This window comes from Symphalangus syndactylus, chromosome 2, assembly GCF_028878055.3.
Source record: "Symphalangus syndactylus isolate Jambi chromosome 2, NHGRI_mSymSyn1-v2.1_pri, whole genome shotgun sequence".
Taxonomy (NCBI): Eukaryota; Metazoa; Chordata; class Mammalia; order Primates; family Hylobatidae; genus Symphalangus; species Symphalangus syndactylus.
In genome coordinates, this window is record NC_072424.2 from 28,168,389 (window position 1) to 28,290,284 (window position 121,896).

At 40.4% G+C, this 121,896-nt stretch overlaps 2 protein-coding genes across 10 annotated transcripts; one reads left to right on the forward strand and one right to left on the reverse strand.

Moving 5' to 3' along the window:
• Positions 1 to 9,842: 9,842 nt before the first annotated feature.
• Positions 9,843 to 27,399, forward strand: SMNDC1 (survival motor neuron domain containing 1). 6 transcript variants are annotated; one of them, XR_008652110.2, is made up of 8 exons: positions 9,925 to 10,173; positions 11,324 to 11,443; positions 16,038 to 16,180; positions 17,088 to 17,249; positions 19,421 to 19,574; positions 20,513 to 20,721; positions 24,440 to 24,511; positions 25,144 to 27,399. XR_008652110.2 is itself a non-coding variant. In XM_055249633.2 (6 exons), the coding sequence occupies exons 2-6, from the start codon at positions 11,324 to 11,326 to the stop codon at positions 20,648 to 20,650; spliced, it is 717 nt and encodes a 238-aa protein (XP_055105608.1). In that variant the 5' UTR covers positions 9,843 to 10,173; the 3' UTR covers positions 20,651 to 21,745. The 6 variants fall into 6 exon arrangements, 4 of the variants coding, with proteins under 4 accessions (XP_055105608.1, XP_063482456.1, XP_055105616.1 ...); XR_008652108.2 differs by having other exon boundaries at positions 24,440 to 27,399; XM_055249633.2 differs by lacking the exons at positions 24,440 to 24,511; positions 25,144 to 27,399 and having other exon boundaries at positions 9,843 to 10,173; positions 20,513 to 21,745.
• Positions 27,400 to 28,654: 1,255 nt separating this feature from the next.
• On the reverse strand, positions 28,655 to 107,568 carry MXI1 (MAX interactor 1, dimerization protein). Of its 4 annotated transcripts, none has more exons than XM_055249599.2 (6): positions 106,984 to 107,568; positions 86,489 to 86,621; positions 70,795 to 70,824; positions 35,982 to 36,096; positions 35,187 to 35,358; positions 28,655 to 30,444 (listed from the first exon to the last, which is right to left on the reverse strand). In XM_055249599.2, exons 1-6 carry the CDS (start codon positions 107,255 to 107,257, stop codon positions 30,281 to 30,283), a joined length of 888 nt encoding a protein of 295 aa, XP_055105574.1. In that variant the 5' UTR covers positions 107,258 to 107,568; the 3' UTR covers positions 28,655 to 30,280. The 4 variants fall into 4 exon arrangements, with proteins under 4 accessions (XP_055105574.1, XP_055105584.1, XP_055105593.1 ...); XM_055249609.2 differs by lacking the exon at positions 106,984 to 107,568 and adding an exon at positions 88,127 to 88,409; XM_055249618.2 differs by lacking the exons at positions 70,795 to 70,824; positions 106,984 to 107,568 and adding an exon at positions 88,127 to 88,371.
• Between the last annotated feature and the right edge of the window lie 14,328 nt (positions 107,569 to 121,896).

Consider the following 121,896-nt stretch of genomic DNA (forward strand, 5'->3'; position numbering starts at 1 on the left):
CAGGGGTTCGAGACCAGCCTGACCAACATGGAGAAACCCCGTCTCTACTAAAAATACAAAATTAGCCGGGTATGGTGGCGCATGCCTGTAATCCCAGCTACTCGGGAGGCTAAGGCAGGAGAATTGCTTGAACCCAGGAGGCAGAGGTTGCAGTAAGCTGAGATTATGCCATTGCACTCCAGCCTGGGCAACAAGAGCAAAACTCTGTCTCAAAAAAAAAAAGAATGTTGACATATCTTCCTTTGATGGTAAAATAGTTTTGAGAGTGATGTGAAGAAAAAACTAATTAGTCAAAACAGAATATCAACACCCCAAAAAGCCCATGACCATTAAATGTGGCACAGAAACTGTTAGAAACAGCTATTATATTCACATCCATTTGTTTGTCTTATGAGGATATAGGGAAATATGTTATCTTCATTTTTTTTCCAGATAAGACACAAAGAACACGTGCAATACTTTCATAAGCCACAGGATCAATGGCCACATGTATCTATACATCATAGCTACTTTCTTGTCTCAGTTACATGAATATTGTTCTTCTTTAATTGGTTCTACTTCATGTTGCCTGTAGAGAAAGCATCAAACTTGGGCAGCCAGTAATGCTGAAAAAAATAGACCAGAGCTATGTTGATTAAATTGCTCATTACCAAGCTGCTATTACAGCTCTCATTTTTCATATCTATATCCTTATCAGCACACATGAATGTAAAAATCACTTTCAATTGCCTGTAAAAAACATGCTATCATTAGGATTAATCAAAAGTTCTTTCCATAATGAAAATGCCTAAAACATTCACTCCTTACTTTTTACTATAGTAATAAACTTACGAAGAAATTGATATCATGTGTCCAAATGTTAGAGAAATATTATAACACCAATTACAAGAAATCTTTAGAATATTTGCCAAAGTCAAATACAGTGTTCACTGATACCAAAAATATACTTTCTCTGTGTTATCGAGGAGATCAAATGTAGTCCAACTAAACAGTCACGTTATCAAGGAGGCTCATCGCGCCAGGTGTTGAAGATGCAAAGAACAGGATGTGACTACCCCCTACCCCCTTGGATATAATGTCTCAAGGCTCCCAGTTCTAAACCCAGTAGTCCAGGGTTCTCTTAACAAATATAAAAAGACTAAGGGAGCAGAAAAGAGAAGCAAGGAGCTCTACTCATGAAAGCTGGTGAGTTGTCACCAATGCCCATTAGAATTGGGTCTTTTGGTGGGGCGTGGTGGCTCATGCCTGTAATCCCAGCACTTTGGTAGGCTGAGGTCAGGAGTTTGAGACCAGCTTGGCCAACATGGCGAAATGCCATCTCTACTAAAAACACACAAAAATATATTAGCCAGACATGGTGGTGGGCACCTGTAGTCCCAGCTACTCGGGAAGCTGAGGCGGGAGAATCACTTGAACCTAGGAGGTGGAGATTTGGAGATTGCAGTGAGTTGAGATCGGGCCACTGCACTCCAGCCTGGGTGACAGAGTGAGACTCTGTACCGAAAACAAACAAAACAAAACAAAACAAAAACAAAAAAACTGGGTCTTTAAAGGCATTCTTCCAGGCAGGGAAGTGGGGAAAGGCATGTGAGGTAAAGCGGACACTTGGAGCAAAGGCAGTAATGCCTGAAAAGGCAGGGCAGGTTTACATATGGAGTGTGTGCCAGCGCTAAGGCTGTGACAGCATCACCAATGGCCTTATATGGTGGGCTAATAAAGGATTTCAATGAATAGGTGTGGGCATGCTAAGATTGGTGTTTCCAGAAGATCAATCTGATAACCAAGAGTGGAGGATGCGTCTCAGGAATTCATTCATTCTTAGGCTATTGCATTAGATGAAGTGAGAAATGATGGCAGCCTGGTTTGCAACACAGGGGATAAAGGAAAGGGAATACATCCAAAAGACTTTCAGAGGGTCTTTAAAACTAGTTAAATGACCATAAGGGAGGAAAGTGATTTCTTCAGCTAAAACTAGAAAAAAAAATTTAGGAAGAGCATCAGTGTCACAAAATACAATAAAAGCCAAGGTCAGGCAAAAATATCAATTTAAAATCCCCTTTCTAGCCAATCATACATTTACTACCTCCAAATAGGCTATTTTCAGAAAATATCATTTATTCTTCCTTTTCTTTCTTTTTTTATAAAACTCACTCTAATGACTTTTTGATGAAATGGAGTAAATCATCACCAATTGTGCGAAAATATTTTGGAGTATTCTGCAACAGAGGAAATGCTTAATCTTTGTACCTGAGATGCTTCTGCATAAGCAAACTCTCCTACAGCATAAAATATATATATATCAGAAATCAATTTGAAACAAACATATCATCTGCAGGAAGTGCTGAGGCATTTCTCCATTAGTTTTAATCCAAGGAAAACAAGATGAGAAGGTAGTGTTTCATGATCTCTAATATGGGTAGCTTTTGCAAGAGAAACAACGTCAGAGATACCAAAAATAGGGGTGATACTCAGGAAGTATGCCTTTTCCCTCTGTGTAGCAGATGTTATGGTATGCTTCCCGGATTTGCTCTTTAGGACTGAGGTACTCATCTTCCTAGCAGTTGGGAGTGCTAGTAGCTGACAGCTCTTAGCTGAATTGCTCTTAGCCCCTTTCACAGGGACAGCCCCCATCTATTGGCTGGTCAATTGATGATGGGTGAACATAAAGCCCTGGCCCCTTGACTTAAGGGACAGGGGCATCTCAGATACAGAAGGGCCATCCCAGTTCCAGAGCTTCTATAGGACTGATTAAGGTCCCTATTGCAAGCGCATAACAGCTCACCTTCTTCCTCTGTCCAGTCCTGCCCATCAGCCCTCACAGGTGATGTTCCCAAGGGCACTCTCCAAAACTTTACCTCTTGCACAGAAATCTTAGAGTCCTTTACCCATGAAACCCAATGTACAAAGCCAACCAGGACCACCAGGAGCCTTTCATGAGCAATAATTACAGACGATGAGGGTGTCACTACAAAAGTCCCTTGAACTTTTACAGGTCTTTAACAAAATGAGCCACACTTCCTACTTATGCTCTAAGACTAATAACACAGAGATGTAAACAGCATTACAAGTGGTCTATAAAGGGCTTTAGATATAGAAGAATTTATAAAGGAAGGAATCACAGCAAGGCCAAAGAAAAACATATATATTAGAACCAAAATGGAAGTTGAGCACAGAAAACTTGCTGTTCTTCATCATTTGGATACTGCGAGCCATAGTTTTTTGGGGGTGTTTGTTTTTCCCTAACTCCTCTCTCCCCACCACGCTACCTGGCAATATTCCTTCACTAAGGCTGGAGGAGGTGGGGGAGGGGGCGGAGAAATCAGACATCAAAAGATTCCTGTATGCTGACTGCCACCTAATGGAATCTTTGAGCATTAAGGTCTCCATTGCGTAGTTTTTGGGGGTTTTTCAACTGCTGACATATCAACAAAATGGCTAAATGTGACCATGTCAAATTATGCCCACTAGTTTTCATGGGGCAAAACTCTGGGATTCATTTTGGTTTTTGGAAAAAGTCAAGTTAACTGCCTTATTTTTTCCTGTCTACATTTGGGAATGTACATCCCCTGCCACTCATGGTTGTTCAGTTTAAGCGAACTTCATTAAAAGATTGCTCTATTATCCACTGTGCAATACAAATAATGTGGACTATTTCACCCCATTCCTCTTTTTTCTAAGATAAATGATCTGTAAGTGACATGAATATGGGGTGGGGAATATCCAGATGAGAAGGGCACTTTCAGGGGCTGTGATGCAAACGAATCCAATTAATTCCGAGTTTAAAAGACTGTCTTAAGACTGCTGCTGGAGCTGCTATACAAGAAAGTTAAACAGGGCCAAAATATGAAAAAAAAAATCCTATCACAACATCAGAAGGCAAGACCCACTGGACTCTCCTGCATGTGGGGAAGTCAAAGTAATTCTTTCACATTAATCATGCTTTCCTTCCTGCCCTTCAAAGAGCTCCTGGTGACTGCTACAGCCTCCACTGCCCACATCTTTCCTGCTAAACATTGACCCATCTGGCTTTCTATTGTCTTTTGTTTCTGACAATGCTTTTGTAATCCCCTGTATTACTTCTGAGCTTGTTAAGCTATTGCTAATGCCCAGAGTTCCCTGCAACTATCTTCTGCTCTTCCCCATCATCCCCAAACACACACATGTACACACCTCCCAAAACTATTCTAAAAGACGTTTTAGCCAGTCTATCTATACTTTTCATTTTGGAAAATTTGAAACAATCACTTCTATAGGACACTTCTATAGTCAGTACTGGACATTCTCCTGAGAAGCCATAAAATACTTTTTACATCTAATAAAATTAGCAATAGTTTAATATAATCTAATATTGAGTCCATATTTAAATTTTCCAGTGGTCCCTAAATATTTTTACAGCTTTATTTTTCGGAACCAAGATCAGTCAAGATTTATGCATTGCACTTGTAACATCTGTTTACCTCTGAATCTAGAACAGTTCCCTCCTTTTCAATGTCACTGACCTTTGGAAGAATTTAGGTGTTTTCTTATAGAATGTCCCATATTCTGGATGTAATTCTTTCCTCATGCTCAATTTACTTGTTCCTTTATGCCCCTATTTCTTGTATACTGGAAGTTGGGTCAATAAACTTGATTGTATTCAGGTTAAGCATTTTTGGCAACCTTCCTTCACAGGTAATGCTATTAGTGCTTCATGTTGCATCAAATCAAGAGGCATATAAAATCAGGTTGTTCCACAATTAGCGGTGCTAAACTTGATCTCTGGGTTAAGTTGGTGACAGCTGAATTTCATCATAGTAAGGTATATTTCCCCTGTGTAATTATTGGATAGTCTGTGGGGATACTTTGTATGTATGTGTGATACTTTGACGTTATGCCAACATCCTCCTTTTCCCTACCTCCTTTCACCAGATGGGTTTTAGCTTCTCTTGATGATACTTGCCTGAATGATTGGGAATTGCAAATGGTGATTTTTCTGATTCCGTCATTTTATTTATATGAATTGGCTGGCATTCTTCTTTAAAGAGAAACTCCCTTCCCAAACTCTTTGAGTATCACTCTGGACTTAATAGATTTTTTAAATGTATTGAAGGCTTTGATGATCTATTAATTATTATTATTTTAGTGGCCAAATTGACTTATATTTGGCTAGTGGAGCCCACTTGAGCTGGGCTCTGTGGGCTTTTAACTTGACCTTATTTATTTTGGGGCACTTCCATGATTTCTGGTAAGGTATTTCAGGCTTAACTTTCTTTTTTTGTACTTTATGCGCCTAAAGCCGTTAATTAGCCATTTCTCTAAGAAACATTGCTTCCTTTTAGTGGGGATTGGTATTTAGATATCAAGCTGTGGGCATTCTCTAGGGGGGTGACATTGCTTCTAAGAAATATACATATGAAAAATTATAATTCAATTTAACATCAGAGGTTTTAACATCAGTTTTTCCCACTATAAAAGGAAAGAAGTACAAATATAAAAGAGGGTGGATCTTCTTTTAAAAATACAAGAAGGATATTTGTATTTCTTTCCTCTTAGAGTTTCTACTAATAAATTTCTTGTTTGTTTTATAGTAGGCCTGAGTTTCAAAGTTACATTACCAATACCACTACTGGCAATAAATCTGTGGTGTTTGAGGGCTTTTGCTTCTTTTCATTCTTTTTGCTCTCAGAATATAAACCACTAAGAATGTATGGTTGGAGTACTATTAAGCACCACTTCTAAATAAGTAGTAAAGAACTGCCATTTCAGAGCCAGGCGCAGTGGCTCACGCCTGTAATCCCAGCACTTTAGGAGGCCAAGGCAGGTGGATCAGAGGTCAGGAGTTTGAGACCAGCCTGGCTAGCATGGTGAAACCCTGTCTCTACTAAAAATACAAAACAAAATTAGCCGGGCATGGTGGCACATGCCTGTAGTCCCAGCTACTTGGGAGGCTGAGGCAGGAGAATTGTTTGAACCTGGCAGGCAGAGGTTGCAGTGAGCCAAGATTGCACCACTGCACTCCAGCCTGGGCGACAGAGCAAGACTCGTCTCAAAAAAAAAAAAAAAAAAGAACTGCCATTTCTGGCCAGGCACAGTGGCTCATGCCTGCAATCCTAGCACTTTGGGAGGCCAAAGGCCGGGGGGCGGTGGATCACCTGAGGTCAGGAGTTCGAGACCAGCCTGGCCAACATGGTGAAACTCCATCTCTGCTAAAAGTATAAAAATTATCCAGGCATGGTGGCAAACGCCTGTAATCCCAGCTACTCAGGAGGCTGAGACAGGAGAATCGCTTGAACCCAGGAGGTGGAGGTTGTAGTGAGCCAAGATTGTGCCACTGCATTCCAGCCTGGGCAACAGAGTGAGACTCCATCTCAAAAAAAAAAAAAAAAAAAAAAAAAAAAAAAAAAAAGCCTGACATTTCTTACCCTGTAAAGCCTTAGACTATAATCTTTTTCAACCTGAAGAAATTCTTGTTTTCTGTTTTTAGTGGCATATTTTTGTTTTTTAGTGGTACAGTCTTCTGTTCCTCAATGGTACGTGTAAAACACAGAATAATTGAAAACGCACATCCTAAGGCTAGCAGTGCAATACAAATTTAAGCAAACAATTCAGGATTTCTATGACTGATGAACATCTGAAGACTTGCGCTGACCAGCACCCTTTTCAGGTTGTTTTCCATCAACTTTAAATGGATGATGCCACCTAAGCTTCATCCCAGGATATATGTGTTCCATGCACTGTATCCAAAAACACTCAATAAGCACAAAAAGGCAAGTAGCTTGTCCTGCAGCAAATTATGCAAAGATTCAAATCACTTATTATGACTAAAGAAGGGAGCATAAAACAATTACTATGATTACGTACACAACTCTAATTCACCACCTTTGGCATTTTGTCAAGATAGAAAAAAACGTGGCCGAATCTGGGGCTACTTTTAGTCAGGAACTGATACAATAAAAACTGAGATAAAGAATGCAGTCTCTGACCCAGGGAGGTGGCTCACCCTGTAATCCCAGCACTTTTGGCGGACAAGATGGGCAGATCACTTGAGCCCAGGAGTTTGAGACCAACCTGGGCAACATAGCGAAACTCTGTCTCTAGCAAAAAACAAATAATACAAAAATTAGCCGGGCATGGTGGCGTGTGCCTGTAGTCCCAGCTACTAGGGAGGTTGAGGCGGGAGGTTTGCTTGAGTCTGGGAGGCAGAGGTTGCAGTAAGCCGAGATTACACCACTACACTCCAGCCTGGGCAACAGAGTAAGACCCAGTCTCAAAAAAAAAAAAACAACCCACTTGACTAACATGTATTACTTTATTGCATATTCTTCTGCTCTACAATGGGCTGGCACATTTCCAAAGAGCTATACTTAAAATTTTTTTTTTTTTTTTAATTTAGGCCAGGCGCTGTGGCTCAAGCCTGTAATCTCAGCACTTTGGGAGGCCGAGGCGGGCGGATTGCCTGAGGTCAGGAGTTCGAGACCAGTCTGGCCAACATGGTGAAACCCCATTTCTACTAAAAATACAAAAAAATTAGCCAGCCGTGGTGGCGCACATCTGTAATCCCAGCTACTTGGGAGGCTGAGGCAGGGGAATTGCTTGAACCAGGGAGGTGGAGGTTGCAGTGAGCTAAGATCACACCACTACACTCCACCCTGGGTGACAGAGTGAGAATCTGTCTAAAAAAATTAATTTTTAAAAATTTGTGACAAGATCTCACTATGTTGCCCAGGCTGGAGTGCAGTGGCTATTCACAGGCACAGTCAGTGTGTGCTGCAGCCTCAAACTTCTGGACTCCCATCTCAGCCTTCCAAGTAGCTGGGTGCCATGGTGCCATACTTTAATTTTCTTTAGTAGAAAGTAAATAGCTGTATATTCTGATGACAATTTGGAGCCTTTAAATTTTATTTATTTGCTGTCTTTCAATAAAATAAATACCACGTTTCAAAACTAAAGGTTTAAGATACTGCTCTTTTTTTGAATAAACATGACTAAGTTTGAACGCAAATGTTTTAAGAAAAATCAGACACTGAAAGTAAATTTTGGCACTTCAAAGGAAATAGTAATTCAGAAAGCCTATTTGAAGTATTGCTTAGTTTTGTCTGCTCCAGTTTTGTCTGGAGCAACACCGCATACAGTTGTGAAAATTAAATGAACATGTGCAAAGTGCTTAGAATGGTATCTGGCACATACAAACTGTTATTTCTTTGTGAAAATTAAAATTCAATATAGCTTTTCTTTATAAATGAATGTTGCATAGATAAAAACAATCCTGAAAACAAAATTATTAAGATGGTGTAGAAGTCTATAATGGAACTTATAATGAATATTTCCCTATTTTCTGATCTATGCGGTTCAGGAAAAGTTCTCGTTTAAGAGATTTTTACACAATAAGGTTGACTTTATATTCAAGGAAGTTCCACCTCGCATCGGTTCTTAAAACACACAACTACAATAACAGTAGTTCTCTAAAAGTACATTTTATTTTAAACGAATCTCTTCTTTATTTAAAAGCACATGCTTTCTGTTGTCTTCCCTCTTTAATTCTAGCTACACACTGCTGCCCTCTGCTGCAATTTCAATGTTTACAAGTTGACTGCCGTCCCAATCACACTCACAAACCTGACCTAGTTTCCATCTATACAGGTTATCTGACTCACTATAAGGGTTATGTGTGTGTGTATGTAGAGAACAAAACGAAAGGCTCCTTGAAAAGAAAAATAGGAACTAAAGATGTTGGCACAGCTCAAAAGAGCCCATCTGAGAAGTGGGCCTTTTTTTTTTTTTTGAGACGGAGTTTCACTCTTGCTGCCCAGGCTGGAGGGCAATGGCGTGATCTCGGCTCACCGCAACCTCCGCCTCCCAGGTTCAAGCGATTCTCCTGCCTCAGCCACCCAAGCAGCTGGGATTACAGGCATGTGCCAACACGCCCGGAATTTTTTTTTTTGTATTTTTAGTAGAGACGGGCTTTCTGCATGTGGTCAGGCTGGTCTCGAACTCCTGACCTCAGGTGATCCGCGAGAAGTGGGCCTTTTTATGGGTCCAGCAACAAACTCCGAGCCTCCCAGGAAAGGTCGCTTCCTGGCATCTATATAAAACTTTATGTCTCAGGCCTTTATTTTTAACTGAAATAAAATTATATACATATGGTTTAAAAAAAAAAAGAAGAAAAGGAAAAAGGGTCAACAGCGAAGAGGGTAATCAATAAAACATTTGGCTTCCACTCCAAACCTCTGAACAGGTTTGTGTATCCGTCCAGAAAGCGTATATATTATTACGAACATACACAAGGGGCATTTCTTTTTGAACACAAATGTCAGTATTCCTACCACTCTTTACCATTCTAGACTAACTTGGGACGTTGTTCCCTATCAGGCGAGATTAACCCAACTAACTTAATTAAAACCAAGTAGGTTTTAACAAAATAAATTTTAAAGAAATCAATCTCCTCTCCAATAGGTTATTTCTGTAACGATTTAATTAGCTTTCTGTTGCTACTAAGGCTTGTTATCATATAAAGAAGTGGTTCTCACGCTGGGCGCGGTGGCTCACGCCTGTAATCCTAGCATTTTGGGCGGGAGCATAGTTTGAGCCCAGGAGTTGGAGACCAGCCAGGGAAACATAAGGAGAGCCCCAACGAACACCTCCCCCCGCCCACCCACCCACCACCACCGCCGCCGCCGCCGCCCCCGAAAAGCAGTGGTTCTCAAACGTCAGCGGACATTGGTATCATCTGGTGGGCTTATTAAAACCGAGTCTCTAGATTCAGGAGGTCTGGGGTGGGGCTTGAGAATTTGCATTTCCAATAAATTCCAAGCCGGAACTCCAGAAAGACAACCTACATTACGCGCCGGGCGAAGCCCAGCTACGCCATTTCCTTTCTAAGCCCCGCCTACTTCGCGTCCCTAACAGCCAGGGAGAGACTAGAGGGCGTGTGGAGTCACGTGAGTCGAGTGACCTCGCGCGAGAGTTTATATTTCTCGCGAGACTTCACCGTCTCTGTCTTTTCCTCCTTCCAGTGTCCGGCTTTCTTCCCTTCCCCCTCGCCGCCGACCGAGTTCTTCGTTTTTAGACCGAGTCGCCTTGTTGTCGTCGCGGTGATTTTCCTGCTACTGCTACTGCTGCTGCTGCCGCCGCCACTACCACTGGGCTCATTTGCCCCGACCCCTTCCCGCCGCCCCGCCCCCAGCCCCACACAAGGTAACAACCCCCCTGAGGGAGAAAGTGAGGCCTGGCCGGACCCGGGTCCCTCCCGAGGTGAAGCGGAGGCCCAAGGCCGAGGAGCCCGCCTCGCCGGAGACGCCCAGGCGCTGGCCCTGGAGCCCGGAGCCACGGCCGTCTCAGCCAGAGCTGAGCTTCGGCTGTCCGGCCGGCGCTGGCCTCCGTGCGGCGGCGGCAAACACGGCCCGTAGGGAACCGGGTCGGGTGGGGCTGGGCGCCGCGCGGCTCCGTGTGGAGCCTGCCTGTTGGAGCGCGGCGGGGCTCCGGCGGCGGTCCTGGAGGTGGCGTGTGGATTTCCAGGTCCGAATGATCGAGTTGTGGCGGGCTTTGAGGTGCTGCGTGGCGGGGAGAGCAGCCTGGGTCGCTGTAACTCTTGGGGGGCCTTTCCAGGCTCCCACCCTTTGGTTGAACGGGAATTTTACGAAAGAAAAGGGTTCTCGGAAACCTCGTACATTTGCTTATAAACCATCAAAAAGGGTTAATTGGCATCTTATTTTCAGGAAAATGAGTGAGCTGTATCTGGCGAAAGGCGCATTCCTTAGAATGCCTAAATGGGAGAGTACCTGTGCTGTTGTTTTTGATGAAGATAATGCACCGATGGATAAGCGACTGGGCGAAAGATTTTTGTTCTGGAGAAGCAATTTTAAATACACTCTTAATTGAATAGTTCAAGTAAAGATAGTAGTTTGTGTAGTTAATTTAAAAACGCACTTGTTTGGCTTTGGAAGCATACTTTAGTGCTTAAAAACAAGTATTTGGATTGTTTTTGAAAGTTTCGACTTTTCCAACAGAATAGTGCTTTTTAAAAAGATAACATTGATTATTGAGCCGAACTCAGCACCTACCCTGTGGATGGGAGTTAAAAGAAAATTAGAAATTTTTTTGTATCTGTATGCTTTTTTAAAGTATGGAATGTATCTCAAGTTTATAATCCTCAGAATCTGTTGCCTTTAAGTTTGTGGTTTAGTTGAAGTCTAAACCGAGAGTAAAGGTAATGGTGGAAATTAAGCTGCAGTGTTAGAAGGAGGTGGAGGCAAAAACTGGTAATTCAGGCAGACAGGGAAGTTAGTTTTTTATGCCTTGATTTTTGGTTTTGTTTTCATGGTCTAACCCTTTTTATTTTTCCCAGATGTCAGAGGATTTAGCAAAGCAGCTGGCAAGCTACAAAGCTCAGCTCCAGCAAGTTGAAGCTGCATTATCTGGAAATGGAGAAAATGAAGATTTGCTAAAATTGAAGAAAGATTTACAAGTAAGTATGGGTAGACAATTGTAGTTTTTCTCTGTTTTTCAAATTATTGCTTGAATCTCTAAGTACCAAAGTGCCTTTTGAGGGGTTACACCGCACCCTATGTATATATGTAAATTCTGTAGGTCCTGTGGCTTATAGAAGTAGGGTTGCTTCCCCAGTTCTCAGGTTTCTATACATCAGAGTGAATGAAATATTGTTCTTTGTTATATAAATCTTGTGTGCTTACATAATTTTTAAAAACTAAAGTTGATAGAAATTTCCAAGTCTGTCAAATTTTCAAGACGAGAGGTACATGTAACTTCACAATGAAAAACGCTTTTAGTTTTTAAGACCTGACAAATGAAATTTGGTTGAAAAAGTAACAAAGATTGAAGGAGAAAAATAGAACCTTAAGATTCTTTTTAATACCACAAGATTCTTTGAAAATGCGTGCCTTTTTTTTTTCCCCAAAGCCTGGTGGGTTACATTTTGTTTTGAAAACACACCACAAAAATGCCTAAAGAGAGACAAGTGCTCTGTATAATTGTTACACAGATGTTCAGACTTAAGGCTAGGTTTTACGGTAAAGTTGTTGACACTTGTGGAAATTGAACTATGTGGTGAAAAGGAGATCTTTGTCATGGGAGAGTAATACTTTTGTTTCTCAGGACACCAGACTGATTCAGAAAAATGCCATATATAATTTGCAAATACATATGACTTTTAAGAGCTTCCTTTAAATTCTGAACCTGATTTTTAAAAAGTTTCAAGGGTGTTTTGATGAGAGATTGCTTTACCGATTGAGTACTAAACTCAAAACTGTATCCTGTCTAAAAATTCATTCCCTCCCTTTATTATCCCACTGCCCGTTAAAACTATTACTGTTTTAGGGATATCAAAACTGCAAACAAACTTAACTGAAGTAGGGTCCAGATTTGGGATTCTGGAACTGCTTATCTGGGCGTAATTAAGATGAGTTGAATACTTTCAAGTTCTAGATTTAGAATAAAATTGCAGTAGTATGTTATTTTTAAACACACACAAACTATCTGGGATAATTTCAATATGAACAAGACCCCTCTTCGATACGTAGGAGCCAGGCCTGTGGGCTTCAGGGTGCCAGTCAATACGAAAAAGATGTTTTGGGTGCAATTTCTCCCACTCTCAGGCCCTTAAGTGAAAAATAACCCAATGGTTTGCCACCTGTCTATTTGATTTGCTCACATGTTGTGAGTATACATTTGAAGATGAGGCAACAGAGCCACACTGACCTCTTCTTACACTCTGTAAAGTGCTTTCTGTTTGCCCCAAAGAGAGATGCCTCGACTACCTTTACCAACTTAAGCAGTCCTTTTTTAGGAAAACATTGAATGCCAATGTTTTGTATATTGCTTCTTGGGCAGTGGGAGGAGGGGTATTTGTTAAACTGGTTGGGTTGGGGAAGTTGGGAGTGGAGTTAGAAATAGCATTATCATCAGGTCTTTTTAATATTTCTAGAATAATTCATCATTAGAGCCTGGGCAGAACTGCCTTACCATGTCATGATCATCGTAGTAGAAAGTACTGTAGGGGGAAACCATTGTGATAAACATTGTAGTAAGCCCGTAAAAGGCTTGCCTGCGGGGGTTCAGTTAATAATGACCTGGAACTCATTTTTCTGTAAAGTATCCTCTTTTCTATAACCATTTAAGACAGCACTGTCCAGTAGAACTTTCTGTGATGATGGAAATGTTCTATATCTGCTATTCAGTACCATAGCTGCTAGCCACATTTGGTTGGATATTTGAAATACAGCTAGGTTTACTTAGGAGCTGAGTTTTTAATATAATTTAATTAGCCACACGTGACTACCATATTGGATGGCAAAGATTTAAAAGTGCAAGTTCTAATACTTCAGATAGTAATAACAATGTTTTTCCTGACCAGTCTTGATCAGAGTTTCTTCCCATTTTATTCTATCATTAGAAATTTCATTTTGGTCACTAGATAAGGTCTGTTTTGAATTGAAAACTACTCAGAAATGGAAACCATCTTTTAAGATGAGGTAATACTCTGAAAAGTATTTGGCTATATGCTTCCACCCAATAATTGTTGTCTCCATTGAGACTACACTTACAGCTTCTATTCTGCTATGGGGATCCCCCCCTTATTCCCCTCTTTTTTCCTTCTCTGCCTTCTGGGATGTATCTCGCGCTATGGGTATTTAATTCAGCCTGTTATATTTGGTGAGAAGTCTGTTCAGACTGATTTTGTGGCTTCCTCATATTAATATTTTTTGACCATCATATGGTTTCTAATTTCTTGTCTTCCTCTATAGAATTAGATCCTTATCCTGGTTATTAGTTTGTTTGTCCTTTGATTTATGACAAAATGCTTTTTCTGCATCTTTTCAATGACTTCATTTTGCCAGTAAGGTTTCCATGTTTATCTTTTTCATGTACTGTCTTTCATAGAGACTGAAGTTATTCAGCAGGCAGCAAAATAATCTGCTAAAGTCCTGCCTTTCTTTTTTCACTTAAAAAAGTGGGTGTAATAAAATCCAGGCTAGCTAGCTGACTAGCTCCCCGGGCAGTCTATGATAATCACAGATAGTCGATTTATCAGGCTGTTTTGCTGAATAAGCTGGTTCTAAAGGAGGCAGGGGTCAAGTCACTTGTCTCATATATTACAGTGGCTCTCTGCATCCCCGAAACGCCTTCCTTCAGTAAGCAGAGTGCTTGAGTGCACCCCATTTGACCTGCTGATATGTAGATCACAACACCTGATGCTTCCTGGAATTGCCGATTACTGTAACTGCTGCCCATCTGTCGATGAAGGAGCAGTTTCAGAACTCAGACTTGAGGGAGGAAAAGTAATTAATGGTATGTACCTTCAAGAACCCCCTCATACATAAAATAGTTTTTCTAATACTTTGGTCCATACGCACATGTGAAGAATAGAAATTTAGAAGGTTCTTCATAGTTCGTTGGGAGGGTTATGTAAAACCATGGCAAAGTTAAAGGACATTAGGAGTAAATGCTCTGGATTTTTTCTAAAAAAGGGTCATTTCAGCACAGGCCTCTGAATTCACTAATATGCACAGCTTTTCAGGACCCTTTTCTTTGATAAAATATGTTTCTTTAACAAAATATATTTGGAAAATAGCTCTGTCCTAAAGGAAATAGAGTTCTAAATTTGAAACCTACAAGTGCAGAATTCATGTCTGTGCTTAAGTTAAATGATCCCTAGGTGGATCTGGAAGTATTTAATGATAGAGATTTGTGTGGGCTCTTGAGTCAGGCTTACTGGATTACATTCCTTCCCCTAAAAGTGGTTAAAAATAAGCCCAGATAATTTACTCTTCTTTAGTGTACTACTTGATCTAGTTATTTGGAAGGTTCTTTGCTTTATTTGCAAAGGACTGTCTAATTAAAAAGATCTAATTAATGGCTAGTTGGCAACTAATAAAACTTAGAGATATTATTCCTACTAAATTTTTAACTCAAACCTAAGTGTTCTATTTATTTATTTATAAAAACCTTTCTTCAAGAGATTTAAGACTCAAATATTAGTTTTTTCGGAAATAGCCAGGAAGATTTAGAATCTTTAGGAGAGAGGTAATATTTAACTTTCTTGGCTACTGGAATCAAAATTACTATTATGAAACATCAGTGGGAACTAGAAGAAACTCAGTACATAGTTTAACTTTGTTAGTTTTTCTCCCCAAACATACAGTATGATGTTTTAAATGCCACAATGGGTGAACAGCTATGCAAGTTCTTAGATCAGATAAGATGCATAGTGTGGATCTTCATTAGAGTAAAAATACAGTAGACAGGTAGCAGAATCTGTCAGCTTGTACTATTCTCAATTTTTTAGCCATCCCGACACCAAACATCTTTGAATGAAGCCAATAAATGTAAGCCTGAATTAGAAAAAAATATTTGCCACACAGAAAGGCATTGCCTATGTGTATTACCTTTTTTCCCCCTTTTAAATGAAGCTGTGCTAATGTGCTTAACATTAAGGTATGGAACATTTAAAATCTAACCTGGTAATTTGCTTACCCAGATGGGGTGAGTTTTACAATAATTGAATAGGAAGACCACTGGTTTCTTTTACATTGCCTGTAGTATTTTAGTCAAGATATGTATAAGTAGGAACATTTTTGTTACTAATAAAGCTGCTTAAAGTGTTTTGAGATTGCTTGGCAGTTAATACTGCTGAGTAATACCCTATAAAACAGTACAGTTGCATAAAATATATGTTATAATAAGAGTATCTAATTCAGTCCCTCATACTTGACTTTCTCATCTTTAGAGAGATCTATTCAGCCAAAATAGGCACTTAGAAATAATGCATGGTATAAGCTCAGGTCTTATATTTTCATTAGTATTTGTGGTTAAGTTGAAAGGCAACTATATGGGCTTAAGTCACAGCTCTACCACTTAACTCGCAGAAAATACTGTATCAGTTTCTACATGGGGATAATCACAGTGCTTGCTTAATAGTGTTATGAACTGCAAATGAAATATATGTAGAGTACTTAATGTACAGTATGAAAGCTGTCATCAAAAACAAAGTTGACAATGAGAATTATAAAAATAATATTGTAGTTTTTGTTTTTCTTTTTTAGGAAGTTATAGAACTAACCAAAGACCTTCTGTCAACTCAACCTTCTGAGACGCTTGCGAGTTCAGACAGTTTTGCTTCTACTCAACCTACTCATTCATGGAAAGTAGGAGACAAGTGTATGGCAATCTGGAGTGAAGATGGACAGTAAGTGTAGAAAAAAACTAACTATAACATGAAATAATAAAATACAATGGTAAGAAGTTTTTATTCAGTTTTAACTACCCTATTTTAATCTTGACTTCTATTAGGCAGTATGATTTATAGAGCCAATTTGATTCCTGGGTGGTTGCCATTAATACAGTTTAGTTTTAGTTTTAGATTAAGTTTCGGGGAGAAGAATGGCTGGGATTCTAGAGGAAAGAAAAACAGGACAATGAATGGGTGTTTTCTGAAATAATTATTTTCTCAAATTGAAAATCGAGTGAATGGTTGGTTTTTCTGAGAATTCTATGAAGAGCATACACTGACATCATTCCTATAAGAAATATGTTTTCGCTGGGTGTGGTGGCTCATGCCTGTAATCTCAGCACTTTGGGAGGCTGAGGCGGGCAGATCGCTTGAGGTCAGGAGTTGGAGAGCAGCCTGACCAACATGGTGAAACCCTATCTCTACTAAAAATAGAAAAATCGGTCAGGTATGGTGGCGTGTGCCTGTAATCCCAGCTACGTGGGAGAATGAGGCATGAGAATTGTTTGAACCTGGGAGGCGGAGGTTGAAGTGAGCCGAGATTGCACTACTGCACTCCAGCCTGGGCAACAGTGAGACTGTCGCAAAAAAGAGAAGAAAAGAAACCTCTGTTCTCAAAGACATTAAAGCACGTTGAGTAGGTACATGTAAGAGACTTTACCAGCAATATTTTGATTAGGATGTCCTTTTTCGATAGCAGATAACTAACTTCAACCACTCTTTTGTATTCTCTTTGCTAGAACAACCATTTGATTATAGAAGTTTCATTATAGACACATGTAATAATTTTATCACTACAGTATAAGACTTGTAGGCTGAGTACTAAATCTTTACTCACCTGCTTACAGCCATGATATCTTTACAGGTGTTATGAAGCGGAGATTGAGGAGATAGATGAAGAAAATGGCACCGCTGCAATCACCTTTGCTGGTTATGGCAATGCTGAAGTGACTCCACTGTTGAACCTCAAGCCTGTAGAAGAAGGAAGGAAGGCAAAGGAGGACAGTGGCAACAAACCCATGTCAAAGTAAGTGACTTTGACTTTTCCATTTTAGGTGCAATCTTCTCCATTTGGATACTTGAAGTAGTCTGCAGAGAGAATCTATGCATAAGAAAGTTATAATACTGTTTTACTGTTGTTCTGAAGATTAGCAACAAAGGGTCAACATTATCTGTGTAAGTGTGCCTAAGTAAAGTGAAGATAATTTTGATTCCCATTTAGGCATTCAGTAAATATTAAGAAGATAACTATATACAATGAACATCTTCCCAGCATATTTTATAAGCCAGGTACTGGGGCTATACCACAGGAGACCACCTCAGGCCTTGTCCCAACTGAGTTTATATTTAGAGAAGAAAACTCGTCATTAATGAAGTGCTTTAACAATAGAGTGTAAACATTACAAAGGAGCTATAACAGGTACTGTAAGGGAACAAGAGGTACTCAGCCTCCACTTTTATTATTAGGGCAGATTTCTTTGAGAAAATGACATCTAAACTGAGATTTGAAAAGAATAAGAGCCAAGTACAAAGCTACAAGGCGGTATGATGTTGATCTGGGCTTGAATTCTTTGTTATTAATGAGCATTATGACCTTGGAGAAGCTATTTAACTCTGTTTCCTCATCTGTAAGATAGGGGCAGTACATTATTGGGTTGTGAGGATTCAAGTGATGTGTTAGTAAAGCTTATAATAGTTCTTTACATGTAGTAGGAGCTTAGTCAATTTTTTTTAAAGGGAGTGAGCACATAAAAGTAACAAATCCCTGTGGTAAAAACTTGGGGCTTGGAAGGTGGGTGGTCTGAGAAGATTAGAGAGGTAAAGTCCAGAATATAAAGAGCTTGTAAGCCACTGATAACATTTTAAGTAGAGGGGATATGATGTGATCACATTTGAGCTTTAGAATGATCACTGTCAGTAGGGAGAGGCAACTACTGCTGTGATCCAGGTATAAGATGATGGCCTGAACCCAGGGAGTAGCAATGGGAATGGGGAACTATGCTGTTTTGAAAAGTAAGAGGCAGAATTAACAATATTTTGGTGAACTTCTGCATATTTGCCACAACTTAGTCTTTTGATTTGTCAAAGAGTTTTCGAAATTTAAGTTGCTACATATTTATATTTGAATATGCAAAAATTATATATTAATGTAAGCATCCCAATAAAATAAAATTCTAGAACAATGTATTTTTTTTTTATGTCTTTGTCATCTGTGTAAAAAGCCATAGCTTCATGGTGGTAATATGGTACCAGGGAGTCTAGATATTGCCCCTCTTAAAGATCTTTTTTTCATCCTTTTGGTGAGAAGTCAGTGTTAACTGATGAGAAATTATTGGGGGTTTTAGGCTCTGATCCTATTTAGAATCTTATTTAGAATGTTTTTGAAACCCGCAGGTGTTTTGTTTTGGTGAGAATTGTTAGCTATGATTTCTGTTTGTGCTGCTGCATTCTTCCAATGTAGGTAAAATATTTTATCTGCATTGAATCTCTTCATACATTTTTTCTAAATGCTGCACTTGTTAACTATGTCTATTTGGAAGTAGATGAAGGCTTAGATACCCATTAATACTGAAACTCAACTTATTCCTAAAACAACTGGCAACAGCTATACAAAAGTAAAATAGAAAGTCATAGTTGAGGCTGGGCACAGTGGCTCATGCCTGTAATCCCAACACTTTGGGAGGCCAAGGCAGGCATATCACTTGAGGCCAGGAGTTCAAGACCATTCTGGCCAACATGGCGAAACCCCATCTCTACTAAAAATACAAAAGTTAGCTAGGCACAGTGGCACGTGCTTGTAGTCCCAGCTACTCAGGAGGGTGAGGCATAAGAATCTCTTGAACCCAGGAGGTGGAGGTTGCAGTGAGCCAAGATTGTGCCACTGTACTCCAACTCCAGTCTGGGCGACAGAACAAGACTTTGTTGCAAAAAAAAAAAAAAAGTCTAAATATTTACCCTATATGGGTAAATAGATTACAGTTATGTTTAAAAGCTTCGAAGGATGCTATTTTTTAAAAAAACATTTCTTAGTAATTCTGGGTGATTGGTACTGATTTTAATGAGTTAGTACTTTTTATTCATAGACCATTGTATATGTTTGGTTGTTTTTTTTTTTTTTTTTGCACTGCCGGTGTCTTCAAGGAAGTCATTCTTGTATAGTAAGTCTTAACAGTTGACATTTAACTTTTTTTCATGCAGAAAAGAAATGATTGCCCAGCAGCGTGAATATAAAAAGAAGAAAGCTTTGAAAAAAGCTCAGAGAATAAAAGAACTTGAGCAGGAAAGAGAGGACCAGAAAGTGAAATGGCAGCAATTCAACAACAGAGCCTATTCTAAAAACAAAAAAGGCCAGGTTGGTAGATCTTTTTATGACACTTTGTAAATTTGAGAAATGCAACTGTCATTAAAATAACTTTAAAATGAAAAGAGATGTAGTTTTTTTGTAAAGTATGATTAACTCAGATTTAGTATTCAGAATCCTTGTTGATGCTCAATTTAACTTATCGAAAAATATTAGCCATTGTCTCTGCAATAAAAATATTACAAATGAGAGAATTTATATCAGGAATTATAAAAGGTCTATGTTCTTTTCCTTCTATAAACTAATATTTGAAAAAATAGTTGCTACTTAGAGGCAGTGTGCTTAACTCTACCTGCTTTGTTAACATGCCTTCATGCTGGGCATCACCAGTAGATTTTATTTAAAAGTGCATTCAGTTTCCCTTGATACACTTAGAAAGAGAAACGTGTGTTGGGTAGAAAATAACTGTAGCATTCATATAGGAAGTTGAGAATGAGGATAACCTGACTTTCACCCATGTATTACTCTTCACTGCCATCAAGGTGGCCCTTCCATTGATGGACATGGCTTCTGGAAAGAAGCACTTCCTTTTCATAAAGATGTTTATTTTGTGACAAAGGCCAAGGGACTTCACAATTTAGCTATCATAGCAGGCCCTGCAGTAAACTGCAATACAGCTAGAGCTTTAATTATGCTAAAATGGCTACTCACAGCTGAAGTTAGGATTTGAGTTTACAAAACTAAAATTTTGAGGTATCAGAAGGCAAGTGTTATGAGTATTAGTAAATGTAGTGATATTTTCCACAACTTAGAGTAAATGGCTTCCAGCATGGGACCTCTTCTGTACCCATTTTTTAACACTAAACAAAGGCAATATGTTTTTCTTCTTTTAAACATTGAAACCAGAATATATTTTAACATTACTTAAAATTTGAAATTTTTTATTTTTTCCAACACTAATCAGGAATGATTTGTTTTCTTTCCCTTAGGTAAAGAGGAGTATTTTTGCTTCACCTGAGAGTGTGACTGGCAAAGTTGGAGTAGGAACTTGTGGAATTGCTGATAAACCTATGACACAATATCAAGATACCTCTAAATACAATGTCAGGCATTTGATGCCTCAATAATCAGAAAAACTGTTGGATTTCATCTCTGCAGGGCTTTACATTTACCTTTTTATCCTTATATTTTTCTAAAGGTAAATTATTTGTTAGGTGAGTAAGCAAGATACCATTGTCGTCATTGGTTGACTTCAGTAGAATGAAACGTGAAGAAATTGCATTTGATAACTGCTATTCGTTTAACTTTTCTCATTATCAGTACCACGGTTCCCTCAAAGTTTGTTGAATAAAGCAACTTTTGTAGATGCTGTTTCATACAGCACTTAGATGAATTATTGATCTTCCTAATATCAGGCGCCTACTTAACCTATGGTATGTACTTTTTGTAAGTTGTAACTTGAAATTTGCAGATGCTTTGAACTTGACACATACTCTAGCAATTCATTGGAACACCAAGGCAAAAACACCAACCTGCTAAGAGATCTTTCCATTTTTATTTTCAACTTTAAAACTTAGCTGTCGTTCAGTTAAGCTTAAAGATAGGTTAATTTGTAAATGGCAAAGTTTGTTTTGAGGTTTTTCATCTTGTTTCCCAGGCCTATTAGGCCATCTCTGAAATTGATCTAGCTGTTTTATTTTTATGTACTCTTAGTTTTATGTAAGAAACCTTAGGATGAGCTCCCTTTTCTAAGGTGTCTTTGTTTTTTGTATGTTTGGTTTTTTCCTGGTTTTTGTTTTTTTCCATTTACGGCAGTGGTACCATGTTTTGGATGTGTAATGTTTATATGGGAGAACAAAAAGCTGATGTATAGCCCTGTATACAGTGTAGATACTATTTTTGTAAAAACACAAGGCTAAATTAATGAACAAGAATACTGAATATTTCATCATTAAAAATTTCTTGTATTTCTTGTGCATTAATCTGACCATAATTTCCCTGTATATTATGTTCATTTAGCTGTTTGTAATTTTTGTTAATTAGATCAAGTTGTCTGCATTTGTTGGTGTAAGTGAACATCACAGTTATCCTGAGTTGAGTTTAAGCCAAATACATGCATAGAAAAGGGTCTTCCTATTAATGGAAGAAGGTAATTTTTAGGATGTGTATTATTTCAGTTTTGTATGTTTAACTTTTATTAAATAAAGTGTTTTTAAAATCTCCAGGGTGTGTTAACAAAAGGTAAAGTCTTTAGCTGTCAGCACTTCAGAGTGATTAAAACTCCGGCCGGGCGCGGTGGCTCACGCCTGTAATTCCAGCACTTTGGGAGGCCAAGGCGAGCAGATCACAAGGTCAGGAGATCGAGACCATCCTGGCTAACACGGTGAAACCCCGTCTCTAGTAAAAACAAAAAATTAGCCGGGCGTGGTGGCGGGCGCCTGTAGTCCCAGCAACTCGGGAGGCTGAGGCAGGAGAATGGCGTGAACCCGGGAGGCAGAGCTTGCAGTGAGCCGAGATCGCGCCACTGCACTCCAGCCTGGGCGACAGAGCAAGACTCCGTCTCAAAAAAAAAAAAAAAAACCCTCTAAGTACTCGCACACAGCATTCATAGAAGAGAATATTGAGTGTGTGAGAGGTTTCAGTAAATCCTTAAGTATTCCTTCCATTAGAAGAAATTGGATCTTAAAGGGCAAACCAGGCATGTGTTTATAGGATGTCCTCATTTTAATGGGTGTTTGTAGATTTTTGGTGGAAGGGGAAAATAAGTTTTTATTTCATGAATTTCAATTTTTTTTTTATAAATTGAAACTTAGGACAGTGGTAGGTAGAATTCTTCATCTCTCTCTTCCACACCCACCCCTTTCAACCCAGGAGGGTCACTGTTTTTCTTCATATAATTCGTGGCCACAGGGTAGGACACAAAGGACAGAAAGGCACAAACTGCAGTAGAAAAAGGTTTGTTGAAGCCTGTAAACTTCTAAATAAAATATACCTCGTTATTGTAACATCTTAAGAGCTTATCAATAATCAAGAGTAGCCTTGATGGATTGCAAGAGAATCCTTTGAATTAAAAAGCACTGGGAAGAAATTTGGTGTCATTGTGTGACCCCAGGAAATGGTTGTTGAGATTACCTTGGTGGTGTTAGAATAGTAATTCACCTGATGTTTTTGTAGGCAGTCTTGTCCCTCTTTTGACCCTGGGGGCCTTAGTTTTCCCAGTGGACTTTGCAGTAGGAGAGAGAAAAAGAAAAGTGACCTTATTAAAAAAAATAACAAGTTTTGAAAATAGACCTTTAGAATGAAATCAGCAACCTTTGTGTCAGAGATCTAGATGTGGCCGTTTGGAAAATCTTAGTGTCAGGATGATGTTTGTGTCTCTGAACTAAGAGGCAGGACTCTTAGGGAGACTACTTGTCACAGTGTGATACTGAATTTGAGAAGATGCTCAGTGAGAAGCATGATACCCACAGTATTTTACAGTTGAAGGTGGTTAAGCTCTCTATATTCTGAAACAAAATAAAAACCTTGACCTTAAAAAGCTTTGTTAGAAAATTTAATGTAGAGTTTTCCCCATTAAGAAAGGAGACGAAGCTTTGAAACTGACAGACTGAAATGTTAAGTACTGAGTTATGGGCCTCTAAGTAGAAATGGTTGCGTGTAACTTACCAAAGCTTGACATTTGACTGTTGTTACCATTTCAAGGAAAGAACAGTCCTAACCTCCCGAAAATAAACAAAATGTTCAGTTTTAGTAGTAATCACAGTTTACAAGTGCTATTTTAATTAACATGTAGGGAGGCCACAGAGCATACTGGAAAACAGCAAGGACTCTAGAACCAGACTAGTGTTTATTACCATTTATTACCTGTGTATTCCTGATTCATTTTTCTCAGCTGTCGAATGGAAAAATCTGTTTCAGTTTTAAGGATTGAATTCAAATGTGTAAATAGCTTAAGAGTATCTGGCATAAGCACTATAGAAGTGTCTGCTATTACTCTGCAGAGTGGCAGTGGTGAATTATCTGATATTTTTTCCTTAACTTGAATAGCAATCCACATTACAATGGATAACAATACCCATTGTTTATGATTTGAGGCATCCAATTATAACTGTATTATTGAAGTGTTACCAAATTACCAAGGTTGTAGGGTATATTTAGTATTCCTAGTTAAAGGTTTGAACTAATTTGTATAGTAGGGCATGTTAATGGGAAGGGGGTGAAGGTTATAATAAAAGTCACCCCTAATGCTTGTTTAAAATTAAAGAGGAGTTTATGGGTCTGGGACCAACCTTAGACTTATCCAGGCCAAGGTATGTTGTTTGACGAACACCGCAGGTGATCCTGTTGTGCATCCCCGTCTAAGAACTGTTTCGTTAACTATAAAAGTTTGACTTTTGAAATGAAGAAAAATTACCTTTTAGCCTAATCATGAAGACTAGGCGTCAAACCAAAACAAGATGATTTAGTTATTGTAGCAACACATTTTTTAAAAAAAATTGCTTGTTGTCACAATGAAGGGTGTGTATCTGTTTCCAGTATGCAATTCTAATGCCGAATGTCTGCCTTAAAAATAGCAAAGGAGACCATCAGGTTAACATAAAGGAAAATTGTAGTTTTGTGACTCATGTGTCTGTAGATTTTAATTTTATAATTACAATTTTTATAAGATAAAAACTACCAGTTGTAAATTCAACCAAAAAAAATATTTAAAGCTTTGATTTAGCTTTTTGCTTTAACTTGGGTAGTAATTGAAATATAAAGGAAGAAAATCTATTAAAACCAATGAGGTTTTATATTTGTTAAAATCTTGATTCAATAAATATCAGCTGAATTAAGTATGGTACTACGAAGCAATCAATTAGTATAAATGGCAATTTACAAATTCAACAGTAAGTGTAAACATTCTTTGTATCTAGGATTTTTGAGTTGCAAGTTAAACTGAATTTTTACTGCAGTGGAGAGGAGGAGCATAGCAGGCAAAATAACAGGTAATACTGTATTTTAAACAAACAGAAAAACCCAAGTAATTGGCACCCTTTATCTGATCATCTTTTAAAAGGCCTATATATGTGTATAGTTATGTTCTTAAGAAACATCTTAAGAGGTTCAGAAATCAATTTTATAGATGGAACATTTTAATAATTTGTTTTGGCCTAGCCAAAAGTAAGTAAAATAAAACAAAATGGTGTTAGATTATGTATGTATATAAAGGTTGTTCTTTTGTGGCCTTGATTGGGGTAAAGCAGAACTGAGAATAATAGGGGTTTGTGGTAGTCGACAGCTGAACTAGCTAAAAATACGAAGTTTTGGATATTTAATTAATCTTTCAGTTCCCAGGCAATAAAAACTGGAAACTTAGTTCCACCACACACCTTACCAGTTCATTTAAAACCAGTATAGTCACTGGAATTATTTAAACTGTAATTTGTTTCTCCACTTAGTCTTTTTTAAGAATACAGCTGAAAGAGCCATGGTGATAATTATTAGGAGAAAAGGTTGGCATTTTGTTTGAAGAGCTACTTTCTCAACTTGGGGCTGAAAGTTATCGTTGTTATTTTGCTGGCTCAGGATTTCCCTTTCTTGGTAAAACTGATGTGCTTTTGTTTTTTCCCCTTTCAAGCCCTGTACTTACTTTAGCAAGATGCAGTGAATTTCTGACCAGAGAAACAAAGAATTCAGGCTTGGAGGAAACACTTGACTCCATATCCTGGGAAACTAGAGTTGAAGCCTGAGATCTGAAGCTAGGCTAGTAATCACTTTAATAGATGGTAACTGTCCAAATGTTCATTGCTCAGAAGTAGCAGGAAGGAGTAAGTATCCCTTTAATTCTTTTGCCTGGAGTTTTTCCCTCCAAAATCACCCTCAGGTTTAGTTGACCTAGCTTTCTTTCTAAGTGTGATGAAGCTACTAACTTAGAAACGACTGATCTTAAATGTATACTCTTCTTGTGATTTTAGAGGTACTTTTATAGGTTTTGTTATATTTTTACAGTGCTATTCTGTGCCCTGGTATGAGCATCTGAAATAAATATCTCAATTATTACCCTACCAATAAAGATTTTTAAAGCATTCCCCAAGGCAAAGAGCTATGAGCTTGAGGATATGGAAGAAATGCCAAAACTACAGTAAGTTAGTTGGCAGTATCTTAAAAGAACTTCATTTAAAGCCATTTTCTCTAATTTATGACTGTATAGAAAGGTAAAACAGAACAGGAAGTGAAGTTTTCAGCCAGTACATTTATTTTGAACTATGCTGCCTATTTAAAACAATCTGACATATTCCACAAGAAAACCAGTTTCCTATTAGATCTGATACATAGGAAAGGAGATAGCTGCTGATTCTCTTTTCTTGGCACAGTCAGCACTAAATACTAACCTAGGGCACGTTATTATCAGTGTATAATATGTTCAACTTGAGATTAGTCCTTTTTCTTTTTTTTAGAAAGACCAGATAATCACTAAAACTGATGCTACATTAATCTTATAAAGCCTTTATTTAAGAAATTCTATAGGAGGCTGGGTGCGGTGGCTCACACCTGTAATTTCAGCACTTTGGGAGGCCAAGGTGGGCAGATCACATAAGGCCAGGAGTTCGAGACCAGCCTGGCCAACATGGTGAAATGCTCTCTCTACTAAAAAATACAAAAATTAGCCAGGTGTGGTGGCACATGCCATAGTCCCAGCTACTCAGGAGGCTAAGGCAGGAGAATTGCTTGAACCCAAAAGGTGGAGGTTGCAGTGAGCCAAGGTCACACCACTGCACTATACAGCCTGGATGACAGAAATTCTATAGGAAATAAAAAATGACTTCTTTATTAAAGTATTACCTGCCATGGAATTTTGTTTAAGTGAACCAATATTTAGAAACAGTCTTTTTCTGTAAGATCTGGAGTCAAAGTGACTAAAATTCAGGATTAAGGATGCATTAGAAGGTTGTGTTCATCAGAGAAACTAGAGAAACACACCCCTTTTAATTTCCTTAGTACTACATCTTCCTAGATGGCAGTCGGGGAGTGGGGTGGTAGTTTATATATATCTGCTTAAATCCTTACAACCTTTCAAGATAGAGGTAGTACTTATAATAGCTTTTCAGGAGGAAAAGGGCTCCATGAAGAAATTAAGTAACTAGGGTCAGCAATGTTGGAACTGGGATTAAAGTGTAATTTTTTTTTTTTTTTTTTTGAGACGGAGTCTCGCTCTGTCGCCCAGGCTGGAGTGCAGTGGCGCAATCTCGGCTTACTGCAAGCTCCGCCTCCCGGGTTCACGCCATTCTCCTGCCTCAGCCTCTCCGACTAGCTGGGACTACAGGCACCTGCCGCCACGCCTGGCTAATTTTGTTTTTGTATTTTTAGTAGAGACGGGGTTTCACCGTGGTCTCGATCTCCTGACCTGGTGATCCACCCGCCTCGGCCTCCCAAAGTGTTGGGATTACAAGCGTGAGCCACCGCGCCCGGCCTAAAGTGTAATTAAAACACTTGCTGTTCCCACATTTTACTGTTCTGGGTTAACTGTTGGGAACCTGATTTTGGTCAGGAACTTTGCCTCAATAATCCTCACTGCCTCTTAAAATTCCTTCATAACGCTAAAAGCAGTCATTGTCGGGGAGATTAGAAAGGCATTTCTATAGGAGTTCTCATATCTGTTCTAACCAGAAACTTGAGTTGCAGTGACTTCAGAATCCTTTAGTTATAATGCGCTACAGTAGGTTTTACCTGTACCTTTTTGAGACGGAGTCTCGCTCTGTTGCCCAGGCTGGAGTGCAGTGGCTCAATCTCAGCTCACTGCAGCCTCCGCCTCCCAGGTTCAAGATTCTCCTGCCTCAGCCTCCTGAGTAGCTGGGACTACAGGTGCATGCCACCATGCCCAGCTAATTTTTCGTTTTTTTTTTTTTTTTTTTTTTTAGTGGATAACGGAATTTCATCATGTTGGCCAGGGTGGTTTCAAACCCCTGACCTCAAGTATCTGCCCACCTCTGCCTTCCAAAGTGCTGGGATTACAGGTGTGAGCCATTGCGCCTGGCCTACCTGTACCTTTTAATGTCACTCAGGTGTTTTATAAATAGGGTACCCTAAATAAGGTTAGTGGAACTTCCAGACTTGTTTGCAATTTGAATAATAGTGTAGCTAAAGGGATGCTCCCAAAAGTTATTTAGAGAACAGATCATGAGAATGGCTTTGTGTCCTACCTGAGGCAGTTAAGATTATTATTTATGTGGCATATTAAACCACATGCAGTTAGGTTATATGGAGTTACCAGTCAGGCTCCTATTTAAATTGCAGAACAGGAATGGTAATTATAATTCAAACTGCCATTTCATTTGGCATTGTTACTGATTTGGTATCAGCAGACATTTAGGAGATAGTTACCTCTTAAGGTGTGGATACCCATTCATGTTTTTGCCTTCATAAAGAAGGATGGTACAAAAAGGTATTCTTCGTTCACAGTTTTTATTTCTTCCAATTAACTTTTGTGTCTTCAAAATTGATTTGTCTTTTAAAAAATACTTCTTACTCATCATACAATCTACACCACCCCAAGGAAAACAAACCCAGGGAAGGGTAATTTAGGAGGCAGTTAAAATGTGCACTATAGGTTTAAAACAAATGCTTTCCAGCCCATAATCCTATACATATACAACAAAATCACGGCCCAAATAATGCAAGCGAAGGCCGTGAGAATAACAAAACAGAAGCTTAGTCACTGGCTTCATTCACTTTCCATGGTAGCACGGTCTTCAAACTGTCTCACACTTGATCAAGAGTAAGCAAACATAGAGACAACATCTTGACTCAGCCAGTAGTAATTATAAATGAAACCAGAAATAATTTACCTGGGCCACAAAAATGAATTGTTTTGTCATGTTTTTCATTAAGTCCCTAGCACCTGAAACGTAGCAAGTTCTGATACTGGGCTTCTAAAGGCATGCAGTTTTTCACTCACATCTATTTCAAAGAATTTCTTCCAACTGAAACATAGCACAATCAAGGAAAAACTTCTGGAGGCAAAAAGGAAGAGCACAAGAACATGTTGAGGCGTAATGTATGACCAAGATGGTACACTATATATAGAAGCAGTGAATGCTGTTAAAGTGTCACTCACAAAGGGATAGTCTAACATTAACACACAACTCAACTGCACTGCTAAATATGGTTGTCTTTATTTTCTTTTTCCTTGCCCAGCCCTATCTAAACATAAAATAAAACTACAGGACTGAAATTAACAATCCATTAAAATCAGCAATAAGTTATGAAAATCATAAAGCTTTTTTTTTTTTTTAAGTAATTAAGGGTAGTTAAATTATTTAAAGTATACAAAGTCCAAACAGCCAGGGGTAAGGTCTCCAAGAGGCCTTCCCAGGGTAAGGGAGAGGGCCACAGGGGAACCTTGGAGTTTGAAAGACAAAGGGAACACATGACATCAAAGTGCAGGCTAGAAATTTCACTTAGAAGAAAATAACATTACTGAAAATATTCGTAAGAGTAACAATAGCACCTGCACAGTGGGACTGTGAGGAAGAGAGAGACTGCCTGTAGGAAAATGGAAGCAAATCTTTACATTAAAATGAGACAAGTGCTGAACTTAACTATGTTAACTATGATAGTGTGTCTACTATAGATATCAGATGGTTAAAAGCTGGTAAAAGGTAATGATTCTAAGAACAAAAATAGCATTGACCCTTTTTCTACCTAGCCCAGACCTCATTCATTTTGTGCACTATAAAGAGTGAGGTGTGAGGTGTTTTATCATTATCAAATGCTGCATCAAAATAGATGATTTTTTTCCCCATGTGTTTTTCCACTATAAAAGACATCTATGTTTTTTTTATGGATAAGCTTTAAAAAGATGTCATTTTGGTTTTCAACACATATAAACAGTTATCAAAATCTGAAATAAAAATGCTGCTGTGGCTCAGACCTTGGCCTGCTAATCTGCGTGCACAACTCTTCTGACCCACGCAGACGCAGAGGCACGTGGAGCTTTTTCCTTCTGGCCCCCCAATCCATACTCATAGGCCTTGTAGGATAGAGGCTGTCATGCATGGACTGCTCCCATGTGGCCTAAGGGCATCAGGATGGAGAGCTGGCAGTTGGGTGCCCTAGTGCTAACAATGCAGGATAAGGTTAGCTTGCCTAGCATGGAATCCAACAGAAAGCTGAGCTGCATGATGATCCCTTTCAAAAGGCTTCATGGGAGTCTCTCCTTTTGCAGAGCATGAAATGAGCTTTTTTAAAAAAAAAATAATAAAGGATTGATCATCCACAGGCTTCATGATAAACTGTCCCAGGCTGAGTTTTAATAGCTCATTAGCTATCCAAGATTAATACCTGATTTTCTTGTCTTTTCATTTGAATAGTTTTTATTTTGCTTTTAGGACCATAAAGCTCAGAAAGGGTTCATAACCCCATCCTTAAATGTGTCTACTAAATGTAGTATGAGCAAACTAGAGAAAGAGGATGACATCTCCAATGTCCTCTTTTCAATCAAATCAAGAAAATTTTACACAAGTTTTCTGCTGCCATTAAAAATTGTGATTTTTCCAATATGAATATTCTGAGTATTTGTTCTCCTTGGGAGGCTCCGCCCCACTTTTTGCTAAGTATTTGCTTAAATACAGGTCCTCTGACCCTTTTGTTCAAGTATAGTTTTGTTTTGTTTAGTTTTAAAGAGGAGACTGCATCATGAACCCAATTTAAGAGATTGTTTGTATTGAATTGGCCCAGTGAATATTTTGCCCTGCACTGTTATGTCATGCTGGGTTCTACGAAGTGAATGAAAGTTTGACACTGGCACTGGAGTAACCCTCGTCACTCCCAATACTTGGCAGGCTGCTGTGGTCATCAATGTCACTGATGCTGGTGGTACTTATATTGTCCACTTCTCCATGGGAGAACTCTGTGCTTTCAACATCCACTTCAATCTCCTCTGCCAAAGGGAAAAAAAAAAAAGAACATTAATTATCGAGTATAGCGCACCTTCAAAAACTAACAGCATGAGGAAAAGAGGTATAAGAAATGTTATACAACAAGCTTATTATCAGTGATCTCTGGAGAACAGAGGAACAAGGTGAAGAGACAGGAATATTTTTTGCCAAGGGGAATGTCTGATATACAGTGGTGGTCTTAATTTAGGCAGCAAATTTCCTAAGTCCTTTGACGCCAGTCCGTCTGGACCTCCCTAAAGCACTTGGCGTATTTGGGAATTAGTACTTAATATTAAAAGGTCCCAACCCCCAAGTGGTTTAAAAACATCTGTTTTGCATTAAACCACAAACTAATTCTCAGTTCTGTTTATTAATCAGGGTCGCCTTAAAGGGTGGGCAGGAGCATAAATTTAATATAGGCAAACTAGAAAATTTACCCATCCAGGCCTTTGGTGGTGCCATTCTACAGATAGTTCAACAGACTTCTAGGATTCATCATAAAGATCTTCAACTAGTCAGTCAAACAAGTCATTATAAAGTAGAGTTTGAGGTATATGTCTTAGATTTAATTTTCTTGCATCAAATATAGCTTGAAATAAGGGCCTGAGACTTAAAAGTCTTCAGATGATAGTGAGATCCATTTTGGTGGTAGTATACAGACTTAAAAGCCAAACATTTAAAAAAAAAAACAAATACATATTTGACTCAGCTATCAATAGATAATGTTGCTGGACGCAGTGGCTCATGTCCGTAATCCCAGCACTTTGGGAGGCTAAGGCAGGAAGATCACTTGAGCGCAGGAGTTTGAGACAAGCCTGGGTAACAAAGTGAAACTCCATTTCTACCCAAAAAAAAAAAAAAAAAACCCACAAAAATTAGCTGGGTATAGTGGGTGATCCAGTAGTCCCAGCTACTCGGGAGGCCAAGGTTGGGAGGATCACTCTTGAGCCCAGGAGGTTGAGGCTGCACTGTGCCAAGGTCTCACCACTGCACTTCAGCCTGTGTGACAGAGCGAGACCCTGTCTCTTAAAAATAAAAGAAAATCTTAATTGTTAAATACTAGATATTCAATCATCAATAATATCCATAAAGCAATACACATGTTAAAAACAAAAAGGAGTTTAAAAGTTGTTTTCTCCCATCAGAGCTAGAGTGAAACCCAGGATTTTTCAGTTACCTTAAAACGAATTCAAAGCCTGATGTTTCACATTTGGCACTGACTTTTTAAGGGTTCATACGAATCACAACTGCTTTAAAAAAGTGGATTCAGCCGGGTGCGGCCATTACTTTGGGAGGCTGAGGCAGGTGGATCACGAGGTCAGGAGTTCAAGACCAGCCTGACCAATATGGTGAAACCCCGTGTCTACTAAAAACACAAATTAGCTGGGCATGGTGGCGCGCGCCTATAGTCGCAGCTACCTGGGAGGCTAACGCAGCAGAAACACTTGAACTCAGGAGGCGGAGGCTGCAGCGAGCCAAGATCGCGCCACTGCACTCCAGCCTAGGTGACAGAGCGAGACACTCTCAAAAAAAAAAAAAAAAAAAAAAAAAAAAAAAAAAAAAAATGGATTCTTGTGAGGCCAAAAGGACAGGGTGAAGCTATTTCCAGGAATATACTTTTCGAAAAGGCTTGTTGCTTCAAAAGTTTTAGAGATTCTAGAGATGTTTTTAAAATGTAGGCAGCTGTCCAAATAATCTATGAATTCATATATTGGCTCTATATCCGTATTGCTTCAGAAGCCATTGTTTCCCAGCACCACTGAACACTCATCCAACCTACAACTAGAAGATAATAACAAGACACACTATCCAAAAGAGCATGCTGAACTCAGTCAAAGTAAAATGATGGCCAACACAGTGGCTCACACCTGTAATCCCAGCACTTTGGGACGCCAAGGCAGGGGGATTGCTTGAACCCAGGAGTTTGAGACCACTTGGGCAACAAGGCCCATCTCTATTTTAATAAAATTTAAAAATAGGTTTAAAAAAATTTTTTTTTAAACCCAAAAAGAACAAAGTAAAATGAGAAACTGCTTTAGCCAAGTGTACCACAGATGTTAACTAAAAGCCCCTATAACACTACAAAAAGGAGGTTGCCAGCTCAGGATAAGGATGGTACTTGGTAAGGTACCACTAAAGTAAGGTACACTGGGAACACTAAAAAAAAAATGAGGGCTATAGTGATGAAAATACACCCTCCTCTCTGAAATCTGGAGGTAGTTGGGGTGGGTACAAGGAGGAGGTAACAGGAAGGACAGCTAAAACCTAAAGACCTAAGAAGAGGTTTCCATTAGTTAGCAATAGAGGAAAGACTGGGACACCAAGGTCTGGGTTATTTCTGCTATACCTAATTCAGGGTTATTTCTGCTATATTTCACTGTTACTGATAAATGTAGCATGTCCTTCAGGTTCTTGCTACTGCCTCTGGTAGACTTTTCTTGAAAAAGTGCCACACAAAAATAAACTTTTACATAGAAAAATAAGAAAACAGAAAAACAAGAACTCCTAGGGTTGTGTTAAAAAGGATGAAAAAACTATTTGAAAGGCTCCTACTCACCAAATCTGGGACAGTTTGGGCATTCAAAAGAATTTAAAAGGATGACTGCAATGGATTGGAACACATTCAGTACAGCAAAACATGAGTTCATGATACAATCAAAAAACTAAAACCAAAACTTGTTACTTCTGGAAGCTGCTATGGTACCAACTGTTTGGGAAACTGATAAAGCAAAAAACAAGACCAAGCATTTATCCCACCTTCCCTGTATGAACTTTATTTCAGGATAACCGAAAAGTTGATGAGAAAATGTTTATAGGATAAAAACAGTTAATAAATACAAGAGGAATGACACAATTACAAAATCACTATTTTATGACACCCAGTGAAATAAGGGCAATAATTGCTAAAACTGTTGAGTTAAAGGCTGATACATTTATATAAATGTATTAAAATGACCTTACCTGAACCTACTGATTAATATTAAAAGTACGACAACAACTAGACAGAACACTGACATAACAGGAAGTAAAAAGCACCACCTATGAAGTATTCTGCATCTACCAACCAGTTTACAGTCAATATAAAGGACATAATGTGTTAAATGACACCATGAGGATTCAACCAGCCAAATCTAGGATGTGGGAAATTCTGTAAGAAAAATGACTCAGTCTCTTGATGTTTAAAAAAATACGTACATATATACATATACACACACAGATCTATACCTATATATTCCTTCATGTTTTCTCTGCCAAAGAAGTCTTTTTGAGATGTTATGTAGAAACCAGTTTTTGTTTCTACCAAAATGGTGTAGGAGGAAGAAAAAAAATTATTATAGATTAATATCTTAAAAGACACATCAAACAAATGCAATGTGGCCTTTGGATCCTGATTTAAACATACCAATGGTAAAATGCCATTTTTGAGACAACTGGAGAAAATGTATCACAGACTGGGTATTTGATATTAAATAAGATTATCTGATTTTATTAATTTTGTGGGGTATTATAATAGCATTATAATTACATTTTTAAAAATCCTATTTATTCAAGATACATACTAAAGTATTTAGGGGCAAAATGATGTTATGTGGGATTTGAGTTAAAGCACTCCAGAAAAAATATTGAGGGTGAGGGTAGTGAATAACAGATGAAACAAGTTGACTGCTATTCAAACTGAATGGTGGGTATACAGGAGTTCATTATTCTATTCTAAGTATGTTTGAAAATTTCCACTTAAAAAAGGCAAAAACAAAAAAAATCAGAGTCCTAAAAACAAACAAACAAAAAAACTCTGTCACTTGTCTCATGTTTTAGAATCCTAAAGAGCTCATGAGCAATTTTCTCCAAATGTAAGACTTCAAATCACCAGTGTTCACCTCTGGGATCTTTTAATGTGATATGAAGCCTGATGTGGTGGAAGCTTTGGGAATAATGATCAGTAAAATTCAAACCATCCTTTTTTGGTTGACTTCTGTTCTTTAACTGTGTCAAAGACAAATATTCTAGGATAGGTGGAAAGAGAAATAAAGGGTGTTGTACTTTAAAATCTACATATAAAAATTCACATCACCAGTAATAAAAACTTCGACATCATGTATCTTCCTGACACAATGGATTGAAAAGGGCACAACATCATTTCTTTCTTTTTTTTTTTTTTTTTTTTTTGAGATGGAACCTCACTCTGTTGCCCAGGCTGGAGTGCAGTGGCATGATCTCGGCTCACTGCAAGCTCCACCTCCCGGGTTCACGCCATTCTCCTGCCTCAGCCTCCCGAATAGCTAGGACTACAGGCGCCCGCCACCACGCCCGTCTAAGTTTTTGTATTTTTAGTAGAGACGGGATTTTACCATGTTAGCCAGGATGGCCTCGATCTCCTGACCTTGTGATCCGCCCGCCTCGGCCTACCAAAGTGCTGGGATTACAGGCGTGAGCCACCGGGCACAACATCATTTCTGTGATATTTCTTAACCCAACTGTATACCCTCAATCTAATCATTTGAAAACATCAGACAAACCTAAATTGAGGGACATTATATAATTTATAATATAAATATATATTTTTTTTTCAAGAAAAAAAGTTTTATAGTCCACACTGGCACTGCTAGACAATATTACGATTGCATAAAACCTACAATGTTACACTGCTGGCTAGAAAGCAAATACGGTGCCTCCCAACTTACCCTCCCTAAATCCAGATACAGAGATGTTTAGTATTTCATTAGAGAAGAGGCAAGCTGCCTACCTCGCTCTGAATCAGAACGATCTGAAGAAATAGTTGATCCAATGCTGTCCATTCGTATTCGTTCCATCTCCTGAGGACCCTGCAGCTGTTCCAGTCGCCACTTTAAAAATCTCTGTTCTCGTTCCAAATTCTCGAGCTGGTGCTGGCTTTTTCTTTCAGCTTCTTCAAGTTTCTGAAATGATGAAATGATTTTTACATTTGTGTATAGTCCAATACAAACAATAAAACTGATTCCTTCTTTAGCAGAGAAAACATGAATGAATATACATGTGTGAGTGTGTATAAAATATATAAATATATTTTTAAAGCCTCCAAAATGAGAATGCATATAAATACATATTTTTAAAAATAAAAAATAGTTTTGTCTTTACTTTTGTGTATATGTAATGAATGCTATGTTACTTGAACAAGATGGACTTTTAAAAGTCTGTAAAGTAATCTCCACAGAGAAACTTCCTCTAGTGTGGTATTTGATGGAAAAATACTGAAGGACACAGCCAAATGAAGTCATCTCCACCAGAGGGCACAACTGCCTTCCTTCTGAGTATGAAGAGGGTAATTGTTATTTTCCTAGTGTTCTCAGCTCTTCAAATGGCCACGCTGTCAAAACAATTTAGTTTAATCAGGTTATGTTGTTCCCATCAGATTAGCTGATAGGTTTTTAGAAAGACTTCTCTTGAGGTCAGTTCTTAAGGAGGGCATGGTGAACTAGCTGATGTATATGAATAGGAATCAGTGCCAATAATTAAACCAGAACCGAGTGAATTGTGCAAATCTGAAAGTAAAAATTCTCACCTTGATGTGTGCTTTGGCTTTGTTGAGCAAACCAAGTGTTGTGTGCCTGGTGCAGTCTGGTCCTAGTGGAATCAGAACTTTCAAGCGTTCTAAACAAAGGCGCAGATGAGCTCGTCTAAGAAAGACAAAAAGTCAAATCAGCACAGTCTGGATATTTCACTAGAAATACCATAAAACCTATTTTAAGATAAACAATAATTTGCATTTATTCAGCCTATAGGATAGATATTACACCCCTAATTCTCCGCTGTCAAAGAAGGTAGGGGTGGCTGCATTTCAGTCTCTGCTATTTCTGTTGTACTCTTTAGACAACACTCACTTTAGATTATTATCCCCAATGGTAATCTCTGTCAAGATGGTTTATTTTTTAACTCACCCCATAAACTGTCTCAACTGTATTCATATGGAAGTGTGAAAACATACCAGGACAATTGTTTTTGATCTTGAATAACTAAAACCACAGGTGAGAGGAGAGGTTTTCAGCTGTGGTACCCCAAGGGAGTATAAAATGCTCACAAGTTTCTATTTCCCCCCTCCCACCTTTTACTCACTTGCACGTGTGGCCCACACACACACACACACCCCCTACCTCTACAACTGTAGCCATCCTACAGTGTGTTACATGTTGTTATATATTAGTTTGAACCATATGAAATTTCTGATATTCAACCGCTTTTCACTTATAATTTTGATTTCTTATACTCCAATACAACAGAAACAGCAAAATTCTGTGAACAGCTAGGGTAGGGCTAGACAAAATATATGCCCTGTGGTCAATTCTAGCCACAGAAATAACCCATAAAATAATCCCCTGCTTCCTATCTAAGTGTGCCAGCTCATTAGCTTAATTTTTATTTCTTTTTCTCTCTTCCTCTCTCTGTCTCTCTCACTACCTGCCTCCAATCCACAAGGACAACAGGTGACAAAAATCACTTACTGAAAGTCTTTGCATTCTCTAATCTACCTGTCCTGGGGGAAAGTCGAGGGAAATTTCTCCTAGAAATGCTAGCAGAGAACCTCATAGATTTACCTTCCCTGTGCCCTAAAAGAACTATGATCATGGTGATGAGAGAGTTCTGAGTATTTAACTTCATCCTAAAACAATACTGGTCCACATCTTTGGTCCTGTGTTTCATAAGGGGTAAGGTAATTCAGCAGTTAACAGCATATCTGAAAAGAAAATCCACAAATATGTTCACAGTTTACCCCTAGTGCTTAAAGACCTATAATTGAACTTTTGGTAACTGTCTTAACTGCGTCAAGAACAAAACACACACCCTCCATTCTCCTCTGAAAGAAGACTAAAATGGTTTTGCTAATTCACACACCAAACTATGCGCTTTCTCTTTCTTAATAGACACGAAATAATGTCAAGTGAAATTCTCAAAGGCTAGCAATTTGAAAAGAGAGGTAGGAGAAGGCAATAAGCAGCCAATTATGTCATGACAAGCAAGGATGATTAAGGGTAGTGAAGTCAGAGGTTTGGCTGATGAATTAAGATTCTTTTAGCACCTACTAACCTAACTATAGTTAAAGGTCTGACAGTATTTCCATTTCAAATTTTTTTATTGAGTTCAGTACCTCAAGTCTAATAATTGGGTCCAGGCTGAAACCTGACGTAACTGGTGTGGATAAAGGAATCCCTAAATTAAAGGTATATCAATGGATTCTCCTTAATGATATTTAACAACTTCAAAGTCACTTTCCTCCCCTGCTATACTACCCAAATGCATAGAACCTTTAACAAAATTTTCATTTTTAACTGGAAAATTTCTTAGGTGAGGATTCTCATGTGACCACAGTGCTCTTGCTCAGCAGACCAAAAAAAAAGCAAACAAACAGCAACAACAACAAAACACCAGAGTAAAAAGTGCCTTTAAACTCTTCATTAAGATTATTATGGCATATGATAACAACTGCACTCATATAATATGACTGGAGCGTGGAAACAAAGACTGGCAGCTACACTAATAGACATTCCTGCTTTAAATTAAGTCTTCTAAAAAACTCAACAAAGCAACTAGTAAAGTTAACAAGCACATTACCGCAAGAATACCTTGTCAATTTTGTTCAAATTAACTCCAAAACTTCAGTATATGTAAGAATTATCTTTTATTTTTTAGTTTTTAAGAAACTTAAAATGGGCTGGGCATGGTGGCGCATGCCTATAATCCCAGCACTTTGGGAGGCCAAGGTGGGCAGACTGTTTGAAGCCAAGAGTTCGAGACCAGCCTGGCCAACACAGCAAAACCTCATCTCTACTAAAAATATAAAAGTTAGCTGCGCATGGTGGTGCATGCCTGTAATCCCAGCTACTCGGGAGGCTGAGGCACAACAATAGTTTGAACCCAGCAGGTGGAGGTTGCAGTGAGCCGAGATGGCACCACTGCATTCTACCTGGGCCACAGAGTGAAACTCTGCCTCAGGAAGGAAAAAAAAAAAAAAAAAAGAAAGAAAGGAAAATCAAAATGATTCTATAAACTTTCACATCAAGGAAAAGAAAGGTGGGTCTATTTTACGTTTTGTGATACTTGCTAAAACCTAGAATGAAAGTAACTAACATATTAAAATTTTTTCTCTCTTTAATCATTCCATGTATTACATGGATTTTACATACTCAGCACTGTTCCAGACACTTGCTTGAGAAGGAAAAGTAAAAAAAAAAAAAAAAATGTTAACTTTAAGAATTTACACTCAAGACTACAGAAACATACTGTTTTGTTTCATTTGGTCCATACTGAATGAGTCATACAGATATCAAGGACAACAGAATCTGAATAAATGGAGAGATTGTAATCAGAGGAGGTAGACTTGTAAAAGAGGTTGAAATCTGACTTTGGACTTGAAGAATATTGAATTTGTATATGAAAAAGTGAGGATTTGCTAGGTAATTTTAAAAGTAAAGGACCTAAATTTACGGATTGGGACCAAGTTTAAACATAAAATCGAAAGAATCTGAATAAATGGAGAGACTGTAACTGGAGGAGGTAGACCTGTAAAAGAGGTTCAAATTTGACTTTGGACTTGAATAATATAGAATTTGTGTATGAAAAAGCGAGGATTTTCTAGGTAATTTAAAAAGTAAAGGACCTAAATTTATAGACTGGGACCAAGTTTAAACATAAAATTTAAAATGCCTTATTTTCTCTCCTTCAAGGGAAAACAACTGAGCTGGAATTCTATAAGGAAATAATCAGCTAGTTTCAGCTGTCTGAGGATCTGCAATGCACTGACAAATCAGGAGGTACCCAGACCAAACTTTGAAAAATGCCTAAATGAACAGGGAAGGCAGAATGCTCTAAAAGATATTTTTTATTAGCCACTACTGAACACTTATTGTCAAATAATTATTCATCTGCTCTGAGATACAGCTTACACCAAGAAAATATACCCTGAGCTATCTCGCAAAGGCCAGTGATGCCATTCTTCATATTTTTTAAATACAGTCCTCCAAAATCGATATTAATATGAAAGATGAACAGTGAATTATTTCCTCTGCTCTTGTGGAGAGAGGTGTACCTGTGGAAGATAAATGTCATTTCCTTAAGTTTTTGTATTTAAATGAAACAGGCATTTGGAGAGTAGAATAACAAATGGTTAATGGCAGTTGATGAACAGCAGCTGACCAAAAGGGAGAGTCCCATCCAAATAATGCACACAGGTACCACATGTCCTTAGAAGCCACTTAGGTAAATGTACCCTTCCAAGAGCAATGGATGTCCTGTAACTGTAAACTGCAAAGAGTTAAATAAAAAAAAATCCATTCCCCTCAATGTGTAAGTTTTTTTTCTCTCCTGCAAATTCTTAGAACAGCAATTGTATGGCAAAATTATTCTTCCTTTTCAATGATGCTGCTCTCCACCCTTTCCCCCGTAAGTCTCCCTGTTGGCAACCAGATTGCAAGCTTAACCACCAGTGACCTAGAAAGGCATATCTTTTGATGCCATCTGGTCCCTTCTTTTCTTGCCTTCATTCTCATGTGACTGGTAGCTCAAGAGCCTCCTGTTTGAGGTTGCCAAATCATGGGTGCTGTAAGACTTCGGGGGAAGGAAAAAGGACAAGCAATAGAAGAAAAAAGCTTGGTTTGATTTGAAAATCCTTATTCACAGGCTGGGTGCGGTAGCTCATGCCTGTAATCCCAGCACTTTGGGAGGCCGAGGTGGGCGGATCTTCTGAGGTCAGGAGTTCCAGACCAGTCTGGCCAACATGGTGAAACCCTGTCTCTACTAAAAATACAAAACTTAGCCAGGCATGGTGGTCCATGCCTTTAATCCCAGCTACTCGGGAGGGTGAGGCAGGAGAATCGCTTGAACCCGGGAGGCAGAGGTTGCAGTGAGCTGGGATCACGCCATTGCACTCCAGCCTGGGTGACAGAACGAGACTCCACCAAAAAAAAAAAAAAAAAATCCTTATTCACTGAGGAAAAAAACTGCAAGTATCATATGATGATGTTTTTCAAGTCTCCAAGGGAGAGAAGAGCTGACATAGAGAATAACGATTCATGAAAAGCATGGTCCTGCACCTCTAGTAAAAGAAGGGAAAGAAGGTTGGGGAAAGTTAAGGCTGCTGTTCTGAATATTATGATGAACACTAGACAAACAGCAAGTAGAAAAAACCTGGTACTGAAACATTTATAGAACTAGACTTAATGGAAACTGATTTTTAAAAATTTAGCTCCTTGGTGGACATTTACTTTACTTTTATTTAACACATACTTTTTTAAAAACACATGAACAGCTAATAAAAACTGTAGAGCTGAAACCTCTCCTATTTTAGCATGAGTTATAGTAAAACAAAGTTAGAATTAGGTACTGCAGCAGGAAGTGCCCTGTGAGAAAACTGGAGTTCCCTTGCTGAGAGGGACGGGGTTAGAGAATGAAGAGTTCCCAAAGTACTTTTATTTTTAAAGACACTTTGAGTTCTGTTTTAAAATGAGATTTTAAAGTGGGTTTTGCCCAGGGGAAAAGGTAATTCCCAGCCACTAACCTTGTTAGAGGGAAGAGTCCTATCAAAATTAACCACACCTTCAAAAAGGGCAAGCCCCTTGTGGGATAAAGAACAATTAGAGTCTGTTTGGCTTTTATTTTGGTAGATTGGAATCATTTTTCCCTGAAGGAACCAATGCTCCTTTTGATTTCAAACTCTGTAACCTCTACTGCCAAACTGATGTACCACAGAACACGAAGGGAAATGATTTTGGTATAAAATGGCCTCTACTAGTAGCTGTGCTATTTTAAAGCACAGGTATATCAACTATAATAGGAAGCGCACACTGTTGTGGGAAGAGAGAGGAAAGAATACCCTTTCAGAAACAAACTCCGAGTATCATTTGATGATGTTTTTCAAGTAGTCTTTCAAAACTCTAATGCCCCTGTCCAACAATAATAAATCTAACCCCCGCCTGGCCCCACAAACAATCCACTGGCTGATGCCTTTGGAGGCATGGTCCTTCACTGGAACCTGCTTGTCTTTCATTCTTCCACTATAGGATACCTAGACTTTACCAAGTAACTAAATCAAAATGGAAAGCAAGTCAAGTGATGGAGACAGTGCTTATATTTTCCTCTCTGCTGAATGTTACATAATGAACAATGAGTCCTCCCATGAGCCACATTCTTCAAAGCTGCAGTGGCTTGTGGCCAGGTTTCTCAACTCCCGACACACACTCCTGCACGTGACAGCAGCTAGCTACTTTTCCTACACATTCTATATACCAAAGTGTCTCTAAAACTTAATGTGTTGAGAATCTTCTGAAAACCCAAATTTACCCCCCAAAAAACCCTGCCTGCCTGTTCTCCTAATGAAAAATGACATTAAAAATGGATCCTGATATATCAAAAGCATATTGCGGTTCATGAGTTTTATTTACTAAAACATGTATGATCATATTCTGCTGTTCAGCTTATTCGGTTCATGAAATAAGAAAGCTAAACAAAGGCCAGGCGCGGTGGCTCATGCCTGTAATCTCAGCACTTTGGGAGGTTGAGGCGGGCGGATCATGAGGTCAGGAGATTGAGACCATCCTGGCTAACACGGTGAAACCCCGTCTCTACTAAAAACACAAAAAATTAGCCGGGCGTGGTGGCACGCGCCTATAGTCCCAGCTACTTGGGAGGCTGAAGCAGGAGAGTCACTTGAACCTGGGAGGCGGAGGTTGCAGTGAACCAAGATCGCATCACTGCACTCGAGCCAGGGTGACAGAGTGAGACCCCATCTCACAAAAACAAAAAAAGCTAAACAAGCTATTTCTACAAAATGGCATTTGATAATCGTATGTTTCACCTACAACTCATATATTCTCTACTTCACAGAAAATAAACAGACTATTAACTCCCAGGTAGTAACGTGGCAAGTGGCAGGTCCCTAGTGTCAATCTGATTGTGGTAGTCATGGGACTCAATGATGACAGAAATAAAAACTTAGGAAAATAGCTGGGACTCTCTTCTCATTTTTCAAAAAGAAGCAGCTTTCACTTAAATAGTCTTCTTAATTGGTATCTTATAAAATAATCAAATAGAAATATTACACGTGGTATAATAAAGTTACAAATTCTACAAATTACATATAATACATAATAATATAAATTATTCTGTCACATTGTTAGCCTCAGCATGAAAGTGCTTATCTGTATACAGATAAGAATTAAAATGGTTGAGATGCATGTTACTTATTCTTGGGAGACTTTTTAAAACCACTTTCTTTCAATAAAATATAAATAGTTCTTAGCATCGGCTATATATACCTCTAGAGGTATTCAACACTGAGCCAGAGGATATTTGAAGCCACAGGGTTATACTATCCTTTCCAGAAGTCATAATTTTTTCAAAAATTTGGAAGGAAAACATTCTATATAAAAACGAACACAGATAATGCAAAATGTGTTTTTAAAAGAACTCTTCAAATTTCATATTATTTCAGACAGGTTGAGTATTCCTTATGTGAAATGCTTAGGACCAGAAGTGTTTTGGATTTCTCATTATTTCAGATTTTGGAATATTTGCATTATACTCAGCTGAGCATCCCAAATCCAAAAATCCTAAATCTGATATGTTCCAATGAGCATTTCTGTTGAGAGTCATGCTGATACTCAAAATGTTTCAGATTTTGGAGCATTTCAGATTTCTGGACTTGGGATGCTCAACCTGTACTACATCCCAGGACCTCCAGGAATCTATGTTCAAACTGCTAGAGCAAATCCCTACACATCACTATGGACTTTGGAACATCATTTTTGACTCATGGCTGGGATTATGTCTCTCAAAGGTTTGGAGAGGGAAAAAGAAGGGACAGGGGAGAAGGGAGAGAAGATTTGGAAGAGAGAGGAAAGGGAGATGTAAATTAATGATGACAAAATAGTCACATATTCTTTCTCAAACTACAAAGATACCACATAGGCTGAAATGTTATTTAGTCTTTACAATTCAGAAATATGAAGAACATGAAGTGCCAGTCAATAACAATTATCATCAGTAAACAATAGTGCCTTATTATACCACTGAGCTAAATGCTATAACGATTTTTCAAGTTGTCAGTAGTATAATCTTTACCTGTTTGAAGACTATAATTTAGTCCTCTGCCTACCACCTTTCCAGCCTCAATTCCCATAACTCATACCCTTGCAAACCTCTTCCATAATCAAATGTGCTTTTATACTTGCCAATATCTCTACCTGGAATGCCATTCTCTCCAAATGTCCACCCGGTGGCCATCTAACTCATTTTCAGGCCATGGCCAAACAATTTCTTCCACAAGATCATCCTTGCTGTACTCCTTCCTCAGATAATACTTGATTTCATACTAATCACACTGTATTTCAATTGAGACTGAATCCATACTTTTAGTCATTTCTGTTTTTCAAATAAACAGAATGACTGGCACACAGTGGGGAGGAGAGATGTAATACTTCTAGTGGATGTTTCTGGGACTCTCTAACTCACCAAAGTTGAGGTAACAATCAATACTAGGACCTCCAAACAGTATAATCAGATGCCAGGCCAGCATTTGTGAGACATCTACTTATGAATGCCAGAACTCTTAACCTTTTTTTTTTCTGGTGCAGCTGAAGTCACCAGCAAATGTTAATAAGGTGCATACCACCAAAGATGTCTACATGTAGAGTAACCAACAGTCTCCAACCTAACTCTTGATGAGAGTCAACACTTTTTTTTTTTTTTTTTTTTTTTTTTGAGACGTAGTTTCACTCTGTTGCCCAAGCTAGAGTGCAGTGGCTCGATCTCGGCTCACTGCAACCTCCGCCTCCCAGGCTCAAGCAATTCTCCCGCCTCAGCCTCCTGAGTAGCTGGGATTACAGGCACGTGCCGCCAAGCCCAGCTAATTTTTTTTTTTATTTTACTAGAGACGGGGTTTCACCATATTGCCTAGGGTGGTTTCAGACTCCTGAGCTCAGGCAATCCGCCCGCCTCGGCCTCCCAAAGTGCTAGGATTACAGGCATGAGCCACCACAACCGGCCAACACCTTTTTAAATAGTGAAGCGAAGGGTTTAAGAACTGCAGCTTTTACAACAGAATGACTTTATCAAAGTATTTACAGTGATAGGGGCCTAGGACTAGGAAAACAAAAGAAACAGCTAAGAAAACCAAGGTATGAGAAGGGAAAGTCTAAAAAGCAATATTCCACAATGCAAAGAAGAAAAAAATTAAATCAACAGTTCTTAATCCCATGTGATAAATGAGAAACTAGTGTATGCACAGGCTTACAAGATCCATGGACTGCTTGCTAAGTTGAAGACTATAGTGCAGAACATATAAACAACTATTTTTTTAAATTATCCTGCATTCATGACTAAGGAAGACTTCATTTTTGACAGCCTCATTTGAAAAAAAAAAATAATTAAATCTTGTTCCAGAGGCATTTGTTCTTCACTGGAACTCCCACAAGGAACCCAATCTCCAAAGTGATTTAACAGAAATTGCTCACTTGACATCCATTCTGTGCTAAATTTAGTTTCTATGCATACTTCCCCTCTCTTATCTGTTTATAAGGATTTAGTTAAAAAGAAAAACTTGATCATTCATTCACCATATTTCTTCTTTGGTCACACAATAACTTTCTGTATTCCAAGTTTCAAAGTCTGGGAAATAGGGCTACATCACTGGAGAAAACAGTGGCAATTTGTTCTAAATACAAAATAGCTTATTTTCCTTTGGCAACTTTCCAGGGGTCGGGGTAGAGGGAAGGGATACTCCTCTCTAGAGAGATCAAGCTCTGAACCTGGACTATTGTCAAAACTTAGCCATCGATGGGAGAGAATATTTTTTTAATTATCTTTCACATCAATTGGAAACTGATTAAAGATTTTTGCCTTATTAACAGTTTTTCTACTCTTTGGCCTTTTGTTGGTGTTCATCTCTATTCTGGCAGCCCCCATTGGCTGATTTAATGGTACCAAGGGGCTGAGAAGTGTTGCTGTCCAAAAGAAAAAGCATTCTCTCACAGGGACTGGGAAGGCAATCTGCAATCACAACAGTAGCTACTTGTTAACTTTCTATTTGAAACACAGTGATGTCAATAGTATTGTACCCTGCCAGCCACCATGGGGTAAAGTACATTTTGAAACCAAAACAAACTTCCTACGTGCTGGCAAGTGAGATCTGAGACAGTGATAGTGTTCTATAAGACACTGACCTAATTTTATATACGAAATCCAAGAATTAAGTCTACTCTTCTACAAAAGTTTAAGTCTAACTCTCACAGCTCTATTCCCACCCAGAGCCCAGTATAATTGCTTTATTATATCAAATTATTGTCCAGGATGGAAGAGGGAAATGACGAAATACTGTTACTGATCTCGAATTAAAATGGTGATCTCACATAGCACAAAACGGCACATTTAAAGAATGCTTTGTAATATTGCTGTTCATCTAGAAGCATAAAATGAAAATAGCAAAGCACCTTTAAAAGTGGCCCTACTAATAAGATGTGAGTTGTATAATGGCTCATTTTAAGGGGATATATTCATGTAGGAGGAAAGACATTTTATTAAATGGAACAGGAACAATCTGGCCCAAGAATTAATTCATCCCTGGAAGGCGAATATTCATAATTTGTACTGAATATGAGTAACCTGAAATAGAGAGCTAAACGATTAAAAGTGGTAACCATGCTTAGTACTGGCAGATGGCAAATGGTTTGGCATTGCTGGACATCTGCCAATCCAGTCAGGCCAGCCAGGAATTAAAGTCCCATTTTAGAACAATTTTCCCAAAATCAAAATGCAGTTTGTTTTTTGGTGAGGAGGAGATAAAATTTGTGGTAGAAAAAGGGTAACAAAGAGGAATTGTCGGCCTATGTGTATGTGTTGTTGTTGTTGTTAATAACTGAGGCATTTACAGGCCATTTGCAACCTCTGGAAAAATAAAATTCATAGAATTTAAAATATGCCATAGTCCCTGATAATAATAGAGAATCAATGTTTTGGTATGTCTTTTTATTTCTAAATTACTTAACTGTTTTGACCTCTCTTTCATTGTACTGTATCACTTTTTTTTTTTTTTTCCTGACCACAAAGGGCCCAACTGAAGAGCAGTTTTTGAGAGTAACTTTTGGAGGCAGCCTAGCATAACACAACACCTGGCACCAATCCTGGGCATGCTCTCCTCTGATAAGGCAGAAATTTTCTCAGTGTTATAGTAGGGCACTTACAGATTAGCACTTTTAGGCAGATAGAAAGTGAACATGCCTTAAGAACTACTTTATTTTTTAAAACCCTTCTGAAAAGGGAAAGGTGTTTGATAGATTAACAACAATTACAATTATCTCCTCTTTATCAAGTGAAAGACTGGGTTCAAGTTATATCTGGGTTGCAACATTACACTGTGTGACTTGCTTCTATTTATATTTGTCTAAATCTTAGTTTGACTCTCCTCTAGAAAAGCCCAGGAAAAGATTAAATGAGAGAGGAATCAAAGCTCTAGTATTTATTTTATATGATTCCAGCCTCAGCTCAATACCATTACAGTTTTCTAAGGACTGCTACAAAAGTGTTATTACTTTCATTTCATCAATAGCTCAGGAAAACAGCCATGAAAAATCTATACAGTTCCAGGGATTTGAGAAAAGAAGGAAGAGACAGGCGGAGGGGAACATGTTTTATTTTATTACCATTGCCAGTCAATATTTTAGTTGCTCATCAGGCAGGTTGTGTGGCTCTCCTGCCTAAGTATATTCCAACAGCAAGAACATATTGACCACTACTCCAACTAAAGAAGCCAGTAGAGTATGGAGGTTAAATTTTCCAATCTTGGCTACATTTCCTTTCAGATACCGCAGGATGAAGGTTCTAAAACATCTTTCAGGATCACCAACAACTGTTATGTCACAGAACAAAAGGCACATGAAGGATACTTTGACATTTTGGAAAATAAGACCCAACATATATTCTGTATTGTCTTCTAAAAATATCAATATTTCTTGAACATTGCAAACCAGGAAACCCATGTTCCCTCATTCATCTGACCCAATATATCCTAGCAGTAAATTCCAATTGTTTTCAAGGAAGTTCTAAGGGCCCCTATCACCAAATTGCTTCTTTAAGAAAAATTCCTTTCCATTATAAAAATAGCAGTCTTGAAAAGTTAATCAGCTCTATCTAAATTGTGTTATGTTTACAAATGTTTTAACTGCAAAGATGGGATTTCTAATCAAAAAAAGAACCTTATTTAGAAAAGAGTGATTTTTTTCACAGCTTTGTCCAATACAAGCTGTTCTGTAAAGGAATAATTGTGAATCAGGCTGGAATAAAGTGAATCAAGATGGAAAAAGCCTACAAACATTACAATTCTAAAGAAAAATGACATATTTGGTTGCATCAATGGTCCAAATTCCAAAGAGTTCACTTTTGACAATGACACCAACAGATGGCTCAGAAAAAACTATGATGGCTGTCCTCCATGACAGTAACCAATATATTACATAAACATACCCCTAACATCTCCTTACTAAAGCCCAATAGCAATATTTTATCAAAGAACTGATCTAAACTTGGTTTGATTTTATTTCTATTTTTTATTAGGGTAGTAAGTCCCCATATAGTTACCACATATTGTATTAAGACTGTCTTTTTTAATTTGAGAATTCCTCTTTTAAGATTCAAAGGGAATAGACACCCTCATTTTAGTCATTATAATTTTTGATGAAGAAATCTAAGTGTACCTTTTCCTAATTTCCAAGTTTCTCCCTTATCTTAATTTAGCCATTACACTTCAACATTAGAAAGCCTGTATCTTTCTCATTTGATTTTAGATTTTAAAGGGTCAGCTTTACTCTAGTTATTTCAGGATAAAAGTATCAGAAAATAAAGCGTTTTATGAAACATAGATTTTTCTGTAATGGCATAAAACCCCCTATCAACCTTAGTTTTTAGGGAAGCTCATAAGAGATAGGTTATAGGTTAAAATTTTTAAAAATCAATAATCACAGGTTGATGCACTAACGCAGGCAGGAAGTTTTAAAAGGCACAAGATTTCCCACGCAAATATCTTGCTTGGGGTTCTCTATTAAAGGATGAGAAGCACTCAGATAAAATATAATGTACAAGGTGAAATACATGATCTTGAAAGTTAGTAGGCTCTTCATCATATAGGGCCTACTAGAATAAAGTTGACATCTTCAGTAGTACTCCAAAACAGAATGACCTCTAAGAAATTATGGAGGGCTAAGGAATTGGATGTTCAGGTATCCTCATTTACTCAGAGGTAATGATAGATTGATCTGTCCCAGTTGAGGCTTTTGGTTGTTTTCACAAGACATTTGGGCATTCACCAACACTGCCACCACAAAAAGAGGGAGAACCATTGTAGCCACTCCTTCATAGAAAACACAGCCATTGGCCGGGCACGGTGGCTCACGCTTGTAATCCCAGCACTTTGGGAGGCCGAGGCGGGCGGATCACGAGGTCAGGAGATCGAGACCACGGTGAAACCCCGTCTCTACTAAAAATACAAAAAAATTAGCCGGGCATGGTGGCGGGCGCCTGTAGTCCCAGCTACTTGGAGAGGCTGAGGCAGGAGAATGGCGTGAACCCGGGAGGCGGAGCTTGCAGTGAGCCGAGATCGCGCCACTGCACTCCAGCCTGGGCGACAGAGCGAGACTCCGTCTCAAAAAAAAAAAAGAATACACAGCCATTAAAAATGATACTGTATTAGGCCGGGCACAGTGGCTCACACCTGTAATCCCAGCACTTTGGGAGGCCAAGGTGGGCGGATCACGAGGTCAGGAGTTCGAGACCAGCCTGGCCAGCATGGTGAAACCCCATCTCTACTAAAAATACAAAAAAATTAGCTGGGCATGGTGGCACATGCCCTTAATCCCAGCTACTCAGGAGGCTGAAGCAGGAGAATTGCTTGAACCCGGGAGGCAGAAGTTGCAGTGAGCCAAGATCATGCCCCTGCACTCCAGCCTGGGCAACAGAGCAAGACTCCATCTCAAAAAAAACAAAGACACTGTATTTTAGCTGTCATCAGAGACATACCAGGAAGGCGACCATAAATTAATAAGAAGGTTGTATCACATTCTCCAAATGTACTCTCAGGCCTATATCTATCTTATCCATGCTGAAAAGCTGCAAGTTCACTTTCACCCCAGAGTTAAGTGACAACCATAATGATTAAAAGAGCAAAAGAGACTCAGATGTAGTATTTCTCCTGAAAGCCCTTTTAAACATACTGAAAACATGATAAAAACCAAAAAAAAAAAAAAAAAAAAAAAAAAAAGCCAATTATGGCAAACTCCAAGAGAGAACCAAGCAGAGGAATAACCACTTGTGTCTAAGCAGTTCATATTAGCTTCAGCCCATGATAACCCCCTGCTATGAGTTTACCTCAACTCCCATCTCAAACACATAAAACTTAGCACTTAATTATATGCTGCTTATAGGAGCTTAGAATATCTTTTGTCTTCTACCTAGACTATAAGCCTCCAGAGCAGGGCTCAGGACTTCTACTTCTTTTATCCTATTCCCATTACCTAGCACACATTCAATGTCTAATAAGTGCTTGTCAGTTGATTTGTAATTATCTTTAGAAGTCCTCTGTCAGTGTCAGGAACTATACCACTTCAAATGAACTCCCATTTCCACCAAAAATTTCAAATCAGAAAACATCATCTTGGGGTATATAAGACTGTTAAGAGACATTAGCATAATTACCGATTATTTGCAAGTCACCCTAGATTGATAATCAAAGGAAGTTCAAAACAAATCCTAAATTTTCAAGATCAAGTAATCAAGGAAGTTTGAAACAAACCCTAAATCTAAAGTTTTAACGTATTTCCTTGTTATCTCATCTAAAAGTGCAAAGGGTGAGGAAGGGAAGAGAGTCAGAGAGAGGAGCCAAATTGTACTTTATTGAAAATAGTAAAACTGTTGCTAAAAGATAAGCAATTCTTAACTATTATTTATGCCTAACCAATGTTGGGCCTGTACTAGCATCTAACTCCTCCGTACTCAGAGCTCTACTAAAACCTTCACCTGTCAAGAAAGATGTGTCCATGTTGCAAATTGAAGGTGCCAAACTCAAACATGTCTGAGCTCCAGCTTTTCCATATCTGAACTAAAAAATCCTAAATAGAAGTAGAATACAGTTCTGTATACCATTTCTAGAAAACATTTCTCCATCAAGGACCACTATTTGAAAAAAACAAATTTTTAACATAAAGCACTAACCAGCACTAGCCTCAAGCTAATGTTTAAAAATCAATTTTTTCTATTCCATTCAACTAATACTAAACTAAAACATTGTTGACTACCATTTTAAATGAATGGAATTTTATTATGGCAAATTGTAAAGCCAGTTAAAATCTAGAAAATAATACGATAAAGTTAACAGGAATTTGCCTAAGTAAATTAATCTACATAAGAAATCTTCATCTGGATGAAATTTAAAACTTTATGATCTCAAGAATATTTAAAAATCAATTACTAGGACGGGCGTGGTGGCTCATCCCAGCACTTTGGGAGGCCGAGGCAGGCGGATCACGAGGTCAGGAGTTTGAGACCAGCCTGGCCAACATGGTGAAACCCCACCTCTATGAAAAATATAAAAATTAGCTGGGCATGGTGGCGGGTGCCTGTAATTCCAGCAACTCGGGAGGCTGAGGCAAGAGAATCATTTAAACCCAGGAGGCGGAAGTTGCAGTGAGCCAAGATCATGCCATTGCACTCCAGCCTGGTGACAGAGCGAGACTCCATCTCAAAAAAAAAAAAAAAATCAATTACTAATATATTTCCTTCTAAGCACAGCAAATCAGAATGTGCTAAACAAAACTATTTTCAAAATTTCTAATACAATGCCCAATACAGCGGGATTAAGTTTTGGTATACCATATTTGAAACTCACTAAAATAGTTATAAATTACTTTCTTTTTAATAACCTCTTATCTCTAATTGCTTCAGCCTTCAAATGAATCAAACTCAGAACTCACATATATGTAACTCGTATACCTTTGTGGAAGAAAAGATGTGTATATGTATCTCTCTCATACACACACACACACACACACACTTTTAAATTATGGTAACAGAAAAATGGCTCCAGATGAACCCAGTGGCCACTTCAATAATAATCTCTGTAGCTAGCAGTATGTATGGAAATTTAGAACATCCTGAGATATTTTCCTAAAGCTATTAATTCTAAACTAAGAGAGACATTAGCTTTCCAAAAAGGAATGGGTCTTCCTAAGGCTCTGTCCAAGATCACTGTTCCAGCAGATCATGGAAACTTCCATGAAAGATTCTATTTCTGTAAATAATTCTACAGACCTTAAATGATGTCAAATTAAATAGTTGTGAAAAGAAACAAAAAATTCAGAAGGAAAACAGGATTAACACAACTGCAGATGAAAATCATAGAAAAGAGTATATCTCGAAAAGCAAGCTGAAATCTACAAAGATGCTATATCAAATTATAGAGCTATTTAGACAGAACAGGGTAACAACACCTCAAGGGCCAGATACTTGCATAAATTCCAAAAATTCTGAGGAAAGGTTTTCATAACAAAAAAGATCTGTCACAGCTTCTATGCTAATTATAGTAAACTTGAAGTCACAATGAAGTTTCTTGGTCTGCTGTACCAATTCAAATACAGAAAAAAAAAAGTACTTTCCTCTGTAAAACCATTGCACTCAAGAGGCATTTTCTCATGGTACAACTTTAGCAAAGAGGTCCCATTATGAAGCACAATCACCACATATTTCCTAAGTGGGTCATATTACCTAGAATATTATATGGGGACAAACTGTTCTCTTTGAAGCAGGAGTGGAGAACAAAACTATTTTCCTTGGAAAGGGAATGTATTTGCAGGGTAGCAAATATCTCACTATGTGCCTTCCTAAAATATTTTCTATCTTGACATGGCAGGTTTTACCAGCAAAGACAAAAAAAAAAAAAAAAACTCAGCTATTTATATGACTTGGCCAAAGTCAACTTTTTTCTCTTAATCTAACGAAAGGTGCAGAGCCTGTTACAGAAATGTTCCTTACTAATTCACCTTAAGTACTAAGTGCAAGGCACTGTATGAGATACAAAGACAAGCAAGTTACAGTTTCTGCCTTCATGGAATATATATGCTCTAGCAAGAATATAAATGATCTAGAAAGGGAGGAAATAACAGTATAAAGTAGTATGGGTTAAAATTCATACAAGTGACACAAACAGGGAATCTGAGATAGGAATTTAGAGAGATCAGTTTGGATAATCAGGAAACGCTTTGTGAAAAATTATGTATCTTAGCTGTGCACCTTGAAGGTAGTGTAAAAAACTCTGGTCTGCGAATCAGAAAACCTAGTTTCTCATCCTGACTTTGTCATTAACCAGACTGGTAGAGCATATTACTTAGAGGGACTTAGATTTTCAGTACTCTACTAGATGATCTTCTAAGGTCTCTCCCACCTTTATTATCTGTGGAAATGTATGAATCGAATACACCTATTGCCTTTTTTAAAATCTTACTTTAAAGTACTGTAAACTAAGTGGCTCAAAAAAAATCTTTTTTTAAGTTCACAAATTAATGCACTCTTACTACAGAAACTATGACAATAAAATCAATATGATCGTTTCCCCTTGAATCTCACTCCTTTCCCCAGAAGTAACAAAAGTGTATCCGTTTGACATCTCTTCTGAGGTGTGCCTTTTCGATGCATTTACATACACATACATGTACATAGAGAAATACAATCATCCCTCAGTATCAATGGGGGATACCAAAATCCCCAAATGCTGAAGTCCCTGATATAAAATGGTGTAATATTTGCATATGACCTATGTACATCCTCCTCTATACCTTAAATCATCTCTAGATTACTTATAATACTTACTACAATGTGAATACCATGTAAATAGTTGTTATATTGTATTGTTTAGGGAATAAGGACATAGGGAAAAAGTCTGTATATGTTTAGCATAGATGCAATTTTCCCCCCAAATATTTTCAATCCATAGTCATTTGAATCCATGGATGTGTAGTTCACAAATACAAGAACCAACTGTATGTGATTTTGCTTTGTTATTTTTTTAACATAAATGAGATCATATTGAAATGCTATTTTGCAATTTGCTTATTTTCATTTAAAATGTCTTGGAAATCTCTCCACATACACATATACACATCTACATCATTCTTTTTACTTGCTACATGGTATGGATGTATCATCATTTATTTAGTCATTCCCCTGTTAACAGAAATTCATGTTACTTCTAATTTTTGTTATTATAAACACTTTTGTTATTCTTGTTCATGCCTATCTGTGCATGAGTAGAAGTTCAAAAGGCAGGGGAGTATATAGTCAATCTGAGCTGAAGTTATAAAGGTAGAAAATATAGGAGAAGATGAAAAAGCTCAGACCAGGCATCCACATTTTCAGCAAAGGGGAGAAATGAAGAGTCACAACAGTACACTGGAAATACCTTTAGACTAGGAGATGGGAGATATGGGTCCTAGCCATTGATTCAAAAACTAGATCTAAGAGTAAAAAGTGGGATTGGGTACTTGAAATAGCAGAAATTTTTAGTCTAGAAGAAATCTTAAAGATCATTCATCTCTATCACGTAATTTTAGAGGAACTAAGGTCCTGTCTGTAACTACAATATAATTTGATGACCTCTAGAGCTTTGGCTTTTGCCTTGCACTCTCTTGGAGGGGCAAAAAAAAAAAAAATGGTTTGAATAGTAATTATGATAAATGCTATAGAGGGACAATGAGAAGTGAAAATGGCCAATCCATAGAAGGCTGCAATTAAAACACAGCGTTAGTGGACCCAGTCAGCACAGCTCTGATTTCCAACGCTTAGCAACTCTGCAAGCAAAAAAAATAAACAGTAGACATGTCCTAGAATTAGGAATGGGGCTTGGCAGATTATCAAAGCAGTGAGGACATTATTTAAAAGCTACTTTTATTGTCTAAATGGTTAGGAAGAAAGATTCCAACATACTGACCTGTAGCTACTTTCTCTTCGGATTGTTTATAGACAAATATTTTAGATGAGCTAAGCTGTGCTCCTTGTTTTGTGTAAGAGCAGTGTGCTCTTTCCTCCTGGTATATGGCTCACTCCATCCAGTGATCACTGGAGCCTATTAAAGTGACTGATGAGATACAACAATATAATACAGTTACAACCACAAAACCAGATTTCTGGACCCTGAGCAAATATAAACTTGTCAGAGAATACAAAAAAGTGGCCAGAAGTTATAGCACAATAACGTTTACCAGATTAACTATATTTCCTTAGAAGTCAGTGGTAAGTAGTTTTCCAAAAGGGACAGAGTCCTGAATGTTCCTGAGCATTTAAATTTCAGAATTTGTATCTGTATCTATCCATACGAGTGTGTGTATGTGTACATACAGCTTTGAGGAATGTGTTTGTAGTATACACACAAATATATGTTTCTTAGGGCAAATTCTAGTCTTATATAAATATTTACTGCTTATCAAAGTACTTCATTATAAATTAAAACCTTATTATAGCTACAGTACCATGTATTATAATAATCTTTAGATATTTACAAAGTACCAAATTTTAAATGAAGTGAGATTCTAAGCTGATTTTTCCTGCTGGTCTTTCATTTCATGTGTGTGTGTGTGTCTCAAGTGTTATATATATGTGTATATGTGTGGGCGTATACACACACACACACACACACACACACACACAACCTGTATCAAGGAAAATGCTTCAGAAACAGCAGTGTAACAACTAAGTTTCTAATATGCCAATAATTACTTAACTCAAAAATTCACAAAACTGTACAAAACCTTACATGTAGGCAGGGATTTCAAAGATCATCTAGAGCTCCTCCTTTAATAGCCAAGAAAAGCAAGACCCCAAGAAGTTGTTTAACTTATACAACATTCACAACCTATCAGTAGTAGAGATGAAAGGAAAAATTATGTCTTCTGACTTCTGGTATGATACTCATGTCAATGCATTACATATCTCCCAAGGGCCATCTGTGTTGGATTCTGGGTTTCATTTTTGACAATTTGGCTCCAAAATCATGTTTAGTATTAAAACCTATCTTTCTCCATTGGCTTTTCCCAACAAAACAAGGAAGTCATTTTCTTATGAGTTAAGTTCCAACTTTTCTTGATTTAGAAGATGTGAGTATAAGCAGTATGTCATGTGTTTGTCATAGCGCTGATTATTTTCCAAACGAAGTTGTCTTAAAGAACTGGTTAGCTAGTAATCAGATTAGGAAATTCTGTTGTCATTACTGAATCCTAGTTTAGACCTAAAGTTTTTCACTAGTAACACTTATGGGACTTTCAATGTCATGGGATTGACATTATTTACTAGAATAAGTAGGAAAAGATAAGCAAGCAGTAAAGAATTACCCTCTTCCTCAAAACAGCTAAAATATATCAAAAAATCTGAATCTCTTCATTTTTAGAATATAAATGCAACACACTAACAAAGTCTCTCATCTAATAAAAAGAGAGATTTCTTACTGATTTTCCTCTTGACATGCTTTAATTGCCAAAATTTGTACCAGAATAGAAATTATCTTTAAATGAAGAAGATTCTAGTTTAAGAAAAAGTATTTGAATTGTGCTTACTATTCAACTTTCAATATTTATCACAGCATTTACAATGGACAAATTCCTTTACAATATGCAGCAAAAGAATTTAGCAAAATAACATATTGCCTTAAAGTCTAGTAGGATTCTCCTGTGTAATTATTACAAGCATCAGTACTAAAGGTATAGTCAATTTATGAATCAAACACATTCCTCAAAGCTGCATATAAATGTTTATATTGCATTATCTAAAATATCTCAAGAAAATCTATTAATTAAACTCTTCCTGTTGTTTTTTTTAATGACAAATTCATAGTTTGAGAAGAATTTTTTTTTTTTTTTTTTGAGACGGAGTCTCGCTTATTGCCCAGGCTGGAGTGCAGTGGCACGATCTTGGCTCACTGCAAACTCCGCCTCCTGGGTTCACGCCATTCTCCTGCCTCAGCCTCCTGAGTAGCTGGGACTACAGGCACCCGCCACTGTGCCCGGCTAATTTTTTGTATTTTTAGTAGAAACGAGGTTTCACCGTGTTAGCCAGGATGGTCTCGATCTCCTGACCTCGTGATCCACCCGCCTTGGCCTCCCAAAGTGCTGGGATTACAGGCGTGAGCCACCGTGCCCAGCCCGAGAAGAACTGTTTTCTTAAACAAGTTACAGCTTAAGTTAGGCACTCTGCAATCACTTGCATAAAAAGCTACCACAACTTCGCTATAATACACCATGTCAATTATTCAATGTCTGACTTATTTATTTCTATATAAAATTTTAGAAGCTGAATTTCAAGTTATAATACTTCTGATTTTTTTTTAAGATCTCATGATCTCATTTCTTCCCACATTATCAGTTGTAGAATTGCTTTAAATTTTAATAATTGGATAGCTGAAGTACTAAGAACACTTGGTTCCTACAATTCAGTCTTTGTCTCCGAATGAGACTCTGTCACCTTGCTGTATATGTAACCTAGGTCAGGGAGAAGAAAGCTTAGTCTTAATGAACTATTTCTAACAAAGGTCGGTATAGAAACTGTGAATCTATCTAGACACAACTGCAATGACTTCATTGTACAGACTGCATTTTAGATGTGCAATTTTATCCTGGCTACATTTCCTCTATTTTATCTCTAAAACCTGCACATTACTTCATCTTTATCTCATATAGCATTCAATTCTACCTCTAACAGGTGCCTATCTCTGCCCTCTGACAACTATTTTTAGTTGGCCTACAGTTATCAGTATTCCTATCCCTATAGAAATGACAGTTAAAATATTTACTTACTTGCATACAAAAAGAAATACATGGATTATATATCTCTCTGATAAATGATACTATTCTTCATACTGTTTGATAATGTTAATTTACATATTTATCTGGTTCCTAAGACAATTCAAGTAAATGAATGCCCCCTACTTTCTAAGAGTTTCATAAGAAAATTCAATGAAATGAGTGGCCCCTACTTTCCAAGACATAGTTACTTTTTAAGTGTTCTACAGTAACCCTCTATAATTCAGCCCTGCAACTGGACTCCTACTGTCTAAAAAAGTACAAAGAATTATCTTCTTCAGGACTTTTGCAATAATTAAAAGTATGGGTGTCAGTTTTCTACCTTTAGGCTAAAAAAGGGAAGTAACCACCATTTTTATTTGCCAGAAATAAAATCCAGAAAACTGGATCAGTAGCTACTTCCTGATCACTGGACAATGTTGTTTTTCCTTTCCTCCACAACTATACTTCTTAATTTTGTTGTTCAAGGCATAACAAATATAATCGTTATATTCTGTTACATCTTAAATGAAATTTATAAAACTAGTAAATTCTTTCAATATCTAGTCTTAATTTTGTTAGATTTCATTGTTAATTAGAAATCCTTAAAACCTATACCTCCCCCTCATCTTTTTTTTTCCAGAGGGTTTGTTTTTTAAACACCTATTATGCCATGAATTCACAGGGAATAGGTTCCAGCAGCTCAGGCATCTTTCCACTGGTTCTTTTTTTTTTTTTTTTTTTTTTTTTTTTTTTTTTTTGAGACGGAGTCTCGCTCTGTCGCCCAGGCTGGAGTACAGTGGCGCAATCTCGGCTCACTGCAAGCTCCGCCTCCCGGGTTCACGCCATTCTCCTGCCTCAGCCTCTCGGAGTAGCTGGGACTACAGGCGCCCGCCACTACGCCCGGCTAATTTTTTTTGTATTCTTAGTAGAGACGAGGTTTCACTGTAGTCTCGATCTCCTGACCTCGTGATCCGCCCGCCTCGGCCTCCCAAAGTGCTGGGATTACAAGCGTGAGCCACCGCGCCCGGCCTTCCACTGGTTCTTATAAAGTATGCTTCTCTGGATGGAGCAGGCTAGTGCTTCAGCTGAACCCAGAAACCTTTCTCTTTGGCTTATTTTTCTGATCATTTTCCTTCATGCATTTCATGAAGTTACCTCAGTTCTTAGAGTGCTTAAAAAATATGCTCAATACACATGTTAATTCTCTTGGCAAGAATCTTGCCCTTCGCAGTGGCTCATGCCTGTAATCCCAGCACTATGGGAGGCCAAGGCAGGTGGATCACCTCAGGTCAGGAGTTTGAGACCAGTTTGGCCTACATGGCAAAATCTCATCTCTACTAAAAATAGAAAAAAATCGCCAGGTGTGGTGGTGGGTGCCTGTAATCCCAGCTACTTGGGAGGTTGAAGTAGGAGAATCACTTGAACCTGGGAGACGAAGGTTGCAGTGAGCCAAGATCGCGCCACTGCACTCCAGCCAGGGCAACAGAGCGAGACTCCGTCTCAAAAAAAAAAAAAAAAAAAAACTTGCCCTTAACTTGTTTGTGTACAACAATGCTAACAGCATGCTCACAGTCTTCCAATTTTGCCATGGTAACATTTGTGGACATTTCTTTTTGAACAGTACCCATTCCTTTGATGTCTACAATATCACCTTTCTTGTAGAATCTCATGTCTGTGGCCAAAGGAACAATTCCATGTTTTCTAAGAAACCCAGAGAACATATATCAGGAGTCTTTCTTCTTTCCCTTTATGTTTGTTGTTTTGGTAAATTACTGGAAGATGGTAGTTCCAGCTGAAAGAAAGGTATATTCTTTTCATATGCTAAATAGAGCCTAATCTTTCTCCATTATTAAATACTTATACCACATTACATACTGGCACCACATAATATATTGAAAACTTACCTGTGGTTAATTACATGTCTTAAGTAATTGCAAAGTGTTGAGCCATCTGTGCAGTGCCATCAGCTGATGATGACATTATCAGTTTTTAAGTGCCAAACTGCAAACTCAGTGGACTTTTCAAGACCTTTCTCCAATCAGTGGTAACTGATATGAAGAATGGATGACTACAAGGTTGGTGAGCAACCCTAAATGGTCATCTTAGTAACTGTGAAGTGGTATCTTATAGTTTTGATTCACATTTCCCTAATGACTACTGATGTTAAGGATTTCACATGTATATTGGCCATTTTTTTTTTTTTTTTTTTTTTTTGAGACAGAGTCTCACTTTATTGCCCAGGTTGGAGTGCAGTGGCACAATGTCAGCTCACTGCAACCTCTGCTGCCCTGCTCCAAGTGATTCTCCTGTCTCAGCCTCCCGAGTAGCTGGGATTACAGGCATGCGCCACCACACCTGGCTAATTTTGTATTTTTAGTAGCGATGGGGTTTCTCCATGTTAGTCAGGCTGGTCTCAAACTCCCAACCTCAGGTGATCTGCCCACCTCAGCCTCCCAAAGTGCTGGGATTATAGGCATGAGCCACCACGCCCCGGCTCACTTTGATAAATTCTAATGTGTCTATTTTTTTCTTTTGTTGGTTGTGTTTTTGGTGTCATATGTAAGAAACCAATGCCTAATGCAACATCACAAAGATTTACACTTACGTTTTATTGTTTTAGCTCTTAAATTCAGGTCTATGATCCATTTTGAGTTTTGTGTATGGTGTGAGGTAGGGATCCAAACTCATTATTTTGTATGTAGGTATCCAGTTGTGTTAGCTCTATTTGTTGAAAATGCATTACATTGTCTTGTGATCCTTGTTAAAAATTAGTTGACCATAAATGTGAGAAAGTCTTTCTACACGCTCAACTCTATTCCACTAATCAGTAAGTCTATTCTTTGGTCAGTTCCATATTGCCTTGATTACTGTAGTTTTATAGTGAGATTTGAAATCAGGAAATGCAAGCTCTCCGACTTTATTCTTTTCAAGATTGTTTCAGTTATTCTGGGTACCTTGCATTTTCATATGAATTATATAATCAGCTGTCAATTTCTGCAAAACAAAGGAAGCTGGAACTTTCATAGGGCTTGCACTGAATCTATAGATCAATTTGGAGAGTACGGCCATCTTAACAATATTAAGTCTTCCAATCCATGAGCACAGGATATCTTTTCATCTATTTAGGTCTTCCTTAATTTATTTCAAAAGTATTTTGTATTAATGGTTTTCAGTGTACAAAGCTTTCATCTTCTTGGTTACATTTATTCCTAGGTATTTTATTCTCTTAGATGCCATTGTACATGTAATTACTTTCATCTTATTTTGCCCAATCCATCAGAAGATTCACTATCTATGGCAGATACAGCCTTATGAAATGTATTTCTGAAATAATAAGACTTGAAAGTTGAAATCACACCTTGGTCCAATGGACTGCAGAATGGATGTTGTGTTAGCATACATGAAAATAACATTAATATCCTTGTACATCTCCATCAGAGCTCTTGGGTAACCAGGTGTATTGTCAATGAGCAGTAATTTTTTTAAAAAAATTTCTGAGTAGTATGTCTCAACAGTAGGCGTCAAATAGTAAACTATGCTATAAACAATGTGCTGTCATTCAGGCTTTATTGTTCCATTTACAGAGCATAGGCAGAGGAGATTTAGCCTCATTCTTAAGGGCCTAGAATTTTCAGAATGGTAAATGAGCACAGGCTTCAACTTCAAGTCACCAGCTGCATCAGCCCATCAGCCCCTATCAAGACAGCCCGCCTTTGAAGCTTTGAAGCCAGGCATTGACTTCTCTTCTCTATGACTTCTGCTCTAGCTATGAAAGTCCTAGATGGCATCTTCTTCCAATAGATGGTGGTTTCGTCTACTTTGAAAATCTGTTGCCACCTTCATTGATTATTTTAGCTAGATTTTCTCAGTAATTTGCTACAGCTTCCACCTTAGCACCTGCTGCTTCACTTTGTACTTTTGTTATGGAGATGACTTCTTTTCTTAAACCTCATGAACCAAACTCTGCTAGCTTCCAACTTTTCTTCTGCAGCTTCCTCCCCTCTTAGCCTTCATAGAATTGAATAGAGTTAGGGCCTTGCTCTGGATTAGGCTTTGGCTTAAGAGAATGTTCTGGCTTGTTTCTATCCAGACTACTAAAAGTTTCTCCATATCACCCATAAGGCTGTTTGACTTTCATATCTGGATGTTCACCAGAGTAGCACTTTTAATTCCCTTTAAGAAATTTTCCTTTGCATTCACAAATTGGCTATCTGGCAGAAGAGATCTAGCTTTCAATCTATCCTGGTTTTTGACATGCCTTCCTCACTAAGCCTAACCATTTCTAGCTTTAAATTTAAAGTGAAATACATGTGACTCTTCGTTTCACTTGAACACTTAGTGGCCATTGTAGGGTTATTAATTGGCCTAATTTCAATATAGCTGTGTCTCAGGGACAATAAGAGGGAGAGAGACAGGGCAACAGTCTGGTCAGTGAAGCCATCAGAACACACACAACATTTATTAAGTCTGCATCTTATATGGGCATGGTTTGTGACACCCTAAAACAATTACAATAATAACACTGAAGATTACAGATCCACAGATCATCATAACATATAAAATTGTAATAAAGTTTAAAATATTGCAAGAATTACCAAAATACAACACAGAAACATGAAGTGAACATATGCTGTTAGAAATTGACCTGCTTGACACAAACCTTCAATTGCTAAAAAATGCAGTATCTGCAAAGTGCAACAAACTGTACATAAGATTATGATATCTGCAAACAGAAATGGTTTTACTTCTTTCTTTCCAATCTGGATGCCTTTTATTTATTTATTTATTTTTCTTATCTAACTGCCCTGGATAGAATCTCCAGTACAATGTTGAGTATAAGTCATGAAAGTTGACATCCTTATTTCCGATCTTAGGGAGAAAGGATTCAGTTTTTCACCATTACAAGTGCCATAAGCTGTGGGTTTGTCATTAATGCTGTTTAACAGATTGAGAAAGTTACTCTAAGGTATTTTCATATTGAGACATACTAATACCCTTTGCATCTTAGTAAAAACCAAGGCTAAAATGGGATTTTGACTAAACTTTCCAAAATTACAGGACCCAATCTAAAACTGTAGACTTTTAATCCAGCTGAAGTTATAGGTTAATTTCAAACCTACAATAAAAGTTTGACTTCCCTAACCCTGCAACCTGACTTTAATGCAAGCAAATACCCTTTAGGTACTATTAGTTGAGGTAAGAGTTTTAAAGAAAGTTCTGTCAAATCAATGTTGTTTCTTTCCTCCTAACAAGTGTACATTTTTTTTCTAGAATGTGCACACTGTGTAAAAAAAAGTATGCCCTTTTTAAACAAATATCTTAAAAGCACACAAAATAGGCAGTGAAAACCATTTCAGATATGCTCTTCCTGCCAAGGAATCCTAAATTAGTCTGATGATGTACCAAGAGAAAACACTGCCTAACCCTCAGTCATAAAGATTTACTCTTACGTTTTGTTCTAAGATAAGGCAGACCAAAACCATCACTCTCTCAAAACATCCATGTAAAATGGGGACATGATAGGCAGTATAGAAAAAAAAATGCATTCATTATCGTGTCCAAACAATTGGAATAAACAGAACTAATCCATCAAAAATTCTAACATGAAAGATTTGAAATTTTTTACAGGATTCTTGTCTACAAGTATAAATAAATCCTTTCCTTGTAAAAATGCTTATCATTTTCAAGTCATGAGATGAGAAAGGAATAAAGATCCCACAAGTACAGCATAAACTTCATCAGATAAAGTGTTCTCCTTTATAAAATTACCTATCCTTATCTTAGTGCACTGTATGATATCCTAAAGGACTAAATGAGTCCATATGCTTCTAAAAAAGTACAATAAACTCCGGCATGGTAAAAATCCTTTAAGCTGTTCTTACTTATCAAGTTTTCTCATATAATTTATTTACATTTTAAGAATTCATTTTCTATTTGCCTATTACAAAATTATTTTATTACGTCAACTGAACTCTCAAGAGTATGTATCTTCATCACCTTTCACTGAAGTCATTATAATGTGAAAATGTTGATTATAAATCTACTATCACATATCATTTTTTCATTCAATGAATTTTTACTAAATGACTGCTATGTGCTAGGGTAAATAAGACAAAGTCCTGCCTTCCTGAAACTTATATTTTAGTGTAAGAAGTCAGACAGCATAAATGAATAAATAACTCAGACAGATATAAATGTTAAGGAGACATAAAAAGTAATGTGATAGAGCGTGACCAGGAGGTGATTATTGCTCTCTAAGCAAATGACCTGAGAGTTGAGAACTAAATAATGATGAAGAACCAGAGCAGGGCTTTCCAAGCAGAAGGAATAGCAAGTGCAAAGGCCCTAAGATGGAAATGATCATGCTGTGTTTAAAGAAAAGAAAGGAAGCAATGTCAGAAGAGCTACAGAAGGGATAGAGTGGTGCATTTTGTAGGCCACAGATTTTATCTAATTGTAGAGAGAAGCCAATGGAAGACTGTAAACAGAGAAATGACTCAATTTGATATATTCTTTGAGAAGATCACTTTTTTTTTCCTTGCTGCAGTAGGCACTGAGAGAAGATAACTTTTGCAGCTATGTGAAGAAATAAAGTAGTACCAATTAACAGAAAATACTTTTTACTTATAGTGTTTCTTGGACCTTTGTCTTCCTTTCTGTTCCCAATTCTATCACCTGAGTGCTGACTCATATCTTTTTACTATATGGACTACTTCAAAAAGCTTCCAAACTGGTCTCCCTGCTTCTATAGCTAGATTGTACTTTTTTAAATGCTTTGTACATGCCTATCTCTTTGCTTCAAAAGCCTCAAAAATTCACCACTGCCAATAAAATAAAATCCAAATTCCTTGGCATTCAGTAACATTCCACAGTCTAATTCCAAACCACCTTTTCAGCCTCATCTTCCACTACTAATCTGATAAGACTCTGCTATTTAACTCAATATGGTCTACTCACTCCTTCCTGAACACAGCTTATGATGCTACATTCCTGCTTCCACGGCTCTTCTCACACTGACTCCTTTCCTTACTCTTTTCTTATATTCAAATTATCTCTCTTCTTCACAGCTCAGTATACATTCTCCTTAACTACCCAGAGTAGTAGGTTTTGACTATGACTCACAGTATTTTATATCATAATCCAGTATACACAGGTTTCATAATTCCATATTAACTTTACTTCATGCAGTGTACTTTGGTATTTTTTTCAATTTCTTTTTCAAAATGATTCACTAAATGATCACATAGACCACTTGTGAGTTTCATCTTTCAGTATGAAAAACACTATTAGTGTACCTTTCTAGACATTTACTGGTAACTTAACTAGATCATGATACTGAAAGGTGAAATATAAATACCAAACTATAATGACCTTAACCTTAACTAGAATAGAATAGGGTATCTTATACTTCATTTGATCTATCATGATGCCACACACACAGTATTTATTAATTGTTGCTGAAGAGAAAGATTGATATTAACCGTAACTCTCATATTCATGATCAAAAAGGATCATGATTAGAACTGTTTTGTGTTCGTATCCATCTTGTTTCAAATTGTAGCTATGATGATAAAATGTCCAGTTTTTGACACTTTGACTCAAACTTTCTGCCTTTCCACCTTACAGAATTATGTAATAGCCTTGCACAGTGGAGGAACACAGTAAGAACTCTATAAATGCTAATTTCCATTTTTCCCTCAGAGGTATGTGAAAGTCCTTATATGGAGAACACCTATTACTACTCACTAGACAGCCTTCTCTTTTTTTTTTTTTTTTTTTAACAAATACTTAGTCACTTCTCCTCTGCCTAGGAAGACATTATTAGTCCAGTGTCCTCTTTTGGCCCTTCTAGCTTTGCTGAAGTTGTAATAAGGGTAAGCCTTTTGTTTTGATGGAATAACAGCTATTTAAGGTTAAATGGCCACTCCTGCAGTCAGGACTAAGGTTCTTGACCATCAGAGTCCTGTTAAAGTTGTTTTTTTTGTTGTTGTTTTTTTTTTTTTTTTTTTGACAAAGTCTTGCTCTGTTGCCGAGGCTGGAATGCAGTGGCGTGATCTTGGCTCACTGCAACCTCTACCTCCCAGGTTCAAGCAATTCTTGTGCCTCAGCCTCCCAAGAAGTTGGGATTACAAGGATGCACTATCATGCCTGGCTAATTTTTGTATTTTTAGAAGAGATGGGGTTTCACCATGTTGGCCCTGCTAGTCTCAAACTCCTGGCCTCAAGCAATCCGCCTGCCTCAGCCTCCCAAAAGTGCTGGGATTACAGGCATGAGCCACCATGCCTGGCCAAAGTTGTTGATTCTTTCTAAAACAGCATCAGCAATTTTAATTAAGAAAATGAAAAAACAATAAGGCAATCTAAAATCTGTACTGATACTGAATTGTGTCTTCTCTGGCAAAGGACCCAACCTGTAAGATAAGCCAACGGGCAAAGTAATATCTTAATTCTTCAATCTCAAAGTCTCATTAAGTTTACCATGAGATGATTCACATAGGTTCCTGAGGAATGCAGAACATCTGAAGTATTTTGCTTCCCCTCCATCTCCTAGGCCTATTATGACCTGTTGTGGGCCTACGGGGACAGGGTTGGTACATAGGTAACAAATGCTCTGAACCATCTAGAGCAGACTCAGTATAACCAACAAGGATTTGGGCAGAAACCAGCTCCCAAGACCTATCCAAGAAAAAAATCTGAATTTCTCTATCAGTCCTGAAACTACCTAGAGCTCCCTAATGGGCTATAGGAATCCTGGGGTAATTGTGGATCACAACCAACTTCTCTGGGCCTGCCAAAACCCAAATCTCCACCATTAGGCTTCCCTCCGAGATCTGGTAGTATGAACCTTAACATTTGCTGGCTATTATCTCCTTAAGGCCAGACCCCGGGGCTTCAACAATCTTACGGCTTTGTTTGAGATAGCTATCTGGAATTACTTAGCCATTCACCAGCAATTTAAAATCACCTACTCCAAATCTCACTGCATTTGCTCCAATAAAAAACATTAACTCAGAGAAGCTTATATCCAAGATTTCAGAACCACGCTAAAAAGGAAAAAAGCAATTTCTGACATGAATATGTTATATAAAGTGGCAAATTTTAAAGAATATTAATTACTTCAGGAATGTCTTTTCAGAATGAAGACAAAACTAATCTTTTGATAGTGAGTTACTATCTTCATACAACATCACACTCAAAGGCAGATCAAAGGTAAAGCCAAAATTCTATTTATTTTAAAGATGCCAAAGCTAGGTTAACTCTTCTTTGTTTAACACGTCAAATAAAAATGATGCCTTGGTAAAAAGGACTGTTAAACAGAACTGGATGGGGGCCTTAAAATGTAAAAACAATATAGGCTTAAATTTTTAAAATATTCCTGTGCCACCTTCTTGTTAAACCACCTCCCCTATCCTATGTCTACCAGTATTTTTGTTTTTTGCCAGACCACCACTGGTAACTTCCCAGAAGTGGGGTACAGATTATTACTCTAAATTCGAGTTTTATTTTTGTTGATAAAAATCCCTTTTAAAACAAATATATCTTGGAAAAGTTAATTCTGTATCATCTTTCAATGAAGCCTCAGGGAATACAGAGAGGAAAGGAGGAAAAAGAGTAAAGAGAGAGTGGAAGAAATAATTTGAGAAATCAACAATCTCTATTAGTCCTTTGGGCTAATAAAGAATATCTATTAGCACTTCCAAAGCTATTAGAAGATGATGAGGAAATCATGCCTTAAGTGAAGTAAGGTAGGGTGAGAAACCAGTCTGAAAGTCTTATATCTAAGTAAATAAAATAGGAACAAATGACTTTTATTGGAGATTACACACAGCCCAGGTAATAAAACCACATGTGTTATACCTGTGCCACAGCTGGATGCTAGATTAAACAACTTATATGGCATACCAAAGTAATACTATGGGTGATGCACACATCTTCTGTGAGGGTTTTTAAAAAGGTTATCAATGAGTCAGAAATAATCTGCAAAATGCATTCAACAAAACTGAATCAAAGATTTTTTTTTTATACTTTAAGTTTTAGGGTACATGTGCACAACATGCAGGTTTGTTACATATGTATACATGTGCCATGTTGGTGTGCTGCACCCATTAACTCTTCATTTAACATTAGGTATATCTCCTAATGCTATCCCTCCCCCCTCCCCCCACCCAACAACAAGCCCCGGTGTGTGATGTTCCCCTTCCTGTGTCCATGTGTTCTCATTGTTCAATTCCCACCTATGAGTGAGAACATGCGGTGTTTGGTTTTTTGTCCTTGTGATAGTTTGCTGAGAATGATGGTTTCCAGCTTCATTCATGTCCCTACAAAAGACATGAACTCATCATTTTTTATGGCTGCATAGTATTCCATGGTGTATATGTGCCACATTTTCTTAATCCAGTCTATCATTGTTGGACGTTTGGCTTGGTTCCAAGTCTTTGCTATTGTGAATAGTGCCACAATAAACATACGTGTGCATGTGTCTTTATGGCAGCATGATTTATAATCCTTTGGATATATACCCAGTAATGGGATTGCTGGGTCAAATGATATTTCTAGTTCTAGATCCCTGAGGAATCACCACACTGACTTCCACAATGGTTGAAGTAGTTTACAGTCCCACCAACCGTGTAAAAGTGTTCTTATTTCTCCACATCCTCTCCAGCACCTGTTGTTTCCTGACTTTTTAATCATGGCCATTCTAACTGGTGTGAGATGGTATCTCACTGTGGTTTTGATTTGCATTTCTCCGATGGCTAGCCATATGTAGAAAGCTGAAACTGGATCCCTTCCTTACACCTTATATAAAAATTAATTCAAGATGGATTAAAGACTTAAATGTTAGACCTAAAACCATAAAAACCCTAGAAGAAAACCTAGGCAATACCATTCAGGACATAGGCATGGGCAAGGACTTCATGTCTAAAACACCAAAACCAATGGCAACAAAAGCCAAAATTGACAAATGGGATCTAATTAAACTAAAGAGCTTCTGCACAGCAGAAGAAACTACCATCAGAGTGAACAGGCAACCTACAGAATGGGAGAAAATTTTTGCAATCTACTCATCTGACAAAGGGCTAATATCCAGAATCTACAATGTACCCAAACAAATTTACAAGAAAAAAACAAACAACCCCATCAAAAAGTGGGCAAAGGATATGAACAGACACTTCTCTAAAGAAGACATTTATGCAGCCAAAAGACACACAAAAAAATGCTCGTCACCACTGAATCAAAGATTTTTAAAGCTCCATTCCAAATAGTTACTAAAAAGAGTCTCTACTCCAGTGTTAATGGTTTTCGCCAGGTTTCCAATGAGGGTCTCCCAAGGACCACATTCAAATGAAATAACTATAAAAGCCACATGTTTATCAGTATTTAATCCATGGGCCCAAAACATACTCTATGATCTAATTTAGAGTAAACTTCAATTTAAGGTTTTATTTTTAGGATCCTCAGAACTTTCATTTCTTAGTCTTTTTTGTTATGTTTAAAATAGCCAGATATGTCCTCCCTTTATCCATCTAGATCTTTAATAGATCAGAAATAAAAGGCAGAAAAGAGATTCTTTAAAACGAAGGAGTTTCTACCAGTAACTACCAAAATGTCTTTGACTAGACCACTCAACTTTGAGCTCCAGTTTTATCCTTCACTCCATATTAGAGCCATTGTCTCCTATACATGCCTCAAATGCTAGGCACTGAGGATACAAAATTGAACAAAACAGTATCTTTGCATTTGGGGCATAGTCATTTGGCAGAAAGAACATATGAACAAATAATTACAATGCTACCTATTCAGCCTTACAATAAGAGACAACAACACAGCATTGTGCAAAGTAGTAAAAGCCACTGAGTCTGCCTGAAAGACTATGCTAAGCCTTTTCAAGGGGATTTGACATTTAAACTTACTTGCAATGTGGCAGTTGGGCTAGCCAATCTATTTTTTGTTAAAGGGAGGACAAAAAGTTGAAGGTCATGAGATCTTATTTGTCAAAAACAGCTGGTACATATGATTTCAGTTTGTTATTAATCTAATCTCTCTCATTTTTTTTAAGACAGGGTCTCACTCTCTGTCACACAGGTTGGAGTGCAGTGGCATGATCATGGCTCACTGCAACCTTCAACTCCTGGGCTCAAGTGATCCTCTTGTCTTAGCCTCCTGAGTAGCTGGGACTGCATGCCACCACACCAGCTAATTTATTTTTATTTTTTTTGTAGAGATGGAGGGCGTCTCACTTTGCTGCCCAGGCTGGTCTCGAACTCTTTGCTTCAAGCGATCCTCCCACCTGGGCCTTCCAAAGTGTTGGGATTACAAGCATGAGCCACCATGTCTGGCTGCTATTAATCTAATCTCTACACCAAAAAGAAAGTATTTTACTCTTAAAATTCTTATGTTCTCTTCCAAATTTGTCTTCTTCTTCTATTTCTTTTCTCAATTAACAGTAATACCATCTAAGACTCAACTATCCATAGCTAACTAATCACCAATTTCTATTGACTCCATTCCATACTCTTTACATTGTCTACTTCTATCTTAATGGCCACCATCATCTCTTACCTAGATTACTGCAATAGCCTTCAAAAGCATCTTTATGCCTCTGGTATCCCTTCTCCCAACCAACCAATTCTTCAAACTGTAGCCAAAATGATATTTCCAAGACACAGGCTGATCATATGATAACCCACCTTAAAATTATTTAACTGCTCCCTATGGGTCTCAGGAAGTCTAAACTCTTCGGCATGGTAGACAAGACTCTTCAACACCTGGCATGCTTTACCTCATGTTACAATTTTTTATAGTCATACTGAACCTTTTGCAGTTTCCTCAGTATACACTGCTCACTCACCATCCTCTGCAGAACTTTCCAAGACTCCCTTCAAAAAGGATTCGGGTGACCTTCCAAAATATCTTTCAGTACCCTCTAGTACCTTCTGCTTCTCCATTACCATACTTACCACATTATATAATACTTTAATTACCTGTCTTTCCCTTACAAAGTTCTGAATTCCTTAAGGACAAAAACTATCGTATATATTCTTGTATTTCCTATATAAAGCATTCTGCCTGCCTGGCACTGACATACAGCTCATGTTTGATAAATAGTTGTTGAATGCATGAATAAATGAATGAATGAATGAACAAATTACAAAGAAAGAAAAATTCAATGCCCTCCAATTTGTAATGTTTATTACCTACTCTTTAGAAATCCTATCCTTTAGCAAAACTACATTTAAACCATGAGCTTGTAACAATTAACTCATTTTCAGAGACAGAAATAAAAGTTATACCTAAAACTCAAATTCGAATAAGCTTTAAAAATGTATTTACGTCTTCTGGCTGCTATAAGCTTACTATTTAAGTCATTTTTTGGAGAAAATACATATATATCAGACTCACAATAGGCTATACATCTGGAAAGTAAAATTACAACTACATATGCACTATTACATTATTTTCACAGGTAAAATGGTGAGTTTGCTTTTAAACATAAGTGAAAGCTGCACCTCATCACTGACTCACCGATTCTTTTCCAGCTCATTGTGTGTAGATCTAAAAGAAAAAAAAAAAAAAGCATTAGCCATGCTTTGTTGCTAAAGCTATAGAAAGACAGATTAGTTACTGCTATGCTACAGACCCAGTGAATTTATTTAACAATGCAATACATGGTCAGACTTCTACAAGCTCACTCATCGAGAGGAATTAGTCTACATTCATTAGGATTGTTTATTCAAATATAGCATTTTCAGTTAACAACTCTAAATATTCTGAAACTGGAGTTTCATTGTTATTTTAATAAAAGTAATACTAGCACATGTTCTCCCTACTTCTAGCATCCTAGATTTTGTTGATATGCAGATGTTATATAAGAAATTTTAAACATAATCCTGTTTTTATTTAAAAAGGAAAAAAAAAGTGGGGGTACTTCCATGTCCTCCTCTATCTCCATCTACCCACTTCGAAACAGAGAAAAAAAAGTTTTGGCTAGCATAGAAGCTGAAAAAGGCTTGCCTTACTGCTGAGTGATAACAGGCAAATCCAAGTCTTCCCACCTTATTTTGTGAAACGAAAACAAGAAAAAGTTATATATGAAAGAAAAGTATATTAGTATAAAGAAAAAATATATTAATAAAATCAAGAAACATGTTTTACGAGTCCTGGATAATTCGAAATTTTAGCAATGGTTATTGTTTAGTTTTGGTGACTTTTTCATTTTGTTTCTCATTATTTGTTTTAAATGATACCATCTATTGAATAAGCACAGCATCTGGGGAACAGTGGGATAAGCAGTTAATATATCTTATTTTAACCCTAAAACAACCTTTGTTTTATAAACAAGAATACTGAAGCTCAGAGCAGTCAAGAAATATACTCCTATCCCAAGAGTATAAAGTGGCAGCCATGATTTAAATCCAGGTCTATCTTAACAATCCCCAAATCTTAACCATTCAGTGAGAAGCAATACTGAATAGAAGTTAAGGGCACAGACTCTAAGGCCAAACTGCCTGAGTCCAAATACTGCATGGCCTCAGTAAAGTCCCTTCATTTCTCTGTGCTCAGTTTCCTCATCTATGAAATAGGAAAAATAACAGTATTTGCCTCATATGATTGTTATAAGGACTAACAGGTTTAGGCTAAATAGCAAAATATAATGAACTCTAAAGTTAGCTACTATTGTTATACTAGTTCCCTAGAATTAACATGTGTTACTTTTGCAATAACTTAACATTAACAACAACAATTTTATGAAGAAGAAATTAAATTTCTGTCACTAGAACTAAAACTTTAATCATTTTGTAGATTCTGGCTAATGTCAAATGCTTAAAGAATATTGATGGCTTTAACCTGATTATTTCAATGTATATTTAATAATCAGATTCTCAAACCTTAAGAGTGCTTTTGCTGGTCTCATAACTTTGTGTAAATTTTACCCACTGTCTTAGCTCAAGGGCCAAAAGACTTCTTTGAGTTACTGTCTCCTATCCACCTTTTGCTTCACAAGTAATTTCATCAAGTCCAAGAGACATGAAATGAAAAAGACTGATATTCATTTAAAAAATATTATCTTAACAAAAGGACTTCTCCTTTGAGGGAAGTAAATAGAGTCTTAGGATGTTTCAAGAATTCAGATAGAAGAAACTATAAAAGCATAGTCAGAAATGCTAGTTTAATAGAGACTCGGAGCTCAAAATTCAATAAATTATAACCACAGTGTGCCTTTATCACCATAAAAGTGTTTATTTAAAATTGTGTTAATCTTTGTTTGAATTAAATGTTAAAGTAAATCAGTCAAGTTAGAAGAGGGAAAAGGCCTATTTAAAGAGGTTTAGAAGAAAAAATATAATTCAAGATTTGAATAAATAATAGTAAGATTCCCCACCCCCACTGGTGAGCAAGTTTTGGTTTAATTGCCTCTCTCTGAGAAGAAAACTAAAAACAAAACAAAAAGACAATACACATATAAAATACTACAGTAAGTAATAAATGGAAACATTGTATTTAGAGAAGAGTAGACTATTTGCCATAAACTTATTCTAAACAGCCATAAACTTATTCTAAACAGTCTGGCAATCCCACTGACAGCCATCAGTGCAAGAGATAATATACTCAACAATAACCAATTGTTGAATTCCAATATTATATTGAGTCTATTATCAAAGCTAGCTCCAAAAGATCATAATCTGACCCACTGCTGTGAACAAAATTAAAACAGCAGGTTCTTCCTGCCTGTCAAACAGACATTTCTTTATTATCTTTTTTTTTTAAAGAAAATGATAGCTAAGATTATGAACCTTTTCACCAAACCAGGAAATGCATGCCACATTTAATTATACCACCAGCAAAATTTAGCAAGATTTTCAAATAACGAGAAGCAAAAATGATCATAAATATACAAATCATTACCATGTTGCCATGTTCTTCCAATTTTTTTACAAAAGCATCAGTAGTGTTTACTCCTATTTTGATGGGTTTTTACCTGTAATATCAAGTCAACAAATACTGAGTACCTTCAGTGTTCAAGGCTGTCTTACACTACAGGAAATCAAAGACAGTCTCCATTAGGTAAATTATGTTTAGCAATAATTATAACTGAAGGCAAAATAAATATACAAAAAAAGGTACAAAGTATTGTGGGAGCTCAAAAGAGACAGTTTACTTCCAAGTGGCACCGTAAGAAAAACTTTAGAAGAGGGTGGCATTTGGTCTAAGGCTTAAATGATAAGTACATTTGCTACTAGTAGAGTCTGAAACTGTTAAGGAGATGCCATTCCAAGTGGAAGGGATAAGATAAGCAAACAAGTCGAGTTGTGAAGTCCAAAGCAAAACCAGCAAACAACACAGAGAGATCATAAAGACCCATGGTGTTAGAGAAAGAAATCCCTGAATCTAAATATTAACTCTGTCACTCACACTAGCTGTGTAACTTTGGGACAAATTATTTAACCTCTCTGGTTTACAGTTTCCTCATCTGTAAAACTGGAGTATTACACATGCCTTGGCCAGGTTACTGTGAGAATTAGAGAAACAGGTAAAAACATCTAGCTCCTAATAAATATTTAATAGATGCTAGCTACTGTTAGTATTTTTATTACTTTTTTAAAAGACTAAAATTATGCTACCCAAAACGTTATTAACTATACTACATGGGACAACAAATTGATAGGTTCTCAATAACACTTTGAATTAGACTGAGAATAAGCAAACAACAACCATAATGATGGAAAGAGAAACTGAAAGAAAAGATAGGTGACTGAAGCTACTTGATCATTTAGTCAACTATGAGGACAGTACAAGGTTTAGGAGTATATTACAGAGAGAGATGCCTAATTATATGTACACAGAGAAAGTAATCCAAACAGTACAGGCAATAAACAAGTAATTAAATGTATCACACACTAGCACATTCAGAAACAACCCCCTTGCTTCTCTGAGCTATGTGTCCAACCAAGCCCTTCCAATAATGTTCCATTGAAATATTCAATTATGATAAATTCCCTGTGTAAGCCTGAGATGTTCTGAATAACTCATCTAATTAGCCCACTTTTCTTCTCCCAATAAAATGCACCTCTGAGAGCAAATACTAATGAACTGTATCTTCCTTTCAAACACCCTTACCCTGAATGCTTAACAACTTCCAATGACAGAGAAAAAGACATTTCTATCATTTTATCATTGAATCACAGGTAATCTTTTTCACAAACAGCATCCCTTTAAGAGAGGCATCCTAATGTATTCCCTATTCGAATGGGAGTCATTATCTATGAAATGTGACAACCTTAACCAGATATGTGACTTTTCATTGACTACAACACAGCTCCAATACATAAACTTGTGATTATTTAGGGTGTAGTTTGGGGGCAGTCAAAGAAATGAACCATAGAATTGAAACTATACGAAATGGTACAGTTTGGCTCAAGAGTAGTACCATCGTGGAAAGAAAATAAAAATCCCCACTCCAGAATTTCAATACTCTCTTCTAGCAAAAGAAAAGACCTCTAATTTTGCTGGATTAATGAGCCAACCCCTACTTTGTTAACATTTTCATTTAACTTATTTTCTAATCCTAAAGTGCCTCACAGATGTTGCCCTCCACACAATGAAAAGAGCACATTCTACGAAGCTAAATTCTAACTGGTATCCTAAAGCTTACAATTCTTACACATATACGTAGAGCGCAAGAAAAACAGAAAATTTTAGCTATAATAGAGCAGGTATCTCTCAAGGATATACCAAAGGAGTTGAGATTGAAAATATACTGGGATTAGTGAAACAGTAAAACTTCTATTTATTATTACTGTTCTTTTAAGATGGTAGTTTTGTGCGTGTTTCCATCAAAAAGTACATCTCATTTTTAAAAACCATTAAAAACAGTAAAATTTGAATACTATAAACTTTTAGAAAAAATGCCTCATAAGAAATGTATTGCTTCTTTCTTAACAATGACAAAACCAACCACCACAATAACTAAGCCCACAAACAGCAAGTATCTAAACACGATGCACAACAATAACTATAATCAATAACCTTTTTCCTTAAAACTTACATATCAAAGCTGGATATATGTATACTTTATGACTAAGTATTTCCACTTACAGGCATATACCAAGCCAATATATGTTTACATGTTCACCAAAGGACATACAAAAGAATGCTTGTATAGAACTATTCATACTGGCCCCAAACTGGAAACATTCATCAATAGTAGAATGGATAAATAGTGAAATATTCACACAATGTAATATTACACAGCAATGAGAATAAACTAACTACAACTATTGTGCAATAACATGGATTAATCTCCACAATTTCAACATAATTTTGAAAGAAAAAAGCCAAACACACACAAAAAGTACACACTACATAACTCCATTCACATAAAGTTCAAAACTGGCAAAACTAAATTATGGCATAAACAGTTGGAATTAAAAAAAGAAGTTGGAATTGCAGTCACCTTGTGGAAGGGGTAACAGTGACTGGAAAAGTCAGGAGGGGGCTTCTAAGATTTGTAGTATTTCTTTGCTTTTGTAAAAATTCATTGAGCTGTACACAGGATTTGTATGCTTTTTTGTATGTACATTTTACTTTGGTAAACAGGAGAAAAATTTTTTAATAGCATACAAACTGAATTCTTTAAAAATCAATTCTTACTTCAAATATAGCAAACACCCTAATGTAAGTCCTTGACAAATATTTTGGCATACTACATAAACATCTCAAAGAAATGTGCTTTGTAAAGGATGATTTTTAACAAATCTAAAAGTACTGAATCATACAAAGTTCTCCAATCACAATGAAATTTAATTAGAAATCAGCAACAGTAAGCTAATTAGAAAAATCCCAATATTTGGAACATAAATCACAGCTCAAAGAACAAATTGCAGAGAAATTAGAAAATATTCTGAACTTAATGACACAACATATCAAAAGTTGTTGAATGTAGCTAAAGCAGTCCTTAAACACAACTGTTTAGCTTTAAATCCGTCTGTTGGGAGGGTAGTGTCCAAAATCAATGATCCAAGATTCCACCTTAAGAAAGTAGAAAAAGGAACAAATTAAACTGAAAGAAGTTGAGCAATGGTTCTCAACTGTAAGCAATTTTGCCCACCAAGACATCTGACAATGTCTGGAGATATTCTGGTTATCACAACCAGGAGGAGGCTACTGGTATTTTGTGAGGAGATGCTAGGGATGCTGCTAAACATCCTATGATGCACAAAACAGAATTATCTGACCCCAAATGTCAAGACTGCTAATGTTGAGAAACTGAAGTAGACAAATATAATAAAAACTAAGGACAGGAATGAAAGACATAGAAAATGAGAAATAGTGAATATCAGTAAAATTGAAAGCTGACTTTAAAAAATCAATACATTGATAAACTACCTCTAAGGCTGAAGAACAATAAAAGACAAAAATTACGATATAAAAACAGTATCAAGAGTGTGCATCATTACAGATTCTACACACATCATACATTAAAAGGATAAGAGATTATTATTAACAACTTTATGCCAGTAATTGTCCACATCATCTAAATTTGATAACTTAGATGATATGAACAAATTTCTTGAAAGATACAAATGATCAAAACTGACTCAAGAAGAAACAGAAACTCTGAATTGCCTTTCATCTATTAAAGAGATTAAAATCATAATTAAAAAAAAAAACCTTCCCACAAAGAAAACTCCAGGCCTGTAAGTTCTTCATTAGCAAATTTTACCAGGCATTTAAGGAATAAATAAAACCAATCCTACATAAAATCTTTGAAAAAATAGAGAGGGAACACTTTCCAAATCATTTTATGAGACCAGTATTAGCCTGATACCAAAACCTGACAAATTACATAGAAAACAAACAAAACAAAGACATCTCTCATGAACACAGACACAAAACTTCTAACAAAATATTGCCAAATTGAACCCAATAATATACAGAAAGTACCCTAGTTCCTGGGACAGAGCTTCTAAAACCTTGAAATTTTCTGAGTAATTAGGAGTGTCTTCGTTATTCATGGTGGGTCTTTGGACCACACCTGAGTTTATGCCAAGGAGAGATAACTCAGGATAGGGGCTGGTCACATCAGAAAGACCAACCATGTGATTAGAGGGTTGGGGCTTTGAGTCACTGATTCTGACCCAACACAGGGGAGAGAAGTACTGGGAACTCACAACCATATAACCAATGATTCAATCAATCATGCTTATGTAATAATATCCCAATAAAAACTCTGGAACCTGAAACTTGGGTGAGTTTCATGGTTGGTAAACACATAAATGTGCCAGGAGGGTAATGCATCCTGATTCCATGGAAAAAGCACAGAAGCTCTGTGGTCAGGTTCTTCCCAGACCTCACTCTCTGTGTCTCTGCATTTGGCTGGTCCTGATCTGTATCATTTATAATAAAACTTGCAATTATAAGCATAGCAGCTGGACATCATTGTGCATGCCTGTACTCTTAGCTACTTGAGAGGGTGAGGCAGAAGGACTGCCTTGAGCCCAGGAGTTTGAGGTTGCAGTGAGCTTTGATCTCACCACTGCATCCTACTCTGGGTGACAGTTGAGACCCTGCCTCTAAAAACAGACAAAGTATAGCACTTTCCTGAATTATAAGTAGTTCTAGCAAATTATCAAACCTGAAGGGGCTGTAGGAACCTCTGAATTTGCAGCCAGTTGGTCAGATGTGAGAGTGGCCTGAGGACTCCTAAACTTATGGCTGGCATCTGTAGCGAGGGCAGACATGTTGGGGACTAAATCCTTAAACCTGTGAAGTTTGTTTTAGCTCTGCGTTATTAGTATCAGTACTGCAACAGTACAAAATACAACATGAATAAGTAGGATTTATTTCAGGAATGCAGGTTTAAGACTCAAAAATCCATCAATGTAATCCTCCATATTAACAGAATAAAAAAGAAAATGACAGTATCACCTCAATAGATGTAGAAAAAGCATTTAATAAAATTTACCATCTATTCATGATAAATACTCTTAGCAAATAAGGGAAGAAAAGAATACACTCAACCTAAAAGGCATCTAAGAAAAACTATAGTCACACTCAATGGTCAAAGAATGCATTTTTTCATAAGATCAGGAACAGGGCAAGAATGTCCACTCTCATCACTTCTATCTAGCACTGTACTACAGGTTCTAGTCAGTGAAATAAAACAAGAAAAGGAAATACACAGAAGGAAATGGAAGAAATAAAAATGTCTTTACTTGCAAACAACACCACTGTCTATTTAGAAAATCCTAAGGAATGTACAGACTATTAACAATTAAGTTTAGCGAAGTCAGTTCACAAAACCAAAATGCCAAATTTAACTGCTATTTAAAATAGCATCAAAGAATACTTAAGGAAAAATTTAATAAAGTATGTGTATGACCCATACTCTGAAAACCTAAAAAAACTACTAAAATTTGAAAACATCTAAATAATAGACATACCATGTCTATTAATTCATGTTAATGAATTAGAAGATTCAATAGTTAAGACATGTTGGGTTTCCCCAAATTAATTTATAGATCCAGTGCAATCCCAGTAAAAATTCCAGCAGGCTCTGTTGTAGAAATTGACAAACTGATTCTAAAATTTATGTAAAAATGCAGGCCATGCGCAGTGGCTCATGCCTGTAATCCCAACACTTTGGAAGGTAGAGGTGGGAGGATTGCATGAGCCCAGGAGTTCAAGACCAGCCTGGGCAACATGGTGAAAGCCTATCTCTAAAAAAAATATAAAACTTAGCGGAGTGTGGGAGCGCACACCTGTAGTCCCAGCTCCTCACTCAGGAGGCTGCGATGGGAGAATCACCTGAGCCCGAGAAGGTTAAGGCTGAGGTGGGCCATGATCATGCCAGTGCACTCCAGCCTGGGTGAAAGAGTGAAACACTGTCTCAAAAAAATAAATTAATTAAAATAAAAATGAAAAAGACCTAGAATAGCCAAAGGAACTTTTGAAAAAGAAGAACCAAGTTAGAATACATTCATTACCTGATTTCATAACTTTTTGAAAAACTATAATAATTAAGGCATTAGAATAAGGATGAATATTTAGATCAAAGGATCAGAACAGAAAATTCAGAAATAAGGCTCACAAGTCTGTGGTCAACTGATTTTTACAAAGGTGCCAAGGCCATTTAATGAATAAAGTATAGCCTTTTCAACAAATGATGCTGGAACAACTGGATGTCTATTTGCAAAAAAAAAAAAAAAAAAAAAAAGAACTTCAACTTCACACCCTCTACAAAAATTAACTCTAAATGAATTTTAAATCTAAATGTAAAACCCAATATTATAAACTGCTAGAAGAAAATAGAGAAAAAAAAATTTTTTGAGATGGAGTCTCACTCTGCTGCCCAGGCTGGAGTGCAGTAGCATGACCTCAACTCACTGTAGACTCCACTATCCGGGTTCAAGTGATTCTCCTGCTTCAGCCTCCCAAATAGCTGGGATTGCCGGCACGCGCCACCATGCCTGGCTAATTTTTGTGTTTTAGTAGAGATGGGCTTCACCATTTTGGTCAGGCTGGTCTCGAACTCCTGACCTCATGATCCGCCTGCCTCGTCCTCTCAAAGTGTTGGGAATACAGGCGTAAGCCACCATACCCGGCCAATAGCGCTTATTTATTTATTTATCTGAGACAGAGTCTTGCTCTGTCGCCCAGGCTGGAGTGCAGTGGCGAAATCTCGGCTTACTGCAAGCTCCGCCTCTTGGGTTCACTCCATTCTCCTGCCTCAGCCTCCCTAGTAGCTGGGACTACAGGCGCCCACCACCACGCCTGGCTAATTTTTTGTATTTTTAGTAGAGACTGGGTTTCACCATGTCAGCCAGGATGGTCTCAATCTCCTGACCTCATGATCTGCCGGCCTCAGCCTCCCAAAGTGCTGGGATTACAGGTGTAAGCCACTGTGCCCGGCCGAGCTTATTTTTTTAAACTAATAAACCTCATCATGAAACTGAGGCAATAATTTACCATAAAGTACTCAGAGATGAGAGTAAAATATCAATGTTTTTCTGTAGGTGATTAATAATAAACAGTACTACAAGGTGTGTAATTTGGAAACATCATTCCGTTGGGGAATATTTGCTCTCATGTACTTTTTAAAAATCTTCATTTCTGGCATATTAATCTGCTGTTAGTCAAAGAGTATGACAGTCAAATTCTCATCTTTTATAGCCAGAAAAGCTTCTCATTTAGAAATATGAAAGCAAACAACAGAAGAAGCTGCGAAATTATTGGAAGTGGTAGTCTCTAGGAAGCAGAAATTGGATGGAGAGAGGTGGGGCATGAGGATGTTATTTTCCTTTATAAGCTATTTAGTATTAATTAACTTTTTAAACTATATACATATATTACTTTCACAAAATGTTAAGAATTTAAAATAACTAGTTCACTTGGTAGCAGCAGAAATTAAGAAGCATCTTATACATTCTAAAGTTAAATATTATTTGTAAAATAATACTTCTTAGGTAAGGGAGCAACACTAGAAACTACAGAGAATTTCGAAGGTTAAAATAATTGCTCTTAAACATACTCTCAAAGTTAAAAAAGACATTAAGATAAACCACTAATTATCTAGATTACTTCATTTGTTAACAACAAATTCTATTACAGAGCAATATTCTAAAAAACCTTTAAAAGTACAGAAAATATCAGCAATTTCCTAACTCATCTGACTTCCAAAGGTAATCATTTTAAGAAAGAGTCAGGCATGAAATAAACATTCAGTAAATAATTGTTGGGGGTAAAATGAGTGGTACCATAGATATAGAACACCTGCATCTATGGGGAGGAGCTGAGTATATTAATAATAATATAAAAGTTAGGAGCAACTTTAAAAAAATAGGCTTGATATTATGGGTAATGCTGTTAATTATGGTGCCACTGACTGTGTTTTAAAATATAGGAAACCGAAATGAAAAAACAATCTAACAAAAAATGCATGTTTATATTTCATCAGCACTATAAAATCACACTAAAAATGGGACCTGGAAATACACTCTGTCAAAGCATACCATCAAACCTCTTTGATTAGATTAGTATCTAGAAAACTGTCCTTACTGAAGAAATGACAAAGAATCATGCTATATTCAAAAGGAGGCAATGTTCTTTCATTTGTAAGAGAAATCTAGAAGAGAAAGCTTTCTTCCAGTCAACAGTACTGCCTGATTACAACAATGATACATATATTGCTTAAAATCTAGCTTGACAATAAAGTCAACCATTGTCTACAGCTGAAAGGCTTAAGCAATCACTATCTCTAAGCCACATGTGCTTTAATCATAAAATGAGTGATAATATTTTGTCTTCATAAATCAGAGAATTGTAATGAAGAACTCCCTTTCTACATTTTGTGATCTTCTACATTATATATTCAATATTTTGACAAAAATGCCTTTCATCCACTAGGAACACAAACAGCTGTCCTACTGACTTACAAGGCATGATCATACAAGTTTCCTTCAATACTTCCATAGAGGAATATAACCTTAAGAAACCCAGCAATAGCAAACTTACACTTCAAGGAAGCATTTAAAGGAAAGCCTGAGTTTTTTTAGTATAAGGCATATAAGTAATTCTTGGGAGTTTTTCATTTAAGTCAATTTTGGTAGAAGACAGACTATCAGAAAACACATTTCACTGGATGTGTTAATCATTCAAAATGCAGAAAATACTTCAGAATAATAACAACATCATTAAGAGTTTAACTGCTACTAATCTACATTTTTGTCCTGAAACTTTGGGAGTTTTCTATGGGACAAAGACCCAGAAATTATTTTTTAATATAAAAAATTTTGAAAAACACAGAATAGAAGAAAAAAATTACACAAAAATAAAAATAAGGCTTCATTCAATTCTTCTGTGAACAAATAGGTTCACGTAGAATAAAGAGAAGATAAAGCATCTCAAATTACTACTGGAAAAAATCCTTTGTAACTATCTTAAGAAAATAACTCACCACCATCCCTCTCCCCAGAAAAACTAAAAATCCATGAAGATAGCCGAAAAGGATGCAAAGCTAAAAAATGACAATACAATAATTCCATCTAAAATAAGACTAAAGCATTTCTTTATTCTATAGTTTAAGAAAAATTAAACAAAAGCCTTACAAGCAACAGAAAAGTTGTTTTTTAGTGTCCTCAATCTTAGAAGGTAGAACTGAAATACTGCTTTTATGAGATTCTTTAGTATCCATAGGATACTAAAGAGAAGAAATATATCTACTTGAAATTAAAGCATAAATTAGCTATTTACTACTTCCCAGATTACCTTAAAACAATGCAATTACTATGTTCGTGTCACAGGCTCATATGAATATTTATTGGCAATATTTGACAGACTTCTGGTTCTTTCAATATGCAAGTTTTGATATTATTTTATTTTCACAACACAGGATGACACTGAATGTTCTTCAAAATTAAATGTGGCATTCTGTAGCCTACTTGTTTAAAAGAATTGACAGTTTAGAGATTTTTATTCTTTAAATACTACATACTGTTTTCCCAAATGTATCACTAACATCCCTTGGAACACAAAGTAATTAGAGTTTGCCAAAGCAGGGGTTCTATCACCCTTCCTTCCAGTCTAATATGGTACTCAGCAAAAAAAAAGAAACTCAATTTAAGACACTCTGCTTGGAGTTTGAAAACCTTTCATTCTTTAAGAAACACATACTATGTACGGGGCACTGTGATAAGTACTAGGGATAAGTGTTTAAGCAGAAGAGACTCAATCCCTGCCCGCCTCACAGGGTTTTTAATCCAGTGAATAGGACACGAATTTAAGAAACAACTGGATAACAGTATTTCTACAAATGTGATGAACACTATGAAGGAAAAATAGGGGTGCCATGAAGTATGTGAAGACCTGATCTATTACGGCAGATGAGGAAACATTCCTGAGGAACTTATATTGAGCTGAAGGAAGTGTGTTATTCAACAGAGACAACAAAGGGGAAGGGAAAATGATTCCCCGCAGGGAACAGAAAGTATGCAAAGATCTTGAGGTAGAAGAAAACACGTACTGAAGGAATCGAAAGAAGGCTGACCAATATAATTCATAAGAACTGGCCAGGTGCGGTGGCTCACACCTGTAATCCCAGCACTCTGGGAGGCCAAGCCGGGTGTATCATGAGGTCAGGAGATTGAGACCATGCTGGCTAACAAAGTGAAACCCTGTCTCTACTAAAAATACAAAAACTTAGGCCGGGCGCGGTGGCTCACACTTGTAATCCCAAGTATGAGCAATTATCCTATCTCAGCCTCCCAAGTAGTAGAGATTACAGGCACACACCACCATGCCCGGCTAATTTTTGTATTTTTAGTACAGACAGGGTTTCATCATGTTGGCCAGGCTGGTCTCGAACTCCTGACCTCAGGTGATCCACCTATCTCAGCCTCCCAAAGTGCTGGAATTATAGGCATGAGCCACTGCACCCTGCCTAAAGTAACATTTTATTAGGCATATCATATAATACCTGAGAATATCAGGGGTAAAATAGTCAATCACCATTATATCTTAAAGATGCTACGATGTCAGAGAAACAAATGTCATTTTATAACATACATCAGTGTTCAAGATGTATAGTAGTAACAGCTACTTCCACACTAGTAGCTTTTTGATCAGGAAAAAATAAGACATATATACTTATGAACTCTATTCCTTTCCTTGTTTCAGATGATGAACACATGGAAATTTCTGTAAGTCTTCTAACTTTCTGCTTTATGTAACCAGCATAATAAAATCTCATTAAAAATCCAACAGTAAACTTAAGAAGAAGCCTACAGTGTCCTCTTTCAAATGGACCAACACTATTGTCCAAATACCCCAGTATTGGAATTTCTACCTCAGTTCTCCTTACTTCCATGAAGCAGGCATTTTAAATAAGTGGCAAAGGGGAAATAATTTCCAGTGTTTCATTTTAACATACTAGTTCTCTCTCATAAGCCCCAGCCCAAACCCCACACATTGGTGGATCTTGAGATAATATATTCTAAAATCTATTTATTTCTCTCTCTCTCTCTCTCTCTCTTTCTTGCTACTTATATTCCCATAAAAAAGTACCTTCTTCTGTTTTAGGTGGTCTAATGTACACATATTCTCCTTTGGGCACTATCAGAACAATATGGCATGCTTGCAGTTTTACAAATTTTCCGACATGCTATGCTAAAACACAGTAATTAGCACTGTGGTCCCACACATAATATTAGAATCCTAACAGAAACACTAGCATGAAAGAGAAACATCACTTAGCCCAAACCCCAAGCTGAGCAAAGTGTAAGTCAACAGATGACTAAGAGTTTCTTATTAATGACCGGTAACATAATTGATAAAACTTAGGAATGTGCATCTTATTTATGCCTCTATAATCCTTGAGTTCCTAAAAATGTCACATCTGCAATGATGGGAGACATACTAAATTACTAATACAGTAACCAATCTCTAAAACTGTCAATAAATCAGAGTCACAGAAGTTCAGGAGAACGAGGGACCTTGGTGAGACTCTAACACATCTCATGTTACAGATGAACATAGTAAGGGATGGGAAATGTACTGAAATTATATACCTAATTTCTAGAAAATAGGAAAGGCTTAAATACTTGCAGCATGACAGAACCCAGGTCTGGTTTCCTATGTGTACTCTTCCTATGTCTCCAAGTTGAAAAAAAAAAAAGTTTTTTAATCTATGTGGTTTGAAAGATACATAAATTCCTGAATAGGTCTTAATTCTTGATAGCTTAAACATTGAAACTGTAAGGGCAAGCAAATGTACATTTTTTAAAATGCTGTATATCATACTACATATTTTCATCTCAAATAGACCATACTACAACAAAATCTCTAGACCCACACACAACACAGATAGTACATCAAGCTTATGGTTAATTATTTTTATAACTTAAGAAATTAAGTTTAAAAACTATATAGTAGTCTTAATGAAAAGAGCTAAAAAAAAGGAAAACATGCAGCTCTACAGAGAAGTCAAAGGAGAAAAGTGAATCCTAGTTTTTCCTTGGTGATGTCTGAAATACAGAGTGGGATGATCTAACCTCATGAGTTCCAGCTGTTATCTATAGAAGCCTCAGGCTTTCTGAATCAAGAGCCCCATTCTGTCCCAATTTGCTGTCCCAAATGACTAACCAACCACCTGACTGAAGCTCCCCAAAGGCTTCAGGGAAATCTGGTTACCCAGGGATTGCTCTGTCCTCCCCAAAATGAATGTTTATTACATTCTCTAGACAAAGCTCTGGGAAACAGAAATAAAGGTCTCATTTAATTCCCCTTATCAATGGAAAAGGCAGCCATCTGTTAATCTTCTGTTAAGAAAGGCCTGTTGAAAACTTCATATGAGATGAATCCTAGGAATTCACTGGCTCCCTAGAATAAAAACACTGAAGAGATAGCCACATACTACTCAAAGTTTTCAAAAATGGAAGTTAACTACATCTTAGTACATCTATATTTTTCTCTTTTTGAGACAAAGTTTCACTATGTCATCCAGGTTGGTCTTGAACTTCTAAGCTCAAGCAATCCTCCCACCTCAGCCTCCCAAAGTGCTGGAATTACAGGCGTGAGCCACCAGGCCCGGCCTTTCCAAGTACATCTAGACAAGTATATTTTAAAAGATCTATTCTGCTTGAAAGATAAGCAGATTTTTTTTTTCATTTTTGCTTTAAGAGCCCACCAACCAATCCAATCTTATCATTTAAAGAGGCAAAACTTTCACAGCACGGCTTTCCCTTTTCTCCTTAAACAAATAACCACATCCACTCACTACCAATTCTACCTAAATATTTTTATTCCTTTAACAAACCCTTGATTCTGCTTTATACCCTGCCAGATCTATTTCTGATTTTTTTTTTTTAATCTTCTTGGACTGTCCTAAACTTGGCCAGAATATTGAAAGCCAGCCCACAATTACTTTTAGCAGGTGGCTGCATGCATGGACACATGCTGCCAAGTCTCTCAACTTACTGTCCTCTCAGTCATAGCCATTTTAATAATCCCAGCAAGAACTTCTCTGGTTGTCTTTCCAGATTCTACTCCTCCCCTTCCATGCAAAACCAGGTTATGATTTCTAGACTTCATTATTTTAAAAGGGCCAAATCCCCACGGTAGTGGTAAAGGAACCCATCAAGTGCTGCTCCTTCAGACTTGGGATTACAGGAGAAATGTGCTCCTCCCCTCTAGTTCCCTCTTCTAAGCGTTCCCAGCTTGCTACCTGTTGGCAGTGCTGGTGTTGCTGCTCCCGCTGCTGTGTTTCTGTGCCCGGCTCAACCTCCGTGGGGGCTTTGAATGCTGTAGTCGGGGGCTCGGCATGGACGGGAATGAAGAGGCGTAGCCATGTTCACACTCTGAAGAGAGCAAGAAAAAAAGATATGTTAAGAAGAATGTACCCAAATCCATTGAACCACAAATCCGAGGTCTTTGCAGTAACAGGTTTTTGAAAGCAGGAAAAGAGTAAAATGTTTCCACTCTTTTTGGTTAGAAGATTAACGTCCCTCGCCTGGACATCAATCCTGTGACACTCCACTAGCTGGAAGGTGTTTTGATACCTCCTCTAAACCAAAGAGTTTATCCCCCCCTTTCCAAAATCCTTCTCTCCCAAGAATTTTTTTTTTTTTTAGATTTCAGATGCTTTACAACAAAAATTTTCTGGCCAGTTACCATTCGCCTCATTGATTTCACTTGCCTCAAAAATTCCCCTTTACTTTCAACTGTATCTGTTCTAAAGAGTCTCTTTAAGCCCAATGTTTTTGTATACTTCGAACAAGTCTTAGACATTTTCTCTCTTGACACCACAATCTCCGAGTTCCTGCTCTTTCTGCCCCATCTCTACAGCCCCTTGGGCTGCCACCGCTAAAGGGACCCCATCTCATCACCCCGCAGGTATTCAGAGGCTCCTCTCCACCGGCTTTCCCCCGCTCAGCGTTCTCCCAGTCTCGTCTCTTCCCCAGACCCCCCCAGCATCCGCGTTCCCCCTTTCTCCTACCTCCTAGCACCCTCTTCCGCTCCGGGGCCCTCCCGGCTTCTCCACGGTCACCCTCTCTCCATCTCCGGACCGCCCTCTCTCCAACCTCCCTCCACCCGTCTCCTTCCCGCTCCCCGCACGCCCACAGCCCCACCCTCCGTGCGCGACCTCGCACCTCCCCCAGCACCTGCGCGACCTCTCACACACGCCTCCACTCACGATCTCAGCACACACACTTCTCCACACGCACCTCACGCGCGCGAGCCTCCCACGCACGCGCGCCCCTCCCACACGCGCACGCCCTTCCCGCACACGCCCCTCCCTCCGCGCACCCCCTCACACACGCGCGATCCCCCCCGCACACGCGCGTGCCCCTCTCCTCACACGCCCCTCCCCTAACGTGCGCACCCCTGGCCTCACACACACGCATGGCCCTCCCCTCACACGCCCCTCCCAACACGCGTACGCTCCTCCCCTCACACATGCACGCCCCTCCCCTCACATGCTCGCACCCCTTCCCTCACACGCCCCTCCCCTCACACGCGCGCTCCCCTCCCCTCACACATCCCTCCCCTAACATTCACGCACTCCTCTCCTCACATGCGCACGCCCCTCCCCTCACACTCGCGCTCCCTTCCCCACATGCCCCTCCCCTCACACGCGCGCTCCCCTCCTTCACACGCCCCTCCCCTCACGCGCGCGCTCCTCCCTCACACACCCCCCTTACACGCGCGCTCCCCTCCTCACACGCCCCACCCCTCACACGCGCGCTCCCCCAACCTCACGCGCGCGCACCTCACACGCGTGCCCTCCTCCCTTACCGGCCGCACCGCACTCCAGAAAAAGATTAGTAGCGCTCGGGCTCACGCAGCGGCGCCCAGCCATTACCTCGCTCCCGGCGCTCCAAAAACTCGGCAGCCTCCAGCAGACGCTGCACGTTGATCATCCTCACCCGCTCCATGGGCACCGCGGGTGGCGACCGGCGCCTCTCCGCACTCCCTTCCCGGGCCGACAGGAGGCGCCGCAGGCGGCTACGACCAGGCGCCGTCCCGGAACATGTGCGACGGGCGGGCGGGCCAGCCCGGCCGCGGCTCGGCGCGCTCTCCGCCGCCCCAGCCGCGCCAGCCGCGCCCGCCGTGCCGCCGGCAGCCCGCGCGTGGTTTGTTTACCTCTCCCCGCGAGCACGGGGGAGGGGCGGGAGCAGCGCCGCGGCCCGCCCCCTCCCGCCCCTGCCTCTGCCCCCTGGGAAATGTAGTCCCGCACCCGCCCGCGGCTGCCGGGAATCGTAGTGCGCGCGCCGTTTCAGGGCGCCTGCGTTCCGCACGATTTGCAAAGGTCGTCGGAAGGTGTAGTCCCGGTGGGTTTCCTTTCCTGTCTCCAGGGAAGACTAAGAAGTTGCGGGACTTTGCTTCTGGGAGGGAAGAATTTTTTTTTTCCCCGCTCCAGACACGATGTGGAATGGGAAGGATTTGAGCGAGCTAGGAGTCTACTCCCGGGGAAACTTGTTTCTCAGCGACTCCCTGCGGTTGCCCAGGGGCTGAGACATTCTTTATTCGAAGTATCATGTTCCAGTCCTCTATCTCCTACTTTCTCATGTAACTTATGTGCCTCAGTTTCCTCATCTGCAAAATGAGAAGAGTAACACACCTGCACCAACAGCGCACACAGAAACTGGAAAAGCTAAAATTGCTGTTCAAAAACGAGGGATGATTTCATCAGAGGGTTTCCGTGAAGCCCTTCTTCCACCTCAGCTTCCACACAGACAAGTAGTTACTTTTTTCTTTAATCTTACTTTTTAAAACTTTCTCCTCCCTCAGTCCCTCACTAGTGCTTTTAGACGCCAGAAAATTCTCCCTGGTGCTGAACAGAGTTTGGTTCAAATCCTGACTCTGCTACTTACACTGACTATGTGAACTCTTCCAGCCTCATTTTCCTTATGTTATAAAATGGATATGATCATATCCACGGCCTTGAGGGCGTGCCATGTGCCAGGCACTGTACTAGACTTAGTCTGCATAGTAAGAGAGAAACAGATGCAGACCTGCTCACGAGGTTCGTGTATTCAGTAGGGCTTTTTGCGAAGATTAAATGCAATAATTCCAGCACTTAGTATATACTAGGCACTTAGTAAATAGAAGCGATGATGATGTTTTCTCTCATGCTCTCCTCTGTAGCTAAAAAGGGAGTTAGCTAAAGAGAGCAGAGACCACATTAAAAGACTACCACTGGCCGGGCATGGTGGCTCACGCCTGTAATCCCAGCACTTTGGGAGGCTGAGGTGGGCGGATCACCTGAGGTCAGGAGTTCAAGACCAGCTTTGACAACATGGTGAAACCCTTTCTCTACTAAAAATACAAAAATTAGCCGGGCGTGGTGGGGGGTGCCTGTGATCCAAGCTACTGGGGAGGCTGAGGCAGGAGAATCGCTTGAACCCGGCAGGCGGAGGTTGCAGTGAGCCGAGATCACGCCACCGCACTCCAGCCTCCAGAGCCTGGGCAACAGAGCAAGACTCAGTCTCAAAAAAAAAAAAAAAAAAAAAAAAAAAAAAAAAAAAAGGCCATTGACTGCTCTCATGGCCACTCTCTTTCTAAGTCCTCCATCTAAAAAATCCTCAAAGTCTAGACCAGGGTTTCTCAGCTTTAGCATCATTGACATTTTGATGTGGGTAATTCCTCCTTGGAGCAGGAGCTCTGTTCCGTGCTTTGCAGGATGTTTAGGAGCATCCCTGGCCTCTACCCACTAGATGCCAGTAGCACACCACCACCCCTCAGGTGTGACAACCAAAAATGCCTCTAGACATTGCCAAATGTCTCCTGGGGCACAAAATCCCTCCCCTGTCCCCTAGTTGGGAACAAGGGATCTAGGGAGAGGAAGAACAAGAGGATCATACTTGCTGAATGCTCTAGGAGCAAGCTGGGAACCGTGCAAACATACCCATAACTTTTTTCCACCCCAATTATATTAACCTGCTGCTTGACATCATATCCAAAATAACAGGAAGCTCCTGGTGACGGGGGAGTTTCCCCCTCCCGTGGTCGTTCCATTGGCTCCTGCAGAAAATACCATCTTGAGATGGAAATCTTACCCTCTTAAAAATGTTATCAGCTTCATGCTGCATTTTAACATACCTTTCCCTCATACCTTTTGTTTTCTTACCTTTCCCTCATACCTTTTTTCTTTTTTCTTTTTTTTTTTTGGTAAAGTGAACAAAATATCCAGTGAGGTCACAAGCTGCAAAATTCTGCCAGTCCTTTTAAATATTACACTTGGCACCACATTTCAGACCAAATAGATGTTCCATCAAATGCAAGCAGACCCAAAATGAGAGGTGTTCGCAAGCCACAGAAGAACTTTTTTTTTTTTTTTTTTGGTAAAGGCTTTCAAAAAGGGACTGTTTTTTTTAGCTGTTGACTAGGTTGTTTCGGATCTGGACTTTCCCATTGGGTGTTGGTAACAACCACCCTCCACCCTCAACAAGGGCCATGTTGGGTAGGGGTGGGACTGGATTATTTTAAAGAAAATACCATTCATTTAGAACATCTGTTAGTTGAGGATATAATGTTTTGTTTGTTTGTTTTGTCTTTTTTGAGACAGAGTCTCACTCTATCACCCCCGCTGGAGTGCAGTGGCACGATCTCGGCTCATTGCAACCTCCACCTCCCGGGTTTAAGTGATTCTCCTGACACAGCCTCCCAAGTAGCCGGGGTTACAGGCGCCTGCCACTATGCCCAGCTAATTTTTTGTATTTTCGTAGAGACAGGGTTTCACCATGTTGGCCACGCTGGTCTCAAACTCCTGACCTCATGATTCGCCCACCTCAGCCTCCCAAAGTGCGCCTGGCCAGGACAAATACAACTCTGCTTTTCCCAATAGGAGGTAAACTTGTGTGACAAGCAATCAAGAGAAGTAGTACGAACTGAAAATATACATGAATTCAAGATGGCTTTAATTCCAGAGGTCATAGAACCATAGCTGGTTAGGAAGAGACGGCCAGATGTAAGAGGCCTGGGGCCTATGCATGGCCTTCCACAGTTGACCTCCAGGTGAACTAACCTAAAGCCCTTCTTCTAGAGCCATGGCCAAGAGGGAGATGAGGACATGGAAAGTAGAGCGAGACCCACCAAAAGGCCACCTGCATTGAAGAAGGGGAGAGATGATGATCATGGTGGGCAGTATTAAGGGCTCGTTCATGTACAGAAATCTCCAGCCTTTTCTAAAAGCAATGGAGGTACCACTTCCTTCTCCCTGCTCTGGCTGCCTCCTGGAGTCCTTCCTTGGACATCAGCTATAAGGGCCTCTCCAGCACAAAGCTTAGGGCTCTATCCACAGGAAAGTAATACTACCCACAAAACCATCCCTCAGCAACAGTCTCAGCCTGGAGGAGTCCAGAGGCAGCCATAGCCTTTCTTTTGCTCCAATGAACTAGTTTGCACTACAAATGCAGATGGGGAAACAGGAAAAGCAAGGCTTCCAAAGTCTACTGACATAAGAACCTGGAATCCTACCCATAGTCTCTGTTCTGTCCTCTCCCTAAGGTATATCTCTTTCTCAAGGGAGTCATTTGAAAATGGAAAAAGTCCCCCAGAATCCCCCAGGCCTATAACGATCACAGCCACGGATGGGGACAATCTGCCTTCTGAACGAAGCAGGCAAAGCCCTCAATTCTTAAGGGTCCTTTCTCAGCACAGTTTACTTAGTGACAACTTCCAAGTGATTTATTGAAGATTCATAAACAATGGAGGCTGATGTGTTGTATCTTTTCTACAGGGAGGAGAGATGGGGAGAGAGGAAAGGGCCATGAGGTTAAGTTACAAGTCCAAAGTCACTGTGTTGATGACACCTTGCACTTAGTAGAACTTCCCTGAAACTGCAAAGTGTTTACTGAGTAGGGCACTGTTTTCTGCAATTATCTTTAAGGATAGGCGTCTTCAAATAATCAACATTGGGGACATGGGAAGGTGAACTCCAAGCTCTTAAATGAGAACCGTAACAGTTATATATTTTTCCATCCCCCACCCCAAAATAACTACTGCAGCCTCCTCCCCTCCTCTTCCCCTAGAGCCCAGAAACGTGAAGAACAGCAGAAAACCTTTCCCTCGCCCAGTGAGTCAGCCTTGCCTAAGTTCATGCGTAAGCTCTCCTCAAGTCAGCGGCAGCTCAAAGCTGCGGGTCTGTGTGCAGCCGAGATAAATTTGGGTCTAGAAGGGATGACGTAATGCTAAACCCGAGAGGTAGCTGCCGCCTCCCAGGGCTCCTGTCGCCAGGGCTTCCGGCTGACATCCCAGCCACACGGAAACGCACCAAGCAACTCAGGTGCTGCCCAAGCTGGGGAGAAAGGGAAAGGACATGGGGTGGGGGGAACGCCAGGGGGAGGCAGTGTTTATCTGAGACTGCTGAATCTGGAAGTTTGTTGTTTTTTAACTCCAGTTTTACTGGTGAGATCAGACCACTGGCAAAGGCTCAAACAGCTGCACTTGACTTCCATCCTGACCCATCTCTTCCCTCTTAGAAAAGGGCTTCTTACATTTTATTAAATGGCCCTTATTACAGCAGCCCATTTCAGTATTATAATGGATGTGTTAATCTCTCAAATGTCCTTTTCCTTCTTTTTTGCGTGAACTTGGATCCAAGAAGACATCTGCATTGCAGGACTCAATTAACATGCACATCTAAGTGGCTTGCTTACTTTGGAGCACCGCACTTGGGGTGACACCAGGGTGCTACTGATAAGGTATTTGAGAGGATTTTGCTAGGGCCATGCCAAGTGAATATTTCCCCAAATAACATTTCAAGGTTTATGTCATAGAAGTTTGTGTCATTAAGCTTGTTTCTCAATACAGTCCCCATTTTTCAGTTGAGAAAGTTGAGGCTCAGAGAGGTATGGTAACTTGCCCAAGGCCAACAGCTGTCTATCAAACTGATGGAATAAAGGTTAGAACTCAGGCTTTTTAAACCCGTGGGGCCCAATCCTTTAAATATCAAGACTAAGTTACATTCCCAAAGGATCCGAATGCTGTTTTTTTCTGTTTGTGGTTCATTCTTCCCCAAGGAAAGGTTGCCATCAGAGTCAACTCCTTCACTCCTGGTGATGACCGCAAGCCTTGGGCCCAATCTCACCCTTCCACTATAATTAAAAGACCACCACAGGAAACAATCTTTGTTGTGTCGAAGCAGTTTTCTTCATTAGAAATGCCTCCCAAATACTTTTCAACATTTGTTAGTGTAATCACATTTTATTCTTTAATTTGCACCTGTAAACATTTATGCTAGTAGATTTTGTGAATTTCAGCAATATCTGGCAAATAACCTGGTCAGCCACAGCGTGTTATTCTTTTGAAGCACTGTTCAGTTCCAAGAGTTGATATTTTTGTTTAGGATTTCTGCATCTATATTTGAAAGCAAAAGTAAACCATATTTTTTGGTGTGTTTACTAGATGTTGGTATTGCAATAGTCTGTTCTTTCAAAGTTAGATGTAACTTGTTTTTAAAGCCTAAAAAAAAAAAAAAAAAAGACTGCCAGAGGCCTTCTGCTGCTAACAGGATGCCCCACATTCTTGCCAAAGCCCTGGGTAACCCTCCCTCCCCTGCCAGGAGCTGGCCTCGAGTTGCCCTGCCCCCACCCCTTGGCATCACCACCCTTTTCCAGGCAGCAGAAACTTGTGGAGGTCACGCTTAGGTCCAGCCAGGCCCTGAACACTATACCACACAACCAGCTCCTGCCGCCTCGTATCTGAGTTCTCTCAGCCTCAGATGCAGCACTTATAATAAAAATACCATTCTCTTGCCTGTCCAAGGCATAGCTGATCTCACCAGCTCTTCCAGCAATAGTGTTTTGATTTGAGGAAGCTGGGATTGTCCCTAGATCCTAGAACAATATGCATCCATTTGCCTACTAGCTGCCACATAACTAGGGCCAACATGCACGGTGCTGCTCCTCCAGTCAGTTCATTGAATCCTCAGCACACCTCTGAGATTCCTATTTTACAGATAAGGCCCAGAAAGGTTAGGTGATTTGCCCAAGGTCACACAGGCTATGAACAGATTGGAACTTGAATTTTCTGACCCTTGGACCCTACAGCATACATCATGTTATGTTCAATCGCGTAAGGTCAAACGAAATTAGTTAAAGCGATGGTCTCAACCAAGAGCAATTCCATCACACTAGGAGGCGTCAGAAACATTGTAGGAGTGTCTTTTTTATTGTCACAATGACTAGGGAGGGTTCCAGTGGCATTTAGTGGGTGGGAACCAAGGATGTTAAATCCTGCCATATTCCAAACTAATCTGTACAAGAACTGTCACACCAACAGCTCCTGTGTTGAGAAACACTAGGTCAGAAAGATAAAGACAGAAAACTAATCATTTATTCAATAAATATTCCTTAAGCATCTGTTATGTGCCAAGCACTACGCTAGATGCCAAAGATAAAATAATGAACAAAACTACGTATGGTCCCTGTCCTCTATGTGCTTATATTCTAGCCCTCCAGACTGATGATAAGCAAGTAGAGTAAGTGTACATTGTGATGAGCAGGATACGGGATAAATGATAAAAGTGGGGTAAGTTTAGGTGGCTGGCTGAGGACTCCTGGGATGACCACAAAGACTGTTTAGGACATCTTCTCAAACTTTAAGGAGCACAGAGATCACCTAGGCATTGTGGCAAATGCAGATTCTGCTGCAGCAGACCTGGAGTCTCATTTCTGACAAGCTCCCGGGGGGTACCAAGGCTCTCCCTCTTCCAATCACACTCACTCTGAACGGCAATGATGAAGGCCATGACAAGGAGTTTGGATTTTATTTTAAGTGAGGCAGGAAAGAAACTATTGAAGGGCTTTTAAAAAGTGAGTAATAGGGCCGGGCGCGGTGGCTCAAGCCTGTAATCCCAGCACTTTGGGAGGCCGAGGCGGGCAGATCACGAGGTCAGGAGATCGAGACCATCCTGGCTAACACGGTGAAACCCCGTCTCTACTAAAAATACAAAAAAATTAGCCGGGCGTGTTGGCGGGCGCCTGTAGTCCCAGCTACTCGGGAGGCTGAGGCAGGAGAATGGCGTGAACCCGGGAGGCGGAGCTTACAGTGAGCCGAGATCGCGCCACTGCACTCTAGCCTGGGGGACAGAGAAAGACTCCGTCTCAAAAAAAAAAAAAAAAAAAAAAGTGAGTAATAGGAACCCAGTTATATTTTGGGTTTTTTGTTTTTGTTTTTTGAGACGGAGTCTCTCTCTGTCTCCGAGGCTGGAGTGCAGTGGCACGACCTTGGCTCACTCCAACCTCCGTCTCTCGGGTTCAAGCAATTCTCCTGCCTCAGCCTCCCAAGTAGCTGGGATTACAGGCACCCACCACCATGCCCAGCTAATTTTTGTACTTTTAGTAGAGACGGGGTTTCACCATATTGGCCAGGCTGTCTCGAACTTCTGACCTCAGGTGACCCACCCACTTCGGCCTCCCAAAGTGCTGGGATTACAGGCATGAGCCACAGCGCCCAGCCAAACCCAGTTATATTTAAGATCCCTTGTTTCCTAGCTCTGGATCAGCGAGAGGAAGAGATTGGCCTATGTCATCATCTGACCGGAACCAGCTGGCCCACACTGTCACGGTGGCAGCGAGGACCTAATGCTCATCTCTGCAGCTCACACTTGCCTCTCTCCTCTGGCTTCCCTGGCAGAAGCCCTTGGCTCCATGTATGGGCCAGCCCAGTTGCCCTACAAGCTCGGGCGCCTCCAGGAAGCCGAATACAGCCTGACAGGGTGTGGATTCACACCCTGACACCCTAGTATGCAGAACCACAGGAGACCTACTGGTTGGGTGAGTTCCCCAGGGGGTGCTGGGGCAAGGTGCTACTGCAGGTGCAAACAGTGAAACCCTAGACCATCTCTGTCTAGAGAAAGGAGCCTTTTGGCTCCACTATCAATGCCCAAAGGGGGCTGGAGGTTCTGACAGCCCACTCTCTACCCTAGCAAGAGTGGGGAGAAAAGTCCCCAGGGGGGCACCCCAGAAGTCGCTCCAGGGAGGCATCCTCAAGGGAACCCTCAGCCTAACTTAAAACATTCCAGATTCCAATTCTTTTCTTTTTCTTTTTTTTTTTTTTTTTTTGAGACAGAGTCTGGCTCTGTCACCCAGGCTGGAGTGCAGTGGCGGGATCTCGGCTAACTGCAAGCTCCGCCTCCCGGGTTCACGCCATTCTCCTGCCTCAGCCTCCTGAGTAGCTAGGACTACAGGCGCCTGCCAACACGCCCGGCTAATTTTTTGTATTTTTAGTAGAGACGGGGGTTTCAGCATGTTAGCCAGGATGGTCTCGATCTCCTGACCTCGTGATCCGCCCGCCTCGGCCTCCCAAAGTGCTGGGATTACAGGCGTGAGCCACCGTGCCCGGCCTCCAGATTCCAATTCTTGCCTCTTGCACATTTGTTACTCCCCAGGGCTTTTCCCAGAGCCCTAAGGTCTCTATAGGAAGAAAGAAAAATCTGGGGTTTTAGTCTCTACTCCACTATTTATTAGCCTGTAGCCTTGGGAAAGTTAGACTTGCTAAAGCTAAGGCTTTCCTCATCTACAACATGAGGGTTATTATAGCACCTGCATAGTAGATGTTTGTGAGAATTTAATATAAAGCACGTAGCATTGTGCTGGCCCATAGTAAATGCTCAATAATAGGAGGCCATTATTACCATTTCTTTGGAAAACAGAGAAGACATTGCACTTGTCAGCAGCTCTCTTGGGGACAGGTTATCACACTCCCAGAAGACAGGCAAGAATTGTTGACTGATTTCTATTTGTCTATCATTTGAACTAGAAGATAGACCTGGAACTGGAGATCATACATGCTTCACTTTGGAATCACCAAGCACAGAGCTTGGCTCCCTGGCAGATTTTAGAAATTATTTGTTGAACTTAGCTCAGTTTTACAACTGGTAGAAAAAAATGAAAGAAAGTTGTATGCAAGGCACACACAGTCTTGGGAGCCAAGAAATATGGCAGGACGGTCAGGCTGTGGTGGAGGTAAGAGGGAGATAACACAGGGGCACCATAAAGTAGTTCTGGGCCCCTGTAGAAATAAAAACAAAGTCTACACCAGCTCTCACTTGCCCAGAGCAGCCCTGGGCATGTCCTCCACTTTAATACAATAGCCTTCCTACTCCCAAATCATCTTTATTCAAGTATCCTTGCTAATGGCAATAAAGACACAGAAAAAGAAATTTCAAATAGTAGGTAATCCAAATCCCCTTTAATTGGCTTCAGTTTGAATTTCTCAATCTCCCTCTCCCTCAGGACAGTGTGTTTATCTTTCTAATTTTGCTGTGTCTAAATTTCCTTACAGACACTGGAGTTGGATATTGGAGGTCTGTGGCAAAGAGCATGTTGTACAGGAGAGTGGACTTGGGAGGAATGCTGGTGTGGACAATCCTCCAAGTGCAGAAGGCCCCTATCTATAAAGAACTGAGAGTGGAATGTATTTATTTACAAGGTTGCTTACACAGTTTCCTAAGCTCAGGCAGTGAAAGAAAAAAAAAATCTGTAGAAATTACAAGGACAAACCCAAAAACACAAAGGATCGTAGGCTGGGCATGGTAGCTCATGCCTGTAATCCCAGCACTTTTGGAGGCCGAGGTGGGTGGATGGCTTGAGCCCAGGAGTTCAAGACCAGCCTAGGCAACATAGCAAAACCTTGTATCTACAGAAAATACAAAAAGTCAGTGGGGCAAGGTGGCACACACCTATAGTCCCAGCTACTCGGGAGGCTGAGGCAGGAGGATCACTTGAGCCCAGGAGGTAGAGGTTGCAGTGAGCTGAGATCGTGCCACTGTACTCCAGCCTGGGTAACAGAGCAAGACCCTGTCTCCAAAAAGAAAAAAAAAATTTTAAACATTTTAAACATAGATAGGGGAGACAGGGAGGGAAGAAACTACTCCTTTTGGAAGCCCAGGCTAAATTTTTATTCTGTCTATAATGATAGCTACAACCAAAGACAAAAAACCTCAAGTCAAATGCCATCCTGCATTGTTGGGGTTCACTTTAAGACAAGTGGGCCGGGCACGGTGGCTGAAGCCTGTAATCCCAGCACTTTGGGAGGCCGAGGCGGGCGGATCACGAGGTCAGGAGATCGACACCATCCTGGCTAACACGGTGAAACCCCGTCTCTACTAAAAATACAAAAAATTAGCTGGGCATGTTGGCGGGCGCCTGTAGTCCCAGCTACTCAGGAGGCTGAGGCAGGAGAATGGCGTGAACCCGGGAGGCGGAGCTTGCAGTGAGCCGAGATCGCGCCACTGCACTCCAGCCTGGGGGACAGAGCAAGACTCCGTCTCAAAAAAAAAAAAAAAAAAAGACAAGTGAAGCTCTAAAACCTGGCAGTAGAATAGTACACTCCATGAAGACAGGAACTCTACCTCTAAAACCTGGCACTGGAATAATACACTCCATGAGGGCAGGGACTCTACCTCCAAGACCTAGCACAGTGCCTCCCATTAAGCAAGTATGTACTCCTTATGTACTGGTTTAATTAATGAATGAATAAACACAAATTTTAGGAGAATGGCTTACAACACAATTCCACATCTTACCAAAATAGTTGCCACAAGGGCTTTTCAAGAGAGTTTCTCTAAATTTTTTTGAAAAAGGATTCTGTTTACATATATTCCCTGAGTGTACTGCTCAAAGCAAGGGTCACCTGAACTTTCAACACATTTCATAAGCAAGGGGCCCAGCACACTTCTGCCAAGATGAGGAAGCAAAGAAGGAGCCTCCTGCTCAGCATGATGATGGCAAATGCCCATTATTTTTGACCACAAAGATCAAGTCAGCTGTTGACAGCTTTAACACCTCTAGCCAGGCCACTCGGGTACAATGACATCAGAGACAATTGCTTCCTTTAAGTTAGAAGAGCCAGAAAGCAGGTGTCTGTCCCTGGGACAGGGAATTGAAGCCTCTCCCATTCCCTTCTATCCTCCCTCCCTCTCTTTTTTTCTCTCTCCCCACCGTGAGCCTAGAGCTCCACCTCCAAAAGGATCCCCCAAGACTTGAATTCCTCCTCCTCAGTCGAGGCTTGGAATAGCCATCTCATCACTGCCACCACCTTCTAGCTCCTCCCTCCTCCCAGCCCCCAAATGTAAAAGACAGTATTTTTCTAAGCATGGCAAATTGAAATTAGCTTCATTTTGAAAGACTATTGAGAATGTTGCAACGACCTTTGCAATAACCGGACACACCCTGGGATCAGTAAACCAGGTTTGAAAATTGCTGACTTTATGAGCACTGGACCTGTGAAACAAATGCCCAGGTTGGGACTCTACCTGGAACCCATTCTCATATCAGGTGGGAGGGAACACAGCCCAGAAGGATCTGGTTCTGCCTCTTCTATGTCATCTTGGGCAAGCCAGTGTCCCTCTCTGGGTCTCAGACTGTATGACTGTACAGATGATGGATGCTCTGTGACCTCTGGGGCTCCTTCTGGCCCTGATGCTCTGTGCTAATACCTGCCTCCTTTAAAAACAAAACCCAGATCCAGCGTGGTGGCTCACGCCTGTAATCCTAGCACTTTGGGAGGCCAGGGTGGGCGGATCACAAGGTCAGGAGTTCAAGACCAGCCTAGCCAGCATGGTGAAAACCCGTCTCTACTAAAAATACAAAAATTAGCCAGGCGTGGTGACAACCACCTGTAGTCCCAGCTACTTGGGAGGCTGAGGCAGGAGAATTAGTTGAACCCAGGAGGCGGAGGTTGCAGTGAGCCGTGATTGTGCCAATGCACTCCAGCCTGGGCAACAGAGTGAGACTCCATCTCAAAAAAAAAAAAAAAAACTGAAGTGGAGCAGAAAGAAAAATGGGAAGGGAGAAGGATGGTTCAGGAGGCCATATTACTATAAAGCGCCCCCATTTCTGCCTGCTGAAAATTGCTTTCCTCATTCTGCAGGAATACTCCCATTTCTTGCTGGGTTGCTACTTTTTTAATTTCTTTTTCCTTCTCTTCTTTAAAAAAAAAAAAAAAAAAAACTCAAAAGCCACAAAACTACAATTCATCTCCCCAAAACAAGACATTTGGAAGCCAGAGCTGTCAGGGGTTAGGTGTGTCAGGCCTGACATACTGGTGGTATCTAAGTGAAGACCAAGCCAGGGCAAGCATGTGCTTCTCCTCCAGAAACCCAGTTTAAATCAATATTTATCCAACTGTATTTATAGAAAGTGGTGGTGGTAGGGAGGAGAGGGTGGGGTAGGGAGGCAGGGGGATCTAAAACAGAACAAGCCACAATGACTGATGCAAATCTTTGTGGCCAATTTGCTTCTGCAGGGCTGGGTTTTTTTTTTTTTTTCAAAAGGCAAAAGACCCGGCTTTTGATGAACCTGCTGTTGGCCCCGGTACCATAGCAACAGCCCCAAGTCCTCTAACATGCCCAGAGGACAGACTTGGGAAAGGCAGCAGGAGGGGGGTGGTGTTTCCTAGGAGCCCTAAACTTGAGTTAAGGCCAGGAGAGTTGAACAACTCTGAAAGACAAAAAAAAAAGCCTCTCTGGTTGGCTCTTCTGTCTCCAGCCTCACTTCGAAAGCTTTTCTAAGCAAGGTGTGTGCCGGAAGACCTTGGACAATAAACAAGGTGTTTCAAATACCAGCTCTGCTTCAGGTTCCTGGGTGACCTTGAGTAAGTCATTTCACCTCTCTGGACTTCATTCCTTGGCTGTAAAATGAGTACATGTGTATATGGTTAAGAGCACAGGCTCTGGAATCAGAGGCCTAAGTTCAAAACTCAGCTCTGCCACTTACTAGCTATATGTCCTTTGGGCAAATTACCTGGCATCCCTGCTCCTCAGTTCCCTCCTCCATAAAAGGGGGTAATAAAATTGCATCCATCAGAAGGTTGTTGTGAAGATCAGGGGAGATAATTAATGCATAGCCCCATACTTGGAATATAGTCAGTGTTCAATAAATTGTAGCCATTATTGATATTATGCCATACAATTAGTTGCTGCTGCTGCATGCCGGCACCCTCTTCATTTTCCTCAGTTTCACCTCTAGACTTTTGCCCAGGCATCCCCAGATGAATCCCCATTTCTGGATGTGTCAGTGGGAGACTGTTTTGATCAGAGACGAGAGATGGATGAGCAGGTACTGTTTTGCCTTGGTAGCTAATGGAGCCTTCTTTTTGCGCCCAAACCAGGAATGGCTCAATTCAGCTTCTCTAACTTCCAAGGCCCTGTCGCCTTTCCCTGGATCCCCTTTCCAGGGCACACAGTCCTTGGGAGCTCTGTGACTCTTAAAGCCATAACAATATCCTCAAAAAAGCCTTCTTCTGGTATTTACCAGTCAGCAGAGATCATATTTAAAACTGGAAAAAATAAGTTGAATCTGGGGAACATAATTTGGGATGCAGAGGATAGGGCCTGATGTAAGAATGCTCTTCACATAACTCCACTAAAGACAAATACCCTACTCCACCCCCACCATATTTCAACCTACAGAGTTTTCAGAAAGAAGCATCTGCACATAGTAGACGTTCAATGTACATTTGAAGAATGTATGAATTCATAAGACTGTTGCCATGCAAAAATGTGACCAGCTTGAACATTAGTTGCCATCAAAGCCCTCAATTTCAGCAGAAGTCACTCTCGTCTCCTTCTTTCTTATTTGTTCTCAGGGTCACAGCTGTTCACAGGATGCAGTCTCAGCTCTTCAGGTCTGAACTATCATCTTCTTACAGGGATTGGTCTCACCACCCAAGGGAGTTGGAGATCAGTATTTCTGACTCTTCTTCAAATCTTCGGAAAGGCTGTCATGTGTCCCCTGGCCTCAAAACCTGATCCTTGTGCCATAGCTAGTAAATGACAAATCTAACCAATGAAAACATTTACATTAAGGATCTACTACTGTATGCCCAGTGGTGTGCTATATGCAATGGGTAACATGCATTGAATACTGTAAGTGATCTTTTCTCTTAAGTTACTAATAATCTCCTTGTAAAGATAAAGCTAACACACAGGAAGCATGTAGAGAAGTGCGTGGTACTGATTATCAACGCTCAGAGAAGTTGCTATTTATTGAGCACCTATTACATTTCAGGTACGTTAAATATTTAAGTGCAGTGCCTCATTGAGTTGTTTGACAATCATATGAGGGTCATACTATTGTTATCCCCATTTTGCAAAAAGGAAATGGAACCTCAGGCTAAGTAAGTTGTGTCCAAAGTCACAAAGCCAGTAAGCAGTAGAGTAGCAAGCTGGGCCCTGCTCCATGTGACTGCAAAGGTTTCATTCTCTCAAGTACAATGACTTAAGAAATAGAGCCAAATGGGCTGAAATAGCTAGGGGAAGCTTCCTGGAGGAGGTGGGAACTGACCTAAGTCTTGAAGAGAAGGTAGGATACAGATATCCCTAGGGGAGTAAGAGAATGAAGGCATTCTAGACAGTGGAAGAGTCTAAGTCGAGCACAGAGGTTCGACTGTGAAGCCTGCTTGCTGGTGGATCTGCTGCACGGACACAGAGGTTTCAGGGCAAGGCAGAGGAGATTAAGTCAGGAAGGCAGGGTGGGGCCAAATGACACCACACAACAGCAGCTTCCCCTACCAGGAGGAAGAGGCTGTTTCTTGGGCTGTCCATGCCCCTAGGAAAGCACCCCACCCTCAAACCCAGGTGATCCATTCCAAGGAGCCTTATGGCTTTCTACTCTCATCTGATCGTCCTTCCCTATCTTAAGTGTTGCCTCCAAAGCAACCTCCCCCAGACACTAGGAAGCTCATTTCTCTCCTCCAGACCTTAGCTGCTCTCACAGCTTCTTTCACTTACCTGCCAGTCAGCTCTTAAGCACATAACATCCCTTTATGGATCTCTTCTTCTCTTTTAGTTTTAACCTTTTCCAAAATCTTTTTCTACTTATTAGTCAGTCCTTAATTCCCACCCTTCCACTGGACTCAAAATGCATATAGGTGATGATGTCAGAGATTATTTACATATAATTTCTGAATTTGTGGTAATAGGATCACAGCCTTCATGATTAATATTTCTGGAGGCCTTCAATTTGTGATCCGTAGAGATTCACATCAGTTGGAATTTTGGGAGAATGTACTTGCCTTTCCTAGGGAATCCCCCCTGCCTTGCACACAGCAGACAGTCAACAATGGGTGACTTAATTTGAACCCCTCCTCCAAGAAAACTCAACCTCTCCACTGGAAATAATTCAGCAATGTGGCCACAACTTGGTGAACACTACCAGTACGGAAACCTCAACAAGGGAACGAAAAGCAGTTCTGGCTACGATGGAAAATAAGGCAAGCTCCTGCCAAGTAAGTACTTTGCAAACAGCAGTAAAAATGGAACGTGTTAACTCGTGACCAGGGTCCACCGTGCATCTCAGAAAGGTCTCACCGAACCCGAAATGGAGAATCGGGGCCCGACACTCATCTCCGGAGAGAAGAGCGTCCCTTTAAGAAGAAACTGGACCAGCTGGCCGCACTACAGCTCCCAGAGATTTCCTGGCTTGCATCCTGGCTCCACCCCCCCAGCCTCCGGCCTCAGCAACGCGTGACGTCAGAAGAGGCTGGAGCAGTCGATTGGCTGAACGACGCAGCTAGGTCAAGTCCAGTCGAAGGAAAGAAGTTTGTCTCCATGTGGAAACCATGTGTCTCCAGCTGGGAGGGGGAGGAGGAGAAGGCGGAGAAGGCGGAGAAACCGAGATCAAGTGATTATAGGGGAACTCGCTGAAATGAAGGCGGAGAGGTTGTGCACCTGAGTCGGCCAGCGATGCCCTTTTGCAGTAGGGAGCTAAAAAAAAAAAAAAAAAAAAAACAAACGTACACAACAAACTACCCCACCCCACCCCCAATATTAATAACTAAAAAGCTAGGGTCCTTGCTTCCTTCCAGAAACCAGGGACCCGGTAGATGCTGGAATCCTATCGGAACGCCCAGATCCCTCTCCCTCCCCCAACGACTGAATGATGTAAGCGTTTCGGAAAGCAGAGCTCTGGAGCAAAACAAGCCCCGCGCGCGCGGAGCGACCCGCAGTGCCCGAGCCGGGCGCACGCACGACCCGCCCCCCGACTCGCGTTATTGCTGTGCACACGCGGATTGCCGTGACGCGCGGGCATTGTGTGCAGCGAGCAGAAAACAACGACGAGCGCCGCCAGCGCGAAGAAGCGCCCCCCATAAAACGAGGCAGATGTAGGGCCCGCCGTTTTCCGTACCCAGAGACCTAGACCGGGCAGGAGGAGGGGAGGAGAGGGGGTGGGATAAAGCGGCCCCCGTGAGCCGCTTCTCTTTGCAAGGGGGATAACAGAGGGCCTGGCGGATGGTCGCACGGAGTTTGCCGGAGGTCACCCCAGCCTGTTCGAGCTGTTGGGGACGGGGCGAGGGCCTGGAGCGGGGTCTCTGCAGCCAAACTAGGCACAGCGCGGCGCCCCAAGCTCTCGGGGAAATCTGGGGGCCGTTGGCATCACGTCATTTAGAGCCAAACAGCAGCGGCGAAAAGAGGCAAGAGAGCTAAAAATACTCCCGCCGGGAGCCGGCCGGAGGAGGGGGGCTGCGGGGCCGAGGGACTTATTACGCACATGAAGTTGACTTAGACTTGGGTGCTAAGGTTCCAAACCCCTTTCGGGGACTGGCAGATTTGCAGGGCGGACGCCTCGGGCGATGGGCTGGGAGGAAGCCCCTCGGTTTCACCAGCCTCTGGAGCCCGGTTACGCCGCCACGGGCCCGCCCCGCGCGGGGCAGCCCAAGCCCGGCGCGCCTGGCTCTCTGCTTACGTGACTGGTGGCCACGCCGGAGCCCCGGTACGGGGTAAACAACGAGGTGGCGGCGGCCAGGGCGGCGGGGTGGGGGGTGGGGCGGGGGGAGGTCTCCGATTGTCTGCGGGTGCGAAGTGGGGGGCGGGACGCTGAGGAATCTCCGACCGCCTCCTCCATACACCTCGCTGGTGAGGGGGGTGCTGGGGTACGGGGGCAAGCCAGGTTCGCCACACACTGCCAAGGTGCCCCCATGGGGTGTACCCCTAGTCAGAGCCAGCGCCACGGGACAGACTCCAGAGAACTGGGAGCCAGGGATGGGGGTAGCTAAAGAAATCGCGCCCCTCCCCCCTGCAACAAAAGCAAACACACCAAACAAAACCACGTCTTCACCCACCTCCCCACCAGCTCTGGCTTTTCAGAAACTACCTTCCAGACAAATGCACACATAGCTTCCCCCCCATCCCCCCCCCGACCAGCATGAATAATTGCGAAGCGATTCGGCTGCATAGCCTGAGATGCGCCTCTCTCGCAACCCAGGCACTCCGGGAAAACAGGCGAGAAGAGAAAGAAAAGAACGCACCACCAACCTCACAACACAAATCCTTGTTTTGGCCTTACAGCGTCTGCACAATTGCGCTGCCAACACACGGTTACTTTAACCCTGAAGACCTGGGGTGTCGGTCAGCAATGGTGTTTTTGTGTCTGAGGGTTGTGTTGGGTGGGGGGAAGGTTGCAAGATCTGACACGTTGCAATCGGGACCTTCTTTCTTTCTCTCTCACACACACACACGCACACGCACACACACACACTTGCGCCTCATTGATCTTCCTACTTGTTCGGACACATTAAACATCCCGGTTTCCCCTTATCTGTCGGTCTGTCTGCCTAGTTCCCTTCCTCCTTTTCACAGCTATTATTCGGAGGACCGTGCTGGATACGCTGCACACGCGTGCCCCCGTTAGGGCGCTGAGTCGACTGCCTGGGGAAAGCTGGGGGACCTGGCTGGTAGTGGCAAAAATGAAACAAATAAATACAAAAAAGAGGCCAGGCCAGGGTGGGGTTCCCAGCACACCCCCACCCACGCACTACTCTCCACGTGAATCTGGGGTTGGGAAGGTGGGGGGGAGGTAGAAATCGACCAGGAAGGCGTTTGCCTTCCTTGCCCTGCGCGCTCACTCAGGAGCCGTCTCCCGGAAAATAAATAAAAAGCACACACAGCCCACACCTTCTTCCCCAACTATTGTTTCTCCAAGATCCCAAAGTTTCCTTCTAGCCGCGTCCCCACGGCCAAGTTTCCCGGGCTCAGGACGGCGTGTCCGGGGCGAGCTGCTGGCGTTGCTTGGCCCCGCCGGCCTCCTTCTTTGGGGGGGCGGCGGTGGCACCCCAGGACAACGGAGGTGCAGGGGGACTGTGTCCGCAGACGTGATGGCCTGAGCCCAGTCCTGCTGCGAGAGGGAAGGAAAAAGGCGAAGTAGGAGGGAGAGAGAGACAGAGCCGAGCCCACGCCGTGGAGAGCTGTTTGGTTGTTATTGTTGTAGTGTGTGTCTGTGTGTTTTCTTTCTGGAACCTCTGAGCTCTGCCTATGGTTTCCAACTTTCGGCTTCTAATCCGCACCCCACCCAGGAACGAGCGACAGAAAAACAACACTTGTCTGCCTGAGAAGGATCCGGAAAAAAAAAAAAAAAAAAAGGGGGAAGAAAGGCGACCTCAAAGAGATGAGCTCTCGGCTCAGTTGTCAGCAAACAACAACACTCCCCCGCTCCTCCGCTGGACCATCCTCCCAGCCACAGCCCGCCGGAGACGGACAGACCGACGCACCGACAGGCCCCTCTCTCCCCCTCGCCCGTCTTTGTTACATCTTTAGCAGCTTTGTGCGTGCGTGTCCTTTCTCCGGTGTCATCGGCTTTACCGCCAAGGGCTGGATGTGTATGTTGGCGGCGGGGGGGTGGGGGGGGGACGGGCCGAGCTCGCGACAGGGATCGCCTAAGTGGGCGAGAAAGAAAGAACCGGGCGCCGAGGAAGAGCAGGGGCCCCCAAACTTACTTTTGTTTTCTTTCTCGATCTGCTCCAGGTAGCTGGCGGCCTCGAGCAGAATCTGCACGTTCTGCAGAAAAGTGTTGATGTGCTTCTCCATCGAGTTCTCGCTGGTGTTGAAAATGTCCGAGAAGGGGCACCTGGGCTTGGCCCCCGCGGGCTCCTCGGGCAGGGCCGGGGGCTGGGGCGCGGTCGCGGCGGGGGGCACAGCCGGGGGCGCGGCGGGGGCCAGCCCCGCGCCCTCGCAGCGCGCCTCCTTGCGCGGCCGCCCGCGTTTGCCCATGGAGGAACGGGGGTCCGCCGAGCTCGTCCTCTAACGGGGCTGCGCGGCCCGGCCGAGCTCCGGGCCCCCAGGGAAACCCGGCCGGCTGGAGCGGAGAAGGCGCCGGGGCGAGGAGCCGGCCTGACTTCCCAAGCCTCGCTGCCTGCAGTTGTGTGTGTGAGTGTATGGGAGTGTGTGTCGGTCTCGCTGTGGGTCTGTGTGTATGGGAGATTGAATGAATCTACAGGACAGACGGAGGCACTCTGGCGCCTGGGTCCTAGTGCGAGCCTGTCGCCATCGGACCGGTCAAAATAAAAGGTGGAGACTAGCGAGGCAGGGACCGCCCCTGCCCGTCCCCGCAGCCTTCCCTGCCTCTCCCAAGACTTACCACAGAGTAGAACACTGTGTTTTAACCGGAATGGAAAAAAATACCTGATGTCTCTGGGTGCACCTACATAAAAACAAACTACTTTTTTCACAGAAAAACAATGCCTCAAAAAGTGTCCAGCACAATGCCTGGCACATAGTTAGGTCCCCATACATGGTGGCTGCTATGACTTAAAAATAAATAAATAAAAGCCCCCCCAATCCAAATGGGAAGAAGGGAACCAGTGTGTAACCAGAAGATCCCACCACCCCCAACACAAACACTCCTACTCACAGACACACATACATACGTAATCACGCACACACTCGCAGGCACCTGTGTGTGCCTTCACACAGCGAAATGAAATCCCAGGCCGTCCAAATCCGAGTTACAGATTTACTCACGCCTTTCTCCCTTCAAATGCAAAGTTATTTTCCAGAAGTGGGAGGAGACGTCAGCATCCCTCTCCACACTCCTCTCCCCAGCCTTGGTTCAGCTGTGCAAATCTCACACCAGGATGCCTCCACACCTGGCTCCCTTTAATTTGAGAGGCAGAAGTGGCAGCTCAGGAACCGCCCCCCTCCCCAGCTGAATTCCACCTTTTGCCTCTGAAGACCCCTACCCCAGCTGACATTGTTTCACTACCACCGCTGTCAGCAATCATGGATGCTTTCCAGCCCTGGGAAGTACTGGAGGCGTCAGGGGATAATTGAAGGCTGCTCTAGAGTGCCATAGGAAAGGGTTCAAATCCCAGCTCTGCTGCATACAGACTGTGTGAGCTTGGACAAGTCCCTTAACCTCTCTTGGCCTAAGTTTCCACATCATTGAAATGTCTGATAAGATGCTTGTGTATTAAATTGTATCTGACTTAGCACACTCTGGCCCGTGGTAAGATCTTTTTCTTCCAATCCAGACCCAGGCAAGAGCCTGAGTCCCCTATTCTGATATAACTTGTATCTAAGAAAGGAACAAGATGTAGTGAACAAGACTCTTCTGCACTTCCTTGGACAATATCTCTATGACAAGCCCATCTAAATATGGTTACTTTGCAAGGTCACCTGGAGTTTTCCTCCAGGGGAACCATTTATATAGAGGACAAAGACAATGCTGCCCCCTGGAGGTGTGCAATGCAGCCACCCTACTCAGAGGCAGCTTCATACACATTGTCATAAAAACTCTTGATGGCCGGGCGCAGTGACTCACGCCTGTAATCCCAGCACTTTGGGAGGCCGAAGCAGGCAGATCACCAGAGGTTGGGAGTTCACGACCAGCCTGACCAACATGGAGAAACCCTGTCTCTACTAAAAATACAAAATTAGCCAGGCGTGGTGGCGCATGCCTGTAATCCCAGCTACTCGGGAGGCTGAGGCAGGAGAATCTCGAACCCAGGAGGCTGAGGTTGCAGTGAGCCGAGATCGCACCATTGCACTCCAGCCTGGGCAACAGGAGCGAAACTCCGTCTCAAAAGAAAAGAAAGAAAGAAAAAAAAAAACTCTTACAGGTTATGGAAACTTTTTTTTTAAAAAAAGGAAAATACATTTCTTTGTGAAATACTCTGTATAAAACTTATAGAATATGTATACATGCACGGCCCCTCCCGGAGCCTTCAAGAAAGCCTTTGTGCACTTTTAAAAACATAATAACATGCTGCTGATATGAGAGGAACAATTAGCAATTGTCATTTTAAAGCCAACGTATTCCCATTTTGGACCATAATATAATTATGCCACACATACTCTTTGCTCATTTTCCATCTTGTGACAAATTTTGCCTGGGTGATCGCTGCATCCTTTAGCTACAATAGAGTAGAACCTTCTAAGTGCTGGAGATAAAAGTTTATCTTCCATCGGCTGGGCGCGGTGGCTCATGCCTGTAATCCCAGCACTTTGGGAGGCTGAGGTGGGCAGATCACAAGGTCAGAAGATCGAGACCATCTTGGCTAACATGGTGAAACCCCATCTCTACTAAAAAAATAGAAAAATTAGCCAGGCCTGGTGGCGGGCACCTGTAATCCCAGCTACTCAGGAGGCTGAGGCAGGAGAAGGGCGTGAACCCGGGAGGCGGAGCTTGCAGTGAGCAGAGATAGCGCCACTGCACTCCAGCCTGGGCGACAGAGCCAGACTCCGTCTCAAAGAAAAAAAAAAAAGTTTATCTTCCATTATTAGAACAATTGCTGACTTTTTTGCTTCTGTGAGAACCACAACCTGAGTTATTCGTGTTGAAATGCCTGTAAACATCTAAAAATGTTAGGAAGACCTCATGTATGCACAGTTTCAAACAAGCTTTCTCCAATGCCATTTTGCAAAAACTGGCCCTTGTGTGAAACAGCTGTGATCTCTCTTGCCCCAAATGAAAGATGGTACTGAGACAATGAACCAGCTAAGCCCAGAGAAAATCTTGCTTTCTCTTTAATTGCCCAGTGGTGGCATGGGTCAGATGTATAGGACTGCAACATACATACACCACCAAGACAGGCACACACGTGCGTGAGTGCCATGGTGGGGGAAGGGTGTTTTGTAATTATTTGTTTATCCCTGTTCCATCTCTCATAGGTCTGCGAGTTTCAGAAAGCCCAGTGGGAATCTTCAAGCTGGGCCACGGATCTGACCAAAGCCAAAATAAACAATGGCTTGAAGAAAATCTACAAAAAAGTGCTGATTTGCACTATTCCCACAGTCGGCCACAGCCCCCACCATCATTCCCATGGAAAACACCACGGCTGGTGCCAAATCAAGTTTTCCCCCCATCATAGGGGCATTGTTTTTTGTTATTATGTGAGTTCTTAGCATCAGACAATGGCACCACAAGAGACACAGTGGAAGCAAGAGAAATGCCTTTTTGTCTCACAAAGTCTGTGTTACTGTGCCCCCAGAGTCTCGAATATAGTTTAGTTGCATAAATTCATTTTGGTAACACGTACGTGGAACGACGAATGTGCCAAGCTAAAGCCCGAAGCCCCCTCCTTATTTGTTTTCAGAGCCCATCAAGTGTTAAATCATATTAACATCCCATTGCTCTCTCCCTTCTCCCCCTCCGTTCCCCAATTAACAGATTTCTCTAATAAAGTTGGCCCCAACAGAAAGAGTGGTGTTTCAGGGGTTATATCACAGGACAGGCATCCAGGATGCTGGGTTACAAGCTCAGCTCCATTCCTGATTAGATTTGCTTCCCAGGAGGAGCCATTCAAACCCTTTGCAACTCCTCTTTCTTTGGGGTTTTGATTCCAGAAGTAAACAGGCCCTTTTGGAAATGCTGAGAATTTCTGCATAGAACAGGTAGGGGATGTGAATACAGCCATTCTGATGAGAACACATGTGAACTCTTTGAAAGAAAAGCAGAAATGCCCAATGAAGTCAGCTAGAATGCTCTCTGAGGGCCCGGGATATCTTGGGTGCCCAGTCGGCCTGGGCCCTGCTTTCCTAACATTCTGTTCATTTGTTTGTTTGGCTTATTTGCTTGTTTGGCAATACCTTTCCATGGACCTTGTTTGTATATTAAAGCAAGATTGTTCTTTCTTTTATTTGCCCCTTTCCCCCAAGACATTCTATACTCTTACATCAAAGGAGTTGTTTGGCCTATAATTATGTGTTTATGTACACAGAGGCTGGTTAATTACTGAGAAGGTGATGGATGTGTTGCCATCGAAACCTCCCCACCTTGCATTGGGATGGGATGCTCTTCCCTCTGTCATGGACCATTTTGGCTCTCTTGGGTTCCTTAGCCTTGCTCTTCCTGCCTCATCTATTCCACGCTCACCAGCCTTTTCTGCCTAAATCCATCACTCCTCCACCCTCTATTTTTCCTTGGACCTTGCCAAAATGTCCTAGTCAGGTTCTTTCTTGCTCTTTGCCCTGTGGTCTTTGTACTCAGACTTGGCAAACACCATGAAGAGCTCTTCTGTCCCCTCCCTTGTCACTTGAGTCCTAATTCTCAGAGCTTTCCCAGCCACAGTTTTCCTGGGTACCTTTCCCTTTTGGAAAGGCATCATCCGGCAGTGAGATGAGGAACTGGCTCACAGCTCCTTCTCCTTGGGGGCCTGACTCTTGCTTTCACTTGTTAGAAAGGAGTGGCCCCGTAGAAAGCCCAAGAATAGAGGGTTAGGAACTGTAAGACACAAGCAGAATGGTAGGAACAAGGAGAACTATGAGACTCTGCCTCTCCCATGGCCTAAAAGTGCTGACCAGGCCTCCTCTAACCACTCTCCATACCCCCACCACCACCCACACACTCACCAGTGGGTATAGACATGGGCAGGGGATAAGTAGCCTCTGCCCTACAGTGGAGTTCACTGGGTGTCACCTGCTCCTGGAGGCATTATCTCAGCTCTGCTGGACTCTGCCCTCCTTTCTCCCAGAACTGTGAGTCTGGCAGCCTCTTCCTGGTTCAGCAGAGTCCTGGGCTTCTCCTATCCAACACCCAGTACTTAGAGGGCTCATTAGACTATGAGCTCATCAAGGGCAGGAAGCAAGCCTTGCTCCTCCTAGCATCCCCAGGCCCTGGCACCTAGCACATGCATGGCATAATACTGGGGCTTAGGTCACGAGTCAAAGGCATGAATGCCCTTCCCTGCCTGGTCAGAGCCTCGGTGCTGGCCGTTCATGGCTTCTTGTTCCAGTGGTGAGAAGAGGCATTTGATGCTGTCTGCAAAACTATTCCTGAGTCACTCACATTAAAGTTTAAATATCTAAATGCTGTCTCCGTGGAGAAGCCAGAAACCCATTGAGCCAGATGGTTGAGGTTCCATTACAAAAAAGTGCAGAGACTCAGCTGCCCTTTCCCCTGTCCTTACTGCTGGTGACAGATCTGGTGACAAGATGGGTCTCCTGTGTTATAAGATGCCTCTAATGGAGAATTTTCAGAAATCACCAGGCGGTGAAGGCAGTGGCCTGAGACTAAATTAGAAGTCAGATGGAGCTTTTCTCACATCTCCCCCGTTCTAGAGTGTCTTCTCAGTCTTTCAGGCCCTAGTTCTTTAACATCTCCGTATTTTTTAATTAATTCAGCAAAAGTTTCTAAATTTACGTACATTAAAGTGGCAGGTATCAGTGACTAACTAGCTTAAATATGACTTTCCCTGGAGGCATTTGGAATTAAAGATGACCAGTGCCTTAAGCTTTAAGGAATAAAATTCTAATGGTAAAATATTAGGCATCAAGAGGTGAAAGGGCAAGGTAGTTTGCAAGTGGCAAAGGGTTTTCCTCCTGATTATCAGCTAGCTGAACTTGTATAAGTCACTTAACCTCTCAGATAATCCGTGTTGTCATTGACGAAGTGGGAAGAATAATGCTTGCCTTGCTGAAGGAGTATATATGAAGAAACTTTTGAAACTGTAAAGAGTAGTGTGCGTGGCTGGGCGCGGTGGCTCATGCCTGTAATCCCAGCACTTTAGGAGGCTGAGGTGGGCGGATCACAAGGTCAGTGGTTTGAGACCAGCCTGGCCAAGATGGTGAAACCCCATCTCTACTAAAAACACAAAAAAATTAGCCAGGCATAGTGGCGCATGCCTATAATCCCAGCTACTTGGGAGGCTGAGGCAGGAGAATTGCTTGAACTCGGGAGGCGGAGCTTGCAGTGAGCCGAGATCACGTCACTGCACTCCAGCCTGGGCGACAGAGCGAGACTCCATCTCAAAAAACAAAAAACAAAAAACAATGGTGTGCATGTCAGGATAGAATCAGGCTACAAGAGTCCTGGAAGATTTTTAGGGAAAAGAAAAACAAAAATGACAAGAAGATGGGAGAAGAAATTAGAAGATCGGGGCTTTGGGCCAACTCTTCTACTGAACTACTGTGTAATTTTGAATAAACAATGTCGTCATCTGGTGCCTCGGTGTCCTCGCTGATGAAGGAAGTATTCCATTGCCACAGAGTCTACCTCTCTCCACCATTCCAGAAAGCTTCATTAATTCATCTCTCTTATGTTCATGAATCGCAGACTGGGATGTCACTGCCCAGAAGTATTTGGAACAGCATGGGAGAACTATTGTGACCACATCGAGCTGGTAAAATTCTAGCCCAAGGCAAAAAGATTGGCATTGTAGGTCAGCCAGTCAGCCTCATCTCTGGGAAAGACTGCTTCCCATTGGTTCTTTTTTGGAAAGAAAAAAAAAAGAAAGAAAAGTTGAAGAAGCCTCATTCCTAGTCTAGGGGCCTAGGAAATTAGAAGTCAGATGGACTCCTAGACTGAATAATCTGGAAGACAGCCTCCCACCCAACATTGGGGGATATACAAAATCTGCTGCTTCTAGTTCCTGACCTTCTGCCTGGACACCTGCCTACCACCCACCCTGTCCTCACCTCTGGAGTCTATTTTCTCTTTCTCTTTTTTCTGTCTCTCCTACCTGTAGCCTATAAGTTGTCCCTCTCCCTTTCCTTATCCAAAACACAGTTCTCATGGGTGAAAAAGTTGATGAGCACTGAAGTGGGTATATTTATCAGGGATAACAGATCCAGGAGCACATACTCTACATACACGTTAATTCATTCCATCAGAGGATGTTGAGGGTCTCCTGTGTGCCAGGCTTGTTCTAGGTGCAGGGACACAGCAGTGAGCAAACAGCCAAAACCTTCCACCCTCACAGGACTTATTTCATACCCAGGCATACACATACAGACGTATATACAAAAACAGGCCCCTTAACTGCTGTGTCTTTCAGACAATGAAATGTAAACTCAAATTAGGGCCTGAGTAGCAGGATTTATACAGAAAGACAACTATATCCTCTCCACACACTGCAGAAATAGTCATAAAAGTGAGGAATAGTTTGCTTTCATGTTTTCCCTTTCTTTCTCCTTGCTTATACTGGAAATTAACTTTTGTTTGTATACAGCTGACCCTTTGCATGTTACAACAGTACCAAGGCCAGGCACGGTGGCTCAAGCCTGTAATCCCAGCACTTTGGGAGGCTGAGGCGGGAGAATCACCTGAGGTCAGGAGTTCGAGACCAGCCTGGCCAATATGGTGAAATCCCATTTCTACTAAAAATACAAAATCAGCCAGTCATGGTCGTGCATGCCTGCAATCCCAGCTACTCGGGAGGCTGAGGCAGAGGTTGCAGTGAGCCAAGATCATGCCATTGCACTCCAGCATGGGTGACAAGAGTGAAACTCTATCTCAAACAAAACAAAACAAAACAAAACAGTATCAAGACACACTATATCATGCATTAGAATAATTTAAAATTTTTCATGTCATTCTAATTCAGAGTTCTGAAGATCTCACAGATATGTGTGCCTTGCCAAAGAGTCACGTCAAAACAACTATCTGAAATTATAACCTACCTGGAAAAGTCAGAAACATAATCAGAGGCTATTTCCATAAAACTACACCCTAAAAACACCCATCCCAGACAGGCAGGCACATGAGAATAACATGTTGGCATACAGTTGCAAGAACCTGCTCTAGGCTTTCGATACTTATTGCATCATTGTGAAAGTAAAATTTAGTAGAAAATACCAAACAGGGAGACTAGAATTGGGAAATTCTTCTCCATTTCCTGTGTCACGTTTCACAGTCTTCAAAGATTTAGGCTCTATCAAATCCTAGACTAAACTGGTGTTAAAGAAAAGGTCTTCTCTTGGTAGCTTTATTCTTAAATTCTTTGGACATGGACACTTTTGAGTGCATTATAAATATGGGTAATATGGTCCCATATTGTCTTCGAGATGCTGTCATTGTAAGAGCTAATATTTATAGCATGCTTAGTACAGGCACATCTCATTGTATTGTGCTTTGCTTTATTGCATTCCCAAGACGCTGCATTTTTCACAAATTGAAAATGTGTGCCAGTCCTGCATTGAGCAAGTCTATTGGCACCACTTTTCCAACAGCATGTGCTCGCTTTGTGTTACATTTTGGTAATTCTCAAAATATTTCAAACTTTCAAATAATTATTATATCTGTTATGGTGATCTGTGGTCAGTGATCTTTGATTTTACTATTGTAATTTTTGGGGCACCAAGAACCACACCCACAAAAGATGACAAACTTAATCAATAAATGTTGTGTGTGTTCTGACTGCTCCACGGACCAGCTATTCCCCCATTTGTTTGCTTCTTCTGGGGCCTCCCTATTACCTGAGACACAACAATATTAAAATTAGACCACTTAATAACCCTACAATGGCAAGTAAGTGTTCAAGTGAAAGGAAGAGTCACATGTATCTCACTTTAAATTAAAAGCTAGAAATGATTAACCTTAGCGACAAAGCCTACACAAGTTGAAAGCTAGGCCTCTTGCACCAGTTAGCCAAGTTGTAAATGCAAATGAAAAGTTATTGAAGGAAATTAAAGGTGCTACTCCAGTGAACATGTGAATAATAAGAAAGTGAAACAGCTTTATGGGTGCTATGGAGAAAGTTTTTAGTGGTCTGGATAGAAGATCAAACCAGCCAGAACATTTCCTTAAGCCATAGCCTAATCCAGAGCAAAGCAGCCCTAACTCTATTCGATTCTATAAAGGCTAACAGGAGTGACGAACCCGCAGAAGAAAAGTTGGAAGCTAGCAGAGACTGGTTCATGAATTTAAGGAAAGAAGCCATCTCCATAATAACATAGCCATCTCCATAACACGTAGAAGCTGCAGCAAGTTATTGAGAAGATCCAGTTAAAATAATGGATAAAGGTGGCTACATGAAACAACAGATTTTCAATGTGGATGAAACAGCCATCTTTTTTTTTTTTTTTTTTTTTTTGAGACGGAGTCTCGCTGTCGCCCAGGCTGGAGTAGTGGCGCAATCTCGGCTCACTGCAAGCTCCGCCTCCCGGGTTCACGCCATTCTCCTGCCTCAGCCTCTCCGAGTAGCTGGGACTATAGGCGCCCGCCACCACGCCCAGCTAATTTTTTTGTATTTTTAGTAGAGACGGGGTTTCACCGTGGTCTCGGTCTCCTGACCTCGTGATCCGCCCTCCTTGGCCTCCCAAAGTGCTGGGATTACAAGCGTGAGCCACCGCGCCCGGCCGAAACAGTCATCTATTGGAAGAAGATGCCATCTAGGACTCTCATAGTTAAATGTCATAGAGAGAACAAGTCAATACCTGGCTTCAAAGCTTCAAAGGCCGGGCTAACTGTCTCGATAGAGGCTGATGAGCTAGTGCAGCTGGTGACTTTAAGTTGAATCCAGTGCTCATTTACTATTCTGAAAATTCTAGGGACCTTAAGAATTATGCTAGATCTCTATGCCTGTGCTCTATAAATGAAACAATAAAGCCTAGATAACAGCACATCTGTTTACTGAATATTTTTAAGCCCACTGTTGAGACCTATTGCTCGGGAAAAAAAAGATTCCTTTCAAAATATTGCTGCTCATTGACAATACACCTGGTTATCCAAGAGCTCTGATGGAGATGTACAAGGAGATTAATCTTATTTTCATGCCTGCTAATACAACATCTACTCTTCAGCTCATGGATCAAGGAGTAATTTCAACTTTCAAATCATTATTTCAGAAATTAATTCATAAGCCTGTATCCGCCACTGATCATGATTCTTCTGATGGATCTGGGCAAAGTAAATTGAAAACCTGCTGTAAAGGATTCACCATTCTAGACTCCATTAAGAGCATTTGTGATTCATAAAAAGAGGTCAAAATATCAACATGAACAGGAGTTTGGAAGAAGTTTATTCTAATCCTCATGAATGACTTTGAGGGGTTCAAGACTTCAGTGAAGGAAGTAACTGTAGATGTGGTGGAAATAGCGAAGGAACTAGAATTAGAAGTGGAGCCTGCAGATATGACTGAATTGCTGCAATCTCCTGATCAAACTTGAACAGATGAGGAGTTGCTTCTTCTGGATGAGCAAAGAAAGTGGTTTCTTGAGAGTGAAACTACTGCTGGTGAAGATGCTGTGAACAGTGATTAAACGACAATAAAGAATTTAGAATATTACATAAACTTAGTTGAAAAAGCCATGGCAGGGTTTAAGAGGATTGACTCCAATTTTGAAAGAAGTTCTACTGTGGGTAAAGTGCAATCAAACAGCATCACATACAACAGAAAAATATTTTGTGAAAGGAAGAGTCAATCAATGCAACAAACTTTGTTGTTGTCTTATTTTAAGGAATTACCACAGCCACTCCACCCTGATCAGTCAGCAACCACCAACGTCGAGGCAAGACCCTCCACCAGCAGAAAGATTATGACTTCCTGAAGGCTTAGATGATTGTTAGAATTTTTTAGCAATAAAGTTTATTTCTTTTTTATTTATTTTATTTTATTTTATTTTATTTTATTTTATTTTATTTTATTTTATTTTTGAGGCAGAATCTCATTCTATTGCCCAGGCTGGAGTGCAGGGTCATGATCTCACTGCAACCTCCTCCTCCTGCTGGGTTTAAGTGATTCTCCTGCCTCACCCTCACGAGTAGCTGGGACTACAGGTGTACACCACCAAGCCTGGCTAATTCTTGTAGTTTTAGTAAAAACGGGACTTTGCCATGTTGGCCAGGCTGGTCTTTAACTCCTGACCTCAGGTGATCCGCCCACGTCGACCTCCTAAAGTGCTGGGATTACAAGCGTGAGCCACTGTGCCTGGCCACAATGAAGTATTTTTAATTAAGGTTTGTGCACTTATTTTTTAGACATAATGCTATTGTACACTTAATAAAATACAGTATAATGTAAACATAACTTCTATTTACACTAGGAAACCAAAAAATTCACGTAAGTGGCTTTATTGTGATATTTGTTTTATGAAGGTGGTCTGGAACCAAAACTCCAAAACTGCTGCATCTCTAAGGTGTGCTGGTGTTCCAGCACCCATACTCCATGCAGTTTCATTTCACCCTCATAGTCTCTCCATGACCTATTATCATCATTCCCATTTTACAGATGAAGACATGGAGACTGAAGAAAAATAAATACCATGACCCAGATGGCATAGCTAGTAAGTGGTAGAGCTGGAGCTCTTCTTGGTCTCCAGCCTGAAATGGCAAGACATTCCTTCTTGCTGTTTACAATGCATGTATCTTCATTCAGTTCTGTCCAGGCACCTGTTGGTTGGGTATAAGTGTATGCAATCTTACTAATTGGGTTTATGTGCATAAAAGGGTACTTGTTCTAATCTAATCCTCATTAGATTGTAGATTAAAATTTCTAGTAAAGTAAACTCGGATTCTCCTTTCCCAGTTTGTGAGTTCTTCTAGAGCACCCACAGCATCCCCTGCATGGCCTAGCAAGCATCATGCACAGAGTAGCTACCCAATAAGCATTGTTCAATTACTGAGAACTCCACACAGGACCAGCCCAGGCAGTAGGCAGCACCTCCAGTTATTTATCAGACATTACCAACCTCCCATGAGCACCCACGGTGACCTCTCACGGTGTCTGTCTTCCCCTTCACATGATCAGCCCCACTGCTGAGTTAGAGGGCAGACACTAGGCCATTATCCACAGAAGACCATAAGAAAATGCATGCATTTGCTGCCCTGGCCAGAGGTTGTGAAGCGGAGAGTTAAGGCGTAAGTGCATTTGCAAGGACTGTGGATTGCATATGGCAGATTCTCAGCCTGTGCCTGTATATCCGAATCACTTGGGGATAGGATTGTCAAATTTTTCTGGTGAAAATACAGGATGCCCAGTTAATTTAAATCTGTGATAAACAACAAATCATGTTTTAGTATAAATATGGCCCATGTAATATTTGTGACATATTTATGCTAAAAATTACTCATTGTCATTTGAAATTGAAATTTAGCTGAGCATCCTATATATTATCTGGTAACCTTAATTGGGAAACAACTGAAAATAATTAAATCAGAATCTCTTGAAATGCGGTCCAGATACTAATAATTTTAAAAGGCTTCCTAGGTTATTCTAGTGGGCAGCTGTGCTTGGGAGTCACTGATAGAAGGGAGCTAAAATCTTGGAGATCATAGGAGGGAAAATGGGGTTTGGCCCAGAGTGGGCAACCCCTAACTAGGAAAGGAATGGAGACATGTGACAAACGTCACCTACCCAAAGTTCTGCCTTCAGGGAGCTCTACTGGGCCACATCCCAGAGACCAAGTCAGCCACAGTCAGAGTGGAGCTGGACTGTGCAGCCATCGTGTTTTCAATGTCATATCAGCGTGCCCAGTATCATCTCTAGGGAGCTCAGTGCCCTCCAGAGACATCAACCTTCCCACTAACCACCTCCATCCAGAAACAGCAAAGCCAGTATACGTCAAATTTCATTTCCTTTGTGTATGTGAGTTAAGCAGCCACCCAAATTTCTCCTGTGACTTGGGGAGCTCAGAGTGAAGTCCATCTTCAGAAGTCACACAACACAGGGTCCAAAGCTTGAAGTTTGGAGCCAGACAGAGCTAGGTGCAAATTCTATTTCTGTCAATTACTTTGGGGGTATATAAGCTTGGGCAAGTTACATAACCCCTTTGAGCCTCAGTTTTTCATCTGCAAAATGGGAATGATAATTACACTTGCCTCACAAGATTATCATGAGAATCAAATGAGATAATGCCTGTAAAATGCCTACTTAGCCCAGTGTCTGGCATGGACGAAGCACTCAGTAAGTAGTTGTTATTATTTTATTGCTGTTATCTTTCCCAGAGGTCCCCTACAGATCCTTCCTCTCCCAACGTCTGGCAGCAGCAGGAGAGCAGGGGCCATTGGTACTGCAGGTGGGAGTGCAGTACTATAAAACCTGGAGCTCCTCAAGGAGTCCCTCTGCTGAACAGAATGTAGGCTCAGAACCCCCTGTTCCCATCTTTCAGCTTTTAAGGGAAAGACATAGGCCAAGCCTGTTAAGATAGTATTACTCTTTAAAAAAAAAAAAAAAAAAATTTGAGACAGGGTCTTACTCTGTTGCCCAGGCTGGAATGCAATGGCACAATTATAGTTCACTACAGCCTCAAACTCCAGGGCTCAAGTAATCCTCCTGCCTCAGCCTCCTAAGTAGCTGGAACTACAGATGCAAGCCACCACTCTTCCTGGATACACACACACACACACACACACACACACACACACACGTATTTATTTATTTATTTATTGTAGAGACAGGGTCTCACTATGTTGTTGCCCAGGCTGGTCTCAAATTCCTGGGCTCAGGCAATCCTCTTTCCTCATCCTCCTAAGGTGGTGGGATTATAAGCTTAAGCCACCGTGCCTAGCCAAAATAGCATTACTCATAGCATAAAGAAAAGGGCTGGGGTGGATAAAAGGGACCTGATTCCCTGATTTCCAGCTGTGACTTTGCCAATAACTTGTCATGACCTTAGGCAGGTCATTGCATCACTTATGGTTCAGTCTTTTCATCTGTTTAATGAGTATGGGCCAGATGATCACTTCCATCCATAATACTCCTTGATAAGCTCCCTTATAGAAATTCTTGCCTTTGACTTTACAGCCACCTTCCCCAGATAATTAATATTCTTTCCCTACCTATTCCCAGGGTTGCAAAGAGGAGAACTGGGGCTCACGCAGAGTGGAGAGCTTTGAAAGTTGTGGGTTTCCTGCATTTTCTTCAGGTACATCTACACATCTGTTTCACTAAAAAGTACAACATATGATCTTTTTTTTTTTTTTTTGAGACAGAGTCTTGCTCTGTGGCCCGGGCTGGAATGCAGTGGCACAATCTCGGCTCACTGCAAGCTCCGCCTCCCGGGTTCACACCATTCTCCTGCCTCAGCCTCCTCAGTAGCTGGGATTACAGGGGCCCGCCACCACGCCCGGCTAATTTTTTTGTATTTTTTAGTAGAGACAGGGTTTCACTGTGTTAGCCAGGATGGTCTCAATCTTCTGACCTCATGATCCGCCCACCTCGGCCTCCCAAAGTGCTGGGATTACAGGCGTGTGCCACTGCGACTGGCCAAAAGTACAACATATGATCTTTAAGTTCTGTTTTCCCTTCAAAGAATGGAGGGAAACTTCTTTGCTCATTCTATCTTTTGCCCATCTTTAAGATGAGTCCAAACTCACCCAGCACTGACCATTGCCAAAGTCCAGAGTACAAATAGAACTGAAATGCAAAAGGACTATTTTGAGGGTGTCATTCACCCTCCCCACTCACTGGAGCACCCTGGATGCACTTGTTCTTTTTCTCTTAGGTAATCCTTTCCTAATCCTTTTTCAAATTTCACCTGCCACTGAGAGTCCACTGTTGTCATTTTTGAAGGACAAACCTGTTTTTCAAGTGATAATTGCATTGGCCATCTGTCTCCATTAACCATCCCCCACCCCATCCTCTTTCTCCAAATCCCCAAGTAACAAAATAATAGTGAAATAAAAGACAATATGTTATCTGGTTGCAACACACAGCATTTTGTCCATGTTTGTTCAGTATCAGGACGAACCTAAC

What these genes read in the sequence shown, in the direction of transcription:
- MXI1 (XM_055249599.2), bottom strand. Translation starts at nt 107,257, where the DNA reads ATGGGCAAACGCGGGCGGCCGCGCAAGGAGGCGCGCTGCGAGGGCGCG. An exon ending in AATGAGCTGGAAAAGAATCG is followed by an intron (nt 36,097 to 70,794) that starts GTGAGTCAGTGA and finishes TGTCTTTCTTAG; the next exon opens with ACGAGCTCATCTGCGCCTTT. An exon ending in TCGTTCTGATTCAGAGCGAG is followed by an intron (nt 30,445 to 35,186) that starts GTAGGCAGCTTG and finishes TCCCTTTGGCAG; the next exon opens with AGGAGATTGAAGTGGATGTT.
- SMNDC1 (XM_055249633.2), top strand. Translation starts at nt 11,324, where the DNA reads ATGTCAGAGGATTTAGCAAAGCAGCTGGCAAGCTACAAAGCTCAGCTC. An exon ending in AATTGAAGAAAGATTTACAA is followed by an intron (nt 11,444 to 16,037) that starts GTAAGTATGGGT and finishes TTTCTTTTTTAG; the next exon opens with GAAGTTATAGAACTAACCAA. An exon ending in ATCTGGAGTGAAGATGGACA is followed by an intron (nt 16,181 to 17,087) that starts GTAAGTGTAGAA and finishes ATATCTTTACAG; the next exon opens with GTGTTATGAAGCGGAGATTG.